General features: G+C 43.0%; 2 protein-coding genes, 1 non-coding gene and 3 pseudogenes across 5 annotated transcripts; 4 read left to right on the top strand and 2 right to left on the bottom strand.

Annotated features, from left to right (window-relative positions):
* Positions 1-35,768: 35,768 nt before the first annotated feature.
* On the top strand, positions 35,769-35,904 carry LOC147823059 (U8 small nucleolar RNA). The gene has a single exon (XR_015444589.1). It is a non-coding gene; the product is annotated as a U8 small nucleolar RNA (small nucleolar RNA).
* A 1,385-nt stretch (positions 35,905-37,289) lies between these two features.
* LOC110350894 (small ribosomal subunit protein uS12 pseudogene) lies at positions 37,290-39,324 on the top strand (annotated as a pseudogene).
* A 2,045-nt stretch (positions 39,325-41,369) lies between these two features.
* On the bottom strand, positions 41,370-47,623 carry LOC147823058 (protein-L-histidine N-pros-methyltransferase pseudogene; annotated as a pseudogene).
* A 4,117-nt stretch (positions 47,624-51,740) lies between these two features.
* Positions 51,741-107,323, top strand: Ppp2r5a (protein phosphatase 2 regulatory subunit B'alpha). 2 transcript variants are annotated; one of them, XM_004853542.3, is made up of 13 exons: positions 51,741-52,579; positions 78,996-79,192; positions 82,382-82,483; positions 91,879-91,971; positions 95,296-95,426; positions 96,479-96,538; positions 97,548-97,656; positions 98,441-98,494; positions 103,247-103,297; positions 103,566-103,685; positions 103,766-103,893; positions 104,691-104,792; positions 106,150-107,323. In XM_004853542.3, the coding sequence occupies exons 1-13, from the start codon at positions 52,387-52,389 to the stop codon at positions 106,280-106,282; spliced, it is 1,473 nt and encodes a 490-aa protein (XP_004853599.1). In that variant the 5' UTR covers positions 51,741-52,386; the 3' UTR covers positions 106,283-107,323. The 2 variants fall into 2 exon arrangements, with proteins under 2 accessions (XP_004853599.1, XP_012930808.1); XM_013075354.3 differs by lacking the exon at positions 51,741-52,579 and adding an exon at positions 52,609-53,054.
* Positions 53,061-78,982, top strand: LOC147823057 (cytochrome b5 reductase 4 pseudogene; annotated as a pseudogene). The gene has a single exon (XR_015444494.1). The product of XR_015444494.1 is annotated as a cytochrome b5 reductase 4 pseudogene (transcript).
* A 2,064-nt stretch (positions 107,324-109,387) lies between the features above and the next one.
* On the bottom strand, positions 109,388-141,835 carry Pacc1 (proton activated chloride channel 1). The gene is made up of 8 exons (XM_004853543.4): positions 141,648-141,835; positions 139,285-139,381; positions 119,310-119,519; positions 118,673-118,824; positions 114,375-114,517; positions 113,374-113,518; positions 111,681-111,788; positions 109,388-110,058 (listed from the first exon to the last, which is right to left on the bottom strand). Exons 1-8 carry the CDS (start codon positions 141,681-141,683, stop codon positions 109,897-109,899), a joined length of 1,053 nt encoding a protein of 350 aa, XP_004853600.1. The 5' UTR covers positions 141,684-141,835; the 3' UTR covers positions 109,388-109,896.
* Positions 141,836-144,179: the final 2,344 nt, after the last annotated feature.

Here is a 144,179-nt window from a genome sequence, read left to right as displayed (position 1 = left end):
CTCTTCCTTCAACTGCCAAAATTCTTGGCCCTCCGACAAGGCCGTGGAAGGGTAGTTTTCGGCAGGGGGGCCATAGGAAGGTAAGGCAGGGTCTTTGAGGTGGAGGGAGAGTGAAGACAGCAGCCGCTTTCCTGGTGGCCAGCTCCAACCCCGGGACCATTTTGAAGGCCACCCCACTGGCATCCTGGGGACACTGCCTGGCACTCTGCCATCCTGGCTAACGACCTCTGTGCACTTGGACTCATCAAACAGCTGGTGACAAAAAGTGGCAGATGGGAGGCCAAGGGAGAGTTTTTTATACATCCTTCTTCACCAGATCTGCATTTTAGAATTTTTGAAATGGTGACACTGGGGGAAAGAAAACGTTTCTCCAAGGTCGTTTTGAAAGAAGCCGTGTATATTCATTTCCCGCGTAAGGCCACGGAATCATGGTAATTTAGAGAGCTGCTGATCCTGCTGATGAAATTATTGTCAGGACAGCAGAGAACTAGACCCACATGGGTTACGCCAAGAAAACCAGAGAGGACTTCAGTGTATGAAGCTGAGGTTATCCTTGAATCCTTTGGCCCTGGGGAGGGAGAGGAGAGCCCATGCTGGGCAGAGTCCAGGCAGGAGGACGGACAATGCGGACCGTGGCCAGGGCGTGATGCCAGACTTCTTATCCTGTTAGGCCATCGTGTTCCGGCAACTTCCAAATATACAACATCCATCTTACAGAAACTCTAAGCTTCTGAGGTGGGGACAAATAGAGTCAGCCTTTAGGCTAAAATTCTTATATAAACTAAGAGGCTTAGAAACAGTAGATGTTGACTTCTTAAAGAGCCAGCCAACAAATTAATTAAGTAACAATATTTCTTTAAAAAAACAATCAAAGGCGGGGAGGAACAAAGTAAAAAGTATTGACATCCTAAAGCACATTATAGTTTAGTAGAACAAAAATTTAAATCCTAGGAGGAAAAAAATTCAGGGAGACAGAAGTAATTATTTATAAACAAGTAGAGGATGCGGTGCTCTGAGGTAGATGTAATTTTTTCCTGTGGAGAGTTGAAGAAGACTTGGAAAAAGTAGAATTTGAGCTTGGCCTTGCTGGTTGGAGCATTTAGACTGTGAAACACCTGCTGCGTGCCTGAGGAAGTAGAAACACAAAGATGAGCACTGCACGGCTCTGTTGCCAGGGGAGCGCTCACAATCTAGAATGGTGATCAGATGCATGAACAGAGCATAGAGGAGGACCCTGGGAAAGGATGTGATCTTCATATGGCTGAGCAGATAAGCAGGAGGCATGGTGTGTGTGTGTGTGTGTGTGTGTGTGTGTGTGTGTGTGTGTGTGTGGAGAGAGAGAGAGAGATGGACAGACGGAAGGAGAGACAGGTGAACAGGGACAGAGTTCTGGATGCGCTCCACTTAGGATGTAGTATTTTCACTGAATCTCAAAGCCTCAGTTCTCTGTGGACTTGGAGGAAGAACATTCTAGACTGGAGGAACAGGAAATGCAAAGGTCAAAAGACAGGGTGATAATTCAGAGCTGTCTGTGTGACAGAGACAGAGGGTATGAGTGGGTGTGCCAATAGGTCAGTCTGCACCCAGTAGGCAGGACCAAATGCAGTGTGTGCCCTTATCCCGTGGGGACTGAGAGCCAGCCACAACTTAGGAAGCGGGATGATGCTTTCCCTTCGGAAACCTTGCTTGAGGGGAGAAAGGGTCTTATTGCTCAGAGGAGCCAGGGAAGGGAGACCAGTTGTGGGTGGTGAATTAGTTCGAGGTGGGAGCAGAGACTTTTTTTTTTTTTGGTACCAGGGATCGAACTCGGGTCCTTGTGCTTGCCCAGCAGGCAGTGAAACCACTGAGCTAAATCCCCAGCCCAGGAGCAGAGACTTTTAAGCCAGGAAATCAGAGCAGCCCATGGACACTCATAGGCATGTGGTGTATTAGAGTGAAAAGTACTATTTAGAGATAGGGAAACCTTTAGGAGAAAGTGTCCAGTGAAAGCTGTTTATTTTAAAAAATACTTGCCCATTGCTCTATTCTTCCCTCTCAGAAGCACTTCTCACTTTGGAACTGTTAAAAAGACTGTCGTTTCTGTAACTTTCTGAATTTAGGGGAACAGTTTCCTTTTCCTCTTGGTCAAAATGGATTTTGCCTCACAGGACTCATCAGAATTGACTGCAACTTTCTGTCTCCTGAGACCAGCTGCAGACTGTGTTGTCCCCAGTTTTAGCAGGAGGGAAAGTCTGTGATTGTCATAATACTGTGAATTTTCTGTAAATATTTGAGATCAGTTGGCACAATTGTGTTTGTTTAAAAAAAATTCCAGGGCAGTTGGCTCATTGTGTGTAAGGCGACACTTTAGTGGCTGCTCCTGACCTACTCGGCTCTCCCCTCTAAATGGAGGTTTTATAAGATAGCTCTGTCTCCAGGCAAAGCTGGACTTCTCTTACAGAAAAAGGATCCTGGAGAAAGTGACTTGTGTTCTAATGCTCAATCCCTAGGAGACTGATGCTAGCAGTATCTGCATCCTCCTGACTTTTTATATGATTTCTCCAGTTCTTACACACCACGAGCGAAGCTTGACCTGGATGATTCCCCAGAGGGTCTGCCAGGCTGGCCCTGTGGCTTAGACTTTGCCATGTGAGCAGGCACCAAGGGCAAATGAGGTGAGAACTCACTTGAAATTCCTATAAAGGCCAGTTGGCTGGGCACACCCTGCCCTCTGCTCTCTCTGGCCCGGGTCAGAAAAGGAACTGGGTGAGAGAGCACAGACAGCTCCCGGCAGCCCAGCCCCACTCTCTTCGATTGTGTCCCCATGTTAGCAACAGGGACTTCAGACACAATGAGACCTTGAAGAAGCAGCCCTTTGGGAAGAAAACACCATTAAACCTTTCCACTGTGATTTCTTTTCAGCCTTCATTAGTGAGTTGGAGCAACGATTGTGGCAACTTTTCTACTAAACAGAAAACATTTCGTCTGCTGCTCCAGTCAAAATTACCTGCCTTGGGCTGGGGCTCAGTGGTAGAGAACGTGCCTAGCATGAGTGAGGATTTGGGTTTGACTGTCTCCCCCTCAAAGGCTGCCTTATGGCTTCAATTTTCCCCCAAACAATTGCAGGGCCACAGAGTGAGGCCGCATTCTCCTTCTCCACTTCCTGCTTCAGAGCCCTCTCTCAAACTCTGCACTGCCTCTTTTCCCCTGGCGGCCATGGGAGGCCTTTTTTCCCCCCCGAGCAAAGTTGGAAAGGCCTTGTGATAGCTGTTTGATGGTCCCTGTCACTAACCTTTCAAGTAAACATTGAGTTTCTTTCTTTTTTTTTTTTCCCCAGTACCAGGGATCAAACTCACGACCTTGCACTTGTGAGGCAGGCACAGTACCACTGAGCTAAATTCCAGGCAACATTGCATTTCAAGGCTTTCCCTAGAGGCGCTCAGTGGAGGGTGGCAGTTAAGAGTGGTGTGTTAGAGTTTGTAAAGGTGCAAATTCCCAATGACAAATGTCATTATATTGTATACCTACAATGTACCCATAAAATCAATAATAATAATAAAAAGAGTGGTGTGTTAGTCAGCTTTTTGTCACTGTGACAAAATACCTGAGGAAATCAACTTGGAGAAAAGGTTTATTTGGGCTAGAGTTTCAAAGGTTTCAATCTGTATGTGTGTGCGCACAAGCAGATACTTTCTTAATTATCTGGCTGTGTTGCTCTGCTGTTTACTCCTCTGGACTCCTGCTCCTCTCCTCTGTAGGAGGGCCCCATTGCCCTGTGCCTGAGGTGAGGCAGAAAATCAGGGCAGAAGGGTGGCAGAGGAAAGCGACTCATCTCATGGCGGCCAGAAAGCAGAGAGAAGGAGAGCCAGCGAGGAAGAGGTGGGATAAGATACAGCCCCCAAGGGAACAGCCGTGACCCACTTGCTTCAACTGGGCCCCCCCTGGAAGTTTCACCGCCCCCTATAATGCCATCACATTATGATCCATCGGGGAAGAGTCCATCGAAGAGATCACAGCCCTCGTGACCCAGTCACCGTCCAAAAGCTCCACCTCTGGCCCTGCCAAGTTGGGGACCAAGCCTTCTGCACAGGCGCCTTTGGGGGACAGGCCAGACCTGAATCCTGATGAACAGGTAGTCTAGAACCAGATCAAAGCAGGCTGGGATCTGGCTCTGGCAGTTACTAGCCGTGTGCCTTGAGGTAAGTACTTCACCTTGCCAGCCCTCAGTTTCCCTCCCTGTAAAGTTCATGTGGAGGGCAGCATTGCTGTGAGGCCTGAGGAGAAAATGCTCAGCATTAGCTGGCACATGAGAAACACTACCTGTGACTATTCATTAGCTAATGGACACACACATATTCTAGTGGCCTTCATAACAAGGTTCACAAGTAGAACAAGTTGTCATTTTTTTGTGGGTTTTTTCTGACACAGGGTCTTGCTCTGTACTTCAGGCTGGCCTTGAACTCATGGTAATCCTGCTGCCTCAGCCTCCTGAGTACTGGGATTACAGACATGCGTCACCATGCCCGGCGTCAGCTTTTTATTATGAAAAATTTGAAACAAGGTAGAAAAGTTGAGAGAACAGATGACTAGCAAATCCATCACCTAGATTGTACAATTTTTTACATATATAGATATGTAGATACATATATACATATATAAAACATAGATGTGGAGAAACTTTGAGAACCACATCGTTACTGAAATCAATTGTAAACTATTGGCTGTTGGACAAAAATGACCCCAGCCTCCACTGAGGCCTACTGGTGAGGCCACATTAATAGACACAGGCCCTGTGATATGGTTGCATCATGTAGTTCATTAATGAGCTTTGCTACTTAATTACCTGAGGTTAGGGACACTGCTTTTGTCCATTTCCCCTGACACAGCACCTAACACACAGGTGGCCCATAAATGTGGCCTGAAGGAGAGGCTGCAGGGAGGAAGGAGGAAGGGAGAGAGGGGAATGGAAGGGAGGTGGCACAAGCAGACATGGCTCCCATGGCCAGTGAGTAGCTGGCACAGACACTGCTCCCAGGAAACCTGCCCGCTTTGATGGCTGGCTCCCTTAGGTGGCCATGGTGCTTTCTTCCTTCAGTCTCCTCCCCACTCCCCACCTTCCTTGCCTGGGCACCACTGGGCCCTTCAGCCTCTGCTAACTTTGTTCTTCTCCCCCTTGTTCCGGAGACAAGACTGATATTTGACTTTATTGCAAATGTAATCTAAACCGGGTGTGGTGACACATGCATGTAATCCCAACACTCTGGGAGGCTAAGGCAGGAAGATAGTAAGTTAGAGACCAGCCTCAGCAACTTAGTGACTTATTGAAACCATGTCTCAACATTTAAAAGGGGCTGGGGATGTAGCACAGTGCAAAGGCCATGGGTTCAAACCCCAGTAACACCACACACACACACACACACACACACACACACACACACACTGTAATCTATAGCAGACTGCTTTCCTCCAGATCCACTCATTTTCCCAACACTCTGGAAAGTAGCTCTCACTACTGACTTCTACATTCAGGGATGAAATTCCTAACCACAAAATGCAAGGTGAGGAACATGTGCTCTTCGTGGAGAGGGCTGGCATGGCATCTGCAGGGCATCATCTGCCGAAGGGAGGGGGCCCTGTGGTTTAGTCCCAAAGCCTGAGGAGCCACCCTTTAAATACAGCCAAACAAGACTGGTTCAGGCTTCAGGGTCAAACGCTCGCTTCTGTTCCGTGTAGAAAGAACAATAGCTGAATTGGCCGGAACACAGTTTATACAGTGGACTTTCTCTATGCTTCCTCTCTAAGCCATCTCTAACATTTTGAGTTCAGCGAAACTTTCACTCCAACAATGAGTTAAAAACTTTGAGAAGATACAGATGCAAGAACCTCTAGATTATCTGCCTGGTGCACCGGCTCATTTTCATTCCAGGCTGACTTCGTCGATTTGCTTGTCTGTCACCTCTCCTTGCTGAGCCCTTGGCTTCTGTTCAAAACACACAAGGCCATTTAATTATTAAGCTGAGAAAAACATTATTCGGGAAGTTGCACTGTTGAACTCGTATGTGTGTGTGTGCACATGTGGATACTCTTTTGATTATCTGGCTGTGTGGCTTTGCTGTTTATTTTTCTGGACCCCTGATCCTTCCACCTGGTGAGGTATCTATAAGGTGATTATTCCCAGTGAACTCGTGAGGGCTTTGGGGCCTGGCCCTCTCTTGGATATGTGTGTGGAAGTGTTTGTCAGCTGTGCAAGAAATCCCTGACCTTGGCCATGGAGTGGAGCTGGTATCTGTGACCAGGAAAAGGTTCATTGTGTTTGCGGACGGTTTTATGCTCGGCTGTCAGTAGAGAATACTTTATGGGACTTGTTGATGGCCCAGGGCTCCAGGAACTATCACAATTATTTAGCCAACAATTTTAATGAGTCCAAATAAACTCATTCTATTTTTATATTAATAACAAGGAGAGGGAAGCTGGGAGATTAAATACAGAGGAGGGTGGGTTTTAGCTTCACTGCCCAGGGACACTGGGGATTTTTCTGCAGAATTAGGTCCAGCCTGTTATTTCCTTCTTCCTAAGGCTGTTATTCTTTGTTTTTTCTTCCTTTTTTCTTTACTTTTTTACTTCCAGTCTTTCTCTTGCTTTCTTTCTTCCTGCCTTCTACCCCCTCCTTTCCTTCCTCAACATGTACTTCGTGTTCATTACACACAGGCAATGCCCTAAGTTCTGGGGACACAGAGATGAACACAAGGCCCTGGCCCTCCTGGAACTCAATGTAGTGTGGAAGAGGAGGGAGACAGATGATTACAATACAATGGGTAATGACAGAGGTAAGCACAGGGTGCCAGGTGAGCCCCTAATGAGGCTTGGCTTGGGAGAGAAGGTGGGAAGCTTCCTGGAAGAGATAAATGGGTGGTTCACCGGGGTGGAGCTGTAGGAGGAGACGGGCTCAGGGCCTTTGCCCAGAAGGCCAAGTCATTCAAGTGTGTAAGAACATCAGACCGGGGGACTGGCATGGAGGGCTTTGGGGATGGGGTCTTCATAGGTGGACCATGACAAATTTGATGCCACTCTGTACAGTTAGGACCACAGGACCAGGGGAAGATAATGCCTTCTACTCTGAGAAAGTACCAGGGACCCACCCTTGAAATGCTAGGCACCTTCCAAAGTGCCTGTGTAGATGGTTGACTACAGGAACTCTTGGCTGAAATGAGAGGTCACCCTTGACGGGCAATGCATGATGTGTGTGATGGTTCACTTTGGTGGCCAGTTTGATTGGATTGCAGGACGCCTTCTGGGTGTGTCTGTGAGGGTGTTCCAGAGAAGACTGGCATATGGGGCAGCGGACAGAGTAGGAAAGATCCATCTGAACATGGTGACATCATTCAAGGGGCCAGGGGCCTGGATGGTACAGCAAAGGAGCAGAAGAGGGACACTCACGTGCACATGCTCCGTCCTTCTTGAGGAGGTGCATCTTTTGCTGGACAGCACTCCAGATTCATTAGCCTTTGAGTATGAATTGGCACCAGCGACTCTCCAGGGGAATTCCAGGCCTTCAGTCTCAGGCTTGGGCTGTATTATCTGTCCCTCTTGTTCTGAGGCTTCCAGCATCTTGGACCTAGAAGTTGCTGGTCTCCCCGGCTCTGCAGCCTGCAGATGGCCATTGGCTCTGTCCCTCTGCAGAAGCTCAATAGAGTATGTATGTGCCCAGGCACAGAGTCGTGTAAGGAGAAGTGGGCAGGGGTAACCCCCAAAGTATGAGCGAGAACCAGTGCTCACCAGGGTGGGGCAATGGGGTTGGGAGAAGGACACCTGACCCCCTAAGAAATGAGGCCTAACTTGTGCTACCAATCTTACTGGGAGCTCGAGACGCTGGAGGAGTTCTCTGGGCCAGCAGACAGGCAAGTGGCCACAAGAGTCCTTATACCCTCCAAGGGCAGCATCCCAACATTGGCCGCCCCCTGAAATACTTAAAGCAGGACCTTATCATCTCAGGAAGGCGACAAGAGTCGGCTGAGAGAAGCTCAGTCCCTGTTCCTTGGTGGTCTCAGTCCTACAGTAGAAAAAGCACTTATGTGCTAGAAAGACATGAATGCCATGTTGGAGAATATTGTTATGTTAATAACAATGTTAATAGCTGCTATGTATTCAGTGCCTGCTCGGTGACAGGGCTGTTCATGTATTATTTAATTTAACCCTTACAATGACTGTATGAAGATGCATTACGATGCTAGGTACAATAACACCCCCCCCCCATTTTATAGATGGGGAAATCAAAGTTTGGAAAAGTCACAGGTAGGAAGCCATGGAATCCCATTGGGGCCCAGTTCATCCTACCTTAGGACTGTGATCATATGGGCTCTGTTTCCTGTGAATTCTCAGTGACACTCCTCTTTGGCCTGACTGTGGGACCGCAGCCCCCCAGAGGTGAAGACTTTGAGAAGCGCCAGAGAGGGATGAACTGCATTTCTATAGACTAGTAATTATGAAGATGCGTAATGAAAATGTTTGCATTCCCACAAAGTGCAATCTTAGCATATTTAAATAGTAGTAGCCAAGAACGTAAAACCTGAGAGGGAAAACTACAGATTAGAGAGCAGATTCTTTGAAATCTGTTACTTTTGTAGTTGTAATGGGCTGAATATTGTGAGTCCCCCAAATCCATAAGTTCAAGTTGTTTGGATGGCCTTTGGGAGGTAACTAGGTTTAGGTGAGATCCTGAGGTAGAGCCCTGGTGACAGGATTAGTATCCTATTAAGGGAGGTAGAGGTAGGGCCAGGGATCTGGCTCAGTGGTTCCCCCGCCTGCCTCGCAAGCGCAAGGTCCTGAGTTCGATCCCCAGTGCCAAAAAAACAAAACATAACAAGAGAGGTAGAGGTAGATCCCTCTCTCTCTCTCTCTCTCTCTCTCTCTCTCTCTCTCTCTCTCTCTCTGGTACACACTGAGAGCAGGTTAGAAGACACAGCGGAGGTGCTTTATGATTCTTCACCAGGTGAAAGACACCTCCCACACCCTCTGCAGCCCCCAAGTGAATGAGCAGGGGGTGCAGGGGGACCTCACAGCTGGGAGGAGAGCAGGATCTGCCCAGCCCCAGCTCTGTGCTTCCTCCATAGTCCAAGGCAGGCACAGATGATCTCTAATGTGCTGTGTGGTCCCCAGGAATGCACCTCAGGGACTTGGTGTGTGTTCAGGGGGCTCCAGCCACGGTACCCTTGAGTTGGAGGAGAAGCATGTCCCGGAAGCATGGGCGCGGAGGGGGCACCAGCGTGCCTTACCTGCCCTGAGCCAGCCCCGGAGGAGGCTGATGCTGCGGCAGGAACCATGCTGAATAGGGAGGCCGGGCAGGCCGTGCCTCCATAGCCAAGCTAGTCAGACAAGCAGCCCTGCTGCGCAGAAGGCCACCTTGTGTTTAGCAGTTTTCTTACCTTTTAGACATTCCTACTCAGCAAACCCAAATGCCTTCAGTTTTGAGGCCATTTTGTCAAGTTCTGCTCTCCTTGGAAATGAAGATGCAGAGTAGCTGCCTCGCACACCACCTTCCCTGTTATTTAAAGACTGCAAAGCCAGACCTATTTTGAAAAGCATGCCTGTCTCTCTGTCCTTCTGCCTGAATTATCCAGTTCACTCAGGAGGATGAGACCACAGGTGTACTCGGGGCTGAGAAACCGGGATCTGGGTTGCTGTGTAGCTGCTCCTTCTGCACCCGGATGCACCAGAGTGAACGGCAGAAATTAGGAAAAGCAAAATCCAAAGAGTGAAAAATGAAAGACTGAGTTGAACTTGGGGTGCCACCGCTACTCTGCAGAACTCGATCAGTGTCGCACACAGGTACATGACATGGTTTGGGTTTTCTCTTTCTTCTTGTGCCTGGGCAGACATGGGAGCCTGAGAACCCCTCCACATGAATGTGAGTCAGGAGGTTGTGCTGTAAGTACCCGGCGTCTGTGATGGGTGCCAAGCCAGTTCCATCCCTTTCATCCCCCTGAACTCTGCCTCCTTCCTGCACCGGCTCTTTACACCTTTGTGTGACTTTAAATCAATGAGTTTCCTCTCTCCGGGACACTTGAATTTCTGGACCTTTCTCCCTGTGAATAAGATGAGATGTATCCTTCGTGAAAGAGGCTAACTAGTCTCCTGGTGATCGGTTCTTTTATGTACCTGGCTAGAAAGGCACAGCAGTGCAGGCTCACAAATGACATCCTGGGGGGAGGGAGCACCATGAGGAGGCCACCGGGCCACCGGGAGAACGTGTGGTGTTGGCAGGGGGACTGGCCCAGAGGTCTGCTGTTGCCCTGACCCCTCCCTCGGCACAGCTTCCTCTGTCACTTCAGAAGGTAAAATGAGACAGCCAGAGCAGGGGACGCGCTGGTGACTTCTGCTTCGTCCGGACAGCGGTGTGGAGGGTGCTTGCATGGAGAGTATGACTCACAGCCTTGGTCATGACTCTGCGCCCTGGATTCACAAGTTTCCAAAATTGGCAAACCAGTGCGCACGCCCACGGCAGAGTAATTGGACACTTTCCATTAAAAACCCTCAATGAGATAAATGCACGGAGAAAGGAAAGTTTCAAGAGCTGCTGATTGTTGCAGCTTTTCTAGGTAGTCTGCAATGTATCTTCCTCTCTGGGTCCCTATTTATTTCCTCTTTGAGAGAATATTTTCCTCTTTGCCTCACCATTTAGTACCTGTTTATTCATCCACTCAAGATTGGGCGGGGTGCTGGGGATGGAGCCGAGAACCTTGCACATGGTAGGCAAGCACTCTACCTCTGTGCCACACCCCAGCCAGGAGCTTCTACTGGACCTCTTCTTGTGTCCAACGTGGGGAGACGCCAGTGAGGAGGCAGTCCTTGCTTCCCTGGAGCTCACCACTCAGTGGAGAGCACTGGGTCAGTGACTTCGCTTCTTATACTGTGATGTCCTCATCTGAAATATGGAGATAACATGCTTGATTCGTTGGATAACATATATCTGACACTCTTTGGGGCACCTGACCCTGGGTAGACATTTAATTAATGTTCATAGTTAGCTTCTGTGGAGAAACAACCAGTGTGGATCTATAATTATTGGCGTCCTGATATACCTGCTGGTGCCATGGTCTCAGCTTTCTCCCAACTGGTGCCAAAGCTAGGAATTTAGGCACAGTGAGGGTGGGACTGACATTCATCAGACCTCAGTCACTCAACCAAAAAGGAGTTGGGCGATCAGTTAGTGCCTGAAGAGATTGTAAAATTGATCCAAGGCAAAGTTACAGTCATTGCTCATTTCCTCTTTAGGGTGGGGAATCACCCAGAGAGCTGCACAATGACATAAAGCCTGGGAATGTCAAGGTGTGTCCCTGGTTGTAGTCCAAGGGAAAGCCAGATCACAAAACCTGCACAGGCTGCCTTTCGTAGAGAGACCATGCTGCTGCCCAGGCCTGCAGCTTCTCGGGCTGCAGTTCCTTCCTGGGGTCTCCTCCTTGGTGAGGTTTCTGGTCTCCTGCAGGCATTGGTAGTTTCTGCTTTGGGTGCTCATGTGAAACTCGCTGCAGGTGTCGTTCCCCCAATCTTGTGGTAGCCACATGTGACCTCTTGAAAGAGCTGATTTATTTCTGTGCTCATGGAGACCCTTCCAAGAGCTCCTTTGGGTTTGGAAAAGATGGGACAGACCCTCTGGTCCTCCCCAGTGAGGACCTGGGTTGCTCTTGGTGGTAGTAGGAGCCAGGGGACAAGGCCATCTTTAAGGGGCCTTAAAGCAGACAGCGGGCACTGGATCCTCAGAGGTTCTTTCCAGGTCTGTGATAGTTGGGTCCCAACCACCTGGAGCTGAAGACAGCTTGAAGCTGGGCTGAAAAACTCGCAGGAGAAGAGGAGAAAAGAAAACTACATACAAGATGGCTTAGAAAGTGAGCAGGGAGAGGAAAGAATCCTTGAAACATGTCCAGTTGACAGTTGGCTGCATTTAGTCCTTTTTTGAGCATTGCCAGGTTCATCTCTCTGAAAGGCTCTCAGAAATCTGTCGCTGTTGGATTAAAAGCAGCTGGCCAGTGTGGGTAATCGGTGTGTCTTGGAAGCAGCAATGTGGCAGGTGATCAGAGGTCCGGCTCCTGAACTCCTGCCCTCCGCCTCTGCCGTGCCTGAGTGGCACCTCCAGCAGACTCGATTTCTACAATCCCAACCCTTGTGGTCTTGCTGTGGCTCCTTTTGCTAAGCCCATGAAGCCTTTCCTTGTCATTTTGCAAGGTCTTCTCTTCACGTCAGGGTGGAGTGGAGCCAGACAGGCCTGGCATGATATCCATCACCTACTAGTTATGCCACACACACAGATTTAATCGCTCTAGGCTTCCATTTTTGCACCTCTAAAATGGGACCGGGTTCACCCAGCTTGCAGGGTTACTCTGGGAATTAAATGTACTCCTGCACACATGATCCTTTTGCAACTTTAACTGGGAAGTTGTTGAGTAGGGATTATGTGCATAACCAGGTGTACCATTAAGTTACTTGGACACCTCGAAGGAGTTACTGTGCCTCTGTTTCCTCGACTGTAAAATGGAGAGAATATGACTACCTACTTCAAAGATTTTTTATAATGATGAAATGGGTTAATATGTGTAAGATGCTTGGTACAGTAATCAGCAGGCGGTGTGCTCTGTCTTAGCTTTTTATGTTATTACTCAGTACAAGGCCTGGTAGTGAGTAATGGTAAAAGAAAATTGAATCCTTGTCCCCTGGCATCTTGAGTTCTAGCTTTGGGGCAGGTCCAGAGGACATAGAAGGGCTCCTTCCTGTCTCCTTGCCCTGTCTCCTAACCCTCTCTCTGGCAAACATGAAACTGGGGTACTGGCAGCTGCTGGGCAATCAGACCCAAGTTTGGTGGCCCAACTAGGTCAACAGGTGTGCCCACAAGAGGCCAAAGGGTGAGAAGGACCAACAACATTCACCAGCTTCATTTCATTATTTGCCTGGGGCTTCTGGGCTCAGGGACATCAAAGAGGAAAGCCACAGTGTGTGTCTGGGACCCTCTCAGGAAGCAGACAGGCATCCTACCTTCCTGGAAGGAGGTGTCCCCCAAACAGACTGCACCTCTACATTTTGTCAGCCCCAGCACAGGCCAAAGGAGCTCTAGATTAGCTCCACTGGGGATGTTTTTCTAAGTCTGCAAACTAAAGAAGGTGACAACTTCAGCCCCCTGGATTTAGCTGTGCACACAATGCTCACTTGCTGCAGAGGCCACTGGTGCTTTTCCCTCCAGGGAAAGCAGTTTAGGGAACCTGCCAGGAGGCAGGGGAGCCGAGCTGCTACCCTAGCTGCCCATTGTACCAGGCCAAACTGGCTGTGCTGGGTGTGCAAAGAAAAGACACTTGTGAGTGTGCAGAATCCATCACAGAAGGAGCACTTAGTCCACGCAAGGTGCAGCGGAGGGCACGATGGAGTGAAAGACACAGCCCAGGCACTAGAGGAGTTTCCCAGTTTGCTGGAGGAAACCGCAGCACTCACACAGCAAACTCAGGATAGTTTGGGTCTCAGGTCATCAGTTTGTCCTTGCAGATTGACCCATGAGACTCTGAACTCCTGAGATTCTAGGTGGAACCTACTTAGTAGCACAGGCATAACAGTGCCTCCTGGAGACTAAGCAGTCTCTAACGCTTTTCCTTGTTTGTCATTTGTTTTGCACCTTTTGTAGTAGGTGTCGATATTCTCATTTTGAGCTGGGGAACTTAAGAGCAGGAAGGTGAGAGACAAGCCAAAGATGACACAGGTAAGAAATGATAGAGCCAGGCTCTCAGCTCCAGAAAGCCACCCCTTTATTCTCCAGGGTAAACTACCTGGGGCCAGGGAGGGGAGCTCTGGGCATCACACTGGAAAAGACTCCTTCCTCTCTCAGATTTCGGGAGCCCACTGGTGACCTCGGTGGGTAGAGTTTAACTCATGGCACTGCCACCGTGCCTGCTCCTGCCCTTGATGGTGGCATTGCTGCCCTGGGGGGCTATCTGCTCAGCCTGCCTGGTGCCCTCTTAAGCAATGGGTCTCCTGCCAGACCCCTCAGAGGCTTTGGCCAGCTTCCTGCTGGCTGCCTTTCAAGGAGAAGAGGATGCCAGTGCAATCAGCTGTGACCATGGAGGTAGAGGCTATGTGGGAGAGATCACATGGTTCCCTGCCACCTGGAAGCTCTTCTGCGCCCACAGCGAAGAGGCGTGACGTCTTCACCTCCGTGATTGGCTGAATTCTTGCTGGCTGCACACCTAGAAGCCTTAAAAACACACGCCTGTTTGCAAGAATTATATTTACAAGATTATTAATACTACTGAAAAATAAATCTTGCCAACTGTCCAGCCATAAGGGATTAAGTCAATAAATTCAGGTGCACTGGAATACCAGATTACTATATAGCTACTAAAATCAATGCTATTTATATACTATACCACAAAAATGTTTTTCAGGTGTCTTTTTTTTAACATAAAAAATTGTTAAATGTCAAGATCAGTTTGAAAAATAGAATGTATAGTATGATAATTTTTATAAGAAAAAATATATATGTGTTGTCTTAGTCCATTTGCTGTTGCTATAACCAAATACCACAGACTGGGTAACTTCTAAAGAATAAAGATTTATTTGGCTTATGGTTCTGGAAGTTTAATAGCATGGCACCAACATCTGCCATTTGGTGAGCACCATCCTGCTGAGTCATTACATGGTAGAGGGAATCCCAAGGTGAGATCAAGTAATGAATCATGCTAGCTAGCTTACCTCTTTCTACTCTTTCTTTTCTTTTCATTTTTTTGTTTGTTTGTTTTTTGTTTTGTTTTGTTGGTCTCTTGAGACAGTCTCTTTGTGTAGCCCAGACTGGCCTTGAACACCTGGCAGTCCTCCTGCCTCAGCCTCCCAAGTGCTGGAATTACAGGTGTGTGTCACCACACCTGGCTTTTACCTTTTATTGTAAAGCCACTAACTGCAGCATGGGGGCCACACCCTCATGACCTCATCCAGTGCTAAGTACTACTTCCCAGTGGCCTTGCCTCCACATGTAATTAACATCTGACTCTGGGAATTAAGGGTCTAATACATGAAATTCGGGGGGTACATTCCAACCACAGCATGCATATAGAAATATATTTTCATTTATACACAAAATATTAATAGAAGTTATCTTTGATAGGAAGTATTATAGGTTCTCAAAATTCTCTTCTTTTTGCTTATTTATATTTACACTTTTCTACAGAAAACATTTCTTATAATGCATCTTTTTTTCAAATCCAGTGACACGTGAGAAATAACCTTTATTTTGTAAAAAGGACCAGCTCACCTTAAATATGAGGGAAAAAATGGATTTCTTCTTCTTTTGTCCCTTTCCCCCCCTTGTTTTTTTTGGTGGAAATCAAATACTGTTGATTGTGGAGAACGAGTCCCGGCCGGCAGTTTACCTTTGAGTCAGGATGACAGAAAAGAGGTTTCCAAGACTGTCAACCTAAGTCCTTAAGTAGGAGAGGAGGAAACTGAATGCAGGAGATCGCCAGAACTTTGGCTGGAATCCAGGTCCTTTGAACCCCATCTCACACGGACAGGGGTCATTGGGCATGGAGGTGTCCACTCAACACAGGAAAGGCAGATAGCGGGTCTGTCACTATTCTGCAGCGCTGCAGATCCAATAGTCGGAGCTCAGAGGCCGTAGAGGTGGCGGGAGGTGATCGCTGTGGTCTCTTCCAGGATCTGCTACCCAGAAAGCTTGCCTGTGCCTCCCCATGAAGACAGAGGCCAGACCACAGGTTCCTGCCCACCACTGAGCCTTCTGGAAAGTGGAGTTGTGAGCCCTTAACCCTTGCAAAACCAAATGAGATACTGCGCTGATCACATCACCTGGTCTGCTTTCCTGGACCTCAGTGTTGGTCAAGACTTTTCTTGCGCACATCAGAAACCCCACTCGATTTAGTTTAGGCAAAAGAGGAAAATTATTAATTAGTTCATGAAATCCATGGGAAAATTGAATTTATGAACTAAGCAGAGGTAGGGAGATATAGCTCTGGGCCCCCGGAAGCACAGGGGCAGGGACTTCAGCGTGCCACGTCTTGTCTCTGGTTCCCACTCATGGCTGCTTTGTTCTCTCTCACTGCAGATGGGCTGTGTCCATTTCCATGGCCAGAGCTCCCTGCGACAATCTCCATCACCCGTTCCAAGTTAAGAAATCTCACAAGAGAGCTAGGGTGGGTCACCTGTGACCCGGGTGCTGAACCATATAAGAGCATAACAATTTCAGCAAAAACACACTGTTTGCCTGGGGGAAATGCAGGCCCCAGGAGACTGAGGTTTTGGGCCAAGACAACGAAGTCTTCTGTCCTTAAGTTCTCCTTAGTGAATGCGACTTTGATGAGAGGAGATGGAACAATTAGATGGTGAGTGAGAATCCTTAAGAGCTCAAAATAAAAATCCAGGCCAGGGACATTCTTCTCCTTCTTTCCCTCCAATGTTTTCACATCCATTGGGAAAGAATTGCAATGAATCTGTTCTTGGCTAGGTTCATAAAATGTCACACCTGGGTATTTTAAGACCCAAGTCAAGTTTGAAGAACTGTGTTCCCTCCTCCCAGCCTTCTCGTCAGAGAATTAAACCATGGGGGTAACAATCCTGTAATTTTAACTATATTTATAAATCCCCAATCCTTTATGTCGTGCTTTTTTCCCCCTACTCTGTGCTTAGCCTGAATGTTGCTATTTTCACAGAGGAAATCAGAAGAAAGAGGCTATAATTATAGGTCAAACGCCAACTCTGGAAGCAGCGAAAGCACCAGCGAGCCTGGGCTCCCTGCCCTCTTCTGGGCTACACCCCGGGCATCTCCCCCTCTTCCCCTGTGCCTGAGTTGACTCTTCACCTCTATCCCCATATCTTTGCTCTTTTGTTTGCCTGTCCAGCATAACATGAGACAAAAAGGGAAAGTTAGAATTGAAAGCCAAGGAGTTAAAACTCATGATGCTTGGACAGGCCTGGTCCTGGAGATAATTCAAATGGAAAAGAAAAGAAAAAAAACCCCACACATTTCAGGTCATTGGCCTTTTTAAACAGACTGCAGGCAATATTTACTCCTCCTGAAATAGCACAGTCACATGAAATCAAGCCGTGTTCGGTAAAGCCTGTAAAACAAAAGGACGATTTAGAGGCTGGCACAGCTCTGAGAGCCCTCTGTTCAGCGGATGGGCCAGGGCCTCTGCTTCCGGGCTCCCTGGCCACCTTCTGCCCAAGGCCGGCCAGAGGCCTGTGGGTCAAGGTCAGATTGCCCTGGAGATGCTGCCTGGCTTTTCCCCGGCAAAAATGTAGAAAGGGAGTCTGGGAGTGGGGAGGAAAGCAGGCATGAGAATGTGGCAAATGTGGCATCTCGCTCTCTCATTTCTTCTCTTTCATTTCTCTCTCTCTCTCTCTCTCTCTCTTCTTTCTTCCTTCTCCCTTACTCATATTCCCCTTTGCCTTCTCTCCCAGCACCTTAGTTCTGCTAAGCCCCTTCAGCGACCTTTGTTGATCAGTCCCCCTGCGGCATGGAAGTATCTGCTAATCCCAGGGTTCATGAAGTCACAGCCGCAGGCCGGGCGCAGCATCACAGTGACGCCCCAAGACTCAGATTCACTGAGGGCACAAGGGAAATTTCTCGGCCTCACTCTTTCAATCTTTTCTCCTCAGCCATCCATGATTCCTCCTAAAAAGTCAAAAGTGTCCATAGTGCACGCCTGTAATCCCAGCACTTCGGGAGGCAGAGGCAAAGGGATAGTAAGTCTGAGCAACTTAACGACTTAGTGACTTCAGACTGTTTCAAAACTTAAAAAAGTACTGGAGATGTAGCTCAGTGTGAAGGCCCTGGGTTAAATCCCCAGTACTGGAGAAAAAAAGAAAAGGAAACATCAAAAGCTGTTTAAAAATCCATTATATTTGTGCACCTCATGCTTGTCCAGACCCTTTCTTGTCCATTGAATCCTTGATTTCACACTTCAGTCACCTTGGGAGCAGGGCAGAGCAATTAAGGAAACAGAAAACCAAGGAGAGTCAGCCAGAGAACTATGAAAAAGAAGAAAATGAGACTCGGTCTGACGGTGGAGTTTGTCACCTGGAACTTCGTGGACCAGATTTCCATGAGCATCTGTTGCCTTCCTTACACCAACAATCACACCCGCACTGGTTTCATTTTCTTTTGTGCACGCCGAGAGGTACAGTAAGTAGAAAAGAGTTAGCTACAGATGGGTATAATGGACTCTATTTTCTCAAGGGATGACCATAAAGAAAACTACTTTATGCTTCCAGTGGAGTCTGTCTGCCTATATATCTGTTTGCCAGTGTCTGTCCTCTCTCTCTGTGCTATGTTATCAGCAGATACTGAGCACTCAGCACTTTGCCAGGCCATGTTGGAGGTGATAGGGTGGATGATAGGTTTGTGGGAAAAGGCGACCCTGAGAAAGAGTGGAGCAGAAACTTGCCCTTTCACTTCTAACAGCCTCATCTGAATGTCTGCGTCAAAGGGCCACTCTGGGCTGCGGGGACCCCTTCACCTGGGGCCACAGAGAGCAAGGTATCCAGGGGACAGCCTCGACCAATGGCTGATGGGTGCAGAGGCTAAACACGCACTCTGAGGTCTGATTTATGCTGTCACAGCCCTGTGAGACTGAGCTCAAGTTACCCTCTGTGGGACTTCCACTGAAGCCACATCCTTTTTTGGATGTTGCTTATTCTCTGTCCTACTTTCCCACTCCCCTACAGGTTTTTGCTGGAAACGCATCCTTAAAAAGTCATGTTCACAACCACCCTTGTCTTAGAATGGGTCTCTGGGAAACCCAGCCAAAGACCAGGTTTTGTTCTGTCTTGGACTCGCCCCCAGCCCGACTCTTGGGGCTCAGAGAGAGTGGGGGAGATAGAAGAATGGGAGACCGGACCAGGCTACCTTCGGGTGCCTCAGAGATGGAATTAAAAGCTGCAGCTGGCGCCTTCCTGAAGACCAAGAACAAGGGCAGTGTCAGGCAGGGAGAGAGACCATGCCCCAGGCCTCATAGCATCCGCCCCCAGTGCAGGGAAGGGAGGACCTACAGGAACTGAATGCCATTTGACACTGGGGTTTACAGTCTGCAGAATCCCAGAAGATGAGATGGGAATGAGAGAAAACATTCTCCAAGTGGTCAGAGCTAGCAGCTTCTGCCAGGTGGCTTTTCAGGAGCAGGTGTCCATGGCAGACTCATGTCTGGGCCCACGGGAACCACCATCCGGGACACCCAGAAATAACTGTGAAGGATAGAAGCACAGCTTTATGCTACCACATGGATGCACCTTGACAGCATTATGCTAAGGAAGGAAGCCAGACACTGAGGACCACAGCATGCATGGGTCTGTTGATATGAAATGGCCAGCATGGGAAGTGGTTGGACAGAAAGCAGATCAGTGGTTGCCAGGGGCTGTGAGGAGGTGACTGGTGGATAGGGATTTTTTTCAGTGATGAAAATGTTCCAAAACTAGATAATGGTGATGGTTGTATGGCTTCATGAATATACTAAAAGTCACCGAATTTACATTTTAAATTTGGTGATACTTAATCCTATCTCAATTTAAAAAAAGAAAGCACTAGAAAACCTCAGGATCATAGGAAAAGGGCTAAGGTTCCGAGTCACCAGGGGAGCCTGCAGGTTGGAGAAGTGTTGGGTGCTCATGTCACTTCTCCACCTTCATTAGTTGCCAAAATTGTTCCCATTAGGCTGTTGATGACTGAGCCTCTTCTATGTGAGGCAGTATGGAACCAGTGCTAAGTCGTGCACCCCAAATCTCGGTGCTGAAGCAGACCCAGCTGTGTAGATTACAGACAGTACAACCTCCGAGTGCATGTGCTCTACCTGGGGGCCTGAGCTGGCTATGTATTTTTTGAGCTTCTTCAACACTTAGGATCTCCACTGCCCATGACAGGACATTGGAGACTTTCTTCTACTCTTTCACCAGTGCCTATCTCAGTGCCCTACTATCGATTAAACTTTTTGAGAGTGGAGATCATGTCTTTTTAGGCACAAGGATGCTTTCTCCTTTCCTGCCCTCATCTAGGCACCTGTAGGTGCTCTCTGACACTGTGACCTCCCTACCTGATCACACCAGATGTGGACCAGGGATCTGGCACCAGGCCTGCCCTGTAAGGGTCTTCAAGCCTGGGTAGAGTTCTCTTTTATCTGCTATGAGTCTCCCCAGATTCCTCCCCAACTTCAGCCTGGTTCCTGGGTCCAGAAGTTTGTCTCATTTCTGCCCTGATACTTCTCAGGGTCATTCAGTTCCTTCCACAAGAAAGCAGGTTTGGTGTGTGGAGGTTGTTGTGATGCCTGATTTTTCCTGGTCACTATAGGCTCCAACTTGGAGTTGGCTGTATGACAACAGAGTTGATGTTAGACTCCAGCAAAGCTTAGGCCTGTTCAAGGGCCCTGCAAGCTTTCTCGTCTCATGGAAATAAAGGAAGCTTCCAGTAGAAATGTAGGATTCAGCTCTCTCCATCCAGTTCCTCCCACATTTCCTAAACTTCGGGGCTAAAAATAAAACATTTTCTGATAGTAGTTAGCTCCATTTCCTCTGAAAGCCATGGCCAGAGAGGCAGTTAGCTTCCCAATGCTTCCGAGTGCCAGCCTGTGGCTCTGGGTCTCCTCTCTTCACCTCCCTCCAGGCTCTGCCTTTCGTATGGGGCCTGTTCTGTGCCAGCCGGGCTGTGTATACTCGGAGGCTGTGTGAGTAGCAATGCTACTTCCTGGTTCCAGAGCTGGCAGAGTGCCTGCCACCCCTCCACTGGCTCTGCGCCGGAGATGGCCCGAGGTCCAAACGTTCTCTCTAAACAGGCATGCTGCGCAATGTCTCCATGGCCCGGCAGCATCTGGGCCCAGAGTTTCTGCCTCCGAGGGAGCAGGTGTGTCCATGTGGCTCTCTGTGTGGGTCCATGGGGTTTGCATGTGCGCATTAGGGGTTGGAGTGTTTGTATGTATGGGTGTGTGTGTTTTGGCAGTTGAAATGGCTAAGTGTATATAAAAATCTGTATTTATAGTGAAACAGCCAAACAATAAAGAAAAGTATATGTAAATATTAGTAAGAAACCGCCCTAGTCATCACTGTAGTGAACATTTTCCTCCGAAATCTCTACACAAACATATATAGCTGTAATTTTCCATAAGTGCTACCAATGTAGTGGAAGGCTGTTTTGTAAGCTAAGAATACTAATATAACAATGGACTGTTACAGAGTGCTTGCTGTGTGCCAGGTCTCGCGCTGCTCTCAGCATGGATCAATGTCACTTAATCTTCTATTGCCGCTCTATGAGGCCAGTGCTCTCATTATTCCCATTTTCTAGATGAGAAGACTAAGCCACAGAGAGAGTAGAGCGTGTTAGTCTCCAGTGAGTGGCCACTTACCAAGAGGGCAGAACCAGGACTGGGACCCAGCCGACTCCAGGGATTGGTTTTGACGACTGCCTGAGGACAGCACTTGTGGGAACGCTGCAGGGCTTCTGGAAATAGACGAGGATGCCTGCTATGCCTGCTGAGTGACAGTGAGTGGCACAGCTAGGCGAGGGGCTCAGAGTTCACCCTCATTGATTTGTCATCCGCCGAGTGCCTGACATGCCTAGGTCATGGGAGAAAATAGGAAACATTTTTTTGCAACTCAACACGTTTTGAGGGCGATAAATATATAAATAAATTACTACAATTCAGAGGAGAAGCCATTCATATTACCTGGGAAATTGTGGAGGTACATTTTAACTCTGGAGAGGGAAAGAGAGAGAGAGAGAGAGATTGGGAGAAAGTTGGCAGTGTTAAGGTTGAGTAAAGAGAAGGAAGGAAGGAAAGCCACTTCAGGCTGCTCAAACAGCTTGTGCAAAGGCCCTGGGGATGCCAAGTGCATGGTGGGTTAGGGTTAGGGGCAGAGACGAGGGTGCAAACTCTGAAGGGTCTGGATGCCCCTCTGAAGAACTGACTTTGCTGTATAGGTGGAAGGCAAGGCGAGGTGTTCAGGCAGCACAGGACAGGGTCGCAGTGGTATTTAAACTGGACAGCACTCTGGAGGAAGGTCTGCCATGCAGTGGGCGGGGACAGTGGCTGTGCATGGTGGAGAAGCAGGGTTTGCAGCAGTCACCTTCGGGGCTTCTTAAAACACCCATGTGGAATCCCCCCGGGGATTTGGATTTGATCATCTGGTGTGATCATTCTGGCACCCTCAGTGCTAGGAATGGAACTCAGAGCCTTGCACATGCTAGGTGAGTGCTTTCCCATGCAGCCACACCCCAGCCTTATTTATGTATTTATTGTGGTACTGGGGGTTGAAGCCAGGGCCTCTTCCCTAAACTACATCTCTAGTGCCCCCTGACTCCCGTTTTTGTATTTTTATTTTGAGACAGGGTCTCACAAAGTTTCCTAGGCTGGCTTCAAATTGGGATCCCCAGCCCATGACATCCCTGGGATTACCACTTCCAGTAACAGTGTGGCATTTTAAATTTTTACTTGTTTATGTTTGCACTACATGGTTACATTCATCAAGGGGAGCTGGTATGTGTACATAACACATCATAATTCTTTTTATTTCTTCTTCCTCCCCTTCCTCCTCCCTCCCTTCAACTCTGAGCCCCCTTTACTTTTACAAAAGATCTATCTCCTGTTTCCTATTATCCATCTCTTATCTTGCTCTGTAATTTATTTATATTTGGGGTTTCTCATATATGAGAAACCATGCAATATTTGAGCTCGTGTGTCTGATTTAACATTATGGTCTCAAAGTACATCCATTTTCCTCAGATGACTTGGTTTTTCCTTTTTTACAGCAGAGTAGTACTCCATTGTGCACAATGTAGTCTTTAAGAGCTCCACAGGCACTTCTAGTTTACAGCCCAGGTCAGGACAGCATAGTGGTCAGGAACAGTGGCTCTGGCTATTACCAGCAGGCTGGAGACCTTGGTCAACTTACTTCTTAATCTTTTTAAGCCCTCAGGTTTCTTCTCTGTAAAATGGGGTGATGATAGCTACCTCATCGGCTTGTGATTAAATCAGGCAAGGTAAGGATTTGCTCACTGTTACAGCAAAGAGCAAGCACTCTCAGTCATCATTCAGGGTACTGCAATGATTCGAGAGAGAGATGAGGGGAACTGGAGCTGAGACAAAGGCAGGGAGATTACAAGGAGAGCACGGAGTACTAAGATACTTCAGGAGTGAAAAGATGGGCTGTTAGAGAGAGGATGGGCTAGGAAAAGAGAACTGAAGAGAATTCCTGACTTTGAGCTGAAACAATTCAAGAGATGGGGGTGACGCTCAAACTGAGTTTGGGGTGTAGAGGGACAAAGCACCTGGCAAGGGGAAGGGGAAAGGGGCAGCGCAGGGGTGGAGAACAGAAGCTGGATAACGCGAAAGGAGCAGAAGGTGCCCGGGCTATGGGGCGGAGACATCCTGCAGGAACTGAGCGGAATGGCATGGAGCCTGAGAGGTCCGGGTTGGGCAGTCGGGCCAGCGTGGTCAGGAGTGAAGGTTGAAGCTGCAGAAATAGACACCGTTTCTCAAGCACAGTGTGCTGGTGAGAAGAGAGGAGGCTGCGTCCCACATCCGGTCGGCAGACACTGGGGCAGAGACGGTGGGGAAATGCCTCGGTCCCCTCTTGGCCCACGCGGGTCCTGTGGGGTGCTTTTGTGAGTTGCTCCCTGGCAGGCTCACACTTTACACCCAGAGACCCATGCGCAACGCTCTGGGCCCACCCTGAGGAAGGCCCCGCGGCCGTCCCTGTCCCAGACTCTGTGGCTCCGGAAGCCAGCTGGTCCCTTTATCTGTGCAAAGAAGCCGCTTCTCTGCCACTGTCCGCTTCCTGGCCTTCCCGCTCTGCATCAGGACAAAACGTAGTCCTCAGAGTAGCTCCTTCCCACAGAAAGGCTGTGACCCGGCCACTCACTGAGCCCAGAGAGACCCAGAAGGGTGCAGCGTTGGAAATCTGCACTGTATCATAGGGCGCAGGGCCCTTACTGCAGCTCATGTCTGATGGTAGTGATTCTCCAAGATTTGGGGGCGGGGGGGGGGGGGTCCGGTTACCGGGAATTGAACTTAGGACCTCGCTCTTGCCAGACAGGCGCTGAGGTGCTGAGCTACAACCCCGGCCCTTATCCTCCGAGATTGATCCTCGCGCCAGCAGCAACCCGGAAACTGTCAGAAGGCACATCCTCAGGGCCCACCCTAGACCCAACTGTGAGGGGCGGGGCCCGCACTCTGTGCGTAGAAGCCCTCCGGGTGACTCTGATTGTGTGAGTTTGAGAGCTGCAGTCTCATATAGTTAACAGGCCCGGAAACACCAAGGGTAAGAAGCTACCACCTTCTTCTGTATGTATCTCTCCCTGTAACACAAGCCTACAGATAGTAGAGCTCCATAAATGGTATTCAGCAGGTGCTTGTTGAGGATCTAGTTTATGGAAGATTCATCTAGCACTGAAAAGACACACATACACGCACGTACAGACTTCTCTAGAAGCTTTCCATCGGGAGCAGCACCATATCCATGTACAAAAGTCAGGTCAAAGGCAGGGCAAGACGAGGCATAGGGCTCCAGCGACAAGGCTATAAATGACACCACAAAGAAGCAATCGGCCAACCAGGACACAGGACATTCTACAGCACAGCTGACCTGGTTTATTGTTTATTAGTCAATAGCATAGGAGGAAAAGTAGAAGAGAGACTGTTCTAGTTTAGAAGGAGTCCAAAAGAGGGCTGGGGTGCATCTCTAGGGGACAGGGCTTGCTTAGCCTGGCGGCGGGGGGGGGTTCCATTCCCAGTACCCACAAAAAGAAAAACTGAAAACAAACCAAAAAAAGAGTTAAAAGAGAACTCACAGGCATAATTGAATACAATGCATAAGAGTTCTGACTCTGTTTGGATCCTGATTAAATCCTCAACTCTAAAACTGCTATATTTTAAAAGAATTTTTGGAAACTGGCATAGAGACTGAGGAGTAGTTGATAAGAAGGACTTGATATCAGTTTTACCAGATGGGATAATAGCATCGTGGGTATATAAGCAAATTTTTTTTATGATGCTAAAGTGTTTCGGGGCAAAGTGAGTCAATATCTAGAATTTTCTTTAAGATACTCCAACCGAAGAGAGAGAGAATAAATAAAATAGGTATGGTGAAACTCGATGACCATATATGTACATGTGTGCATGCATGCACATGCACATGTGTGTTTGGTACGTGTGCATGTATGTGTGCGTATGGCTTCTAAGGATGGGACCCCGGGGCCTCACCCATATTAGGCATGGGTTCTATCACTGAGCTACACCCCCAGAATATTTGATGGCCACTGAAGCTGGCTAGTGGTTCACGGACTGTTTTTAATGTAAGTTTGGAAATGTTGGTAATAAAAGGGTGAAGGTTTCGCCTTTGCTTGATCTTAATGGGCCCTGTAGACACCGACGGTGGAGGAGTTCACAGAAGGTGCTAATGACAAGGACCAGAGCTCTGGTGAAAGCTCTGTTCCAGAGACAGAGCTGTGCCCTTCCTTCCTCCTTCCTCCCTCTCTCCCTGCCTGCGTCTTAGCTTCTCCAACAACCCTAGCAAACTACAGAATTAAAAGCAGCCAGGCAGAGCTGCGGAGCATGTAGGTGTCAGGGACAGAGGGGCAATTGCTGGGGGAACTAAGCAGGCAGATTGCAGAGGGGTGGGGGATGCCCAGCTGGGGGCCCTGCTGGACCTTAGACTTCAGGCAGCCATGAGGCTTCTGTACACACGAGAGTGAGGCAATCTAGGCTCGGAAGGCTAAATGTGAATGTGCAAGGCAGGAAGGTGTGCATCCCAGAGGTCTGGTGAGGGACTCTCACCCTGCTCCAGGGCTGGGGAAGTGTACAGGGCTGACAGCTGATGAGTGTGACATTTCAGGTGCATCAAGCACCAGCAGAATCACTGGTGACTATGAAGCTAGCAGGGCGGAGGCATGGATGAACTTGAATGATTGGATCGACGGTGGGAGAGTGGGGTGAGGGCTTGGTTTTGAATGTGCAGGATCTGGAGAGAGGACAGAACAACCATGCTGAGATACTTTGAACAGTGGACTGTTCCCCCACAATGGCCATTTCAGGAGGGAGGTGAGGAGACTCCGAATCAGTGGATCAACTGGTGAAATCGTTTTTCCCTGTTCCCCTTCCCAAAACAAAACCTGACGAAAGCTTGAAGACTAAAGTGTAGAAAAACTATGAGAAAATGAGGAGTCCTGCAGAGATGAGGGGTGGAGCAATGAGTGGGAGCAACCGAGTGTCTCCAGGGGCCCTGAAGAACTCTTGCTTTGAAATCCTGTTCTCCAGTGGCTTTTCCTTCCTGCTGGGAGACCATCCCCACACTCCATGGAGCACTGCCGGAGTGAGGTCCCCATCTGCCCTGAGCTTCCTCTCGTTGCACAACTGTAGGGCTCAGAGGGACAGGAGCTTCAGCCCCTGAGGGTGTGAGGGTGTGGAGTGGCTCTATTACCCTCTCCCAAGTGCTCAGGATCGACCCAGTTCTTCCTGGAGATGTCCTCGGGAGGTGCCGAGGATTTCCCATGACCATATTCCACAGAACGGGGGGACTGTTTTTCTATCATGACTACTTAATTACTGAGCTAACAGACAAGAGAAAAAGTAGTCACATGGGGCAGGATTTCAAGAGCAGAGTTACTTCAGTTGCCTGTGGAAATCACACTAAGTTGTGCAACAAAACTTTTGGGGTGAAAAATGGACATTCAACCCTAATATGATGTTCTGACCCATCTATCCAACAGCCCCTTTGTCCTCCTTTGGAGTTGCAGATAAGGCAATGGTGAGACCCTGCCCTTACCACCCCCAAACAAACAAAAACCAGAGAAAGGCCTGATGCTTTGTGATACCCTAGAAACTATTCGCTGGTTCTTCTTTCTGATTTGTTATTTTCAGAAAATGACACCAACAGGCCAACAAGACATAAGGTGGATTTTTTTTTTCTCAACTGCCTTCCTTCCTGTTAAAAACCTCTCAAGTTCTGCCCATCCTCATTCTTTACTCTACCCCCACCACAAACCCACTTCCTCCCCAGAGTCCTAGCCTCCCCACGAGCACCCTATTCCTCCCCTGCACCTTCCCTAGCCCTTCCCACAGCTACCAGCCCAGGGGTCATGGCCAGGCAGCTGGACATTGGCCAAGATTCTTACCTCACTCCCCAGCCCTCTTTGGAGCTGGCATCGGCACAGTGGGTCGGTCACCTTGGGAGAAGGCAGGGAGGAGCAACTGGTGTTGTAGCCTGAGAGCATGGCCAAAGTGGACTCTGTCTTGTAATCACTTTAAATACAGCTTTTTCTTACAACCAACCCTAATTTTATTAATATATGAAGAACAGCTGCCACTGAGTGAATACCTGCCACCTTCCAAGTACAGGACGAAGCATGTTCCATTTAATTCCATCCCATTTTCTCAGTTAATCCCCAGCAAACCCATAAAACGGGTCCTGTTACCATCCCCGCTGAAATATGAGGAAATACAGTCCAGAGAAGTTAAAGAGCCTGCCTGACATAGCAGCCAAATGACACCATGGGCAGGGGGGCTTGCTATCCCTAATTCCCAGCCCCTGCTCTTAACCATCCTCACATACTGCTTTAAAAGCATTGGCCGCCTCTCCTCACTTGCTGAATGGAGAAGACCATTTCCAACCAGAAGCCATTTTAAAGGGATCAGGGGCCACACTGCCCTGGAGCCATGGGCACCTATAACTGGTCATCTGCAGTATCCTGTTCTTTCTCAACCCATCCAGTGCCAAGCTCCATGGTCACCAGGGCTCTGGGCCCACATCCTAGCTGGGTTTGTGGCAATGGGGCCAAGGTCATGAACCTGAGTCCTTCCACCCCAGCATCACAGGAGGCATTCCTAACATTAGCCAGCATTTCTCAAGCGCAGACCACTGGATGAGAACGAAATGGTTTAGCACAGCCCTCTAATTATTATTTTAAAGATAAACAAATAACCCATAAGAGCACACGCCCTACAGATAGATGGTCAAGAATTAAGACCGCATACAAATTAGGTTTCTATTTGCAACAGCAAAGACAGTGTTTCAGTGGATCCTGATACCTGAAAAGCCAAAATCCAAATTTGCTCCTTCTCCCTCAAAAGGTGTACTGGATGATGGTAGATGTGCTCCAAATGAGTTGAGATATCACATTCTGTTTGCCTGTTCTGAGTTTGTTGCAGTCAAGACAAACCACCTTACTGTTAGACATTTCAGAGACAAAAGTGAAATCTCCGTGGTTAGTAACTCAGCACCATAGGGGCTCAGAATACAGTGGAAATGAATAGCTATGGGGAAAAGCTGTGAAAACTGGCCTCTTGCAGCAATGGCTATGGACAGTAGGGACTGTGAATTCTCCAAAACAGGCTCTGGGTGAGGGAAGGAGATAACCTACACTGTGCAGGCAGCACTGCGGTGGGCTTTACACAGTCAAGGTGCCATGGAACTTTGACCTGAGTGGAGCAGACAGGACACACACCCATGTATACAGAGACAGACACAGAAACAACATGTACCCACAACACGGCATCGATCATGACAAGGGGAAGAGGTATGAGGGGAAAGAACCAAGTATGTTTCAACAGGGAACAGACTTCTAGAAGAGGAAGACCATGGAGCTCAGAGTTGAACAATTCAAGTCTAGATGGAGAGAACAATGTGGGTCTGTGTAGACAGAGTGTCCAGTTCCTAGGGTGCCTTTGGAGCTCCAGGCTTATACCTAGGAGAATCCTGGAGATGAGGTCAGCTGAACTCCACAGCTCTATGCTGATGCCATTTGGCTGGTATGGTTCTACCCCCAACCGATGCCCATTTAATGAGCTCACCAACATTTACCAAGCTTCTACACATGACTGGCATTGTGGCCTATCTTCAAAGAACTTAGGGTCCAGTCTAGTCAGGGAGACAGAAGAGGAAAGGGATGATTACAGTAGCCTGTAATAAGGACGATGCAGAGATCTGCCTGGGGTGCCTAGGGGCAATGGGAGGGAGACCAAGTTCCAAAGGGCATCAGAGGTGGTGGCACCTGCATCATCTTAAAGAAAATGGAAGGTGAAGAAAGTGGAAGTGGGGGGGGGGAGATCAGTCCAGGATGGCATTAAAAGGAGCGAGAACATGAGGAACTCCAAATATTTAGGTGTGGCAAGGGTTGAGAAATACATTCGATCTAGTTTAGTTTGAATATCAATCAAGGATTTAATGGAAGGCATCCTGGCATGAGAGGTTTTAAGCAGGGAAATAATAGAGTTTGTGCTTAATCCTGCAGCAGTCGTCATGGACCTAGGATGAGAAGCTGGAGGAAATTTTATGGAAAGTAACTCCTACCACTCTTCTCAGAGCTCACCCTTTCTCCCAGTCCCACACTACCCACCGCGTCTCCCTTTCACCTTGACCTTTGAGCTATTCAGTGTACCCGCCAAGAATGCTGGGAAGGCAGCCTAATCCCACACCCACAGAGGAATATCAACAGGCCCGTGTAGAGTTTAAATGGCCTTCACACGAATTTCTCCAGTTCATTCCAATCCAAGGTGTCCCCAGAAGTGATCCAGGGGACCCAGAAGTGATCCAGGGGACCAAGAAGTGATTTGCTAGGAAGATGCTACCCGAAGTCTTACAGACATCTCTGACCTACCATTCCAAAATCTCAGGAAAAATCCAGGCACTGGGCTGGTGATGCGGCTGGTGGAAGAGCATTCGCTTAGCATCATATGAGACCCTGGGCTCCATCCCCACTCAGCACCAAAAGAAAAAGGAAGTCAAGCACTAGTGAGCCTTTCTGTATTAGCTCTTAATAGTGAGAGTAGGTAGGATGAATGGATATACAGACAAACAGATCATTTAGTACTAGTTTCAGTTTCGCAGTCATATTCTGCTACCAAAAGCTCTCTTTTCGACAGCTATCTATTGTTAAGAGCTTTGGCCTATTTTCATCTTTGTTTTTCCTTTAAAATGCACACTTGATTTCCCAAACACAGCAGGTACTGGGGATGCATTGACCAGCTGTCAAAAGGAGATTTTCTCTTTTCAAACAGGAAGCAGCATTGCCCAAGTTCATTAAAAATCAGCATCAGGGAATACCTATTGAGTGTCTAATTTTATAATCAGATTTTGGCTTGAGGGCTGCAAATAACATTAGAAAGAGAGAGGAAGGGTCCAGCTATACCTGGTGGGATGAAAAGAGAGCCCGAGTGAGTGGTGGAACCAGCTGGGTCCCTCTCCGTGGATCCTGTTCTTCGTTAGCCCCATGTCCTTGAGCCTAGTGGCCAAGTTCTCCAGACTTGCTAAGTCCTCCTTCCCCAAATCCAGCTAGTGATCATTTTCCCGAGGATCAGTATGGGTACATCATGCCCAGTGACAAGAGTCTAACTTTAGAACAAGAGAATCTTGATGTAGGAAGGCACCTTTGTATTTTGTAGACCCAAGTGAGTTTATTTTCAGCCCAAACTCACACTGCAGTTGGTGACAAGGTGACAAAAACTGAATCACACCTTTCCTAACTTACCACACGTCTCCCTTTCTTCTTGCCAAGTCACCGTAACTTTGGGGCCATAAAAACACAAAACAAAGTTGAACCTTGTGTTGGGTGTTACATCCATGAGTCGTGGTTGAGCAGTAGCTTCTTTCTTTCCATGCTGGGTGTGGTTTTCCTCCCAAATGAGAACGAATTTTGTGACATTCATTCATTCATTGGTTATGGGGTAGGCAGTGTGCTTGGAGACGGCTGATTCTGCACTGACCCAGATGGCAAGGTATCTTTGGATAGAGTGCCAAAGACTTCTTGTAGAAAGCAGTGTTTCCCAGCATTCTACATACCTAGGTGTGCGCAAGGCTCCCAAGAAAGGAGGAAGGAAGCCCTGGGAATAAGCAGTCTGAGATCAGCAAGAGAACTGGCTGAGGTCTTGCGTCAGATTCTAAAATTGAGTGTGGCCAAAAATAGTTGTTGGAAGGAGTATGGGAAAGAGTTCTAGGACTGTCCTGCAGGTGGGTGTGCACTTGGCTCTCTGATCTCTGTCCTTAGCCAACACCTTTGCCTGTCTCAAAGTCCGTATCAGCCCTTTGATGCACATCTCAAACTTTTACATAAAACTTCCTCTCTTCTGTGATGCTTTTTTTTCTTTGTAGAGGATACTGGGATCTCCCAGGTCAAATTCTTTTCTTTTCTCTTAGTTTTCCCAAATGTTCCCACTTGCTGACTAATTTTTTTTTTTTTAACAATTACCATGTGTCATTGGGGTATTTACAAGTTATAAATCATTCACCCTAACCTGAACAGAGAGATGCACATAAAATTCTATAAACAACAATACAAAGTAGCATAGGACTAAATGCTATGTAGCTATGATAGGCAGGAAATGTTTCAGGAATTTAGTGGGGAGAGAGATGGGAGGGGCTGGAGTCCACAGCCTTCAGTCCAGATGCTAGGAAGGGAGCTAGGGAGCCTCCAAGCGAGGCGAGTTCAGGCAACATGAGAGGAACCGCACAGTGGAGAATGATACAAAATAGTATGTAATGACTGAAAGCACCTATGGTTTAGCACTTCTTACACACACACACACACACACACACACACACACTACTGAAGAGTGGTGAGCTGAGCCAGATTACAGAGACAAACAGCAGCTACCATATGGGAGATTCCACAAGTGTGCGGTGGGCTCCTACCTCCTACAGGCAATTCTGCATATGTTGTCTCCTTTAATTCAAGAAGTGATATTGTGAGGTAGATGTTATCACCACTTTACACTTGAGCTAATTAATGGTTAAGGAACTTCTCAAGATTATATAATAATAATAATAATAATAATAGCAATTGCACTAAGTATTCTTTATTTTCTTTTTTCCTTCTTTCTCTCTCTTTCTTTCTTTTTCTTTTCTTTTCTCTTCCTTCCTTCTCTCTTTCTTGTTTTCTTTTTTCCTCCTCCCTTTCTTTGTTTTTTTTTTCCTTCCAGTAATAGGGATTGAACCCAGGGCCTTTGCACTGCATTACATCCTTAGTCTTTTTTTCATTTCTTGGTTTAAGACAGCATCTCACTAAGTCACTAAATTGCCCAGGCTGGAGTCAAACTTGCTGGACTCTTGTCTCAACCTCCCAGAATGCTGGGATTATAGGCGTGCACCACCACACCCAGTTTAAAATTCTTAAAACAACCCTATGAGGTAAGAATTATTATTATCCCCATTTTTAGGTGGGAAAAATTGAAGAATGGATATGTTTTTAAAACTTGCCCAGTATATACAACTAAGAAGTGTCATAGACTAGACCAGGGATGGCGAACCTTTTAGAGCTTTCAGTGATAACAAACAGCCCTCTGGCACCTGTGTCCTAGGTTTGCCACCACTGAACTAGATCCTTGAATTTGGGCCATCCACTTTCAGATCCCAGTCTCTGAAGCCTCTCTCTACTCTAGAGCAAAGCTGCCAACAGAAATATAATGTGAGCCACATACATAATTTTAAATGTTCTATTATTCATCCACATTAAAAAGTAAAAAGAAACAGGTAAAATTCATTTTAATAGTACATTTTATTTACCCAAATATCCCAAATATTATCATTGCCACATGTAATCAATATAAAAACTATTAATTACATATTTTACATTCTTTTTATGTGAAATCTTCTAAATCCAGTGTGTATTTTTAAGCTTAAAGGATATTTTAATTCAAATACTAAGTTTGCATCAGAAAGGCTTGGTCTGTATTTATATTTCGCATAATTTATAGTTGAAAAAGTAGATTCACATACCCAGTTTATTCCAAATATACTTAACAGTTTTCCAATAACTGAGTTGAGCACCAAAAATAATTTTCTTGTCTCAATATTTGCATCCATATTGTCAGATCTACTTACTTTATTTTAGAATTGGCTTGACTTTTAAGCAAAACCCTATCCATTTCAAAATTATATTGAATTCATTAACTTTTGGATCAATTCAGTATTATTAACATTGAATTCAAGGGTGTGTTGCATAAACTGGACAGCAACAATAAATTCATCAATACTATGTGACTAATGTGTCCTTCCTACTTTTTTAGTCTTTGCAACTAATTTGCATAATCCTCTTGACTACAGAGTAAACCTGCATATTAAGTTGTGTTTTTAAGATGTGTAAAATTGGAGCTTGGGATGCAGCTCAGCAGTACAGCACCTGCCTAGCAAGCATAAAGCCCTGAGTTCAATTCTTGGTACCAAAAAATGAAAAAAGAGAAATGATAATAAAATGTGTAAAATCGCTACCAATTCTTATTTGGGGGGTGGTACCAGGGGTCAAACTAGGGACCTTGTGCTTGCAAGGCAGGTGGCGGCACCACTGAGCTAAACCCCCGGCCCTCAATTCATATTATTAAAAGTTTCAATTCCAACAAAAAATCTTGTATCTGTCAAGCTAGGTCACTGACAGGCTTTTCCTTCCCTTTTCAGAGCTTCAAATTTAGCTCATTCAGATGCAGTGTGAGACTAGTGAGAAACATAAATCACATTGCTGTCTTTGATTATTGAACATTTGGCCAATATTCCTTTTGTTTGAAGAAAATCTTTAATGAGAAGTAACAGTATAATAAATCTTTGTCAAAATCCTCTACTATTTAACCTGTGAACACGGCAAAGAGCAAGATCATTATACTAATTTTCTTCTATTTCCTTTTACAGTTCCACAAGAGACTGATTCACAGCATTTGCATGCCTAGAAAACAATTTTAACAACGATATCTATGACACTTTTTAAAAGACTGCATACAGGTATCTTTAGTATGAATCATTTAGGAGGATCAAAGCAATAGACAAAAGATCAGGGTTTTGTTTTGTTTTTGGGGGGGTTTTTTTGCTTTAAAATTACGATAAATACGGGCCGGGGATTTAGCTCAGTGGTGCCGCTGCCTGCCTCACAAGCACAAGGTCCTGAGTTCGATCCCTGGTACCCCCCGCAAAAATAAATAAATAAATAAATTATGATAAATCCAGACTTTTAACATAGAGCACCGTTCCTTATGATGGAAGCTATGTTTTTCATGTTTCACTGAAGATTTTGACCAGTGTAAGAAAAAAAATCTACACGATGAGTTCAGTTTTTAGGCTGCAAAATGACAACAATTTTAAGAAAATTAACTTGAAAAAAAGACTTTTCAGACAAAACACAGTCCAAGTATTAATTGTATCCGTTACACCTAACCAAGCTGAGGAAATTCCTTACACTTTTTCAAACCTGGAGTCAACTGAACTTTGATATTGTTAGAAAGATTTTGTAGCCAGGAATGGTGGCACACACTTGTAATCCCACTGCTTGGGAGGCTGAGGCAGGAGGATCACCATGAGTTCAAGATCAGCCTGGGCTACATAGTGAGTTCAAGGCCAGTCTGAACTATGTAGTGAGACTGTGTCTCAAAAAAAAAAAGAAAAAGATAAAGAAAAGAGATTTTGCATTCAATGGGCAATCACTTGGTTGCTTAAGAAAAGAACATTCAATTTTCCCCTTCAGCTTTATTGAGGTATGGTTGACAAACACAAATTGCACAAATTGTATATATTAAAGATATACGATATGATGATTTGATACACATTGTGAAGTGATTACCAAAATGTGTGTGTGTGTGTGTGTGTGTGTGTGTGTGTGTGTGTGTGGTGAGAATACTTAAGGTCTATTCAGTTAGCAAATTTCAAGTATACAATACATTACTTTATTTATTTATTTTTTTGGTACCAGGGATCGAACTCAGGACCCTGCACTTGCAAGGCAGGCGGCAGAACCACTGAGCCAAACCCCTGGCCCATACAATACATTATTAATTATAGTCATCATGCTGTACATCAGACCTCTAGAATTTAATCATTTTATAAATGAAAGTCTTTGTCTTCTCACCAACATCTCTCCATTTCTCTTACCCTCAATCCCTAGTAACCACCATTCTCCTCTGTTCTTTGAGTTTAACTTTTTTAGATTCCACATATAAGTCAGATCGTGCAGTATTTTTCTCTGTGTGTCTAGCTTATTTCACTCAGCATAATGTCCTCCAACTTAGCAAATGGCAAGATTTCCGTCTTTTTTCAGGCTGAAATATATATATTTGATATGATATATAATCACATTTTCTTTATCCATTCATCCATCAGCAGGCGGGAGGCTCTTTCTATATCTTCTCTATTATGAATAATGCTGCAATGAATGGCGTCCAGATCTCTCTTCATTTCCTTTGGATGTACACCCAGAAGTGAGATTGCTGGACCAGATGGTAGTTCTACTTTTAATTTTTTGAGGAACCTCCAAACTGTTTTCCATAATGGCAGTGCCAAGCTTTCACTATTTGTAAAATATCTTTCAAATTTTATCTTATACTTTTCCACCGAAATTTCCATAACTAAAATAGTAGTTTCTTTGACTATTTCTCCATTTAAAAATGATTGTCTTTTTTAATATAGGAATCCAAGTTTTCTTATACATAGTTGACTAACATAAGCTCAGATTCTGCTCACATTTTAAAATAAATATTTGTTGGATATCTACTAATCATTTCAGGCAACTAATATTGATTCTCTCAGCTATTGAGAGGAAACTTCTTATCAAATTCACTATGCATTAGCTGAAAATATCTCCTGCAGTTGTCCACTTTATCTCTAAATTTAAAAAAAATTACACTTGCCATTTGTCTTAGTCTGTTTTATTTTGTTTTGTTTTGCTGCTATAACAGAATATCACAAGCCAGGCAATTTATACAGAAATTTATTTCTCACAGTCTGGGAGGTGGGATGTCTGAGAGCGAGACACCAACATCTGTTATCAACAGAGAGAGGGAGTGGGAAGAACAGAACACTCATGGTTAGGTGCAGTCATTCGTACCTGTTCCTCCTTCCAGAGGGCAGATCAGAACATGATCATTGGAGTTCTCACTGTATGTGATTAATATCTCTGCATACTCAGGAACTGCAGTACCCTGACGGCTCCTGTCTGATTCTTCTTCCTGGATAAAGAAAAAAAGAAAGAGAAAAGAAAAAAGAGAGAGATGGAAAGGAAATTGCCCTTAGAGAGATTGCTTTTATAACAAAGACTCTCCTGATATAACTAATCCTCTCCCATAACAAATGTAAAGGTCCTGCCACATGTGGTGGTGCACACCTGTAATCCTAGAACTTGGGAAGCTGAGGCAGGAGGATTCCATGAGTTCCGAGTTTGAGGCCAGCCTGGGCTACAGAGTGAGTTCAAGGCCAGACTGGGCTTGTCTAAAAATAAAAGAACAAATGTAAAGGCCCTACCTCCCAATACTATCACAGTGGCAATTAAATTTCAATGTAAATTTTGAAGGGGACATTCAAACATAGGTCTGTTGGTTTTGCATTTATGATTTGCCTTCTTTCAGTCTCTATTCTTTACTATGCCAACAATGGTATTTATTAGCTTCTGTATCTCTACTCAATTCCTTCATCTTAAGTACTCAAACTTTTTAATATTTATTTTTTGTTAGGAACATAGTTTATTTTATAATATTCAAAATTAAAATAAGCACTTAAATTTTATTACCAATTTTTGACTTACATAAGTAACACTAACTTGCATTATCTGAATACAATATTCAGGTAGATACATTAAACTGTTACACTGGTAAGATCAATCATTCAAACCAATCAATCCATTAATGTCAACTAGATCAGAAATGTGTTTATGTACATACCAGAAACTATGCATGCACCCAGCACACACATTACAATACAACAATATTTTCCATAATATGTTTAATGGAAAAATGATTTAGTGTTTCAGGTGTTAAATTAAAATTAAATTTAATTAAAATTTAAAATTCAGTCATTCAGTCACATTAGCTACATTTTACATGCTCAATAGCTGCCTTCGGTTAGTATGTCAGAAACAGAGCCCTGGATTAGTATGTCAGAATCAGAGCCCTGGATGGTCTCCCTGTAGCAGAATCAGCGTTATGATTCAAGTCTGATTCCAAGTCCAGTATGCCTTCCACAGCACTTTATTGCTTCTCAAGCAAGGAACTCTGGCTGCAAGAAGATATCTTTATGGCCTCCCAGATTCCAGGTCTATAAACTGGGATTAAGAGAGCCAATGTCAGTCTTCAACAACCAGGACACTAGCCAAGTAAGAGGCTGAGAGGGCAGATATGGGTCTCCTTGGAAGCAAAAGAAGACAAATGAGTATAAATCATTTCTGACAGTGCTTTTGAGATACACAGATATCTGGGGTCAATAAAAGCAAAGACAAAGCCCTACAGACAGGTAGCTTTGAGAAGCTAAGGACCAATCCATACTCGGTTAATAGTGGAGAAGCATGGTCCACCCCTGTGGCAGTCTTATGTGGAGTACCCATTTCTCTAAAGATGTCGGGCAGTGGCCTTAAGAAAGGCCACCAGGACAGCAATGAACTGCAGCATAGGTGGCATAGGGAAAAGGATAGAGCTTTGAGTTCAGTTCTGAGATGTGTGCTGTCCAAAATGAGGTATGAGAACAAGGGAACAAAAGGGAAAGAGTGAAAACTGGAGGTGCCACTCCAGCCTCCTTTATTCCCATGAGTTTCTCTTCTTACTTTGCAGTTTGTCTGCACCTTCCTGTTTTTGGTTCTTCCAGATGGCCCACCTCTTATTCTCTATTATCTTTCTGTGTTTGTGAGTCCTAGGCTGGTTTCTACTTTTCCATATCACAAGTTGTACAATTCCCTACATTTTGCAGAACTTTTCCTTTCCTTACTGGACTAGTGCCATTCATAAAAATCACTCCATTATTCAGAAAATTCTGAATGCACTTTGTGTGTGTGTGCGTGTGTGTGTGTGTGTGTGTGTGTGTGTGTGTGGTGCTGGGGATCAAAACCAGGGTCTTGGCCAGCTGGGGATCAAACCCACTCTAGGAAAGCACCCAACCACTGAGTCATGCCCCAGCCTCCAGAATGCACTTTCTGTCTCAATTGATTTTTATCCTATTTGAGGTTTGTTGAATTTCTTGAATTTATGGGAATATAGTTTTCATCAAGTTTGGAAAATGTTCTGTCATTACTTCTTCAAATAGTTCTTCTACTTTCCCTACCGTCCTTTAAGATTCCAACCAAATTGTGTTAATTTGTCATATTTTCATGGGTCACTGTGGGTCTGTTAATTCTTCATTTTCAGTATTCCTCTTTGTAGTCTGGATAGTTTCTTCTGCTGTATTTTCAAGCCCACTGATCTTTTCTTCTTCATTGTCCATTCAGTGAATCTTTCACTTCAGATATTGTAATTTTCAGCTCCAAAAGTTCCATTTGGTTCTTTTTTTTAGAATTTCTATTTTATTCTTCTACTTTTATGGTTTCCTTTACACTCTTAAGCACATTTATAATAGTCTTGTTATGTCCTGGTCACTCAGTAACATACTGTGTACCATTTCTGGTCTGTTTGTATTGACTGTTTTTGTTCTGTTTAGAAACCACATTTTCCTCCTTCTTTGGATGTCTAATAATTTTTGATTGGACATTGGACTTTTTATTCCTATGGGGGTTGGTGTTTGGGCAATTAAGTTATTTGTAAACTAGTTTGATCTTTTTCAAAGCTTGATTTTTTTTTTTTTTTTTTGGTTCCGGGGATTGAACTCAGGTCCTTGTGCTTGCGAGGCAGGCATCAGAACACTGAACTAAAGCCCCAGCCCCGTCAAAGCTTGATTTTAAGATTTTTAAGGGAAGATATAAAGTAGCCTTTACTTCAGTGCCAATTTAGCCCTACTATATAGACAAGGCCCCCCTAGGGTCTCTTCTGAATGTCACAAATGTTCAACAAAATCTCTCCATTCTGTTTAGTTGGAACTTGATTGTTTTCCAGCACTGTGGGAGCTCGGTAGAGGGCTTAGGTTACGTTTCCTAGGAATTGTCTGTGCCCTGTCTCACGAAACAGTGCCTTATTTAGCTTAGTGTTTGGCCTACGACTCAGAAGGGTCTTGCTCTTTCGCTCGGCCCACAAAGACTGGCAGGATGGGTAAGTGTCAGTTGTGATCTTTGTATTGTCAGGAAGCTCTGCAGTTGCCAGTGGGACCAGAAGTGGCACGATAAGCAATCCAAGAAAGCCCATCTGGGCACATCCCTGAAGGGCAACCCTTTTGGAGATGCTTCCTATGCAGAGAGAATCGTTCTGGAAAAAGTTCAGGTTGAAGCCAAACAGCCAAAGTCTGCCATCAGAAGTGCATCAAGAACAGCAAGAAAACACAGCTTTTGTCCCTGATGATGGGCGCGTGAACCTTATTGAGGAAAACAATGACATTCTTTCTGGTTGCTGGATTTGGTGGCAAAGGCCATGCTGTTGGTGACATTCCTAGAGTCTGCATTAAGTTTGTTAAAGTAGCCAGTGTCTCTCTTTGGCTCTCTACAAAGGCAAGAAGGAAAGGCCAAGATCATAAATTTTGATGATGAAGACATTAGTAATAAATTTTTATATTAAAAAAAAAGACTCAAGGGGCTCAGGATTTCTGGAGCTCCTCTGCACACCTCCCTTTGGCACTCTGCTCCACAAATTCCAGCTACCTCAGTCTCACAAACTCTGACATTTTCCTCCTCAGGTTAGTAAGGCCGCAGTGTCTACTTGGATTCCCTTTCTTATGGGCTGCAAATTGCCTCCAGGCAGAGAGCCAGGAATACTGGAGGGATCACTTCATTTGTTTTCTCTTCTTTGAGGGATCCCAATCCTGACTGTTTCATACAGTTTGCCCAAGTTGTTTGCCCTAGTTGTTTACTGGTGAGAGGGCAAGTTCAATTCCAGTAAAAGTTCATGTCTGGAAGTAGAAGTTTCTTCACAGAAATTGCTTTTTTTGTACTGCTAAATTTGTTCCTGCTGAAGTCAATACAAATATTTTTCTGGACAAGTCAAACTGTCTCTTCTCTTTCTAACTTTTTTCCTGTTGCCACTCACAGGCGATTGCTTTCTCACCCATGCTTCTTTCTCCCCAGGAACCTAAGAAATTGCATTTCCTTTGTTTGTGTTTTAGCAACCCATCTGTTCCTCTAGCTTTTTCTCTGCTGGTGTTACTTCACTGTCACTTCTTCTGTGGTGGGTGTCCTCTAAGAAGGTGCTTAAGGCTGCTCCTCTTCCATTATTCAGCTTTTTGGGGGATCCCTACTTGGTGCTTGGGGGTTGGCAATCTGTCTGCTAGCTGGGTCAAATGCAGGCAGCAAAGGATTCTCTCCATATCTGCTTTTCCTTTCTGTATGAGCCCAAATTCCTCCTCAAGCTCACCATTTCTAAAATAGAGACTCTACTCTCTTCATTTTAAAATTTAAAAATACATAGGTATAGAACCCTATTATTTCCTACATATAAACTCTATAGATAACATAATAAACACCTATCCACCCAATATCCAACTAAAAAATATAAAGAATTACAGATGTAGTTGCAGCCCTCAAAGTATCTCCCCCATATGTATTTGTCTTCCTAGCCTCCTCCTAGGAAGTAACAAGTTTTCTGAATTTGATGTTTTTAATTCCCACTCTGTGTGTGTGTTTGTATGTGTGTGTTTTAGGAAATAGACACATAAAGTTTTACATACATGTGTCTGTACACGTTTATATTCTGCATGTAACCCTAAGCGATAAATAGCATTTTACACATTTTTAATTCCATTCATTCATCCATCCAGGGTTGTTGGTTTTCTGAGCTGCTGTCTGGACACAGAAAACAAAACAAAGAGACACTCAAAAGAGCTCTAATTACCAGGGGCTAACGACTCTCCCGGGAGAGAGATTATCTTAAGGGGAAAAGCAGTCACTATAACTGCTTGTCTCAATAAACAGCCTTGGCAATCTCAGGGGAAGGGCGATCCTGGCCCCAGTGAGGGTTTGCCATTTGGTTTTGTTTCCTGAACTCATGGCTGAATTCTGGAAAGAACAAAAGGGCTACACAGAAGGACTATAATTGTTCCACTGCCTCTGATGTTGCCACCCTCACCCATCAGTCTCATCTGTGATGTTTTCAAAGCACTCTCAGATTCCCCGCCTGACCCTCAAAGTAAGCATTAGAGTCCCTGTCTTATAGGTGAAGAAACTAAGGCCATAAAGATCTGAACTATATTTACTTCCTGAACGTCCTGAACATTCCAAGTTTTAATGAGCACCCTGACCTGGAGAGTCCATAGAAACATTAAGACCCATGTGTCTAAAGCATTTCCCTGCTTGCAGCCCCTCCCAGTTAACAGCTGCAGAATTAAACCTCTTAGAGCCAGGTCTGATCAAGGGCTACCCTCTCCCAAAGTCTTCCATAGCTCCCCAGGGCCCAAAGTCTTCACTTCGGCATTTAAAGTCCTTCATCGTAGGCCTCAAACCCATGTTCCTAGCTTTATCTCTTACTACTCTCCTACACCCTGGTCAAACTATTTGCTATTCTCCAAATGGCCACACACATTCCTGTCTCAGCAACCTTGTTCTGCTCTTCTCCTATCTGTTCTCCATCTTTTATTTTTATTTTTTATTTTTTGGTACTGGGGATTGAACTCGGGTCCTTGTGCTTGCAAGGCAGGAGGCAGAACCACTGAGCTAAATCCCCGGCCCTCTCCCTCTTTTCTCTACATTGAGTTTATGCACTCTTCAAAGCCAATATTAAATTTCCAGCTCTCCCCTGTGACTTGTTCTTCATTTCCCAATCAGAATATTATTTTTCCTCCTTTGACTCTATCTGTATCCTTGGTGTATACCTTATTCTGTGATTCTTTTCATGTTTGGCTTTACAACCCATGAAACTATAAACTCCAAGAGTTCATAAACTGTTTCTTTCTCACCTTTGCTTCCTTAGCTCCTCCTAAAACCTGTAAGGAAGTAGTGCTGTGTAAGATCACTGCACTAATGTAGTACTTTCTCTCTTTAACAAAAGCAACACTCACATCATTCTTGTTGAAATATAGAGTCCAACGTGTGCAAGGCAATAAATGCATCTTGCACAAGGTGAAGGTCATTGTCCACTCTTGTCCCATGAACTTGACCCAAGTCAGCTGGGAAAGGCAATCACTGTAACTCAGGGTGTGGGAGTGGGACTTAGTTACTAAGATCAAGATGAGGCCTGAGCTAATCAAGAACCTGGGAAAGCTAGCATTTTGCTTTCTCTATAAGAAGATCATAAAAAGATTGTGTTTGAATGGTGGTAAGGAATTAGGTATACAAGGTAGGTAAATGAATGGGTGTGTGTGTGTGTGAACGTATGTGTGCATGTATGTGCATATGGGATATCCAGAGAGGTCACTCAGCCTTGTTTGTACATAGTGAGGGCTGTCTTGTTTCTGACCTTTGGCCACTGCCACAGCAGGAGCTAAGAGCTGCTCTGGGCTCTGGGTTTTCTCCTGTGCAGCCCTCCTGGATGCTAGGCATGATGAAACATGGAGACTCATCATGTCCACACATCTTTCACACATTTGTTTCTGTCTTGATTTTTTTCCTTCAAGAGGAAAATGAAGATCATGTTATTTGTATAATTTCCCTCTTTGCTGTGGTCTACTTCAGGCCATCAGCCCAGCCTAGTCTTCTTCTTCCCCCAAATTAATATACAACATGTCATCACCTCTTTTTAAAAATAAAGATTCAGCTCTCCAGCTTTAACGATCTTAAAAACTCTATGAACTCAACATGAATAACTTTGGATTCGACTTCTCTCGCCTTTTTCTTCCTTCCTCTGACATCCCTCTCCTCCACCTCCCACAAAAGAAAACTGTCTTACTTTTGGGCTTTTTTGTTCAAGGCTTCCAATTCATTTGATCACTCAGTTCAAAACCTTGGCATCGTTTCTAATTCTTCTCTTTCACTTACCACCTCCAACCCTATCTTTAATCAAAACTCCCCAGCGTTTCGTTTGTAATGTCTCCTCACATCTATTCGCAAGACCACATTTAGTTTAAGCCCCTCAGCATCAACAAATGGGGGATAGGGCAGAGTTAGGAAATTATTTTTTCCCTTTTCCACCTCAATATCCTTATTTCCCTTAAGGAGCTCGGGGAAAGTGGGGAAAATCTCTGTGGGAAGCTGGGAGTGGTGGCCCACACTTGTACCCCCAGAGCTTGGGGAAGCTGACCCAGGAAGAGCACAAATTTGAGCCCAACCTGAGCAACTTCGTGACTTAGTGAGAGCCTGTCTCAAAACAAAAAATAAAAAGGGCTAGGGGTGTAGCTGGGCATGAAAGCTCTGGGCTCAATCCTCAGAACTGAAAAAAAGGCTCTATGGCACCTGCTGCACGCACAGCTGAGGTCCACCCATTTCAAGCCTTGACACCTGGATAACGTGATCATCTCCAACCAGCCCCTTTGGTTTCCATTTCCCCCACCCAGTGCTCTTCAGCCGTGACTTTCAACATAACGTCTTTCTTTCAAGGACTTGTCAGCGTCTCCCTCTCACCTCAGGACTGGGCACAGGCATGTTGGCACTCTGTGATTCCGTACCACCTTCATTCTCTGCTGCTTCCATGAATATGGGCACTTGGGAGGGGCTTCTCACTGTCTTCCCTCTTCCTTCTACACACTCGTCCAGGAGCCCAAGTCTTCTTGCTTGGGGTTCCATTCAGTCTCTGTATCCTGATCACCAAGCACTATCTTCAGTCTGATCTCTTTCCCGCCTGACGGCAGGATCCATGCCTTCTGCATGTCTCTCCAAAGCAAAGTGTCCAACTTCTTGTGTCCACCTCTTCTTCCCTTCTCTAAATGGCAGTGCTGTCCACTAGCCACTCATTATTCCTCGCCTGGCCTGCTGGTCCCCTTCCTCTGGTCTCAGCCTCTGGAATCACTTCATCCTCCACACACAACAGTGCTAGTTTCCTAGAATGCAAATTGGATCACGCCACTCTTGGGCTTAAAGACATTCAACGTGGTCCCACTGACTGGAGGATAAAGTCCCACAGCTGTACACAAGGCCACCTGACCACCCTGGCCTCCCCCACTCGGATCCCTGTAGCCTCTGCTTTCCCGGTTCTGGTCCCAGGGCTTGGGATGATTTCCCTTTTCTTTGTTTCCTGAAAGCTGCTGGTTCCTCAGGGCTTATGTCCAGAGCCTTTCCCTCCAGGAGGCCTTTCCTGCTCCCCACCTACGGTGAGCACTCTTCCTCCTCCTCTGTACTTCTGTCTGTCCCACCATTTAGTATACTCTCTATGGTGGGGGTTGCTTTTTGATAGGTCTCCCAACACCTCAGCAGCTATTATGTATAGTAGCTGCCCTCTTCCTATGGTGCCTTGCCCCCTCCCCTGTGTGACATCATGCCAAGATGGTTGCTCCCACCAAAGAATAAACCCTTCTTCCCAGTATGCCCCTGTTCCTGCCTAGAAAGTAACCTAATACTCCCTCACCTCCTACCACCTAGTGACATCATGGGCTCCTCCATTCCCTAGTCACTACCTCACTCAACCCCACCTCTGCCCCTACAAACCCCACCCCAGTCTCTATAAAAGACTCTCCCTGCCCCGGCCATATTGCTTTTGTCTCTCCTTTGTTCAGAGACAGCCCAGCAGATCTATTCCCCTAATAAAGGCTTATTGTGGCCTGGTCTGGTCTTGGTCTTCGGCCCTTTTACCTGACACTTTTGTTTTTGTTTGCTTCCTCTTACAGACTCTAAGGGAGCGAATTGCAGTTTTTTCCTTTGTATATTTAATCCTTGATGGGAAAATAACCAATAATAAGCCCTGAATGTCTGCTGAGTAAGTAAACAAATGTACCTTTTCCAGCTTTCTCTCCCACCACTTCCTCCAGAAACTACTTTTGTAGTCCACACCTTTTTTTATGTTTTTGGCAGTACTGGAGAGTAAATGGGGTCTTTACATTGAACTACATTCCCCAGCTCCCCCTTTTAAAAAATTCTTTTGAGACAAGGCCTTGCTAAGTCTCTGAGTTGCCCAAGCTGAGCTGGAACTTGTGATCCCCCTGCCTCAGCCTCACAGAGTGCTTGGATTACAGGCATGCACCACACCTGGGTTAATCAACACATCTAGCCTTCCTTTTCCTTGTGGGCTCTTTGCATTTCCACACCTCCCCATTATGTCTCCCGTTGTTCCCTGGTGGACAGCGATGTAATGAGACAGAGTTGGACCCTTATAGTTGGAGAGACATGCAGTGAGCAGTTGAAGTGGCCTCCCTTTCCTCTCTGCTTTTCCTCTACTTGTGCAGTTACACTTGGTCCTCCAGGTCCAGCCTAAGCCCCATCTCCTCCCTCTCACAAAAGCACCTCGGGAGAGGCTCCCGCAGAGTCTGTTGTCTTGGTGCTCATCTAGTGCTATCCTGAGAGGTTATCTACTCCGGACTGCAGGCCGCATCTCTTCCTCCCGAGCTTGTTTCCTTAGCTGGGAGACCACAGTGTTTATCTCTAGACCCTGCTCATAATAGGCCTTCAATAAATACATGGTGCTATTTACCCTGTTCATAGCGCAACCAGCCATCCTGGTTTTCCCAGGACTGAGGGAGCTCCCAGGATAGGGGATTTTTAGGTTTATAATTGGGAAAGTTCCTAGCAAACACGATGAGCTGATCACCCTATCAGTTCATGTGAGCTGCTTAGATGTCTGTGTGCAATTGTGTGGAGGAACCTCGGATGCATATTCCCTGCTTGGTTTCCATAGCTGAACCTTTTCCCCTCCCTAGGATTGAACCCAGAGCCTTATGCATGCTAGGCAAGCAGGCTAACTTTGAGATACACTCCCAGTTTTAAAAAAATTTTCTTTTGAAGCTGTGTGTGGTGGTGAACACCTGTAATCCTAGCACTCTGTGAAGCTGAGGCAGGAGGATTGCAAAATTGAACCCAGCCTGGGAAATTTTTTTTTTATGTTTTTGTATTTTTTATTAGTACATTTGTAGTACATAATATTTACATTCCTTATGTGAAGTTGGCACATGTATATAGCACATCTCAATTTCTTTTTTCATCCCCGTTCCTTCCCCTCCCTCCTCTTCCCTCTGTCTCTTGATTCTCTTACTTTTTGAGAAAGATCTGTCTCCCTACTTCCTATTATCTATCTCCTATTTTGCTCTTTATTTGGGTTTCTCATGTAAGAGAAACCATGTGATATTTAAGCTTGTGTGTCTGATTTATTTCAGTTAACATTATGATCTCAAGGTGCATCCATTTTACCACAAATGACTCAAGTTCATCTTTCTTTATGTCACTGCATTGTGCACAAATATCATATTCCCTTTTTCCATTCATCTGTTGATGGACAGATAGGCCACTTCAAAGAGTGAGCTATTATGAATTATATTATTATAAACATGGGTATGTATCACTGTAATATGATGTCTTTAACTCTTTTGGAAAGATACCTAGAAGGGGAATGCTGGGTCAAATGGGATTTCTTTTTTCTTTTTCTATCTCCAAAAAAGTTTATTAGCATGATTAAAAACATTTTCTTGAATAATAACAGAAAGTTTCTAAACATCAAAGAGTATCAGTGGCTATACTTTATAACCAATATTTGGAATGGACTGGATAACTTTATTTCCAGTCTTCATTTTATTAAAAACAATCCATGTACTGGTTCCATGGAGCCATGAGTATTGCTTTGAGAGTGAGTCCCTACTGCAATTAAGTATAAAAAATATCTTCCGTCATAATTGAAGTGTGACCTGCATTGGAGTGTGACTCTGAGTAAAGAGCTGATCAAAATCCGCAAGGAGTTGGGTTTCTGTTTTTTAAAAACATTCCTTTTACACACTACAAAGAAATAATTAGTATTTTGGCTTTTTAAATTCCTACAGGACATTTAGAATGGCAGTCCCCAAAGGTGCTCCCACCACACAACTGTGAACTCAGACCCTCTTCTGGAGGGTGGATACTGAGGGTGGACTTTGGCCTCCATGTGTTTATACTGGTTTGAGAACAAAGACAGCATCATCCAGAACGTAGTAGTCATTACACATGTCGCCTTCACACAGGTATGGCAATCTGGTGAAAGCTTCGGTGACAAAGCTGGCTTTTCAGAACATTTCAGGGAGGCTATTCACTTGTTTTTCCCAATTCTGTACCTTGATTTCCAAAATTTCTAATGGTTTTTCCCACTTGCCACCATTTTCCACATAAGGATGAAAGGGCAGGACCAGGGCAAGGATGACCCTGCCTCTAGTTGGCTCCAAGACACTTCTGATATCTTTTAACAAAGTCAGGGGCTGATCACAGCGGTCCAGCAAATTCAAGCACCTGATGACATCATTCTGGAACCCTGTATTCTGCCACTTGTTGATACCAAGCACTCTGTATTTCTTCTTCTAAAGCTGCCATATCATAGTTTCAGAAAGCTCAATGGCATAGATTTCTTCAAAAAGAGGGCTCATGATTTTTGTGACTTCTCCACCTCCAGCACCTAAATCAACAAGTCTATGGGTTTTCCAGTTAGGATTAATTTTAAGTAGTCTCTGAAATTAATCTGGTGAAAACACAAACATTGAGCCCAGCAACCCACTGATAGATGTTCTAGACATAAACAGGCTAAAAACAGATGACACAAAAGAATGATATAATTGGATAAATAGCCAGCCTGATTTTTCAAAGCTGTTGTTTAAGAAGGTCTGTGTTCCTTGATCAAGGTAACTCTGAACGAAGATAGCCTGGAGTGATTCACCTAACTTCTCTCTGTTGCACACTACCACTGGTGGGTCTCCTTCCTGCCACCCAAGGCCACCACCAGCCCACCCCGGCCGCTTGTCATGTTCATCATGTTCACATACAGGGAGCGGGGGGAGCAGGCTCTGTAGTGTTCACATCCTCTCGAATGGGATTTCTAGTTTCAGTTTTTTTAGGAATCTCCACATTGACTTCCATACTGGTTGTACTAGTTCACATTCCCATCCACATTGCAGAAGGGTTCCTTTGTCCCCGAAGCCTCACCAGCATTTGTTATGTTTGATTTCTTGATGATGGCTATTCTTCCTGATAAATTTTCTCTGACCCTTTCTAAACTAAATGAGACCCTTTCCCCCACTGTTTTCTCACATTATCGTAAAGAATATTTATGATGGGTCTGTTCACTTTTTTATGTTGTCCCTTCTCATAGATTAAAAATAAGGTCTATACTGTATTTATCTCTTCATTCTTGGTGGCTGCCACATTGCCTGACACAAAGAAAGTACTTCAGAAATGCTTGTTGGATTGAATTAAAGTGTAGGCCCTCACACCAACCTCAGGTATTTTGGTTCCACTCTACAAACATAAAGGTGTATGGCATGAGCTGAGCCTTTTCAGACTCTGTCCTGGTTCCTTGTCTATACAGGCTGAGGAATGAGCACACCAGGAGTTAGCTGACAATAATGATTGCAGTCTATTTGGATAGGGCAAAATATGTCAAAGGAATTGGGGAATAATCAGAAGTATAAGTACATTGGCATGTTTTAGGGGATCAGTTATACCTCTGCTGTGCCAACAGGCTCCATTTGCTCCATTTGCAAGTCCTGTGTACTACTCACTCAACATAGTAAAATAAATTGTCACTGACCTGGTGTAAACTCCTGATTAATCAGCACAGTAGCCTGGACAATAACGTGTAACAAACTGAGTCCAGATGATAAACTTAACAAAAAGTATAATTATTAAGCAAAAAGTGGCAGAAACTGAAAAACACGACTATTGATCTTTCCCTGTTAACAAAACAGTCTTCCTAAAGAATGCAGAAATTCTAATTGTCTTAATGTGCACTTGTGCTTGCAAAGTGACCAGACAGACAACATGGAATTAGACCCTGAAAATCTAGAAAAGTGCTGAGTTTAGTTTAGGAAAACCAAATTTCACATAGTATGTTACTAGTCAGAACATCTTGTTGCACACAAAAATGAAAGTCTCCTGTAAGTGACAAGTATTTTCTTAAAGAATTTTGATTCTTGGGGTATTTTTTCCTCCCCAAAATATCTGGTGACTTGAATTTGAAATGCCATTCTCTCTTCAGGTTTTGATTCACTCTTTCTTTAAAAGTTTGCTCACACTTCTTACCCAGGAGGCCATTTTGGACAAAGCCCATGACAGTTTTGCTGGTACCAAACCTCCCAAGAATTTATTTCTAGTATACATTTGTGTGTGTGTGTGTGTGTGTGTGTGTGTGTATGTGTGTGTGTGTTACTGGGAATTGGACTGAGCTACATCCCCAACCCCCCTTTTTTTTGCGGTACCGGAAATCGAACTCAGGACCTTGCGCTTGCGAGGCAGGTTCAGCGCCACTGAGGTAAATCCCTGGCCCCCACCCACCCATTTTTTTAATTTGACAGAATCTCCTTAAGTTGGCCAGACAGGACTCAAACTTGCTATCTTCCTGCCTCAGCCTCGAAGCGTGCTGGGATTATAGGCATGTGCCACCATGCCTAGTTCCAATATCTATTTTCTATCTATTCTATCCATTACCTGTTTTCCAGTATTTATTATTTATCACACTCCAGTATAAATTTTAGTTTTACTGTATTGGTTTCTTACCCTTTATTATTTTATATGAATCATCTTTATTGCAAATAGTACTACTTCCAGCTTCTAGACATTTACCATATATTTTAATAATATTCAGGTGACTACAAAATTATGCTTTCAAACTTCTACATGCATAAGAATAACCTAGGGAGTTGGTTAAAAATATTCATTGCTTCTTTTCCCATAGGTTCTCATTGAACATATCAGGAGTGAACCCCAGGACTCTGCATTTTAGTAACTACTCAGAGGATTCTGATACAGGAGATCCAATAACCACATCTTTAGAAATTTTACTGTTGAAAGCTGAAAATTAGATTGTCCTATATGATATATCTAGCCCGTGCTCAGCAGGTGACATAGGTGTGCTAAATACCTGAGTTTGTGATCTCTTGGTCTTTACACATTTTTAGGGGAGAAAGAGATACTTGGGGCCGGGGATTTAGCTCAGTGGTTCTTCTGCCTGCCTCACAAGCACAAGGTCCAGAGTTCGATCCTCGGTACCAAAAAAAAAAAAAAAAAAAGAATAAATAAATAAATAAGAGAAAGAGATTCTGCCCAAAAGCACAAGGACAAGAGACATCATTTTCTGGCCAGATTATCATGAACAGTTTCATAAAGGATAGGTTTTGAAGAAAAAATAGATTTCAACAAGCTGGGAACGTTATTTGAAGATGCTGGAACAGCAAAGGCTAAGTTTCAAGGAAGCTTTGGGGGATCAGGAAAGAAAATGCTGTGCCTAAACTGAAAGAAAAAAAAAAGAATAGAAAAAGGAAAGAAGGAAGGAAGAGAGGGAGGGAGAAAGAAGAATTATGTAGACACTCGGTCTAGGATTTACACCTGGAATGACAGCTAGGCCTCAGACTGAAGAAGCCGTGATTTGCACTATTCCATAGGCACTGGGTGACTCTTCAAATGAGCAGGTAGGCCAAAAGCGGCGCTTCAGAAGGTCGATTTGGCAGTGACTTGGAAAGTCCTGCACCGCTTTTGGGGCTTGGCTATGCAAAGTGTCAGGAAGCGTTGCTTTTAAACTTTTGTGGAGGTCGATTCTACACGTCTTGGAGCTTGACTAGATGAGAAAGACAAAGGTGTCTAGATGCTGCTCAGGTTTGAACCCTCTGGACTGGGAAGACAATACAAACTGGATAAGAAGCGTGTTAAGTACGCCTAAGTCTAGAATTCGATCTTGTATACAGTGCTAGAATCGTCTGCGCACATGCATCAAGTCGCTTTGCTTAAATACACAGCATTATTTTTATTATGTCGAAAGGAAAAGATCTCACAGGACAGGACTACAGACTTGGGACCACCACCGCAAAGGCGGATTTTCAGAGCACTTATGGTTTAAATACGATTACATGGAAAGCACTGACAATAAACTAAGATGAACAGGTCCTTAAGAAATTTAAAATCTAGATGTACTCTCCAAGGAAGAGATCCCAAGAGTAAATGGCAAGATCTCAAATCTATAAATCCTCGATCACCAAATTTGTAATTTGTACTCGTGTTGTAGTCTTTAAAGTTCTTTGGCTGAAGAAGGGGTGAAAATTAGTTGGCTACTAAGGAATACGAAACCTGTTTTTGGAGGGCGTGAAAATTGCAGAATTTTTCGAAGTAGTACCCGCTAGAATGCTCAAACCCCACGAGAGAGCAGCTCTCAGGCAGGTGCAGTGCCTAAACTTCAAATTTTTCCCTGAACTAGCAATCTTACTGTTTAGCTCAGGGAGGCTCTAAGGCCCGCCCATAAACCTAGTACCTCGTTCTGATTGGTGAGCTCACTTCAACCTTAAAACTTGGGCTCCTTCGCCCGTCAATCTTACTGCTCCTGCGCCCAACCCTTGCCCAGCCCCTCTCATGACGTAACACGTTGCGCTCGCTCTTTCGCGCTCTAGCCCTCAAACTGCACCCCTCCCCGTCGCTTCAGTTCTTTATTGGCCAGCAGAGACGAAAGAAGGGGAAGGACGCTGCATTTTGTTCTTTGAACTGCCCTTTCTAGTTTTCCACTCTTCTCACAGGCTGTCAGGAGAGCAATTATAGCCCGGCGCTGCGCGCAGGCGTGCAAACGGGCCAGCTGGTGGAGGGGCACTTCCCCTCCCTCCCGGGAGAATTCCTGACACGGTTGTGACGCAGATGGCACCCCGCTCGCAGCCTTCACTTGCGATTGGTTGTAGCCGAAGTCTGTCAGTCAAACAGCCACGCCCCCTTTCTCAGTTTAACCTCGCGCCTCCGGACAGCCCTAGAGCCCACACCTCGCTCCGCTTCAGCCGCTTAGCCCTGCGATTGGCTGAGGGAGCTGGGATGCTTTCCAACCCCCTACCCCCTCCGGAGCCGTGAGAGGCGGGCGGGACCCCGCGGAAGTTGTCAGTCAAACTCCTCCCGCCCCCCGCCAGGCCTTTCCCGGGTCGCGCGCCCTCGAGCGCGCGCCCGCAGACACCCCACCCCCCCCGCGCCCGTACGAACCACCTTCTCAAGTAGTAGCGGTCGCTGGCCGGGGGCGCTCCGCGGGAGGCGGGCGGGCGCGCGAGGGAGGCGTTCGCACCGCGCGGCGCTGCCCGGGGCGAGTGCACGCCCAGCGTGCGGGTGGCGGGGCGCCGTCTGGGCCATGCGGGCCCGGCGCTGACAGGGACGAGAGAGCACCGCGGCGGAGCTCCGAGCGGACCCGCGATGGCAGCGCGCCAGAAAGAGGCTCCGGGCCGAGCGGACGGCGCGGCTGGCGGGCGCTGAGGTGCTGACCGGCGGACGACAGGGCTGACGGGACGAGAGGCGCCTGGCGCCCGGCCCCCGCCGCGGCCGCCCCGACTTGGGGCTCTCACGCGCCCGTAGTCGACAACTTCTGTCCCCTCCGCCCCGCCCTTCCCGCCGCCGGCCCGAGCGCGCGGCGAGGACCCGGAGCCCCGGGCGGGCGCGGGGATGCGGCGCTGAGGCGCTGTCGGGCGGCGAGGACCGGCTCGCCGGCGCCCGGGGCGCGGGGAGCGGGCGGGGGCTCCGCGCCTCTCCCGCCTCCTCCTCCTCCCGCCCCGCTGCCCGCGCAGTGCGAGCAGCAGCCGGAGCCGCCGCGCGCCAGGCCCGCGGAGATGTCGTCGCCGCCGCCGCCGCCGCCGCCGGCGGCAGGGGCTGCGAGCGCCGCCATCTCGGCCTCGGAGAAAGTGGACGGCTTCACCCGGAAATCGGTGCGCAAGGCGCAGAGGCAGAAGCGCTCGCAGGGCTCGTCGCAGTTCCGCAGCCAGGGCAGCCAGGCGGAGCTGCAGCCCCTGCCCCAGCTCAAAGGTAACCGCGGGGCCGCAGAGCCGTCCCGACCCCGGGGCTCCCCTGCGCGGCCCGGGCTCGCGGGGCGCGTGCCCGTCCCCACCCTGCGCGGCGCGGCCCCCAGCCGTCCCTCGAACAGGTTCCACGCGAGGTCTCGCTTCCGTCTGCTCCCCAGTTCGCCTGAACTCTCCCCGTTGCGGAGGCCAACGCCCCTGCCCACCTGCGCGCTCGCCTAACCTGCCCTTCCCGGCGGGGCTGCTGCGTCCCTCGAGGCGGAGTTCTGCACTTTCCCCCGGGCCTGGGCCTCTCTCTCTTGCTTTGACATCCTGTGTCGTCTTCAGACCCTTACTTTCTGGACTCGCACCTCCGGTTTTCGACCACTCTTAGGAAGTCGTTCAGTTTTTCTGTTAGAAAGCTCTCTGCGCCCACCCTCTTCTCAGCTCCTCTTCCCACTGATTGTTCCTAAGTCAGAGCAGAATCCGAATGCAAACAACGGGTAAGAGTTCGCTGATCTGTACCTATGTTTACAAAGAAAAAGCCCCAGAATTGGGCCAGTTTAGATCGTATTCACTACATCGTGAAAATACTCTGTCGTCTGAGAGTACAACACGCGATCAGTTTGGAGGAGTGTAAACGAATAGAAGATCGTTTTGCAGTGGAATGGGAATTTAGCTCACTAGGCAGTGATTCCGGAGACTTTGTAAGGTTTGTGCAGTAATTCAAATTGGTATCCGTGCCTAATGCCTTGCAGAAGTACTTGGCACGCCTTTTGGTTTACTTTTCCCTCTAGGTTTAGAGGCTTTTCAGTACGTTGCTAAGAATAAGTAAGGTGTTCTTGCTAATTCTTCGGGAAATACTAGTTTTTAATTTTATAATTTTAACATTGTTGCTTTTTATGAGATAGAAATCGTTATGGAACAAGACGATTGTGTTCACTAGTTAAAAAATTCTTGCAACGAAAGAAACTGATAAAAATCTGGATTGTATGTTTTACAAGGCCAGGAAATTGAAGTTTCATGCTAAAATAGATAAATGTCAAGCAGATTTTTCAATACATTTGAAAAAGAACCAGCATCCCTTTCAAGCCCAATCTGGTCCTGATTTGTTTTTGGGTTAATGAATCCAGCCTTAGTTTGGCGAGGGGTCTAAAGAAAGTCCCAGATCAAATCACAGTTGACCTACAGTAGTTTTGGAACCCCACTCAGACCCTGTGCTGCACTGCCTCCTGGCGTGCTTCCAAATCAAGACATCCCATGGCCAAAATCAAACTGGCTTTTGAAAAGAGGTTTTAAGATATATTTAGTCTGCGCAATTGCATTTAGCATTTGATTGCTCTTTAGCATACCAAAATTGTTAAAATTCACATAGTGTAATCCATAGTAGACCAAAGTGGTAGACTTTGCTAAGACTTTAATTCTTTAGGGATGTCCTAGCTATAAGAGAGTATCATCTTGCCTATAAGGATATCGAATTGCTATTCAGAGGTTTAAAATTTTTTTTTTTTGGTACCAGGAATCGAACTTGGGTCCTTGTGCTTGTGAGGCAGGTGGAGGAACCATTGAGCTAAATCCCCAGCCCTATAGGTTTTAAATTTTACACTTTTAAGCATAATTACTTTGATGCTTGTGATTTTTTTCTTGAGCATCAAATTATTTTTGCATTTTTGTTTGGTGCTAGCATTTTTCTTATGATTTTTAGTAATATATTCCAGTTCTTAGTATTGTACTTGTTATTAGTCACTTTTATTTAATAAAAATAATTGAGTATTAAACATATCTTAGTTTTAACCAGGAGATGTAGCTTTACTACATCTTACTTTTAAAAGGTTGGCAGTAATATGCGTAGAATCAGTAGTCATTTAAGTTATATAGTGTTTAGTTCAACAAGTAGAATATGCCATAATGTTTTATTTACAATATCTATCTAATAGAGAGAAAAATAAAATTGGAACTTTAGATTGATCCTAGATACTTGTATGAAAATACAGTCTTCCTCATAAGGAAAATTATTCGAGATAAATGTATTTAGGGTAACTTAATTTAGATTTAATTAAGGATATAAAACACCTTTACTTGTATTACCAACTAATAGGAAAAACTACTTCTGCTTCAGGTACCAAGAATGCTTGAAAAGTGATTTAAAAAAAAAAATTCAGTTGCTTCATTTGGTACTTAGCAGTATACTTAATACCACAGTGCTGTGGGGGTTTTTTGGGGTTTTTTTTGTCCTGTCAGTAGTAGTTTTTTCCATTTGTGGCTTTAATAGAAAACTGTGGAAAACCCTTTAGTATGCGTGAAAGAGAATTTTTTCCTCCTGCACTGAGATGTAATCTTCCTGTGGAGTGATTCAGGTATCTGTGGGCATCCAAGATCTTTCAAGTGTTTATACCAACCTGCTTATGTTACACTTTGTCCACGTGGTTCTAACTGGAAAGGTGCCAACTAGTTTTCCTCAAACCATACTGTGAATAAGGATTAACAAAATAATCCACCCTTTTCATCTATAAGAAGTTTATTTTTGTAAAATCATTTCGTAAGTGGATTGCGGGATTCTAATGGTAAAAATGTTGAAGGTAAATTGTTTTGTCATAGTATTTAACAAACAAGCCTTGTTAAAAGTTTTAAAAAGACAAACTTATATGGGTCCTAAAGATTAAATTAAATTATATTTATTTAAGTTATATTAAAAGGCTTAGATTCCCCCCAAAAGTGTTGTCTTTTGGTATGTGAATTATATAAGCTCCTCTGAGAGCTAGATGCTAGAAGATAAAATTAGGAACATTGTTGCAGTAATTTTTTTGTATAAAATTTATGTTTACATAATATTTTTCACCTTACACTTTTCATCTGGTAACCAACAAATAAGGATGCTTAATTTTTAATACATCTGTTTCTCGCAGTAGGAAGTTTTTCTGTTTAATCTATTTTAAGTTTTTGGAAGATTGATTTGGTAAAGTAATTGGTACCTTGTATTTGTTTAGCAGTTTATCAGTTTCAAATTATTGTACCTTTAAAAAAATTTTTAATTGTAAATCAGTATTGCTCATGACAAGTGGACCAAAGACATGGGACCTTTGATATCTCTAATCTACCTACTAAGTGATGCTATTGTGTGATAGTCCATGGCTCAGTGTATTTTTACCAATACTGTATTTCATTGAGTCATCCCAGTGCTTTTTTGAAGACTAATATTCCCACTTTATTGCTGAGAAAGCTGAGGCTCAAACAGTTTAGTTTCCAACTTGTGATTATGTTTGTTTGGATGGTTTCCAGCTGACACTGGGACTCAGGTCAGATGATTTCAGTATTTTTGCTGTTAACCTATTTTACGTAAACTTGAAGCAATATGATAGAAATAGTTGGGACACTGGGGTTGGTCCTGGGTCAAAGGTAAATTTTTAATCTTTCTGCATTGTTTTCTTTATCTGTAAAATGAGGATAATACCTTCTAACCCCAGGATTGGGGGGATTAAGTGAAATAATTTAAGTGCTTAAAAATAGGCAAAGAATGTTCCCATTCTGTTTGATATTTTGAAATCTAGATTTAAAATGTTTTAAATGAAGCATTGTTAATAGAATTACATACTTAAATAGTAAACTTTCCCAATGTATTTGAAGTATGGTTTTATTTACATTTTCAGATGTGATTATGTAAAGTGAGGCAACATGAGTGTAGAAATGAAGGTAGGGTAGAGTTAGACTTTACAATATTAAAAGCAGCTGTAAATTTTTTTTTTTTTAACCAGCCAAAGAAACCAAATTAACCAGTAGAATTGTGTAGATGCACATTTCTCCTAGGGTACAGCCAGTAAATAGCAAAGAGCAGACTGAAACTAGTTTTTAGATTGAAGTCCTCCTCAGATAAAAGTTCCCGGGTATCACTTGGATTTTTTGCTGGTCCTTGCTTGGAAGCTGGGTACCACTGCTGCTGATTAAAGTGCCTTGCTTAGCATTAGGGGGAAAGTGTGTGCGTGTGTGTGTGTGTGTGTGTGTGTGTTTGTGTGTTTTATGGTGTGTGTTTTTCTGAGTTAATTGTGGAACAAGAACATTGATAAAATCTGAAGTTCCATAACTACCATTTTTTTCAGGGCAAAACACTACTCAGCTCTTAAGGTTTATAAATGTTAACAAAGTTAGTATCATTCCATGTATTACTTCTCAGCCTTTTGGCTAAAATCAAGTGTAGCATCATTCCATCTAAACTCAAAGCCCTTTTTATATTTTGGATGGGATTAAAGGAGAGCTGAGATTCATCTAAATATGTTAAGAAAAATATTTCCAGCCAGATGTGGTGGTGCACACCTGTAATCCCAGCATTCTGGGAGGCTGAGGCAGGAGAATCACAAGTTCTAGCCTAGTGTGGGCAATTTATCAGCTTAGACTATCTCATGGGGGGGGTTGGGAGGTTGTTAGGGATATGCAGTAGCTCAGTGAAGGCTCTGGGTTCAGTTCCCATGGGGGACGGGATGGGGAAGGATAAAACATTTTAGGATTGTTTTCTTTTAAGACTTAATTTTTTCTTTTCACTTTTTTAGCATGTACTTAGAGAAATTGCTAAATATGATGTCTAGTACTAGTCTTCACATGAAGGAAAAACTTGTACTTAATTCTAACATCTTCAGAATTCCTAATTTAGGATCATATCTTCTCTCATTACCTCTCAATTTAATTTTGGATTGTTTTATGAAGCGACTAATTGAATAAAGTGATAAAGCAGGAACACGTATTTGGCAGACTGGTGTGGCTCTGGGGGTAGCACACGGTCCTTATAAATTCGTAGTATAGGTTTGCATTGGTGATGACTCACAGTGGCTTTGGGCTAGTTGTTTAACCCCTTTGAACTTCTGTTTAATCATTTTCACCTATAAAAATAGCATTTTTCCCTTGATAAAATCACAAAGATGACTTAGTTTGTAATGAGTTATTGTTCCTTTGGATTTCAAAGACAGACTTATCAACAAAAATAATAACACTTGAGAAATAATAGACTTTTTGCTTTTTTTAAAATTTAGCTTTTTCAATTATAACATCTGAGCATAGAGACTATGTTTATTTTTACATAGAGACTAGAATTTATTTTTATGTGGTTAATATTCTCGGGTTCTACTTGCTGTACACTTGAGGAACTTTAAAAATATCAATACTGGGCCCCACTCTGGAAAGATTATAAATTAATAGCTTGGAGGTAGAATCCAGGCATATGTATTTTTAAAGGCTGCCAGGGGATTCTGATGTTAAGTTGAGAATCACTGGTTCAGCATTATCTATTGATTGAATTCATTAATTGAGACTTTGTCCCTTTCTCTCTGATACTCATGGCTCATTATCCAGTTTATTAACATTTCCTGCCCTCTTCACCTCCTGGTATTTACACTTCACTCTTAACTTTGCTGCCCCCAGTGGCTAATCCCTGCTTTCCTGAAAGGGATAGTGCTGAGAGATCTTGGAGTTTTAGGTATGATGGATGAGATGGTTCTGTCTACTAGATTTGGGCGTGTTATTGTAATTAAAACCCAGCTATTATCTTTCAAGGTCAAGTGGTCAGGTTTTTTTTTCTCTTGATTTTTAGAGGTGAGGAAGTGGGCAAGTAAATTGGAGAACATATAGTAGAGGTTTGCCTCCCTCTAATCCTATTATTGAGGGTAACAGGTGATAACCACAACCACTTTGGAAAGTCAAACTGATTCCTTCTCACTAAATGTATTCTGCTTCTTGAAGATCTAGACCTAATATTACTATTGGATATGTTGAATAAAAGATACTGAACAAATAAACTATTGAACTTAGTTGTGGTTTTGGCCATGCCTTATATTTACTTTGTATGAAGAAATATTTTTCTTCAGCTTGTTTTTATGTCTTAGTCTTCTGACTACAGATTTTGTTTTTTTTTTAATTAAACATAGGGCAGTGAGGACCCAGGGCTGCTTTTATTCCATATCCCTATTTTGTCTTTGGCCTTTCTGTTAACCAGTTTGAATAGTACTTATATTTGTTGATTTGTTGTTTGGGGTAAGTTGTTCAGTTGTTATATAGTGATGTTCTCTCTCCAGAAAGAAATGGGAAATTTTTTTGTGCATATGAAAGCAGATGTCTGTTTTTTTCAAAACTCATTATACCACAGTACCAAATATAGTATTCTGTGCATAATAGCATAATAAAGGTGGTCATGTAGACAGAATAACTTTTTTTGCGGGAGGCAATACTGAGGATTGAACTCAAAGCCTCTTGCTTACTAGGCAAGGGCTCTACCCCTGAGTTACATCCCCAGGCCCTGCCCTTGAGCCCTGCCCTTTTTCTTTGAGACAAGTTTGACTGAATTGCCCAGGCTGACCTTGAACATGCAATCCTTTTGGCTCAGCTCCCAAATAGCAGGCATTACAGGTATGTAGTTTAGGCCTAGCTAGAATCACTGGTGTTTTGGGGGGTTTTTTGTTTTGTTTTTTAAGACAGAATCTCAAATTCTGGTTCAGGCTGGGCTTGAACTCATTGTGTAGTCCAGGCTGGCCCGGAACTTGAAGTGGTCCTCTTGCCTCAGCCTCCTGAATAGTGTGATTATAGATATGAGTGCACCACCATACCTGGCTCTGTTTTGATGAAGACGGTATCTGTTGGTTGACTTTGAATCAACCTTCACCCCTTCAATGATTGCTTTTTGCACTGATGTTTGATGCTATCTAGTAGAGATTGAGTCTCTTCTGTTTTATTTATCTTAGTATATTTATGCCTAAAACTGGTTCAAGCTTATATAAAGTAAATGAATTCTGGGTTCTTAATACTTTGATAGAAAATAGTAAATGTGGATTCAAAACAAAGGATTGTTTGCTCTTGTATTTTTCCAGTGACTAGTGTGAGTGATAGTTTACATTGTTGATTTATTTCTAGTAAATAATTATTGTGTAACATTTGTGTAGAGAAGTGTTAGTGGGTCGATTCTCAGACATGGACATGTGTATATTTAAAATTGAATAAACAAATAATTAGTTTATAGTAACTTCAAAATTTGAGGTTCAGTCTATATAAGGATGTCCTTGAAGGAGATGAACAGATTTAAAATATATAATTACTTTTAGTGTGATGTTATGTAACAAGGAAACTAATCGCTGAAAGAGTTTTACATGACGGGCTGAGTTTATGCAAAATGGACTACTTGTCTGGGCAGGATAATTGACTAATAAGCAGTTTCAAGACTATTTTTTATTTGTATCTTTTTTAACTCTTCCCTGAAGGAATTTGTTTGTGTGGGCTTTTTGGGAGTAATGAATTTTAGAAACCCTATAATTTCGATTCAGATTTCTTAAACCTACTGGAATTTTTTGTGTGTTTGTTTGCTGGATATGATAGGCTCACGTGTATTTCAGAGAACCTGTTTCTAATTTAGATACTGAAGGCAAGAGATTTCTTGGGAACACACTCCTCCTGCTGGATCGGTAATGCTCATTGCACCCACTGTCCCTTTGAGCTTCCATTGCTGAATGGGACCTCAGAAGTCATTCTTTGTAGCCTCCTTTGGAGATTTGTGTCACTCTGTTCTAAAATCACTAGCTAGTCATTTCACTGGAGAAATTTGCTTTAAAGTAGGGAGAAGACAGGATTTTTAGCTCTTAGATACACTCAAGTTTTGCTTAATTGTTGAGTAACTGTGCAGACGATGGCTGGAGAAATCAAATGCCCAAAACAAGAGTTTTGTTTTTTTTAAATAACTTCATTATCAAACACACACACACACATACAAAAAATTAAAACCATTCAAAGAAGAACAATGCAAGGGGAAAAAAACTACAAAAATATTCAAATACAGTAGAACTCAACCAAAACAAAACTGAAAAACACTTAAACATTTTTCCATATAACTTAAAAAAGCATCTCAAGCACCAACAAGACACCAGAGGATGTGATTTGTTTCAGAAAGATCCCCAAAACCAACATTGAACAAATAATGATTTGGAAAAAAAACTCCAGTTAGCTAGCAGACTCCACATAAGCCAAACTTCTCCCTGAAAACAAGAGCTTTTTAATAACCAGGCTTGTAACTTGCAGTCAGGAATATCAAATCATAATATAGCTTCAAAAATGGTTATTTTGTCTGTTTAGTTTTGTGTTTGTTTCAGTTACTGGTAAAGGATACACTTACAGTTATTGTCAGAAATCAGTTTATTTCAACTCATTGTTAATTCCAGTGCTTCTTAATTTGATAAAAGTGAATAAAATGAGATACTTTGATAACGCCTGTATTTTGATTAGCAAAACTGGATGGATTTTTAAAATTTAACTTTTTAGCCAGACTTTTCTAAAGGTAAAGATCGTTGAAGCTATAAGTAAAACAAGACATAATTTCTTTGGAAATGTGTATCTGATTTAAAAAACCCTTATACTCCTGTTCTTTTAAATGGTCAGTGGAAAAAGTTGATTTTCTTACCGGGAAATTAAATGCATTCTTTGCTTTGAAAAATGTTAGTACTTTCATTTCCATACTGCTTAAAATTTAGGTCAACTATTGTAGATTGAAACTTACTTAGTAAACTGAAGAAGACAGTGAATGCTTCTTCTTTTGAAATTAGATGTATTAAGGAGCTTGTAGTTAGCAGGTGGAGAATACAAACTTGTAGGCAGGCAGTTTCAATTAGTGTGATAAGTGTTGTGATAAGATGTTAGTAGAGTGTGAGAGACCCAGCCTAGCTTTCATCTGAAAGGGAAGTGATCAGGGAAGGAAAGCTTCCTGGAGAAAGTGATAGGTAAACTAAGACCTGAAAGGCCAGGAAGTATTAGGCCAAGATAGGTAGGAGTCTCAGTGTAGACTCATGAGTGAATACAGCTTGTTGCCCAGGTCAGAACTGCATTAACGTGATTGCCAGCAGTTTACAGGGATGTGATGTAGAGTATAACAGGAGATGGGCGTGAGAAGAGGTTGCAGCTCTTCATGTTGAAGAATGGGTGTGGACATATACTGCATTTATGCACAACAGTAGAGTGAAGAATGTGTTGGGAGATGAGAGTAACACTAGTTAGGGTGTGGCCTGGCAATCCAGACAAGAGGTGAAGGTGGCCTTGTCTAAGAGGGGATGGGTAGTATCACACCCAGGCATTAGTAAGAGAGAAGAATCGGTATTAATGCAGTTTGGACCTGGGCAACTAGATGTATGATGGTTTACCAAAAGGGAAAAAAGGACATCAAATTTAGGAAGAGAAAATAATGATTCTTTGTGAGACAGGTTGAAGTGCATGTGACAAATTGAAGTGAAGCTGCATTGTAGGAAGTTACATAATTTCGGTCTTAAGCTAAATAGATCTATGCTAGAGATAATTTTGAGAGTCTTTAGCTTGTAAGTGGCATTTGAAGTAATATAAGTTGAAGTGACTGCCTAGAGAAAATGTATAGCATGAGAAGAGGCCAAGGAATACCAACATTTAGATAATGTCAAAGGAAAAGACAACCAAGAGGCAGAGAGCAGGACTGGGAGTGAGGCCGTCAAGGGAAGAGAGTAGTTTGAAAACTGGAAAATGGCTGGGAGGAGTAGTAGCATTGAAGAAGTGGACAAGCCAAGTAACTGAACAGTGCCCATGGCCTTGGGAGTCTTCAAGCATCATTGCTGACTTGCCAGGCATTTCAGAGAATTGAGAGACTTGACACAAGGTATCTGTACAGTGAAGAGTGAGTGGAAATTGTGTAAGGTGAGTCAGTAAGTACAGACAGCTCTTTTAGGAAGTTTGGCAATCCTAAAGAAAGTATAGGGTCGGGGGCTTGGCCTCTCCCCAGCCTGAGAGGGAGGTGCTCACCAGGGGGGTCCTGCCGGGTCGTGCCGGTCAGTCAGCGGGCCCTGGGCAAGGCCTGGACCAGAGGTCCAGGATGCTAAACGTCCCTTCTCAGCCTTTCCTGGCCCCTAGTTCTCAGCAGCGCGTCGCCTCCAGGGGGCGTAGCAAGGTACCTTTAAAACAAGGCAGAAGTCTTACGGATTGGATTCGACTGACCAAAAGTGGAAAAGACCTAACAATTAAAAGGCAGGCTAATTGAAGTAACTGAAGAAGAACTTAAGAAACATAATAAAAAAGATGACTGTTGGATATGTATAAGAGGGTATGTTTATAATGGCAGTCCATATATGGAGTATCATCCCGGCGGAGAAGATGAACTAATGATAGCAGCAGGATCAGATGGTACTGACCTTTTTGATCTGGTTCACCATTGGGTCAGTTAGGAATCCGTGCTGAAAGAATGCCTGGTTGGCAGAATGGCAGTTAAACCTGCACTTCCAAAAGACTATCATGCGGAAAAGAGAGTCTTAAATGGTATTCTTCCCAAGACCCAAGTAGCAGGTACACTTGCCAAAGAAGGTCCTAATTCTCTAAGCTATGACTGGTTCCAAACAGACTTTTTAGTCACCATTGTCGTATATACTAAACAAAAGGTTATCAGTTTAGATTCAGTAATAGTTGATCATCAAGATGACTCCTTTAGAGCAGAAACACTTATCAAGGATTATTCGTATTTTATCCATATTGGGCTAAGCCATGAGGTTGAGGAAGATTTTTCTGTGAGAGTTGCTGAGAATGTGGGAAAAATAGAGATTGTCCTTTAAAAAAAAAGGGAAATATTCCTTGGAAATGCCTTGGACATCCCCTGGAGAAGCATAATTTACTTATTCTAAAGAAAGATACAGGTTTATACTACAGAAAGTGCCAGTTAGTTTTCAAGGAAGATGTCACTCATGATACAAAGCTTTTCTGTTTGATGCTGCCACCAAGCACTCATCTCCAGGGGCCAGTTGGGCACCATGTTTACCTCAAGGTAACTATCACAGGTACAGAAATAGTTAAGCCATATACACCTGTATCTTATTCCTTATTCTCAGAGTTCAAAGAACCAGATATTCCTAACAATAAATACATCTACTTTTTGATCAGAATCTATCCTGCTGGACTCCTCACACCAGAGCTTGATCATTTTCAGATTGGAGATTTTGTTTCTGTTAAGCGGTCCCGAAGGCAATTTTTAAAAATCCGGACTCCAGGAATTAGATGTCTTTTTAGTGGCATCTGGAACAGGCTTCACACCAATGGTTAAAATACTGAATTATGCTTTGAGTAACATACCCAGTCTCAGGCAGTTGAAGTTGATGTTCTTCCATAAAACAGACGATGATATAATTTGGAGAAATCACTTGGAAACATTAGCATTTAAGGATAAAAGATTTGATGTTGAATATGCTCTCTCAGCACCAACATCTGAATGGAATGGCAAGCAGGGATACATTTCACCAGCTCTTCTTTCTGGATTTCTGAAACGAAGTTTTGAAAAATCCAGAGTCCTCCTCAGCATTTGTGGACCAATGCCATTTATAGAACAAGGAATAATGTTGCTGCATGATCTTTACTTTTCCAAAGACGAGATCCACAGTTTTACAGCATAATGAACTGTCATTTTCCTTTATTCAGCTAGTTTCCTTTATTCACCTAAATTTGTGATTGCTTAGAAATTTTTAAGAGAAAATTTTTATATGTATTACAAGGTTAACTACAATCCAGTCTTTAGTTTCTTAAATGAAATCAAATATTCCGTGAGTTCAGATAACTTGTTGGCTTTATTTTGTACCATAACTTATTTTACTACTAATTTTTGACCTGGAAAAACAATCATAATAAGTAACACATATGTAAAAGATTCTTTGTTATGAATTACAAATTTCCTTATTATTGAAATTATATCACTGTTTTAAAATAAGCAGCTGTTTTTTATGACCTGATAAAGAAAATGATCACTTTGATCACATTTCTGTGCTATAAATTATTAGCAATACAGATTAAATTTTACATTGCACTTTTAACTCAGGAAATGATCATTTATGTCCTTGTTATTGTTAAAACATGGAATGCTGTAACTTATTGAATTATCCAAATAATGTTATGTATACATTTGGGATTGAATCAGAGTAGAATAAAATTATACTTAAGTACTTTTTTAAAAAAAGAAAGTATTTATAGTTGTTGAAGGGAGAATGGATTATAGCAACAAACTTTTAGAAGGAGGATCAGTTAAATGATTATTTTAACTGTTAAGACATGGTATTATGTTAAGACATGATGTGGCTTAGTCTAGGGTAGTAGCAGTAGAAATGAAGAGAGATTTATTTGAATTATATCTTAGATATAGGACTTGTAAATGAATTGTTTGGGGTCAGGAATAGTTGAAGAGGGAAAGGTAGCATTAAGAATGATTCCCATGTGTATTTTAGTGTGGATACCTGATGGATAGGAGTATATATGATTACTGAAAGAACCAGGTATAGAAGGAAAATAGAGATTTTCATTTTTGAAACTTTAAACTCGACATCTCTTTTGGAAATCCAGTTATAAGTATCAAATAGACTTTGGATATGTGAATCAGAGTGCCCATCACCGTGAGAGTGGTGATTTCTATGACTTCGGAACATTAATTGCATAATTTAATAGAACATTAGTGGCCTGCCAAGACTTTTTAAGTATGCTTATTAGAAGTTGTCTATAATTTGGGTGATTGGCCACTTGGTCAGAGCCAAGTTGAAGCTATCCCTCCTCTCAGTGCAGTATGTTCCATATACACCCAGTGGCAAGATGTCCGTCGTATGTGCATGAGGCAGATCACAAAATCTCTTTGTGAGAGAAGTGCATGAATAAGGTTAGGGTCACTTCATTGCCTTTCTTCTGCCTTGAGAGTGTAACTTAAATACTTTGAGACTTGATAACCTGTGTCTTCCTACACAACATTTAGGAAGTCAAGAGCTCTTTTACTGTTCATTGAATTTAATAGTGAAACTAAGGCTATTAAATTGATTTAAAGAAAACACCATTTTGTATCATTTGTATTTCAGAATTTTATAATGATTTATGACTGAGTGATATTTATATATGCCAGACTTCTTAGCATTTTGTTGGCAAGGTAACCCAAACCTAGTGGGTTATACAGTATTCTTGTGCAGGTCATTTACAGCTTGATCTTCTCAATTGGTTATTAATTCCTTCTCTGTAGTGAAGATGTATATTAACTACACTAAAGCAAATTTAGGTACCTTATTTAGCATAGCACTTTTTTTTAATGAGTTTTTCTTTATTTGAGAAAGGAAAATAAATTGGATCAAGATATGGGAGACTTGTATATAAAAGCTTATTGGGCTAATTTATTATAGTACCTCAGTTCATGAATTTAATTTTTTCCACGATTCTGGTCGCAAACTGAATTGGATGAGAAACAAATCAAATTTCCCCATAAGGTCAACACTGAATCTAACCGCGCCGGGGATTTAGCTTAGTGGTTCCACCATCTGCCTCGCAAGCGTAAGGTCCCGAGTTCGATATCTGGTACCAAAAAAAAAAAGAGCAATAACATTGAATCTAACCATTGAATTTGATTAGTTGCTTCTCTTCCGATTCAGTTTGCGACCAGAGTCGTAGAAAGTTAAGTATGTGAACCGAGGTAGCACTGTATTCCTTTACTGATTTTATTCTGCTAAAACTTCCAGATAATTGAAATTAGACGATTGTATGTCATCTCCTTAAGTAGCTTTCCAAATGCTTCTGAAAAAGTGAACCAAACAGCCTGAATCCAAAATGAAACTAAATAACAGGTATAGCAATGAACTAACTGCTTTTAAGGTGTGACTGTAACCCAGCTTTTACCTAGCTACCAGGTAATCTGGGAGATGGTTTTATACTTTATTTATTTGGATAATCTGGTTTTTTTTTTTTTGGTACCAGAGATTGAACACGAGTCCTTGCACTTGCAAGGCAGGTGGCAAACCCACTGAGCTAAATCCCCAGCCCAATCTGTTTTTAATTTGGATCACCTAGATGATCCTACACATAATACTTTTTGTTGTTGTTGTTAAATTCTTTTATCGGTACATTTTAAGTATACAACACAATTACATTTCTCATTGGGATTTGTACCTTTACATAATGCATCTTGGTTCTTATTTTTTCCCCATTCCTAGCCCTCCCTTCACCCCCTCTACCCTTCCCCATTTAAAGACTTTATTTCCATTTTTTCCATTTCTCAGCATTTTTCCTTTCCCTTCTTTCCTTTCCCCTGCCCCTCCCACTACCCCTACCCCTTTAGACCTTTTCTTCCTAATTTGCATTATCGATTATTCATTCTAACCATTGATACATTTTAGGTATACAATATAATGACACTCATCATTGGAAATTTGCACCTTTACATAATCTCTCTTGGTTCTTATTTTTCACCGTTGCCCAGTCCTCCCTTCAACCCCTCCATTCCTCCCTATTTACAAAGATTTTGTTCCTGTTTTTCCATTTTCTCGTATTAATCCCATTCCTTTCTATCCTTTCCCCTATCCCTCCCACTTCCTTCCCCTTTGCCCCTTCCTATTTCACATTACCTATTATATTTTGAGAACTACTTGTTTTTTAAGATCAAGAGAAGTAGCATATATGGAATAAGAATGACTATTTTCAGATACAATACTTTCTGTGAGTCATAAGTGAGTCTCAGTTTTCATGGTTTTCTAAAATAAACTCATTTAAAGAATATGCAGTAAGAAATGTCATTCTTAACTACACTATTTTATAATGGTTTTATTATTTTTGTAAAAACGTACAGACTGTTAAAACAACTCAAAGGGATTACATTACAAAGGTAGAAAATAAAAATTCCTATTCAAAAAATAAAAATAAAATAAAATAAAAATTCCTATTCAGAGGAAACCTCAAATTTTTGACTGTCTTGTCAAGTTTTTCTGTTAATAGGCTTATACAATGTACTATATATTGTTCTGTAGTCTGTTGTTTTCACTTTATAGAGTATTATAAGTTGGTATAATTTTTGAAAGAAAAATTAAAGCCGGATTGTTTCTGAATAAACATTTTATTTCTAGAAATAACTGAATCAACTCATTTGAAATATTGGTAATAAATTCATTATATTAAAAGGAGAAGAAATAACGTCTAAGGATACTAGTATTTAATTAAAGGGAGGTTATATGTAGATTTCTTGGGAAACTCAATTAAAAGAATACACCATCTTGGGCCGGGGATTTAGCTCAGTGATTCCACCGCCTGCCTCTCAAGTGCGAGGTCCCGAGTTCAATCCCCGGTACCAAAACAAACAAACCAAAAAACCACCATCTTCTCAGAAAATACATGTAATATATCGTATGTAATTTCAGGGTTCTTAGATTTCCATCCCCAATTGCTACCCCAGAGCCCATCTATTGAAAGTGGGGTATCTGTAGAGCTTAGGTCTTGCTGTAGAGACTTGAACATCTTGTTAAAGTTATATTTTTTCTTAAAACAATAGTAGAAGGTATTTCTTAGGAGTTATAGGGAGCAGTACCTACAAGATAGAACCTTATCACAACCCTCCAACAAAAAGTAGCTGTAGCCCTCCATTCTGTCTAGAGCGGTCCTTTTACTATTTCTTGTTCCTGAAAAGTCCCAAATGAGAAACACAGATATTTCTGAGCACTTGTTTTATTTAACAGATAGCAGGTTTTATATCCAAGCGGAATTAAGTGACACAAGCTTTCCATATACTCTCCTAGGAGACTGTTATCAGTGTTCTGCTTCCTGAAGTCCAAGGTTCCACACCCTCAGGAATCTCTGTAACATACCCTATTAGCTCATCCTCATCCTTTTTCTTTCTGCTTTCTCAGAAGTGGTTGTTTAATAAAAAGGTAACATAAGTTCATTTTTTGAAGTAAAAATTGATCAGTAAATTTTAACTTTTCTATAATGTGATAGTTATCGATATACTTATATTTGATAATTGGTTAAAGCATGGAAATATTTATACTTTTTAAAGTTTTAGGTAGTACTTTAGGTGTTTTCTTGAAATAATACACATTTGTATATTAGAATTATCAAACTGATAGTATGCATGTATTCAGATTTTCTAAAATGTGATATTTGCAGTTTTTTTCACCATTTTCAAATTTAATGAAATCACAGAACCTTCACTAAGTCTTAGTCACAGTGCTGTGAGTCATTTGTTAATAAACATTTCCATTATGACTTTATAATGGCCTGATCTCTAAAGTTTCAAATAAAAGCTGATTTTAGACTCTTAGTTATTAATGTAAGGGTATTGCCAAAAAAAACTGCATGTCCTATATTCTGTGCCAGTTTCTTAAATTAGAATCTTGGATTGCATCCTCAGCATGTCACTGTAGTGGTATTGCTGGGTTGCTATGATACAGTGCTTGTTCTATAATTTGTAGCATGAATCCTATATGAGTTCTTACTTTCGATTTCAAATACATGAGCAACAGTAGTTGGGGTTATAATACCTTTTTCCTTTAAGGAAAATCATACCTATTAAACTGTTTTTGTTACAAATGAAGATACCTGCTATTTCAAGTATTTATCCTTAAATGTAGAGAATTAACAAATGAACAACTTGAATAACTTGATATCCCTAAGAAGTTTGTTTTTTTTTTTTGGTACTGGGGATAAAACTCGGAACCTTGGCAGATGGGAGAACCACTGAACTAAATCCCCAGCCCCACCCTAAAAAGTTTTAACTTATCACATTGACTTTAATGAAGATGGGTAAGAAGAGGAAGTCTATGATAGTAAAATTTCAGTGTCCTTCTACTTGTATTTAAAATATTCAGAGATATAAATATAGACTACATTTTCTGGTAAAATGGATTTGAGATAATATCAGCACAACCACATTAGGAAAAAACTGCAAATTATCTTTACTAAAATTTTTTCATTCAGTGAAATGTTCTTGAAACTAACCCTATGTAGCCATATTAATAAAATATTATTACTTCTTTTTCATTTTATGTGTTGGTTTGGGTGTTCTCATTTACATGTTTCAAAATTTTATCTAACAGTATAAATTATGGATAGCATAAAGACAAAATGGGATTTAAATGTGTTCTGTACACATTTGTGGTAGAGTGAAATTTATGTGAATGTTGGTCAGTGGCATTACAAGTGATTTTTACGCCACCTGCCTCGCAAGCACAAGGTCCCAAGTTCGATCCCTGGTACCCCCAAAAAACAAAAAAAAACAAGTGATCTTTAATTTTATTGTCTTTCAGTAATGTCTTGGGTATTTGATATGAAAGTATTTTTGAGAATAGGACTGGACTACATTTCTTAAAGTTTTATTGAGATGTAATTCTCATACCATACAGTCTACCCTTTAAACTATATAATTTAGTAGCTATTAGTATATTCATAGATGTGTGCAACTACTGCAGTCAATTTTAGAATATTTTCATCACCTTACAAAGAAATCCTATATCTTTCAGCTATCATCCTCTGGGAGTCCCCAGTAGAGTACCTCACTTCCCCCCTCCCCCAGCTTTAAGCAACCACGAATCTACCTTCTGTCTCTATAGTTTCCCTGTTCTGAATATTTCATATTCAAAATATTTTATATTTAAGGCTCATCATGTTGTAGCATGTCAGTACTTCATTCCTTTTTATGGTAGAATATTCTGTTGTATACTGCACTTTATTGTTTTTTTGTGTGTAAAATCCCTTTATTGATATCCTGTATTTGATGTAACACTGTCATCATAATTTTCTTTACTTCTTGAGTGATGGGCTTTTTTTGTTTGTTTGTTTGTTTCGTTCTTTGGACATACCTATAATGGCTACCTTGAAGTCATATTCTGTTAAATCCAACATTTGATCACTCTCAGAGGCAGTTTTCGCTGCCCCCCACCTTTCTGGTCTATGGGCCATACTGTACTTTTCTTATATTATTGTATATAGCTTATAAACTAGAAATGTTAAGTAATGTATTGTAGCAATGTTGGATACTGATTGTACCCTTTGAGGCTTATTTTTGTCACTTATTTGTTCAGTGACAGGGTAAAGCTTCTTTGTATCTGATGTTGATTCTCAGAGGCAAAGCTTTGGTTATGCCCGCAGTCCCCCTGGGATGACAGTGGTTTGGCAGGGTTCTTTGTCTTTTTCTGACTATACTCCCAGTGTTAAGTTCTACTGTCCTCCAGCTGACACTCAGTTGTTTTCAGCAGTGCTCTGGGGGCACAGCTTGTTCTACTGACTAAGCCAATCAAATTAGGCTTTGAAGGAGTAGCTCCTAAGGTCAATATTTGATTTCATTCTGACACCAGAGGGCTCCTGCAAGCTGCTGCTTTTCCTGCATCTCCATCTAGTTGGCCTATAGTTCAGCCTGTATCCTTTCTGAATCTAGAAATCTCATTCTCTTTCACTGTGATCTTTGCTGTTTTTGAGACATCTTTAGACTTGAACTGTTTTGTGCTTTGTTGCAAATAAAGTTCATTTCCTGTAGGAAAAGCTGAAGAGGTGTTTATGGGGGCCAGGGAAGAAAGATGGACAGTAGTTTGAGGTCTTTTGGGCTTTCCAGGGCTAGAGTAATTGAGGCCCCACAATTCTCAGCAGTGTTGCCACTTCTGTCTCACATGTGGAAACCTACTTAAGAAGGGGAAATCTCACCTCTTAATTGCCCTTGTCTAGAACTTTATTGGCCTCAGCAACAGGTAGCTATGGATAGGATGAGAAATGCCAGAATCTGCTTCTCACTTTGAAGGAAACTGTCAGGGAGCTGGAAGGAGAGGTATCCCTGTGTTCTTGGTCTACCTCTTAGACGTGTAACCTGCCTAGCTAAGGGAAGGGGAAATGAAATATCTGTTTTGCTTCAGATATCACTGACTCTCACTGTTTCTAGATTTTCATAGATTCTCTTATATAGATATTTCCTCATTTGTGATTTGCCCTTGGGACTATTTCCGGAGGCTTTAAATGGTTGCTTTTAACATAGTTTCCCTGGGGAGCAAGTCTGTGGAACTCCTTTCCCTATCTTGCTGGAAGTTTTTCTCTCTGTCTCTCTGGACTATAGTTTTAACTTATTTTCTAGTAATAATTATTAGTACCTTACCCTAACCTAGAAATTCACAGCTTTCAAGTACATAATCATGCAAATAAATTCTAAATCTTAAGAAGAAATTGGAAAATTCTTTGAAATAAGCAACATTCTAAAACTGACACAAGAAGAAAAGATTGGAATACTTAATATGTTTATTTGATTGAATCATAAGTAAAAACCTGACAAGAACATTAATAGTAAAGAAAATTACAGGCATGTTCTTTATGAATGTAGATTTTAAAATCTTATATAAACTAATAGCATTGAATACTAAAATATATAAATAGGATGATACTGTATCATGATCATTATGTGATTTATGCCAGGAGTGCAAGGCTATTTTACATTAAAAAACGAGTGGCTACATGACTAGAATAAAAGAGAAAAATCATATCAGTTTAATATAGACTAAAAGTTCCTTTTCTGTACAGTTCTGTTACCAGGTTTTGGGGTGCTGGAGTCTCCTTCTGAGGGTCGTTTCTAGGTTCTTCTGTCTGAGTAAAGAATTGGTCAAGACAAGTGCAAACGACTGCAAGATTTATTAAAAGTAGGAAAAGAAGCCGGGGATTTATCTCAGTGGTTCAACCGCCTGCTCTGCAAGGGCAAGGTCCTGAGTTTGATCCTCAGTACCAAAAAAAAAAAAAAAAAAGATAAAAGTAGGAAAAGAAGCAGGCTCTGCAGAGTAAGTTTGGGCCAAGTAAAAATAGGAAAAGAAGTACTGTACACCCTACAGCCTGAGGGTGGGCCACCCTAGAAGAGCGAACAGAGTGGCAGAAACTCAGTGTGGGCCATCCGTTTTGTATCATCCACTCCTCAGGCTGTCAGGTCCAGGCATCCTATTGGAAACTTGCTTGAGTTCTCCTGAGACATCCACGTCCAAGGCTTTGGGGATAATTCTATGCATGTGTCCTGGGATTTTGTAATTAACAGGTCACACCTACCCCAGCCAGTTTTTCCACACCCTAATCTCCAATCTCAGTTCCCTTTGGTTTAATACTTTTCTTTGCAAATCCCAGTTGTCTCAGTAGCTCTGATTTCTGTCTGTTTAGCTCATTAAAGGTGCTTGCCCTTTTGGGGCTTCTCTTACCTGTGCACTCTGTATGGAAAGTGCTACCAGATAGATAAGGAGTGTGATTGTGGGGCTCGCTCTTTTTCTCTTCTCTTGGGGATTATAATCCTCAACTTCCTGTTTTCCACTATTTGAGAACAGTTGATTCTTATTTTGTCCAGTTTTTAGTAGTTTACAGTGGGAAGTCTAGTCCTAGAAGAAGTCTTATTCAAACTCTTTTGTCTTCTCCACCCTATAGATATAGAATGATGTATGACATTTTATGCATAGATTTATATATATACAGTTTCTGCATATTTACATCTCCCTCCTTACCAGTGTGCTTGAATGTATTTTCGTATCTTTATTGGTCATTTGTGTATCAGGAACGTTTTTCCTATAGATTTTATTTGCTTTTTTTCTTATTGATCTCTAAGGTGTTCTTTTGTATATGCTGAATATCATCCTCTGTTGGTTATAAAACTAAATGGTTTACAGTTTTCCTCTTCACATTTAGTTTTTCAGTTCTCTGGAAATTAATTTGTGTGTGTGTGTGTGTGTGTGTGTGTGTGTGTGTGAGATCTAATTTTTTTATATGAGTAGGCAGCATATTTTGTTGAATTTAAAAATTTTTTCTCCTTTTTTAAAAAACTCTGTTTCATAATAATCTTTTGTATATGTACACTGGTTTATTTCTGAGTACCTTACCCCCCACCCCCCACCCCCATAGTCTTTTTTGCCTATTCTTGTACAACACCACCTAGTTTTAATTACTTAATATGGTAAAATGACTGTTTCTTTATCTTCTTTAAAGTCATCTAGGCTATTCTTGGGTATTTATTTTTCCAAGTGAATTTTTAAGAACAATTCTTTGATACCATCAGAACAGCATGTTGAGAATTAGATCCAGATTTTATTCTTTACATTGATTGGGGATGATGTTTATTCTTCTCATCTATGAATATGGTATATCTCTATATATGTCCTTATTTCATGAAGTTTTTATAATTTTCTTCATAAAAGTTTTGACTTGTCTTTTTTAGACCTCTTAGCTTTCTTGCCCTTGAAACCCAGTGACCATATTATGAGGAAGGTTAGATCACATAGAGAAGTCACATGTTGAGGTTTTGGTATTATCCTCACCAAATCCTTGAGTCAAAAACCAGAACCTGCTGCCAGACATATGAATAATTTAGACTTCATAGTATTAAAGCCCCTGGCTTTCTGAATTTTTAGTTTGGTCTAGACATCATGGAACTGAGATAGGCTGTCCATGCTGTGTCCTGTCTGAATCCTTGACCCAAAGAAAATGAGATAGTGATTATTAAGCCTCTGAATCTTAAAGGTAATTTGTGTTAAACAATAGAAAATACATACACCAAGCACCATTCTGATAATGATTTGACTTCTCCTATAGGTCCACCTATAGGAACATATAATTAGAATATCTTAATATAGTACATAGAATAATTTCTAAAATTAGTAAGTCAGTATTGTCTTATGAGCTTGGCTAATTTATATTAAATCTGATTAAAAAGTTTATCCAAGTCTACGAGGCAGAATAGACTCAGATGCTGAACATTCATCATGAACACCAGGAAAAACTGGCTTATCTCAATTGAGAATGAACCAGTATGTGGCTGAGAATAAGTTGTCATTTTCTATGACATTTCTGTAGTCATATTTAACTTACACAATGTGAGGGATGGGGAAACAAACTTGTCTTAAAGGCCTCTTAATTTAGTGGTATTCTTCTTCATTAGGGTTCATAAACTAACATCAGAAAATGGCAGTGTAAAATTTCTTTGCAGGATTTTTCTAAAGCTTCTAATTTACTTCAGAATATTCTTGCAAAGTATGCTACTATCATGTGAGTCAGTGTGTAATCAACCAGTGTTAGGACTTGTATCTAGAGGTCCCCTCAAAGCCTTATAGGTCGGGTTTTTTGGAGCTGACTGGAACTAGGGCATATGATACTTGGATTAAGGGTGTGTGGTACTAAATTAGTCACTGGTTGACATTTGTATAGTTCTGGGTCACCCAAAGAGCTGGTAGCCTGGGTAGGATAAAGGGAAAGGCAGGCTGGTGGCTGGCTACTGGCTACTGGCTGCTGGCTGCTGGCTGCTTGTTGCTTGCTGCTCGCTGCCTTCTGCCTGCCATGTCATGATCTGTTTCTCCTCTGTGATATCCCTCTGCTCTGCCACCCTACCTTGAAGCCAGCCAGCAATGGACTGAAATCTCTACAGACTGTAAGCTGGAATAAACCTTTTTTCCGTTAACTTTGGGGTTCTAGTATTTTGTCTTGGCAGCAAGAAAAGCAACTGAGACAACTAGGCTATGTAGCAGACCTCCCTTACCCTTGGGGAGGATGTTTCAAGACCCCCCAGGTAGATGCCTGAAACTGTGGGTAGTACCAGACCCTATATATACTATGCTTTTTTCCCTATATACCTATTACAAAGCTTAATTTATAAATTAGTCACAGTGCTTTTTTAGTGCAGCACATTGCCATCAATGGGAATACATCTTCTGTTCATATCTTCCATCTACAAATTTAATGCCTTCTCTATCTTAAATAAGCACTTACCAACACTGTGGCCATAACTTTTACAGTTTGAGGTACAACAGCAAAACTAGCACAAATTTCTTTTCCTTTCACAATTTCATGAGTAGATTTTTTTCTTACTGTAGATCTTAGCGATTTCAGGATATGATTTTTTTTTTCTTAAGTTGAGGACCTACTTATTTTCACTTAAGGAAGCACTTATAGCATCTCTTTGGCATGCCTGAATTGTCAGCCTCAATACTTCTGTCCTTTGCTGTTGTTATGAAGTATTACTGAAATTAAGCACTGCAGTAGCTTACAATCTGATAACCAAGATGGCTGGGCGCTAAATGATTATAGGCAGGTAGCACACACACTGTAGATACCCTAGAGAAAGGGTTGATTCACATCTCAACATGAGATGTCATCACAGGGCCAGGAATTTAGCTCAGTGGTTTCGCCGCCTGCTGCACAAGCGCAAGGACCCGAGTTCGATCCCCAGTACCAAAAAAAAAAAAAAACAGTCACTGAATGAGATGTCATCACAGTAAGAACAGTGAGCAGCTGGGGCCAGGGATTTAGCTCAGTGGTGTTGCTGCCGCCTGCCTCACAAGCACAAGGTCCTGAGTTGATCCCCAGTACCAAAAAGAAAAAGAACAATGAGCAACTTAAAATTTTTGAATTGTTTATTTTTTGAATTTTCCATCTAATATTTTTGGATCTCAGTGACTGCAGTAAAATCTCAGCAAAAACAGTGATAAAAGGAGACTACTGCACAGTCAGCTATATAAGTTTCATTGTTTTTCTGCTATTCTGTGACCTTTGAGGACTTTGTGACTTGATCTTTCCATGTGGAGACCAACTTTGGAAGTCATGTTCTTCACTTTTATGACCTATAAGTCATGTAGGAATCTAGGAATTGGGAACTTGACCCAGAAAAGTAAGGTCTGGGGAATAACTGAGTTAGATTGAAGCAAGAACAGTTAGTCTTTTCTCCTGGATATCTGAATTTTCACAGTGATGTGCTAAATTGTCCCTTTGGATCAATTTTTGTTTATTTATTTTTGTTACAGGCTTTCCTTGAATATGTGTTGATCATTTTTTTCCATTACTATGTACAAGTGAACAGAAAATCATTTTTGATGTTGGAATGACTGGTATTACTTAGAGTAATTGGGCATGTAACTAGTTTAAAGCTAGAACATATCAATCTTTCTCTAGGACTCTTTGGTTTAAAGAGAGAAGCCTATTATTTTTTCCAGAAGCCTATTATTTTTTCCAGAACATAAGTAACTGTTGAGTACATGGAGACTTTTATTTAATCCGTGTATTTCAGCTCATGTCTTAATCCCTTCCTCTGTTTCACTAGATATTTCTTAGTCTTGAACTAATCTAGTTAGGCCCTTTTTCTGTAATCCCTTTTCTGTTTATTTTAGCAAGTGACTACATTTGTCTTGGTTTTCTCTGTTACTTCTGTGAGTTTCCCAGAAATTTGTTGAAATCTTTGCCTAAGGGCTTTTTCTATTCTCTTTGTTACTATAGGTTTATGTCTTTTTTTTTTTCTTGTCAACTGTCATTTTATCGGGAAAGGGAAATGATAAACAAAAGGGTCATTTTTAACTAATATGCGCAGTGCAGATAGCTTTTCAAGGAACATTTGCTATTTGAAAGATAATATTATTATTCTTGCATTTAGGTGGTTTGAGTCCCAGCTTTATTACAAATTTGTTTTATGATCTTAGGCACACTATATAGTATGAGATCTTGTAGTACTGTATTTTTTTTTTATTTGTGGTGCTGGGGATAGAACCCAGGGCCTTTACACATGCTAGGCAAGTATTCTACCACTGTACTGTATACCCCCAGCCCTGAATCTTGTAGTGTTTTACATATTGTAGAGCAGTGGCTTTCAAACTTTTTTTTCTTTTTTTGGCTACAAACTATAGTGTGACACACTCTTACTTCATAACTGTATACCCATGTTCAGTTCAATGAAATAATACCATACATGTAATACACTCTGGTTTGTTTCTTTTAAACTTGTCCTGACCCACTGAAATGGTTTTGCTACCCACCAGTCATTTGCAACTCACACTTTGGAATATAAAGACATACTTTTTCTTTATTTTTCTTTCCTCCTTTCTCCTTCCTCCCTTTCCCCTCCCCGCTTAAGTATAGCAATTAGATACTTTGTAATAACTCTCACTTTTCTGCTTTTCACTAATTCTGATTTGATTTCAAATTCTTGTAAGTACTCAAAAATGTTTTTGATTCCAGATTGTGTAGAGAATAGACACATATACATCATATATATGTTAATTGGCAATATCTTTTGCATTTTGCTTGATAACATTATCTTTATGTTTTCATCTTCCCTTCCCAATCTGCCTTTAATCTCTTGAGGATAGGAAATCATCTCTAATCTTCACAGCCTGTTTCAAAAGGTTGTAAAAGTTAACTAAATTAATACATATAAAACACTTAGAGGATACTATTATTAGACAAGTGGAAGGGAAGAAGTAGGGAAGCCAGTGTAAGGAAAGGAAATGGCAGGATGGCTATGATCAAAATGTTATACGCATGTATGAAAATAAAAAAATAAAAACAAACCAAGTTATCTTTGTCATGGAGGAATGTCAGTGACAGTGCTGTATTTTATTACTGTTGTGCTGTAGCTCAACAGACTGCCCAATAGAGATTGTATACTTATCAGAAGGGTTAGATAGGAAGAGATTGTTTCTATTCTGTAATACCTAATCTCAGTAGTGTAGTAAGAAACTTAGGTAATTAAGCTAATTGAAGGCCTTTGTTTATAAATTTGAAGGTTCAGAATTTTTTTTTTTTTGTACCGGGGATCAAACTCGGATCCTTGTGCTTGCGGGGCAGGCTGTGGAACCACTGAGCTAAATCCCCGGCCCTGAAGGTTCAGAATTTAAATTGTTATTTTTTGAATGTTGGAAACAAAAAAGTCATATATTTGTTAGAATCAAATTAATATAATATGCTCATATTTCGGTAGTAAAACAATAAACATTTATTGAGTGCTTATTACGTAGGAGGCACTGTGATAGATACTAGGAAGGGAGAGGAGAGAAAGATAAATAATCTTGGTTCTTGCTTTAGGAGCTTCAGAGTCTAGGCCTGCTAGATATGTAAGATGTAATTGCCATAAAGCACAATATATATTGTAAAATAGATATGCGTCTAAAATACTTTTCAGTAAAAGTAGATTAACCAACCAGTTTAGCTTCAGTGCTGTAAGGAAAGCTTCTGAAAAGGAACACACTGAAATTTAAAAATAGGTAGAGTTCCCAGGATGGGTTGTGGGGAGAAGGGCATTCCAGGCAGAGAAAACAATGTAGTATCTTCAGAAAATTGGTTTACCAAGAGTGAAGAAGCTGCTGGAAAGTATTAAGAGATGACTCTTGATAGTATGTAGTTACACTTGGTATGCAGTCCAGAGGACTTTGAACTTCATTCTCTTAATTATTTAGGACCATTGAAAAGTGTTGAGTATGATCATACTGATTCTCATTTTAGTAAGATTTTAGCCTTTTCAGTAGCTTGGAAGATAAATCAGGATTGAGAGTGGTTGAGATCAGGCAAGAGTAACAATTAGGATGTCATTATTATAGTCTAGATGAGGGATGATGAGTGTCTAAAATGACTGTGGAAATGATAAGAAAAGGATAGATCCCAGATACGTTAAACAGGATCAATAATATTTCATGATTGAGTGTAATGAGAAGAGTCCAGAATAAATCCCTAGATTAGGATTAGATGGGTGAATTTATCAGTAGGTTTCTGAGAGGTTTTATGTATATGAGTAACTTATACAAAATTAATATACCTTTAATATACATTAATAATATAATATAATTTATAATTAATAATGATTTGTGATACATTAATATATTATAATATATTAATTAATTATAACTTTTGAATTAGTTATTTCTGTTTTTCTCTATTTTTATTTATAGATGCCACTTCAAATGAACAACAAGAGCTTTTCTGCCAGAAGTTACAGCAGTGTTGTGTACTGTTTGATTTCATGGACTCTGTTTCAGACTTGAAGAGCAAAGAGATTAAAAGAGCAACGCTGAATGAACTGGTTGAGTATGTTTCAACTAATCGTGGTGTAATTGTTGAATCAGCGTATTCTGATATAGTAAAAATGGTAAGCCTCTAGACTTACGTTCCTCAGATTTATATAAATTCTAAGATCTGAGGTATAATTATAAACTGAAACTGATTTTTGATAAGTGTACAATGATGAATACATCCCAAAGAATGCATTTTTAAAATTCCTTTGAAAGGGGCCGGGGATTTAGCTCAGTGGTTTCGCTGCCTGCTGTGCAAGTGCAAGGACCGGAGTTTGATCCCCAGTACGAAAAAAAAAAGAAAGAAAGAAAAATAGCAATGTTATAGTATCACTTTGGGGCTGGGGATTTAGCTCAGTGGTTCCGTTGCCTGCCTTGACTGGAGGCACAAGGACTGGAGTTTGATCCCTGGTACCAAAAAAAAAAATTCCTTTGAAAGATTTTCTATCCATTTTACCGACAAGGTACTGTCATTGCTTATAGGAGTTTGAGAATTCAGTAGCCAGAGTGGCTGGGGGCTGCCATATATTCAGTTCTGGAGCCCAGGGGAAAGATAGGCCCGGAATTATGCAGGCTGGTATATAATGTTATAGGGGTCAGTACTCACTGAGAGAGCTTGTGAAGGGGGAGGAGACCAGTGAAAAACTCAAGCAGCTCCATATTTAAGCAGTGGGTAAGGGAGTCAGGTTTAAAAGAAATCCTATTTAGGACATGTTAATGTATTTGTAGATTATAACACTTGAATTAAAACTTAGGACCATTAAAAAGTTAAGTAATGCTCCATATAGTGCACCCTAGTCCAAAAATTCAAAATCTAGAATGCAAATTTTTTTGAGCACTGACAAAACTCCAGAGGCAGAAAATTTCTTACCTCACCTCATGTGACAGGTTGAAGTCAAAACAGGTACACTAAAAATATTGTATAAAATTATCTTCAGACTATGTGTATAAGAAATATATGAAACATAAATGAATTTTGTTTTTAAACTTGGCCCCCATTCCCCAAATATTCATTAGTATATACAAATAGTTCAAAGTCCAAAATACTTACTGTTCCATGCAGTTTGGATGAGGGACACTCAACCTGTATAAATAAATACCTAATGTGAAAAATCTGCCAACTGATTGACATAAGGATGCTTAAGAGGCTGTTTATTAGTAATTTGTCCTCATTCTTCATCAAACAGTAGAAATTTGTTTAACATTTGTATTTCTGTATTTTGTTACATACTAATAAAATACAGAAATTTAGGTGGAATAATTTGAGCTGTTAGGTACGTAATTTAAAATTATCCCAGAAAATAGAAAGTAATAGTAAGTATAATGAATAGATGCTTTTTATTTCTTTCCCTCTTTCCCCTTCCATGTGTTCTGGGAGATGAGCAAAATGCTTAATTAGAAAAGATAAATTTTATGCTAACAAACTAGTTAGATTTTCTTTCATCACACTAGAAGATCTGTCCAAAGGATTTAGGAAATTTTGGATATTTTTTAAAGAAATCCTTAAAAGTTTTTAAAGACAAACTATAGATAGAACATTAATCAAAATAAATTTAGCTTCCTATACTCCACAAATACTAATAAGGTGCTAAGTTTGAGAATATGAATCTCAAATATTTGATGGACTTCTATTTAAAAATAAAAATTCAAAGGTAAAAACAGTATTTTCTACTGTTACTGATTTCAAATGGTTTCAGGAATTTTGAAGATCCAAGGGTAGATATTTTATTTTTAATCTTTATAAATTGTCCATAGATATCAAAAGTACTGAAATATTTCAGTCATATTACTCCATATGTATTAATAAATTCTGGAGGGCTGGGGATTTAGCTCAGTGGTTCTGGTGCCTGCCTCGCAAGGTCAAGGTCCAGAGTTCGATCCCCGGTACCAAAAAAAAAAAAAAAAAAAGACAAGCAAAAAAAAATAAATTCTGGGATTTAGTTTATTTGCTCAAGTGAAAAGTTACGTGTATATGTGTATTTTTTGTTTTTTAAATTTTTGGATACTTTAGATATGGGTTTAGCCATCTTACCCACTTAGGCTTTTAAAAAGATCTTCTGAATATGTTATGTATAGATAATTTTATTCACGGCTACAAGGTTAACTTTTTCTTTTTTTTCTTTTTTCTTTTTTTTTTTGGTACCGGGGATCGAACTCGGGTCCTTGCGCTTGCGAGGCAGGTGGCGGAACCACTGAGCTAAATCCCCGGCCAGCTTTTTCTTTTACTACTGACAATTATGGGGTACATTTCTTTTTTCAAATTCTTTCTATGACTTTTACCGAAATTGGTGTCCATCAAACTGTATTGCCCTTAAGCGCTGGCTTTGATAGACTTCTCGGTTATTTTCTGAGTCTCGAGGTTGCAGTAATGCTATTTGCAGTCGTTTATCTATCATTGATACTACCTCCCAAGATAAGTTGGAATCTTGTTTATACAAACATTGTTTGTCTTATCCCTGGGATACTTTATCTTAAGTGATCAGTCCCTCAGTAGTTTGCCTTAAATGTTTACTAAACAATTTCGTTAGGATTCATTATTATCAAAAGAATTGTGGGTTGGGACCACAGTCTATTCTTTGTTGGAGAAAAAGGATATATGATTATCTTGGTACAGAGTTAGATGACAACGAGTTAGATGATTAGATGACTGACGATGTAAAGAATGAAATTATAAATACCACATTTCATTGAGTCTGCAATGAAGAATCTCAAATTCGGATTTCAGAGAGATTAATGTGTTTTTGAAGTCTCAGAGTAGATGAAATGCAATGTAATAATAGTGAAAGCATTCTGTTCCACTCTCTCCTCCCTAAGTTTGGTATGTATATATTACAATGCAGATATTTTACCAAACTTTTTGTGTTACAACTATAGAATATGGTTCCATTAGAATACGGGAACAATTGTGAAAACATGAAAAGAATCAAATCAAGTGAAATTAGTAATTTTGCTCTTTTTCACTCCAAATTCTCTCTCTTCCTTTCACTCATTTTAAGCAAACTTGGAAAGAATAACTGGTAATTTAAGAAAGAACTGTAGAGCTGACCTGTAATCTTCAGTAGCTGGGGTCTAAGGAAGTCAGAGTTACTGGGTAGAAAAAAAGAGAAACCCTGTCTCCTTCACATCTTGAAGAAATTTGTAGGTTTTGAAGTAAATTTACAGCCACAAAAGTAACATTTTTCTTAAAGTAATCTTTAAAATGTTTTACATTGTTAAATTCAGTTGTACGACAAAGAATGTCAGTCTAAATTTACTCTTCTTTACAGATCAGTGCCAACATCTTCCGAATTCTTCCTCCAAGTGATAATCCAGATTTTGATCCGGAAGAGGACGAGCCCACGCTTGAGGCCTCTTGGCCTCACATACAAGTATGAAACATAATTGTGTGTTGGCAGTTTTTACATTTCACTATTCTGAAGTCATGCTGCTTTCTTTTTAGATTCAGAATATCATTTTAATATATCTTCTTCACATTATCTTTCCTAGAATATTGTTTTTATAGTAATAAACTACACATAACATTGACTAAACTATTTTAAAGTGTATGATTCAGCAGCATTAAGCGTACTCACAGAGGTGTGCAGCCATCGTCACTGTCTGTGTCTCTTATCTTTTCATCACCTCCAGTGGAAACCCTCTTGTCATAGCAGTTGTTCCCCTTCTCCCCATCTGTTGCCCCTGACAGCCACTCATTTATTTTCTGTCTCGGATTTACCTACTCTGCGTATTTTATATAGATGAAATCATAATATGTGGATTTTTCTGTCTTACTCTGTCACCAAATTTTCAAGGTTCATCCATGTTGTAGCATGAGTTGTATTTATTCCCTTTTATGACTGAAAAATATTCCATTATATAAATATACTACATTCTTTTATCCACTTATCAGATACATGATATTTAAGCTGTTTTCACCTTTTGATCACATTGTGACTAGAGCTGTGACAAATATTCATGTACATGTTTTTTTAAGATTTGATGTTATGCATTTTATTTACATTCATGTAAAAATATACACTAATTTCCCATGTGATTCTCTTTTGATCCATTAGTTATTTAGGAATATATTGTTTATTTTCTACTTATGTAGGAAATTTTCATATTACTGATTTCTGATTTTACTTTATTTAGAGAATATACTTTGTATGATTTCAGTTCTTTTCTGTTTCATGGGTTGGCATACCAATGTCTGTCCCAGAGAAGTCTCAACTTTGTGTGAGCGTGCATCCTGGTGCTGGGTGGGTGCTCTGTGGAAGTCTGTAGGCCCTAGTTGGTACATGATGCGCAAGTCTTCTGTTAACCTCACTGGTTTTCTGTCTGTTGAAGTCTCCAGCTGTTATTATTGAACTGCATTTCTGTAAGTTTTTGCTTCACGAATTTGGAGTCCCAGCTGATAAGTGCATAGATTTGTAATTGTTACATCTTCCTCATGAGCGGCCCTTATTTTTAAAAAGTCCTTTTTTGGGCCGGGATTTAGCTCAGTGGTTCTGCCACCTGCCTTGCAAGTGCAGGGTCCCAAGTTCGATCCCTGGTACCAAAATAAATACATAAATAGTCCTTTGTCTCTAGCAACAACCTCTGTGTTAAAGTTTATGTTGTCTGATAAGAGTGAAGCCGCTTCAACCCTCTTTTGGTTACTGTTTGCATTATTTATCTTTTCCATCCTTTCACTTTTAACCTGTTTGTTTCTTGAATCTGAAGTGTATCTCTTGAAAATAGCATATACATATATAGTTGGATCATTTAAAAAAACAATTTTAGGGCCAAGGATTTAGCTCAGTGGCACCATGCCTGCCTTGCAAGCGCAAGGTCCTGAGTTTGATCCCTGATACCAGGGAAAAAAACCAAAAATCAATTTTGACAATCTGCGCCTTTTTATTAAAGTGCTTAATCCATTTGCATTTAATTACCGATAAGGCAGGATTTATAGCTGTTAATTTGCCATTTGTTTCCTTCTTTTTTTGACCCCCTTCCTCACTGCTGTCTTTTATATTAAATAGGTATCTTTTAAGGTATCATTTTGAATTCTTTGTTTCTTTAACGGTATTTTGTGGAGTTGTTTTCTTGGGGGCTGCCCTAGGTATTTCAGTTAGACTTTTAAAACAGTCTATTTTGGTGTAATATTTGATTTCAGCAGTGTATACATCTTTGGTCCAGTGTACCTCCATCCACCCCTACTGTGGTGTTACTGTTGTGTACTGCATACACACCTTTGGACATTATATGCCCCCAACAGAGTCTTGTAATCAGTTGCTTTGTATGGCTTCCTTGTAAATGAGGAAAATAAAAATAAAACTACATTTAGGCTGTCTTTTATTTTTACCTATGTAATTATGTTTGCATATGTTCTTTGCACTGTATGATATCCTTCCGTTTCAGCCTAAAGTTCCTTTAGTATTTCTTGTATGGCACATCAGCTAGTTATATATTCCTCAGTGTTAGTTTATTTAGGAAAGTCTTAATTTCCCCTTCATTTTTGAAAGGAGAGTATTGCTAGGTATAGAATTCTTCCCTAAGTCTTTTTCTCTGTAACTTTTGTCAATTTGACTGTGATGTGTCTAGGTGTGGATCACTTCAACTTTATTCTACTTGGAGTTCGTTGAGTTCCAACCAGACTTCATTGTTTAAATTAATATTTTTCAACAACTTTGAGTTGTTTTGGGCTATTATTTAAATACTCTTTCTTTCCCTTTTTCCTCTTTTCTGGAACTCCTTATGATGCTGTGATTGATGGTTCCCTACAGGTCTCTGGAGTTCTGTTTATTTTTTTTCATTCTTTTTTTCTTTCCATACCTCCAAGTGGATAATCTCTACTAATCTGTCTTCCCATTCATGTATTATTTCTTTTGTCTGCTCGGAATTGTTTTTGTTTGTCTTTATGGGGAATCAGGGTCACTGAAGTCCTCACTCTGCCCTTCCAGAAGTTCACCTCTAGGACACATCTTTGTGGCTGAGACTCATGGTGCCCTGTGTGCCATTATGTGGAACATCCCCTACCCTCTAATCACTGGAAAATTGATCATAAAGCTTACAGTGTAGGTCGAACCAGTTCCTTCATTCAGTCTCCCCTAATTCTGTCTGGCTCTAGCTACTTCATTCCAAAATCCCTCAAGTATATGGCTTTAATATAACATCATCCAGAGAACATGCAGTAGAATCACATTGGTACTACCTCACTTGATATGTTAATAATTAGAACTCACTAGAGAGGATTCAGGTTAGATCTTCTTATATCACTTTTGGTGTGTTATGAAAACTGTAATAAAAATTCCATTATAGTCATAAAATATACTTGGGTGTTTCTTTTGCATATGTTCTTATAATCTCTGATCTTTGTGACAGTAAACTTTGGGTTTTGTTTTTGTTTCCAAAAATATCTAATAAAAATGCTCTGATAATATTCAAGTAGTGCATTCAGTTGACAGATATTTAATTTTCTTATTTTTATAATAAGTAAGGCTCTGAGGAAGAAACTATAAGTTACCAGATCAAGAGGACTCCTGAATAATGCTTCAAATATGTCTTCAATATTTTTAAGATAATACTAAAGACCTAGAATCTACAAGCAAGCATGGTGAAGTGTTTTTGTAGAAAATTTAATGTACTTGCCTTCATATGACCAATTATGTTCATTTATTAGACTGTTGATGGTATTTACCTAAAGAAGCAATCACACCAGGCACTTTTTCAAGCACTTACCATGTTCTAGAAATAGTAAGTGCTTCACTTACATCATCTCATTTAATCCTTTTAGCAACACTATAAATATTATTCATATTATATACATAAGCTTAAATGAAAGAGATTAAGAAACTTGCTCAAGATTGTACAAACACAGTACTAAGTGGCATAATAGCATAATCAGGTTTACGACTTGAGTATTGCCAAAATCCTCAGGTAGCTGCTATAACTAAAAGCTTTCTGCCTCTCTTAGATAGGTTCTGTGACCCTATACAGTAATAGTCTGTGAACCTAAGGAGTTATATACAAATTCTTAGGAGATTTAATTACTACCATTTTATCATCATTAAAACACTAGTATACTGTATTCGATTTTCTAAGTAATTCAGCTGGCTATCATGCTTTCCTTTTTAGCACGTGTGAAGGAGTTAGATGTGCCTTAAGTGTGGAACATGAGTTTATATACACAAATTCTAACTAGTAAAGAAATTACTACCATTGCAAAGCATAGTAAAAGAAACCATTCTGATAACAGATCCCTAGCCAGGTTCTAGATTTGACACTTTTCTAACTATGTGATATTTGTTGAGCTGCTTAACTTCTCTGAACCTGCATCCTCCTTTATCAAGTTGGGATAAATAACCATACAAAAATTAAATGGGATGATGTAGAAAAACTAGTGTTTTTTTTGTTGTTCTCTCCTTTCTCTAAAAATATATTACTTTTGGTATTTGAGAAGAAGCATATTTTTATTCTTTCGGCAGCCTTTAAAGTTGATATATTTATATGATACCTTTATTTCTTTATTGTCTAGCTATTTTATTGGTTCCCTGGTGTGAGAACGCTGAAATACAAAGTAGTCTCTTCCATTCATGTTCTCTGCCCAGCATCTCATGTAAAGTCACGGCCTTTTATTTTCACAGAGAATATCTTGTTGGCAGATACAGCCTTCTCCATCTATTCCCCAACTCCATATTTTTGATAGTTGTATAAACCTAAATGGTGAGAACATGGAACTAAGTGTTTAGTGTTCTGTCATTTTATTCCCATCACTGGTTTAGTTCTATAGGTAGTACATTTAATATTTGTCATTGGTCCTTATGTCACAGTTTTTCCAATCATTTCTTAGTGATTTGGAGCTTATTCTTTAGTAGAAGGGGTCATGAGAACATTATTCCCTGGGTCCTTGCATGTTTAATGCCAGTTATTATATCCTTTATTTTTAAAGAACAACTTGATTTAATGTAAAATCCCTGATTAAGCTTTATGTTATTCCCCTGTCTTCTGGTTTCAATATGATTTTCTTTCCTTTATGCAAAGACTTAGTCTTTTCCCCCGAATGTGCAAAGGTTATTTTTCCTTTGGTGGCCAGTCGCTTTACTGGACCATATGGCAGGGCTGTTTTTCTTGGTCAGTTTTCCTGCTGATTAATGTTCTTTCACTCTGAATTTTGCCTCTATTGTGTTTCTGAAAGTTTTCTTCTGTAATAGTTTTTTATGTATCTTGTGTTGAACTGCCTTGTTTTTCTTCTTTGGGAATGCATGCTATTCATGTGCTGGCTCTTCTTTGCCTCTATATGTCTTACTTTGTTTTAAACACTAAAATTTCTTCTTCAATCTTTGGAGTGCTTTTCATTTTTCCTTCCATCTCTTTTTTTCCCTCACTGTAGTAGTTGCGAGGCGGGCTGAAAGAGTGAACATTTACGTTGGCTGCTTCAGGACAGTGAGGGCTGGGAGGGGGAGCAGTGTTTGCTTAGCTGGGCCAGCGATGACTGCATAGGGTAGAACTACTGGAAGAAGAATCTGTCTTAAGTAAAATATACAATGTTATGGTTTTAATAACAAACAGGTTAGATAACCAGCAGATTCAATTGCTTTCTATGTAGTCCCTGGGAGACAAAGAGGAGGAGCTTTGCTGAAGGTATGGTGCTAAACCTTATTTTGATTATGGAGGAGGGGACTTAATATTTTTTAGGGACCGTTTTCTTTTATTTTTGAAGACAAAGAGAATTACATTCTATACTACTTAGGACATTTTAGGCAGTAGCTTACCTCATTATTAATTTATTCTGTCTAACATCTATACATCCACATTAAGATGAAAGAAGAGGGTAGGATTAGTGAAAGCTGATATTTTAAGATTTATCATCACATTAGAACTTACAGAATTAAAAATTTGAAGTGGTAAATTGCTTTTAATAGAACTATATACAAGTTCATCTGAAGTTTCTTACCATAATTGGTTTAAAATTAGTGATAATGTATTTAATAATGCAAAGGGTTTAAAAACAAAAAGTTCTCATTAGCTGATAATACTTTTATCACATTTAGGTGGATAGCCTGAAAAAGACTTCTGAGTCTTTGAATTTTAAAAAATACAGTTCTTCCATTAGGATAGTTTTATATGCTCATGTCATAGAAATTTTTTTAAAGTACTGGGAATTGAACTCAAGGACTTCATACTCAGCTGTATCCCAAGCCTCTTTTTTTAAAATTTTCTATTTTGAGACGGGGTCTAAGTCGCTAATTTGCCTGGCTTGGACTCAGGCTTTTGATTCTCCTTCAGCCTCCCAGAGCACTGGGATTACAGGCATGGGCCAGCACACCCAGCTGCTCATGGAAATTAGTAATAGAAATCCAAATAAATGATATGGTTTCTATTTTTCACTGGTATAATTTGAGGTTTCATTTAAATTTCCTGAAACAAATGGTTCTACTGTTTTGGGAGGTGTGGTAAATTGCTTTCAAAATAAATTTTTTTAAAAAATGAGTTCCTACCTAAGATACATTCATAGGCACAGACACATAAATTTTCATTCAATCATGGTCCCTTGATTAAAAGGCTTTGACCTAGATCTGTATGTTTATAGTTTAAAAAATCTTTCTAGTTGCTAAAATTTGGCATATAATTTTTTAAACTGGCAATTAAATGGTAGAGAGACATCAGAAAGAACTAAATACCGAGCTGACTTATAAAATTTGTCACTATGTTACAACTACATACTTTTTTTTAATAATGAAATTTTAAAGCTAGCCTGAGAAGTGAGATTATAGAGTTACTACATTGAAGACATTTGCCTCCTCTGTTATAAATGTGCTTGAATTAGTTTGCCTGGATTTTTTGGTTTTGTACTAAAAGTTTACATTTTATATTTAGCTTTTCAAATTCTTATGCTAGAAATTAATTTGATAGGTTAGAAAAATATTAAGTTTAGTTGTTAATGAGGGGAAATAATTACACATAATCTCAAAACTTTCCAAACATACATACTGTTTTCTGCTGTACCTTCCGTAAAGTATTGTGGTGAAGAGCAGAATTGCATATATTTAATTTTGACTACCTTAGGAAAGACATGGTCAGCCCTGAATAGCACAGTAAGATTACCTTCCATTCCCTGTGATATTTAGCTATCTCTCCTCTCCAAGATGTGTTACTAGGGAATTGAATGCATCGCTGAAGGGTCTGTTCTTTTTTTTTTTGGTACCGGGGATCGAACTCTGGTCCTTGCGTTTGCTCAGCAGGCACAAAAACACTGAGCTAAATCCCCAGCCCGAGGTCTGTTATTCTTTGCAATACTGTTTTTTAGATTCATGGAGCAAATTTCTTTGTACAGAAGAACATAGAGAAACTTCAGTAACTACACAGAATGAATTTATTCTGTAAATATTTATTGAGCATCTATTGTGTGCCAGGCCTTTAACCACTGAGGGTAAAGCACTGAACTAAGCAAAATCCTTTATGTCCTAGTAAACAACTATAGTGTACACCTTTGTAGTAATAAGAAATTAATGAATACCTACATTCTAAGTCAGGGTGTGATAAGGCAACGAACAATAATGCAGCAGAAGAGTATAAGAGAGCAATTCCTGGGGACAGGGGTCAGTTTTACAGAAACATAATCTCCTGCCATTTTAAGACCTCTAGCTCTGTAGGTCACTGATGTCTCTTCCGCCTCTTTGGAATGACCATTTGACAACTGTCTGCATCTCTTCAGTGGTGCGGAGCTGGCTGTGTGACAGCATTTTGCTGTTAACCTTAACTGATCACTTCATGCTTATGGTGTCAGGTGAATGATGTAGATGAATACTTAAGACGTTATATGTAGTATTTGTGAATGACACAGCCTTCCCACTCTGTGTATGTGGTTTAGAGAATTTAATTTGATTTGGAACTTTATGTCATCTAAGTCCCCCAAAGGATGAAGCTGTTCCATCTTAAGCCCCATATTTCCTATGCAGCTCTTCTGAGCGTAGATAGATTGAAGTGTGCCACGCTTGGCACAGAATCTTAACCTGACCACACCTTACCATGGAACCTCACCTCCCACTGAATTAAGATACTGAGCACCAACCTGTGCCTTGCACTATCTTCATCTCGAAACGTGAGTCTACCTTTCTAAAAGGTCTTCCCTCCTCTCTCTTCTTGGCTCGTCCAGAATTGAGGCAGGCAGCAGCACCACTCAGCTAAATCCCCGGCAACCAAAATTGTCCAGAATTGAACTGAAGGCAGGGCTCAAGTTGTACGGCTTTCTCAAGGCTTTTCTTGCAGGCCTATAGCACAGGGATGTGGCCCTTCGCTTGGTGTCTCCTGCTCTCTTAGTCTGTGTCATATAATTTGTATGTTTTTAGCTCTGTCTAACCTCCCTGATTAGTAAATGAGCTTTGGGGAGCAGTACAATGCCTAATCTGTGTTCACACTGTATGTAGCCCCGTATTAGACATGAAAGTAGGCACTGAATAACTGGTGCTGTCAGAAAAAGTGCATCGCAGCCCACCTAAGGCTGCAGCTCTTCAGGGCGCTCCATGCTTCATTTTTTAGACCCTTTTGCATATTTGTATCCTAGAGCAAAGTCATCCGTATGAAAATTGTCCACAATTTAAAAACATAACTGACATCTACTTTGCTTCTTATATCCTTAATGTACAGCAAACATAAAGTTAGGTAGTAATAGGCCAGCTCAGTATTGTTTCCTTTGCATGGCTGGGCAAAGATATATAAACAAAGCTATATTTAATCAAGTGGTGAATTTCTTGTTAGCCTTAGAATATTATCCATAGTAATAAAACTTATTTTGTGGTGAATGATAAGGCTTGGATCTGTCATGTTTTTGTATGCTGTAAGGTCTGGGATTTAATGTAATTTTTAAAATTTTTCTTTTCTTCCCTTCTCTGGCCTGACCACCTAAAATAGTTCTTACATGACTATTTTTACTTTGGGATCTAATCTTCCTTTTTTTATCTTTAGGGTGCTAAGCTGACATGTTGTTTAATAATTAATTGAAAATACCTTTTGGGCTAATCTCTTGCCTTTCATAGCTATTAGGCTACATTTAAAAGGAAAAGAAATTTTAGTTATTCTTTTTTCTTGAAAGTGGATGTGATGGTGGCAAATTGACCAAACATGACTTTTAATTGATTTGTGGTGGCAGGTGTTCACTTTGCGGTTACTTTTAAGTTGCTTGGCACTTGTTAAACAGAAGGTCTGCTCGCACTTCTAGCTTATCTGTTGTAGTGCTCAAACATTCCTTCCCTAGCCCTGTACTTATATAATTTGGCTTATTTCCAAGCATGAATAGGGTATGCTGCTTTCAGTTTAATTTTTTTTTACTGTAGTTTTATATTTTATAGAAAGACGACTTTTTTATTTTCTTTTTAAATGTTGTTGACACATTGCCCCTTCTTATCCTTACCTTGTGTTTAAGGGACCCTGAAGATTACAATGAGGTAGTAGTCCACTGGGGGAGGAACATGTTGCTGATTAGTAGAGACACCAAAATCATCTTTTAAAATTGTACACCCTACAGGTATTGTCAGTATTTTCTAGATCCTGTAATGTAACATCTTTCAGTGAGTAGTGCAAAGCAGTAAATAAATCTCAAAGTTTGCTGGCTTAGGAGACCAATTGTAAATATATAGGCTTTTTATTGTATTTTTAAAAACTATTACCAACTTGTTATATTTTGTAATGAGATCAGAAATCTCCCTACTAATTTGGTATAGAGGGTGCATTTTTTATATGAAGTATAACTTTGGGTAGAATCTTACAGGTAACATCTTAGCTTTTATTTGACTTTCTCTCGCAGTTGGTGTATGATTTCTTCTTGAGATTTTTGGAGAGTCCTGATTTCCAGCCTAGTATTGCAAAGCGATACATTGATCAGAAATTTGTACAACAGGTAAGGAACTCTTATGTCTTAAATTTCCTGAATTCATCTTATCAGTGATTTAGTGATTTAAACTTGTGATTAAAATAGTCTTTCAAAACTTAAATGGTTTGGGCCAGGATTTAGCTCAGTGGTTTCGCCACCTACTGGGTGAGCACAAGGACCTGAGTTCGATCCCCGGTACCAAAAACAAAACAAAACAAAACTTAAATGGTTTATTTCTGTGTGATAGCACTTAATATTCTTGCAAGGCAATTAGTATAAAAGTATAAAGTACCTTTGAGAATAAAAAAGTATTTTTATCCAGAGTGAACTTCTACCGAAGTAAACTGAATTGTCCTATTGAGTCCTAAATTCTCATAAAGACCAGAACAGCTAGTCTTCCTACAGTATCTTAACTGAGAAAACTCAGTATAACCATGCAACCTAAGGACAAAGCTTGTTTTAAATTTTAAAATCTTTGAACTTGAATTTGACATATGTTTCAAACATTAGAACTTTGAACTGACAGAGTGGGTTGAAAAAAGAAATCATTGTCAAGAGTTTGGGCTTTAGTCTCCTTTCCTGTCATAAAGCATCAGTTACCTTTCCTGTTCCTTTTCCCTACCACCTTAAGCATCCTAGCCACCTAAGTTCCTAACCACCTATAAAATAGGATCATTAAGAAGAAAAAGAGAGACAAAAACACACAATACCTTCTTTTTTTATATAAATCGGTTATTAACTCTTATTTTTAGAACTTACATACTAACAAGTTTTTAACAATTTAGAGACTTTTTTTTGGTACCAGGGATCGAACCCTCGACCTTGTCCTTGCGAGGCAGGCAGCGGAACCACTGAGCTAAGTTCCTGGCCCCTAGAGGCCTATTTTTAAATATTTGAAATTGGCTGGCACTAATCAAAATTGTGAAGCAGACTAAACTTTTCTAGATCCATTTTTTTCTTTTGATGTTCTTACTGGTATGTAAGACCTCATTAAGAATTTGATCCTGAAGCCAGGATTAAAATCATTACAAGGACTTAGACCATTTTTGTGTGGTTCCTGTGATAAAGATTCCACAAACAGGAGTTTCACATATTTAGAGGTCATTTTTAGTCATTTGTAACTACTCTTGACCTTTGTGATTAGTTGCTGTGGAGTATTGATAAATGAAGAATATCCTTAGTTTTACAGAAACATTAGATGTATGTTAGCAGTAGAATGTACATTTCAGTCAAGAGTAAAAATCAGAGTAAATGGAGTTGTGTTACTTAGGTAATTGCAAATGAATGGTTATTTCCTTCTGTAGTTCTTGTGCGGGATATATCAAGGAACTCCAGTGGTGCCACGTTAAATTGTATTTCAGATAACAGCAGGTTGGGGGAACCTTTAGTGTTTTCTCAGTCTGGAGCTTGAGGTACTTAGGCTACTGGATTTTTCTGTGGAGTTGGGGGAGCAAGAAAACTGGTAGAGCAGGACTCATTCTCTACCTTCTATTTCAAATTCCTGAATTTTCTGTGAAGGTAAGGCCCAGTGATTTGATTTTGGCAGTTTATATGACTCCTTTCATAGATCACTTCTCTGAGGTCTTCTGTTAGGGTATTGCTTTAATAGTTTATGTATGAGAATTCTCAGCTTATTACAATTATATTTTGAAATGACTTGGTAGGTGTTAAGTTTTAAAACTTAGAATAGGAGGGTCGGGGACTTAGCTCAGTGGTTCCAGCGCCTGCCTCGCAAGTGCAAAGTCCTGAGTTCGATCCCCAGTACCAAAAAAAAAAACTTAGAACAGGAGAAAACTATTAAATTTGAAAACTGGACAATTGTAATTTATGTTCAAATCAGAGAATTGTATGAAAAAGAAGGAAACAGATTTATTGAGTAGTGCTTTTTATGTGCCAAGCACTGCACTGGTGTGGGCTTTTATCTAAAGAGCTAGACTGTGTCCAGTGTCACACAGCTACTAGGTAGCACAATCAGGATTTGAACTAGACTCTGACCATGATGGTATCTTCTGTTCAACCTTTCTCATTTTGATGAAGAAACGAAGGCTCAGAGTTAATGAGTTACCCTTAAAATCAGTTTTATAGTAGTATCAGCCAGAATAATGGGTTTCTTGATTACTAGTTTTGTATGTTTTTATCATGTGAATATTATATTTCTAAATAGATTTAGTATTTAATATTTGAAAAGATTTCTCTTAAATAGACTTGAAACTTAGCTAACAATTATTCTCTAGTCTAATATTTTCCCCTTAAAGATCAACTTGTATCAATGATATTTGTTCTTGAATTAGACATAATGACCTTAACAAGAGCCCTTTTATTAATTTGAAAGTTTATCTTTCAAGTAAATCCTACATCAGAAACCAGAATTTAAGTGTTAAGTGAGTAGTTCAAACATTTTTAATTAGAATAATTTGAACTGGATTTATTAGGTATGTGTTAACCTCAATTCCTACAATCCATAAGTGTTTTTTGCTAGAGCCTCATGTGCTGTGTTAGCCAAAAAAGAGTGCAGACTATAAGCAAGTCACTTACTGGGGGCAGTATAAATGTGACTTCAGTTGTCACTGCCCTCAGAACATCCTCTGCAACTTGACATGTCCATGTAAACAGTTATGTATAATTAGAGGCAGAATGAAGTAAGAATTTCTGATAGGGATCAACATTTCCATCTTTAGTGTAACTTTTTTTGTTGTTGGTTGGTTGGTTGGTTGGTTGGTTGGTTATTTGGTTAGTTTCATTGGTGTTGCATGTAGTTCAGGCTGGCCTTGAACTCATCGTGTAGCCCATGTTGGCCTGGAATTCACAGTGATCCACTTGCCGCAGCCTCCTGAGTGTTGGGATTATAGGTGTGTGCCACCACACCTGGCCTACTGTAATTCTCAATACCAAAGTTCAGACCATAAAATTCTATGACAATTCTAGTAAACTATGTATATTTATACATACATATTTTGGAGACTTCATTCATGTCATGACTTGCAATCTAAAAGCTTAAGATTTTAACATTAAAAAGCATTAAACAGCTCTTAAATTTTAATACTCTAAAAACTGAGCTATGGTTAGTTTCAAAAGTTGGTTAGAATTCTAAAATCAATGTCAAGGCAAAGAAAAAAATCTTGTTTTTGAAATGTTTATATTATATATTATCATTTTTAAAGAAACTGACATTAGTGAAAATATTCCCTAGGCTCTTCTTTGGCTTCATTTACTTAGCAAGGCTAAAACAAGCCCAAATCTGTAAGCAAATTTTTAAAGATTTCATGGATAACCTTCATAATTAAAATTAGAACAAAGTGAAGTTTTAGCTCGATTATTTTTTTAAAGTAATTTCTCAGATTTCTTTTAAAGCTCCTGGAGCTTTTTGATAGTGAAGATCCCAGAGAACGCGACTTCCTGAAGACTGTTCTGCACCGAATTTATGGGAAATTTCTCGGATTAAGAGCATTCATCAGAAAACAAATTAACAACATTTTCCTCAGGTAAATTAATCATATATTCACTTATAGTATTCCCTCATATCTTCTTTACTCAGTTGCCTTTCAGGTTAATTTTAAATATCTGAAATCCACAAATTTGAGTCATTTTTAGACTATATTGTGGATATCATTTGATTGCAGACTTTTTAGAAACTTGTAACTGACTTTGTATCTAAGTGGACAGTACTAATGAGGATTTTTGATAGATAATGCCATTGTTACTCACAGTTAAGATTTATTGAGAGGGTGATTTATGAAGTTTTCTGTTTGAGGTTTATGTTTACAATTGTTATATAAATATTATTTATACCAGTAGCTCTTGAGAGAGCTCTTTTGATTTTTCTAACAAGGCTAATTAAATGTATTGGGGCTGATCATTTTACTACCTAATAAGTGTTAATCTTTTAAATATTTGCTTCAAGTCAGGAGATTTCACATTAACACCTGCATTTCAAATTTATTTGAATTAATTGAAGACCTGGCAAAATTAGCCTGGTATTCATTCCCACGTTGCAACCATGAGAGCTGAGTGCTAGTTTTCTTCCTCCAATTCTCTGCTGTCATCTAAGTCCACTTCACCCATGTATGACACCAGCCGTGTCCCACTATTGAAGTTTATGATTCCTGCTTTAAAGAAGAGCCTACTGTTGGGAAGCTGGGCAGCCTGAGCTGTGTGAGGTTTAGAGCAATTCTGAGCAAAAGTGGCTGATACAAGTCCTTTTTTCATGGATTTTCCTGTCAAATGTTTCCTACTTTGAAAAACATTTCTTTGAGAAACTATCCTTCATATATATTCTTTTTCCCTCAAGGGAAATGAGAATGTTAAATTCACATATGGCAAATTTTAGCAAGGTGGCATATGTTATTATATAGGAAATACATTTTTTTGTTAAGATTCCTATGAATTAACTGATTTAGGACAAAATAACTGACAAAACCTGAAACCTGAAACGTGTGTTTTCTACTGCTGCCTTTGGGTTGATTTCTTCACTTTCCTGTTTCTCTTAGTTTTCTTACATTTGATTTTACTATACCTATCTTTATTTTAAATTCAGATTTATATATGAAACAGAACATTTCAATGGTGTCGCTGAACTCCTTGAAATTCTAGGAAGGTAAGTCTGATTTTGTGTTCTTTTCAAAGATTTAGTAACTTTGAGTGTTCCGTATGTACTAAAATTTTAGTGAGAGTTGAAGAAATTATTTCCTGTTTTATAATTTAAGTGTAGTGACAGTGCAAGAGCCCCTGGGCTCAATCCTCAGCACAATAATAAATAAATTCGAACACAAGACATAGGTCTCAAGTGAATTTTTATTATAGGTTTTAGGGGTCGGCATATTAAAGTAGTGCTATTCAAGACCTCTGTGTCAAATCAGGCTTCCTGCTTTTGAAACTGGCGTGTTTTAGGCCTGACCTCACCAGAGTGCCGCAGGAATTTTCAGGTTCTGATTAGAAAGAGATGAAATAAGCTACAGTGACTCCTTGATGAAGGTATGAGAATCCATGTTCAGATGTTGACAGACCATTCCTGATCCATTAGTTCTTTCTGGTTTTTTTCCATTAGTTCTTTTTAGAAGAATCTTCACTTTTGGTTTTAGTTTGCATGGATATGTTGCCTTCCTTATTCATTGTGTACCAGTGTAAACTTGAGAGAATTTAAGACCCTCTGTTACTGTTTAGAGAATTGTTTTAATCTGCTTTATTAATATTTAGAAAATTATTGTGGTAAGAACTGCTTCTTAATTTCTGATTATCCAGCAAAGTAAGAGAAACAACCCCATTTACTTCAGGAAATAATAAAATTCTGTCAGTCTGGTGACATTGACTCTTCTGTGGCTTTAGAGAGAAAAATAAAGGAAGCAATGCATGAATGGTCTTTCTAGAAAATAAAATTATGTTCTTTGGCATTAGTTGGCAGTCCTAATTTTCTTTTGAGATCAGTGAATGACTTACAGGAACTACGAGTATATAATAATAGTCTCTGTAAAATAGTTTGAAGATGAACAGTCATGCAAGCCCGGACTGATGCAGAGCACTGCTCCTTATGTACTGGTGGATAGATGTGAAGGTTAGAAACGAAGTAGTAACCGCTTAACCCTTCCCCTGCCTTTTCTTCCCTCCAGTATTATCAATGGCTTTGCATTGCCACTGAAAGCAGAACATAAACAGTTTCTAATGAAGGTTCTTATTCCTATGCATACTGCAAAAGGATTAGCTTTGTTTCATGCTCAGGTAAGTGTCAGAAAAATTGCAAAGCAAGTAAACATTATTTCAAAGACAAATATAAAGGTGGAGAAATTAAGAAATATTGAGACGACAGTATTATAATTAAGCAGTTTGCTTTCTAAGTTGCCTAAAGCAAATTTTTATTTGAAGGTTTAAGTATTATGGCTTTTAGCTATTGAGTAAGACCAGGATACTTTAAGTATGGATACAGAAAAGATAATGTCAAGTTTGCTTATATACTGATCCAAACCCTGACCTTATTCTCTGTGTGACTTTGAATAAATGCCCATGTCTGCAGAGTGTTACTTCTGTCCATGAACATCCTAATTATAAAGTTTTTGATCGCCTCTATTAATATTTAGAGACTAATATATCAACGTAGACATACATGTAGAAACATGCTAAAGACTACTTCAGTTAACTTTATACTCAGAATTACTACTATGCCTGTAAACCCAGCACTCTGGGAGGCTGAGGCCAGAGGATTGCCAGGTCAAGCCCAGCCTAGGCAATTTAGCGACTTGGCGAGGCCCTGTCTCAAAATTAACAAAGAGCTAGGGGTGTAGCTCACTGGGATCACATCCTAGTACCAACCCCCATAGTCTTTTTTAAATTAGAAGTGACTTTCAGGATTAACAGATTACACAATTTTGAGTTTTCTCAGTTTATACATTGAACTAAACTTTGTCAAAATAGTATTTTTGTTGGTTAAATATAAAAAAGTCTTGCATCTTTAAGTCTTATTGCATTCAATAATATCTAACCTTTATGAACTTTTCCTTACCTCTAGCTAGCGTACTGTGTTGTACAGTTCCTGGAAAAGGACACGACGCTGACAGAACCGGTGAGTATCTGTACATGTTCACGTTCTGGGCATTTGCATTAGTAGCATCTAGTTGTAGCTTCTTACACAATCTCACAGAGTTACCCAACAGTAGTAATAGTGCCCCTTAAGCTAAAATCATTTTGAAGGAGGAATGTGAGGTTAATCTGCATCAAAGATCAGAGCTGGGAGGGGAGAAGGCTCCTGAATTATTGGATATGTCTTGAATAACCTAAGTAAAAAAACAGTACTAGGAGATAGTAGTTGGGATGTGTGATTGATTTAATGACACAGTGAAGTTAGTGATATAATTAGTCACTGGTAGTCTTCTTCATTCACCTTTTAGGATTCAAGTGTACTGGGAGAGTCCCAAATTTATTCCCTTAAGCTTTTGTTTTACTTGACTCTCAGTAATGATGAACCACAAGATAGGACTGAAAACATTTCCCTGTCTTTTGTGATTATGATTCGGTCTTAGAATAAAGGTTGTTTGCTTTATGAGTCAGCATAGCAATTTGGATGTTGAATCCTACCATTTATTATTTTCCCATAAAATGTTAATTCAGAAGTAAAAATGTAATTAGTTATTATGCAAATTGATGATTGAAGAAAAGATGAAGTAGGATGAAATACATAGAAAAGTATAAGGATTGAAAACATTTTAACCTTGGTGAAATAAGTATTTTTGAGAGAATGCTTTCTAGGTATTTTAAATCTAAATATTTAAGCTAAGATAGTTTTTGAAGAATAGCAAATGTTTTGAGGGATTAAAATTTTGCTTCTGTTATTATAAACCTTTTTAGTCTATCCCTAAGGGTGCTTAAAAAGATTATGTACTTTGTATTTTCCTTTTCATTTGAGTTTTTTAATAAAAGAACAGTGGTATCGTTCCACTCCCTGGTTTTCTCCATTTTTTTACAGTTCATTCTGAAAAGTTTTTAAAGTTAAATCAGGAGAGATAGAAGCTCAGTATTTACACATGAAAATATATAACCTTCTAAAGGAGATTAACACTTAATACAAGTCCATGATAACTCTTTTTAGACTTGAGAAAAGCCCATAGTAACATGTCGTGGTTCATGTCAGATAAGTAGGAAACAAACATAGTTAAAGAAGATCACTTTCAGTTCATAAAGTTCTCTATTTATAGTCAGGTAGTCAAGTAGTCGATCACCAGCATGACCTTAGTGCTTGGGTTTGAGCCTTGATGTAGACAGTCCCTCCCTCACAGTGGTTCGACTTACTGATTTTCTGACTTCACATTACCTGTGAAAGCAAGGTAATTCAGTCGAAAACACACATCGTATTTTGAATTGTGTTCTTTCCCGAGGCCAGCCACGCGCAGGGCAGTACTGTCCAGCAGTGCTGGGCAGGACAGTGACCCACTCTGGCCAGGCACATGAGCACGAAGCAGGTAGATGCCCACTCCTGGGTGCACCACACTGCTGAGCCAGATGTGCGGCAGTTAGGGGTGTCACATGCATTTTTGGCTTAATATGTTTTCAACTTAAAGATGGGCTTATTGGGGCTGGGGATTTAGCTCAGTGGTTCTGCCACCTGCCTCGCAAGTGCAAGGTCCTGAGTTCGATCCTTGGTACCAAAAAAAAATAATAATAATAAAGATGGGCTTACTGGGACACAACCCCATTGTAAGCTAAGACAAAGCCTCTGACACATTGTAAGTTAGAGCCTTCACTGTTTTATTCTTTTCCTTGGTATCTAAATCTTGTATTAAAATGCCTGTATTTTCTAAAATGGAAATGACTTCGTTACTTCTATATATAAAAGCAGTGTGTGTTAAGTTGGTTCATATATTACAAAGCATAAAGTGAAAGTTCCCTGAAATCTCACCTTCTAGAGATAAACACATTAAGTTGATGAATATATTCCTAGACATTTTTTCATACATATATTTATGTATAGTTTAAACAGTAAAACAGAATAATGCACATATCTTTCCATATTAATGCATTTCATTTTTCACTGGTAGCATAAAATTCCACTGTATGGGTTACCATTTATCAACCCTCTCAGTGAACACTGAGTTATGGATTTTTTTTTTTCACTGTTACAAGCAGGTTGCTGAGTTGAGAGGATGTTTTGTGGTGTTAAGAGTTGTTCCATCTCATTTGGTGTTGGTTACAAAAAAAAAAGTTTAAGCATGTTTAAAAGCCCTCAGAACTGTACACCAAGAGAGGAAAAAAGGTGTGTGGGGGGGAGTCTTTACTGTATGAAAATTCAAAAACTAAAAAGTACAATCTGTATTGCTGAGTATATGCCATTTTAACTTAATCTAAGTCGCATTCCAAAAAGGTTATATAATTAATACTCACAATGTAATATTTCATTTCAGAATGTAAAGATACCTGTTTTTCCTAGCCAGTCAGTGCTGAATATTAAGTTTTAAAGTCTTAAGCAGGTGTGGTGACACATGCCTATAATCCGAGCACTCTGGGAGGCTGAGACAGGAGGCTCACAAGTTGGAATCTAAGCCTGGGCAACCTATTGACTTAACAAGGTCCTGTCTCAAAATTTCAAACAGAAACAACCAAGTTTAAAATGTTTGCTTAGTTTAATACCTATGAAATATTTTAATTTGCTATTTTATTATAAGAATTGAACCATCTTTTTATGTTTAATTGGTCATTTATATTTCTGTGCCCTATTTTTAATCCTTTTTGTTGTATTTTGCAAATTTTTTCGTTAATTTGGAGTTTCTCTTTTAATTGTGAATATACTGTTTTTAATCTCTGCCTTAAAGAACTATAAAATTTTTATGTCCTAAGTCTATTTCTTGATGTCATGCTAAGAAAAATCCTTCTACCCCTTGAAATTATAAAAGTATTCTGTAGTATTTACAGAATTCTAGAATATACTTTCCAGTTATTTTTCTAGTTTTATTTTCTCATTGTTTTCTAGTTATATATTCTAGATTGGGGGGTGGGTACCAGGGCTCAAACTCGGGACCTTGTGCATGCGAGGCAGGCACAGGAACCACTGAGCTAAATCCCCAGCCCATTCTAGATTTATCTTTTGCTTTTCCATCTTTATCTGTAGTTTCTGAAGACTGCTATAACGAATTAACACAAACTTAGTGGCTTAAATCAACACAAATGTATTCTCCCACAGTTCTGGAGGCCAGAAGACCAAAGTCAAGGTGTCAGTAGAAGCCCTTGGGACGGACTCAATCCCATCCATTTCTGCTTTGTATTCTAACTCATATATATGGGGATCTGTCTAGATATTCCTGTTTCATAGATTTTTTTCTGTCAGTTTCTGTGCTACCACCATCTTAATTGTTTTAATTGCTAATAACAGTTAGTGCAAGTTCTAATTCCATTAATCCCCCCAAATAAACTTGTTTACATTTATGAATTGTACAATGAATGTTTCTAGTTCCAACAATAACTCAGTATTTGATTGAAATTATATTAAATGTATAGATTGTAGGTTAAGTACAGGAGAAATAATATTTGTGTAATTGTTATGAAAAGCACTTATTTTCACTTTATTATTACTGATACTTAATGCTTATAAAAGTGTTGACTTTTATGTATTTTATCTGGCCATATATTGAATTTTCTTACTCATTTTATTAATTTTTAGGTTTTTAAATTTTAGGAAATGTATAATTATAAGATCATTAGCAAATAAGTGTGATTTTGATATTCCTTGTCAGTATTATTCATCACATTCTTCTCTTACTATATTGGCTCCAAAACAGCTTTCTTGCAAGTTGTAATTTGAATGAGAGTCCCTCACTACTGGGCCAGACCAGTATTAAGCAACTAAAGCAGCTGGCAAAGCTCTCTTCCCACAGTACCACCAGACCAAGATGGTTTTATAGCTCATTTCTAAAAAACTATCACGTAAAATGGTTGTTAATGGTTTCTAATAAATTCTCTTAGGTTTTACCTAATAAATTTTTATCAGAAATACCAAATAATTGTTCAAAGTTATTAAACAGAGTATAGAGTTTTGTTTATTCTTTTAACTTAGAGTCGAACCATCCTGGTATTTCCAGAATAAGTTATACTGTAATTAGCCATGTTCTGTGTACTTGCTCTGTATACTCTTGGGTTTAATTCAGTTTAATACAAATTCTTTGCATCTATATTCATTGAAATACATGGTTCCTTTCTTGTGTTTTATTGAATTTTGGTTATCTAGATTATGCTGGCCATGAAATTGGCTGTTTTTGTCTGCAGTACTGGGGATTGAACTCAGGGCTTTTGCACTGAGGTATGTCCCTATCCCTTTTCTATTTTGAGGTCTTGTTAAATTGCCTATGCTGGGCTCTCCAACTTGGGATCCTTCTGCCCCAGCCTCCCAAAGTGCTGGGATTTCAAGTGTGTACCACTACACCCAGCTGCTTCAGAATAGTTTAGATAACAGGTATTCTGTTCCTTAAGGTTCCTCTCCCCAAAAAGTTCCCTCGTTCACCCCACCAAGTTATCATCTTTGTTTTTTTTGTAACACTTACTACTAACTTATTTTATTACACACTTAATCGATCACTTATGTTGGCCTCCATTAGAACATAAGCACCATCAAATCAGAGACCTCTTCTCATGTCAACAGTGTCTGGTGCCTACTAGGAACTCAGTAAATACCTTGAATTAACAAAAGCCTAAAACTAAGCTAGAAAGGTGGATATACTTAGATACTAATATTCATTTATTCAGGATGAACAGTGACATATTCACAACTACTGAAACTGTCCTGGGATTAGTTTCAGTGTTTCATTCATTCTAAACATTTCCTTTTTTGCAGGTGATCAGAGGACTGCTGAAATTTTGGCCAAAAACATGCAGTCAGAAGGAGGTGGGTTTTGTTAACTAAAGCAGTATGGTTTAGGAGAATGTCTCAGTCCTGGGTCTGTAAACCTGGGACTCTGTCGCTGCTGCTGCTCCTGCTCCTGCTGCAGAGAGCTGCCATAGGAGGCCTGGTAGAACATCTGTGCTTATTACAGCAAACATAAACCAGCCAGATCTTTCTTTTTTCAATTTATAATTTATAGATTTCACCTCATTTGTTTCTGTATTAAATAATACAACATATTATTTTTTTAATGAAATTTTTTTTACTGTAGGTGATGTTTTTAGGAGAAATTGAAGAAATCTTAGATGTCATTGAGCCAACACAGTTCAAAAAAATTGAAGAGCCACTTTTTAAGCAGATATCCAAGTGTGTCTCCAGTTCTCATTTTCAGGTATGGTGGTTTCAGCGACATCATTCTTACTTTATAATTTCTTTTCACTTTGAATTTTGACATTTCTAAATGTCTTTTAGGTTGCAGAAAGAGCGTTGTACTTCTGGAATAATGAATATATTCTTAGTTTGATTGAGGAGAACATTGATAAAATACTTCCAATAATGTTTGCCAGTTTGTACAAAATTTCCAAAGAACACTGGAACCAGTAAGTATTGTAATGTTGTTCATGTTTTTCTTGTGTTCTTTTTAACCTTTTTGTCAGTTGATTTCTTTATATGAAACCTATACAGATTTGGAACTTACACCAAAGGTTAACATCACATAAGTTTTATTCTGTTCTATGTCTTATATACACATAGCTTTAAAGTTGTAAATGTATGTATGTATGATCTTAAATTCAGTGGAATATCAGACCCCTCCCTGAAGGGCAGTCAGTTGGCATAACAGTGTGTACCTGGTGTGGCCAGCCCCAGGTGAGGACACCAGCTGAGACCCTCTGTGGAGGATGACAGGGCTGTGTAGTACATAGTTGTGCCGATCCACCTCCAGGACAAGGTCTTACCTCAATAGGACCATTGTCCCAGTGAGAAGAGTGTTTATGGCCATGGTAATGTGTAAACTGAATATTCTCTCCATGGAACATCCTTTTGTTCTCTACTTCTTTCAAGTAAAGGTAGTTGGATAATTTTTATGTTCTCTTAATGTTGTTACTCTTGGTTTCAGATACGACACTCTAGCACAGAGATGCAGATATACACAACATTGTTTAGCTAGAATTTAAGCATGGTAACACAGGAAGGATGTAAGTTTTGGAATCAGACCATCTCTTTTGCTATTGGCTGCATGACTTTGAGCATATTACAGACCTTTTAAACATCAATTTTATCATCTCTGAAGTGAATTAAATGAATAAGTCAGCATTTAACCCATCTTGTAGATGACAGTGTAACATTTCCAGTCTGCTGGCATCCATAACTCAGGACTGGCTCATTTTCATTTCAGGACCATTGTAGCACTGGTGTACAATGTGCTGAAAACCCTCATGGAAATGAATGGCAAGCTGTTTGATGACCTTACTAGCTCCTACAAGGCTGAGAGACAGAGGTATCTGATAGTGTGAATTACACAAATGTCTAACACTTTTGATTTGTTGAATGTGATTCAGTTCAGAAAGGTATCTTAAGTTATCATGCTTATGAAGTCAGTTACATTACAACAGGCATAGTTTGAAAGTTTCTGAATACTTAAGTCATTTCGGGTAAGCTAGCCCAAATGTTTTTATCAATTTGTTAAGCATAAAAAGGAGTAACATTAAAGTTGTTGCATAATTTACTTTCCCTAATGGTTAGATAACAATTTTAATGTGGATCATAAATCCTCTGTTTAATCTCATTTTGAGTTTTAGATTTCATCAGTCTGGTAACATTTGCACATGAAATAGTTTGTGGTGAATTTTAAATACCAAATTTATACAGTTTGATTTCTTATATTTATGAACATCACTTGTCCACGATACTTCACCTGTTCCTATCTAATGCTACAGTTGCCAGAAAGTGGTGTTTTAAGGTCGGCGCAGTTCTCCTTTGGGAAGAGGATCTGACATGCTCTGGCTCAGGTCTAGCAGCAGTATGGGGTTCCTCGCATGATGCACATTTTTAATAGGATAAATGATAGTCCACATCGGCCTTTAGGAACATGGCTGATTGATGACCTCTTTGAGAAGTTAAGTAGCACTGTTCAGGCAGGAATAGAAACTAGGCACTTGATTTGAATTATAGGAAGCAACAAGAAAGATTAGGATCACATGAAACTTATATCTGAAAATGTATTTCATGTAACCATTATTTTGTGTTATCTGTATAATCCTTTAAAAGGATCTGTTGTGTTAAACTATAACCACAGAAATATAAGCCCATGTTTTACATGTTCATATAGCCTTTGAGAATAGTCTGGTCTGAGTTATTCAGAAACGTCTCCTTTAGAATTGAAATTAGGTAGTTGATGCAACATACAAAATGCTTTGACTTTCATCTGTCACACAAGAGACAGAGAGGGTAAGATGCAAACAGGGTGGGGGCTGGAGGGATGGGCAGAAGGGTGAATTCTGCAGGTGAGAGGCCAGCACCTCTAGGCTTTCAATCTGTAACGTGGTCCAGACCACTGCAGCCACTGCAAGAAGCTGGCATGAGAAAGTAACACAGAGCCCCTTGTTCACAACAAAGCACAGGTGTGGGATCCACGGGGAGGGAACACAGGATCATGCTCAGCTGGTACAGGAGACACTGACTACACTGAGGACAGTGACGAGAGCACCGCAGCTGCTGCAGACAGTCGGATGCCAGTGCCAGGGTGGAGGGGTTTCCATGAAATGAGGGTCAGCAGTGTATACTGCGGCAACTGCCAGACAGCACCTTTTCTTTGCTCCTGAAATAATTTCTAATCACATTTTGGTTTTCTACAGGGAGAAAAAGAAGGAATTGGAACGTGAAGAATTATGGAAAAAATTAGAGGAGCTAAAGCTAAAGAAAGCTCTAGAAAAGCAGAACAGTGCTTACAACATGCACAGCCTCCTCAGCAGCACCAGTGCCGAGTAGCAACAGCCTGCTTCTCTGTGGGGCGGCACTGTTTTGTACACATTTTAAATACATAAAAACTGCAAAGCAAACCTCATCAGTATAATGTAATTAAAAGGCCAGTCTTTTCTGGCAACTGTAAATGAAAACATATATGGACTAAACGTAGCCCTGTGCTGTATCATGGCCACAGTATATTGTAACCTTTTGTCTAATCATTGATGTATTGCATCACTTCTGAAGTTTCACAGAAATGAATGAACTTTATCATCTATGAGTGAGATAATTATGGGAGTGGTAAGAATTATGACTTGAATTCTTTGATTGTGTTGCACACAGATCAAGTAGTCTGCTCTGTGTATTTTTCCTTCTATAATGTGCTTTTCACACTGCTGCAAACCTTAGCTGCATCCTAGGACAAAGAGTATTTCCTAAAATAAACTAAGGCCCCATCCTTGCCCTGCCCTTCGTCACTCCCGGAAACATGACGGTGGGATTCCTGGCCCAAACCCGCCTCATCAGAAGGAATTCCTGTATTCTGAATATGCATAAAACCTTCCACCTCCAGTCTTTTAAAGCACAAAGTATGAATAAAAGCTGGGACAGTAAACCAAAATTGTTGAGTGCTCCTCACCAACACCCCTCCACCTGCAGTGCCCCAGGGCAAACAGATCAATGGTGCAGCCCAGGCAGGCAACACCACTGCCCTTCGTCCATTCCTCTCCCCCAGAGGCTGCAGGCAGGCCCTTTCCAGGCCTCAGCCCTGCCCACCCCACCCCGGGGTGGAGGCTTCAGGTCCCACGTGTGGTGTTGGGCACTGCTAGTCGTCACTGCCTGGCTTTATTTAGAGGAAATGCAGTAGGCTTCCTCCATAGAGCACTGGAAAGTTGACTCCATGGAGGTCTTGTATGTTTTACCTGGTCAGGTATTTCTCACATCTTTTCCTATCAGAGTACCATTCCAATCTCTTAACTTGCAGTTGTGTGGAAACTTTTATAACGAAAGATCTTCATAGGGGGATTGAGCAGCATTTAATAAAGTCTATGTTTGTATTTTGCCTTACGTCATCTTTGCTTTTTTCAGCTCTAAGCACACACATCCAGGAGAAGCTGTCCTTTCATCATACACGCACAGCGTATTTATAGGAAATCGACAAATGGTAGGATGAATTCTAACTAGGGGAAGATTGTGTGCACGGACTAGGTTTCAGGCACTTACCAAAGAATGTTTTATAGAGTATTTTCACAAAACTCCAGGTTCTAGGATGTCTTGCCATCTTCCTGTCTCTCTAGGGTCACTAGATAGGCTTAATTTTAAAGCTAGTTAGAGACCCAGGAGGACGTTTCTCTTAATCCAGAATAGCACTTTTTGTGAAGGACAGAGACTGGTGGTGGTCGGGGACGGACATTACTGTAATGTTTTCAACCGCTTCTTTGCCAATGGTGAAAAACCAGCCCAGGCCCTGCATAGCACCCCAAGCACTGTGAAAGCGGCCCCTCTGCACTGTGGCCCCAGAAGAAACCCCTCCTTCAGGGCAGTCATTCAGCTTTTACCCTACACTCAGGTGGTAGGTGCAGCACAGCCACCTTGTCCTGGCCACACTCGGGCTCTTGACCCCCAGGACAGACAGACAGTGGGCTGAGAGACAGTGGCCAGCACCCAGGAGAACCTGAAGGGGCCCAGAACAGGCTCTTTCCTCACAGGGTCAGGTCTAAAGGTCCCTTGGTAAAAGACTGAGGGTTATTTTACTGAAGAGCAACCAGAATGGATTTTGACAGGTTGCAGCAAATAGTTTTTCTTCTTTGAATAGATAAAAATGCTCCCTTCTTAATTACCTCTTATATCTAAAGCAGAATTAATAAGTCTTAACTTTCCACAGTACAGTAAATAGTATGTTTATCGAGGCAAATGGTATTCCTGTATTTAATAGTTTTAAGGTGATCTGGGAGGCTTTAGAGGAGGTATTTTTGTGCCGGGTCTCAAAGGCAGGGCCTCATGCATATTCAGCACAAACTGTACCACTGAGCAGTACCCCTAGTCTCTAGAGAAGCTTAAAAAACACACATTTCCATAGTTAATATAAGGGGTGTTTGTTTTTTGAGCACTGGGATTGAATCCAGAGCCTTCTTTTTGAGCTATAGCCCCAGCTCTTTTTGTTTAGTTTTAATTTTTTTTTTTTTTTTGGTACTGGGGTTCAAACCTGGGACCTTGTGCTTGCAAGGCAGGCGGCAGAACCACTGAGCTAAACCCCTGGCCCTGTTTAGTTTTAAATTTTGATGCAGGGTCTCACTAAATTGCCCAGGCTTTCGATCCTCCTGCCTCAGCTCTGAGAGGGCTAGGATAACCTGTGTGCACTACCACACCCAGCTTCCTGCCTAGCTTTGCATTTGCCCTACAGCCCAGTTTTATAAAGAGGCCAGGCTAAAATGCAAATGTTCATTGCTTCTGTGGAGAAAAGTAGCTGGCGATATTTCTTTACACAAGTTCACTTTGAATAATTCAACCAAAAAAAGTTTCTTGATGCTGTTAGACATGAACTAAAAATCCCCTACATACCCATCTGAGTTATTCCTCTTTGGATCAACTAAAGTCAGACTTACGAATTTAGGAAATGCTGCCACATCCTCTTTGGATACAGTAGGCATGTAAATACAGTTTTTAGAACCCTCTGGCAGTTCACACACACACACGATACCTAGTTTTATAGGTACTGCCAAAGGGCAGGGGGCAGCAGGTGCAGGACACAATGCCCCATAGCCAGCTTAGTGATGGGTGTGGCCTGTCCCTCTTCCTGGCCACCTGCCATTGGTTGCTGTGCTCAACCCCCCTTCCCGGGAAGTGGCTGGCACAGCTGCGGGGGGCGGGGGGGGGGGGGGCGCAGGGCCGTGGGTGCCGGAGTCCAGACTCCCGCTGTTTGTGTGGGGCTCGCAGTAGAAAGTGCACTGGTGCCTGCTGACTGAGTACTCATCTCGGCACTCATTCCTTTCGTATTAACCCAACCTTTATCTGTCTGTCAGCGACACCATCAAAATGCACTGGCTAGGCACCTACTGTCCATACCTCTCCTAGCGCTCATTAAACTCACCTGTGTCAACAAAGGTTCCAGCCAGAGAAGCAGGCAGCTAGTTAGTCCAGAAGAAATTTAATCCCTAGTCCTAGTAACTTCAGAGTCTCATTAGCCAATGAGAAAGGCTGTCAGCCTGGACAACTGTCAGTCACAGGGTTTGCCCACCTTTGTGTATAGTGCCAAGGTTCCAAAGCAGGGGCCATGCTTCTTGCTATGATTTTTGGAGAAACAAAACCACACTTTCTTCCTACTTGAAAAACCATAAAAAACTAAGGGAAAAAGTATAAAGCTTAATTACACAGTGAACCAAACAGGAAGAAGCATCTTCCACAAACCTATCCAAGGCAACTCTACACAATGTTAATAATTTAAAACTTAAATACTTGGAGGTCATCCACTGGGTCTCTCCCCTTTCCAGGCCAGCTTGGAAGTTCCAGCTGGACAGGCTGCTCCTCTCTTCGAGGCCCCTTGCTTCAAGTAAGTACAGGAGGGATCACGGGTGCTCGGTGGAGAGGTGGAAGTGGTGGGACTTCCGTGAATGTGGGCAGGTCTGTGCGTGAGGAGTGCTTCAGCTTATGTGGTTTGTTGCCTGGCCTCTTCTTTTAAGGTGTCGCTTCCTAATTTTGATCATCCACTTCACACTCAGCTTGGCAAACTCTGATGCTTTAAATAATGCCAGGAAGGCCCCACAGAGAAGAGCGATTGTGTTCCAGGGATTGGCTGTGATTATCTGTGAAAGAGAAACAAACACAAGGGTACTGGCTGGCTTCACTCCTAAGCCACACTAGTGTAAACAGCACTCACTGCTTCCTGACATCAGGACTAAAGAAAAACACCTGGACCGCAAAACTGTCGGAACTGTATTCAGTCAGATGGAGGAGAAAGACGTGAACCCCTCCCTATAAAAAAGCGATTCTGAAAGAAAAAGAAATGGTTTTTTGAAAATCTCTGCAAAAATATATTCAGTATTGAGCTGTCTTGTTTTTGTTTTTGCCTGACCCAAATATAAGCAATTTTGCTTTGAGGTAAATTTCCGTAGAACTATACCCAACCCATGAGGAAGTTAGTTCCTCTCGTTCCCTTCACCCCTCATAGTTACCCTAAGTCTGCTTCGGCTCCTCCTTCCCCTGCCCATGGCGCTCTCCTCCTATCTCCACTGAGGCACACTTCACCAGCTCTGCGCTTTCTCCAACACCAGGCCAAGACTCCCACTGGGTGCAGCAGAGCTCTTTATCCTACAAACTCCTTCCAGTTATTTACTGTCTGACATTACTAATTTAAAGCAGAAGATTGCTGTCTCACTGATGTAAACTCTTGAGGGTAGAGGTCTTGTGTTGGCTCTGTGAATTCCCAAGCACAGTAAAATTACAGCACTCGTAAGCCCAGTTTGGCGGCATGACCTGAGAGGGCAGGAGCTCAGTGCTGATGTGCAGTGGTCTGGGCAACAGCTCGAGAAACCCTGTCTTGTGTGGGGCTCTGCTTCACCTGCAGCAAGCACCTCATGCCAAGGACTGGGTAAAAATGCCAGAGCGAACATTCCACAGGTAAGGCCAAAGGCCAGCATCCTTCCACCTGTGCTCCTCAGTGACCCTTCCACCACAGCTGTGCCTTCCTCACAGTGCTAAGGGCTCACCTTTGAGATGTGACTCATCTCCAAGGACTCCTACCTTCGGTCTGAAGCTTACATATCTGAGCTCTGCACGGTCTTCCCAAAGCCATGACTGTCAGGACACTGGTAATGGGAATGCCACTTGTTAGTGACTGGCCCAGGTGGTGCTGCGCTAGTAATGTTCCTTCAGCAAAGTTGTCTAATTATCTCTCCCCTTCCAAGACTGTGTGCCTGAGGGCCAGGGATTTAGCTCAGTGGTTCTGCCGCCTGCCTTGAAAGGACCCGAGTTCGATCTCCGGTACCAAAAAAAAAAAGGAACCAAGACTGTGTGCCTGAGAATGTGCCATTAATTGATGCTTTAATTATCTTTACCCTTCTGCTCTGGCTTAGCACAAATAAGTTCCTATCCTACAGACAGCCATTAAGAAAGAATGACTTCTAATAGTAATCTATATGGTAATGCTGTCTATTTGAGTCAATGTCACTATTAAGCAGCTACTGTGTGCTAAGCACTCTACTTGCTACATACAGGTAAATAATGGTGAACAAAATGAGGTTCCCACCTTCACAGAGACAAGTCTAGCAATGCAGACGAGCTCAGTTACACACAGATTACACGCAATATCAGAGTCATAAGCTACAAGCTGTTTCACACTGAAAAGAGGACAGCTAAGTAGCCTGCAGGAATGAGCCCACGTGCAGCACGACAGGGAAGTGGCCCTTGTAATCACAAATGGACTCACATCTTGGACTTTCTGGATGAAAGGATCTTTCCATTCGAAGACCACAAAGAACAGCTGGGCGCTCTTCTCAGCAACCGGCCTCTGGTCATTGTAGTTCACCACACTGGTCTAGACGTGGAGAAGAGAGTTACACTGGGGCCCTCCCCTGCCTGGCCCAGAAAGTGGGGAGCAGAAGGACTCCAGACCATGCCTCTCTTCCCACCACCTTCCGAGTGGGTGTGCACCGAAAATCCTCATTTACAAGATCCTGAGCTGGTACCAAAGCCAACACTCCTATGGTGCCACCGTTCTTTGGGAAACACTTGGATCTGGCATGTACAGGTGGTGCTTTGGATTGTTACTGCAATCTGTTATCAGGCATCCATACTCACTGTTAAGCCATACATCAGAGTCACAAGTAAAAGCAATAAAGATGCCAAATCTTTTTTTTTTTGGACCGGGGATCAAACTTGGGACCTTGCACTTGTGAAGCGGGTAGCAGAACCACTGAGCTAAATCCTGGGCCCAAAAGTGCCAAATCTTAAAATACTTGATCTTATGAGGCAGGTATTTCAACCCTTTGAAGCTCTGCCCCCAGCCCCATACAGCTAAACATCCCTTCAAGCACTGGGAAGGCACACCAAGCCACCTGGCACCATGCTGCAGTGGCCATGCAATGTAACAGGATGGACAGCTCCAGCCCAGCCCTGAGTACGGGGCCACCGTGTGATCTGAGCCTCAGCACTGCCACCGGAGACAGCACAGCACGAGATGCCTGCCCCGCCTCAGCCTGTGGAGGGCCGAGGGAACAACCCAACCTGTGTGGAAGCATTTTAAACTCAAGAACAAGATAAGAACACTATGGAGTTTTGTTCAAAACAGCTCACAACTTCCAACTCGGACAGTAATAAAAGACATCAAGAATAGAGTTGCTAGTGTTTTGGCCTTTGGCTCAGATCACACACAGGTGGTGCCATTAGGAGAGCCAGGCCAGGTGGGATGCACTGGGATCCAAGGTAAATGAATCAACACCTCTGCTGTTCCCAGAGCCTTTGTGGGGCCAGATGAGGAGGACTTGAGTGGGTGCTTGGAGCAATCCGTGGGGCAAAGCTCCAGGTGATGACCCCACCTCCATCCCTGCCACCACGCACCACACCTTCCCACGCCCCACCCCACTGTCACAGGGTCCAGCAAGAGACCCCAGGCCCAGGAGACTCCTGGCTCCAAGCCAGCAGGCCAAAAGCTTTCTGATCTGACTTCCTGTTAGTAAAAAGGTTGGAGTGTGCATCCACACATACATTTATAACTGCACACATGATAGAACATGCACTATTATTGTACTAACGTGTATATTTGAAAACATTCAACAGAATACAATAAACACAAGAAGCAAGCCACTGTTTGCTGCCTGCATCCCAAAGGGTCATCACAGGGCTCTCCAGACACCACTGATGTGGTATCTTTCCTGCAGACCATTTGCCAGGCTGTGGGCAGCAAGCACAGCAGCCGGGTATCAGACACAGAGGGGCAGGTGACCTGAATGGCCTTTCTGTAGGGTGCAGTGATTGCTGCTCCTTGCCTAGGGAAGCCACCAGGGAAGGTGCAGATTCCAGGGTCCCTGCTACTCACCCTCTAGCCCCTGCTGTGAGGGGCCTTTCCTGCAAAGCTTTCCCCACCTGATTCAGGCAGTTCGGAGCCACCCAGAGCCACCTACCTCCTGCCTGAACTCCACCGCTTCCCGCCCGTCCTCCTCCTTGGTCTTCACCAGCGACATCTTGACCCAAGTGCGGAAGCCCCCCGAGAACTTCCAGCTGGAGTAGGCACTCTCGCAGGCCTGCATGAAGCCTGCCTTGTCCGGGCTTGGAGGGAGGGAGAAGGGGCTGCATGAGCTCAGCTGGGGGAGCAGCTGGTCACAGGACGCTGCAACTCCCTGCTTCCGCTCCAGAACGCGCTGCCTCTATGGGGCTGTTCGTGCATCCAGAGCAAAAGTGAGGCCCCTGGCCGCCTCTCCCTGTGGCAGCCTCCGGCAGGAGTGTGGGCCCCATAGCCCGCAGAAGGTGAGCACTACACTCGCCCACTGGTCCCCTTGCTGCATCAACACATGTGTGCGCAGAACCCCACCAAGACCTGCACAGAGAACTCCACAGGCGCAGAGCCCACGGCAGCCCTCACTGGCCTCAGAGAAGGGGTTCCCAGGTAGCCCAGTCAAGGGGACACCCACCACATGGGCCTCCACGGAAAGCGCAGGCCTGGGGGAGCCTCGGAAGGGTCTCCCAGGAGGGAACAGGGCAGACCGGGCTTGGGCAGGGCAGGGAGGGGCTGTCAGCGGCACGGGGGTGAAGTGGACAGAGGCCCCGGTTCCAAGTCGGGAAGGACAAGGAGCACTGGTTGTGGGGGCCGTAGGCAGTCTGGGACTCAGCAGGACCTGGCAGGGAGATGCAGAAAACGCTCCCACTTGAACGAGCACTCTAGGCCCCAAGAGGCCAGCAGTGTCCCCAGAGCAGGGCCCATGGGGGGCGCCACATGCATGGGGAGCAGCTGCTCCTTCACCTGATGGCCTGACTGCCATCTAAGTTGGCCAGAGTGGCCGAGCTTAGGTGGTCTGTTCCTGGGCCAAGGGGACATCTGCAGGACAGGTCCCCTGGCACCCCCTCCACTCCCAGCATGCAACTGTGCGAGGCTGCCTACGGAAAAGCAAGACAGCGAGGCAGCCACCTGTGCAGGAACTCCTGGAAGGAGGAGAAGAGGAGGTAGTCAATGGCGCTGAAGTCCTCATTGCTTCCGTTCAGGCGGAACTGAAGGAAGACCAGCTCCCGCTTCTTCACTTCCTGGGGCCCCTGAACTACCAGGGCGGATTTCTGCAAGGACACAAAGGCCAAAGTTCTGCCCAGGGAGCGCTGTGCAGCCCCTCACCCCAGGCATACAGAGGCTCCTGGGCCCAGGACTGCTGGCCCTGCAGCCTCCAGAGCCCGAGGCCAGACCCTCCCGAGACCCCGGAGAGTTCTGGGCACAGCACCTGGGGTCCACGCGCCACTGCCTCCAGCTGATTTCTTGCTAGCTGCACTAGGGACTCTCAGCTTTATTTAGTAAGGACATTCACTTATCTGTTGTATGCCCAAGTGTTTTCTTCCAATTTACCACATTTCTTTTAACCTTGTTTCTAATCTCACTTGTTATGTGGAAGCTTCAAGCGTAATATAGTGAAATCTGTAAGCTTCAAACGTAATATAGCGAAATCTATAAGTCTTACAGCTTCTTGGCTTTACTTGCTAAAGTAAGCCAAAATTATATCAATATTCTATTTCTTTATAGTACTTTTAAAAACCATTGTTACATTCAGATACTTTATATGCATGACTTCCAGTTTTGTATACAGTGTGACGTAGCAACGTGACTCCTACCTGCAGGATAACACAGACACAGCCGCGTGCCTCACTCCTTTATCCTAGGAGACAGCGAAATCCAGATGTGCTATTCTGCTGGCCCGGCCCTCACACCATGTGTGCCTCTGTCCCACACACCACCGTGATGCCTGCAAGGTCATGCTGCCAGGCAGGTTCCCTCCCTGTGGCTCCTGCCACCCCTAAACGTGTCCAGATCATTTCTGTACTTGAGTTCTGTACGCGTACTTTAGCTTGTTCAGTTCTCCAGAAAGATCTATGAGGACTTTTAACCGTGATGAAACTAAATCGAGGGATTAATGTGAGAAAACCATTTCTTTACATCAACTGTTATAAATACTCTATAGATCACTGAAAAAAGTATACACAGGTGCATACACACACAAATACACACACTGAGTCCATTACATGTGCTGTTCAATTCTCATACTTACTACTGAAGATCTGAGGATGTGCATGCAGGGCATTAAAGCGAAGATGACAGTACTGTTTATTTCTAACAGGTTTTGGCAAAATCCACAAAGGCCCTCTGGGCTGTACACAATCACTTGTGACTTACACGGCAGTGGATAGGACTTGAGCCTCTCAGCATCAGCCAGCCCTTGCTGAGCCCTCTGCACCCGGAACCTCACTGAGGCTGACAACGTCGCCACCCACCCTTCAGGTTGTTCTTCCATTTGTGCATTATTTTCAACCTTCCCATGTACTTTGCCTTAACTGTGACAGAGAAGGCTAAAGGCCCTGTTTCCATCATCCTCCCCTTTATGAGCGGGAGACTGGCTTTCCTGGTCCGGTCTGAGACTGACACTGCAAGTTGCAGCAGCGGGGCCTCCATCCCCAGAAGGTGCAGGAAAGTGATCCATGTGGTCCAGGCCATTTCCTCACCAGAGGGCCATTCGCCCTGCACTTCTCACCTCCTAGGAGCCGTGTGTGCTCCGATGCTTTTGGAGCAGGACAACACCCAAGGGCCAGCAGGGACACTGCAGAAGCCACTGCTGCACACTCCCGCGTGGCAGCACCACCCTGCCCATGCGCCTAGGCTGGTCCGGAGACAAGACAGCCTCTCTCCTGCCAGCCAGTGATGGGGCATGGTCTGTACAGGAATTCAGCCTGCCTCAGACTCCAATCGACACAACCTGTTAGCTGGAACAGGCGTATTATGGTAGCAAAAACCTAGAAATGAGGCACTGGCCTCCCACTGGGTGGCAGGGAAACAGTGAGTTCTGGTGAGGTGACAGAAGCAGATCCTGCAGGCTGGAAAGGCAAGGAGTCCCTGGGCCAGGGAACGGCCATTAAACTGGGAGCACAAGAGAGATCAGAGAGCCAATGAGAGTCTGAAGATCATGGAGTTTGGCCAGGCCAGACCCCAACAGGGCCACATCTGACTGGACTCAGTCTGCACGCTTCCAAAAAAGCTCCCAGAGGGCAGCAGAGGACGGAGACAGGATAACAAGCCACCTCCTCGCCCGTGATGGCAGCCGCAAAGCCACTCTTGAAATGACACAAGCAGAGTGGACGGTGCGGTCCTCCTCCTGTCACTGCAGAAATGGCCACCAGGGGTTAGGACTAGGCAGAGCACCCGGTCTCCAGGGACAGCAGGGGGCTCTAACGAGGAGTCCGCACCAGACAAGGACACGGCCCACCCTCAGGGCCTCCTCACACCGCTGGGCAGGCACCAGGTGCGCCCATCCCTCCTCCCCTGCCCCGGGAGCTTGACTGCTCAGGTCTTAGTCCACCTCCTTTTTATTTTCATTTTTTTCTGAGATAGGGTCTTGGCAAGTTCCCCGGGCTGGCCTCAGATTCCTGGGCTCGAACCATCCTTCTGCTCAGCCTCCTGAGTAGCTGGGGTGACAGGCGTGACAGACGAGGAGGAGGCAAGTTCCCTGTTAGTTCACAGCCAGGGCTGCAGGGAACTGGAGAAGAAAACCAACCACCACCACTCAGCGCTGGGAGCAGCAGCTGCACTTCCGCCCCTCTTCATGGAAACAGTGCTTTGTGCCTGAATCAGGAGCTTGGATTGTTTAGTTACGTCACAAACACGTGGAACAGGCCCGATGGGACACAGAAGTCGCCGAGCCGCCTTGCAAGTGTCCTCACCAGAGGACAGGGAGGTGGCCCCATGGGCACTGTGCCCGGCAGGAATGAGGCGGCTGGGAGTCCAGACCGTTTCTACACAGACACTGCTCTGCATCCGGTTTTCAGAGGCTGCTTCCTTTCTGTGTTGATTCGTTCCTCTCCCCATTCCTGGTGGACTTGGCTTGTCCCCTCAGTCCTTTTCTTCTGCTGCTGGCTTCCCACTTCTGCACTCCCATAGGAGGAAGGGTATGGTGACAGGCATAGGGTGCGGTCTCCCCACGGTGGCCTGTTTCTCTGGGCTTCTCCACTGCACAGGCGCCGCCGGAGAAGCAGGCCTCCACTCGTGTAGGTGCCAGGCTGTCGCCAGACCCAACACCGCCTCAGCTCTGCCTGGCAGGGTGAAAGCTGAGGCCACACTGAGAACACCACGCCGACCGCGGCTGTGCCGGCCAACGGCCGACTCTGAACGGGCACCTCCACACAGCCTCCACAGCTGCCTGGGCTCGGGGCCTCTCTGATTTGCCTGCAGTCAATCAGCCCCAATCTGCTACTTGTATTTTGTTTGTTTTTTGAGACAGCATCTCACTGTATAGTTCAGGCTGGCCTCCAACTCACTATGTAGCCCAGGCTGGCCTCAAACTTGAAACAATCCTCCTGCCTCAGCCTCCTGAGTGCTGGGATTACAGGTGTGTGACAGCACACCCGGCTTGGCTACTTGTATTTTATACCAGCTCCTCAAAATTCTTGGTCTGCCTGTGGCCCTTTCTTAGTTTGCTGGTTATTTCTGATACGCTATCCTATTCTACTCCTATTTTTCTGCAGGGGTAGGAATCATCTGGGCAGGATTTGAGGAGGACGCCTAGTGGGAACAACTGAGTGAAGAAGTCTGTGTGATGCCTTCATCTTGGAGCCTGGCCTCTGGCCCCCCGTCCGTCACCAGGGGAGCAGAGGCTGCGGAGCGTGACACCCGCGCTGCTGCGGCAGAGGAAAACCTTTCCTTCCTTTGCATCTGGAAAACCCTCGTGCAGCCACCACGATCCCTGAAGGATGGGGTGACACAGCCAAGATGTAAATGAGTACGAAGCCCTCTGTATCCTTGGACCCTGTGCAGGTGCCACCCCGCGCAGGCACACTCAGAGCCTCAGCCTGTCACTGCCCCACTGAGCCACCCTGTGAGTGGCAGCCAGGCCACAAGTCCTTACCCCAGCCCCTGACCGATGTGCCTCCTTTACCCTGGCAACCAGTTCCAAATGCCGGACTCGCCTAGAGATCTAGGGTTCTGCCAAGTGGCCAGGCAGGGGGTGCAGCTCACTGCGTCACCCCAACCCCTTCTTCAGCCCTGGCATTGGGGTCAACCTGCTGCCGGGGGGCCCCGGGTCACACACACAGGAAGAGTGGCTTGTGGTCCCCTGCAATGTGGTGAACCAGGCCCAGCCTCGTGTCCACCCCGCACCCAGGGCCCATGCACACAGGGGTGAGGAGGCCCCCGGAAAAGAAAACTGGGGTGCTCGGGGTATGGGCAGGGGCGGAAGTTACCACAGTCTGGTTGGAGAAGGGGTGTGTGTAGTTGATCCTCTGGGTGGTGCAATCCATGTCGCCGGGCTGGCCAGGCCTTGGCAAGGGGGGGACGACCTCGTAGTGGTGCTTACAGCTGAGCAGCTGGGCCTGCCCAGGGTACAGGGCAATACCTGGGCACATGCAGGGGGAGGTGAATTCTGAAGCCACAGTGCCTGACCACGCCCCTCAGAGCACCTCACACCCGCAGCAGCTGTGTCAGGCCGCCCCGTAACGGCCAAGAAGCAGGAAGAGAGGGACTCCAGAGGGGGCCGCAACCATGCCCTCTGCCTGTGGGGGGCACAGGCCCTCGTCAGCACCCTCACCAGCTGGGACCCAGCCTCCTGCCGCCCCCTCCTGCCGCCCCAGGGGCTCTGTGATGGAGCCCAGCTTGCCTGCCCCTGGCTTGTCACCACCTGCGGGTGGCCTGGGCACCTCCGGGCTGCAGGACTCCAGCACTCCCTGCCTCTGACCACCCCAAGCTGCAGGGCCACCTTGGTCCAGCCCTGTCCTCGGCACATGTTCTGGGGGGCCTGACACAGCCTTCAGGTGAGTGGAGGGCCCAGCCCCAGGCAGGCGACACTGGCAGCTCAGGGATGGCCCAGCTGGGCAGCTCTACCTGGTGCGTCGTACCGATCCACCTCCTTGTACGACACGGACATGACGGGATGCTTGAGCTTCTCGCGGAAGTCCGTGATGGTCTGGTAGACCAGGAAGACGGCCACGGCCATGAGCAGCAGGTAGATGAAGATGAGCAGGACGGAGAAGACGTTCTTCAGGCAGGCCTTGCTGAAGCGCAGGCTGTTGGAGGCTGACTCGCTGTCCAGGCCTGAAACAACAGAGCACTGGTGTGCGCCCCAGAGGCTTAGGAAGGGGGCTGAGGTGAGGCGGGGTCCCTGGAAACCGTACTGCAGGGCTCCCCAGCAGGCAGGGCTGCGTGGCACAGGGCCCGTCTCCAGTCTGTGCTCCGCAGGGACAGGCTGTGGGACCCCATGAGGCTCAGCCTACCCGGGTGGCCTTGCCCCTCGCTGCAGTCTCCAGGTCCCCAGCTCCAGCTCCACATGAATCCCTGTCCCTTCTGCAGCACCCGGCTCAATGCTGCAGCTGCTCCTGCCTGCCATGCCTGGGTCCGCAGCATTCCCCGCCCAAAGTGGCCTCCTGCTCTTCCTTTGCATTTGTTTAGAAAGGTGTTTTCCAGGAGCCCTCCCTGACCTGCTCATTTTTGTGGGCACCCCTTCCTCAATGCCCTCGGGCACCCGTAAGTCCCCGACTTCCTCTCACAGCAATGTCTCTAAGTTTTTATTCCCCCAGGCTACCAGCTCCAGGAGGGCAGGCACAAAGCCAATCTTGTCCATAACTGAATCCCCAGGGCTTCTCGCTGTTCAGAGGGGGGCTCACAGGGCACTCTGCCCCACGTGGTGACTGATTAAGTGTGTCCTCATGTCATCCCTGACACGCAGCCCCACCTCCTTGCCCAATCCTGCACCATCCTAGCCCAGGTCGCTCTGCTGTGGACTGAACTGTGTCTCCTACCCCAACCCCTACGGTGCAGCCCCAGGTGACAAGGCCTTTAAGGAGCTAACGTTAAATGAGGCCAGAAGAGTGGGCCCTGATCCCTGTAAGAGGAAGGGACCCCAGAACCTGTACACATGGGAAAGGCCACGTGAGGACGCAGCAAGAAGGCGGCACCTGCAAGCCATGCGAGCCCTCACCAGACACCAGTGCTGCTGGCACCTTGACCCCGGACGTGAGCCTCCAGTAGCTTTCTGCTGTGTAAGGGGCCGGCAGCCTGAGGCGCCATTCCCATGCTCCCCAAGGAAAAGGCCTTTCCTGCCAGCACAGCTGGCACAGACTGGGTGGGTGGGGGTGTGTGAACATACGCCCAAAAGGCCTCTGGGGGTCTCTGTCTTCCAACAGTGACAGCTGTACCACCCCTCCACAGACAACAGTGATAAAATCTGAACAACATATTTGAAATTATTTGAAGGAATTAAAGAACAACCAAAAGCGTCCTCCTTTGGAGGAGGAGAAGTGCAGGGCAGGGGTGAGATCTGTGGATCTGTACCCTTTTGCCTCAGGGTTCGTGCCAACCCCCAAAAGGCAGGGCTCAGGATGGCAGAGTCCAGGCTGGAAGAGCAGTCACAAGGTTGGAGAAAAATCCTGAATGGGAGGGATAGAGAGATGGGATGAACTCCCAAATCCGCAAATAATTAACATGCTCAAGTCATTTAGGGGGATCAAGAGAAAAAAGAGCAGCAGCTGAAAACGGAAAGAAATGAGTGATTCTAGCTGCTGCTAATACAGGGAGACGGGAATTCGAGTCTCGCCATACTAACTACCCGCTAAGACAAAAATTCTTCACAAGAGAATAACAGAATCCAGAATCTCTACAGTAGACGCTTCACAATGTCCAGTGTTCAATAAAAAATTACTAGACAAGGCTGGCGGTGTAGCTCAGTGGCGCCCACGCCTGCCTAGCAAACACAAGGTCCTGAGTTCAATTCCTAGTACCAAAAAAAAAGGAACTGACTAATCTAGAGCACAGCAAATAATAGTTATAAATTGTTACCATTTGCCTAAGATAAGAGCAATAAAATATTTTTTTAATTACTAGACATACAACGAAATGAGAAAATGTGACCCACAGTCAAGGAAAAACCAACCAATACCAAGATAACCAGAGGTAGCAATTAGTAGACAGGAACTTCACACTTAAAGGACCTGAAGGAAACTATATGGATCTAAGAAACAGACGGCGAGTAGAAAAGAACAAAATATAGCTTCAGTGTGTAAGATGAAGAGTTCTGGAGAGAGAGACGGTGATGATGGCTGCCCAGCAGCATGAACCTGTTCACGGCACTGAACTGTACACATAAGAGTGGTTCAGATGGTAACTTTTGTGTACCTAACCACAACATACTTTATTAAATAAAAAAGGGCCCAATGCAAATTCTAAAACTGGAGCCAGGCATGGTGGTGCATGCCTATAATCCCAGCACTTGGGAGGCTGAGGCAGAAGGATCATGAGTTCGAGGCCAGTCTGGGCTACAGAGTGAATTCGGGGGCAGCCTGACTGAACTACATAGCAAGAATCTGTTTAAAGAAAAACTAAAGCTGGAAAAAAAATCTAAATTTACATATAGGTTTAATAGCAGCAGGTGGCACAAAAGTTAAATGCATAGAAATTATCCGATCTGAAATAAATATTGGAGGAAAAAGCAAATGGAATTTCAATAACTGAGTGACAGTATCTTCCAGTTTAATGACATATAATGTGACAGACAAAAATGGACCACAAAAAATACTTGAAAAACTAATGCCTCAAAACATTCTCAAATCAGCTGGGCATGGTGGCACATGGCTGCAACCCCAGCACTGGGAGACTGAGGCAGGAGAGCCACTGTGAGTTCAAGGCCAGCTGGAATACACACCGAGCCCCTAGCTCAAAACAAACAAACATACAAAAATCCCCAAAATGAAGACAAACAGCAACCTACAGACCTAAGAAACTCAACCCATGCCAAGCAAAGTGAGTAAGTAAACCACCTCTAGGTAAATTATAGTCAAACTGCTAATGCAAAGATGAGGAAAATCTTGAAAGCACGGAAAAAATAGAAGAGGATACATTACAGTACATACACAGTGACAAGTACAAATGTCAATTAACTTCTGATCAGTGAATGATCAATTAACTTCTGGAACATCTTTAAAATGCTGCCAGAAAAAAAGTTTTTAAAAATTTTAAGTTTTGTTAAAAATTTTCTATATCCAGAAAAATTTCAAAACTGAAGAAATATATTTTCAAACAAAAATGATGAGAGAATTCACCATCTCCAAACTTGTATTACAATGCATGCCAAAGACAATACTGAAAGCTACAGGAAAGATTCTATGGTAACTCTATGATGTATAACTAAATATAAAGATCAGCTCAGTATGCAGTGCACACCTGTGGTCCCTGCTACTAGAGAGGCTCAGGGAGGAAAATCACAAATGTAAGCCCAGCCTGGGCAACTCAGCAAGATCCTGTCTAAAATTTAAAAATAGGGTCGGGGATTTAGCTCAGTGGTTCCGCCACCTGCCTCACAAGCACAAGGTCCCAAGTTTGATCCCCGGTACCCCCCAAAAATAAAATAAAATAAAAATAAAAAATAGAAAAGGGCTAGGAATGTAGCTCAGTGGTAGGGCACCCCTGTGTTTCATTCTCAGTACAGTATCATGGAAAAAAAAGACCACTGGAAATGCTGAACAGGTGGATAAATAGTAAATGTTACTTATTTTTTTTAAGGCTATCTAAAACAAAACATAAAATTTACAATATGTAGGAGAAAAAGAACAGAAACATGAGACAAACAGAATATGGCAAGATGGTAGAACCATACCCAGTCATATCAATAATTACATTACATGTAAATGGACTATCTTGCCAATTAAAAGGGAGAGACTACCAGCCAAGATTAAAAATAAGATTCAACTCCCCCTCCCCCAGCGCACAGGAGGTGAGCCGCTCCCAGCGCCCAAGAGGAGGCTTCAGGGCTGAAGTACCACCCCCTCCCCCAGGGCACAGGAGGTGAGCTGTGCAGGCGCCAGCAACACCCCCCACACCTCCACCCACCCCCATCAAAATGAGAAGACACGAAAACAAGTCCGAAAACCAGACATCCAGATCACCAAAAGCAACCCCAAAGGGAAACAAGATGGAACACTCTGATACGCAACCACCTGGACTCCCTGAACTGGCAACAAAAGAGGATCTGGAAAAAATAATATCAGAAATAATTTCTCAGGTAACAGCAAAGATTGTGCTCATAGGGCAAGACATGATTAATAAATCTAGAGAAGACACAGATAAAAAAATAGAGGAACTGAGGAACATGATGGAATCCCAACATAGGAAACAAATGGAATCCATAAAATGGATACAAACAGATTTCCAGGAGATTAAAAACTCCACTGAAAGCTTACGCAGCAGAATGAGCCAATGTGAGGACAGAATTTCAGACACAGAAAATAAGATTGCAATTAGTAACCAGAAAAATAAAAATTTCTTTAAAATAGTAAGGGACCACAAGAAATCAATCCAGCAGCTACTAGATGATGCAAAGAAGAATAACATAAGACTGATTGGAGTCAATGAAGAAAAACAGGAGAAAGTGCAGATGACATTAAAAAAACTGTTCACAGAAGTGATGGCAGAAAACTTCCCAAGCAGGGGAAAAGAACTTGACATACAGATAAGTGAGACATATAGGACTCCAACTAGCCTTGACCAAAAAAAATCTACACATAGGCATATAATTGGTTAAGATTCCAGAAACTCAACAGAAGAACAAAATTCTACAAGCAGTGAGAGAAAAGAAACAAATCACATACAAACGAAAGCCCATCAGAATCACAGCAGACTTCTCAAGGCAAATCCTCAAGGCTAAGAAGAGCTTGGAGTGATGTATTTCAAGCCCTAAAGGAAAACAGCCTCCAACCCAGAATGATGTACCCTGCAAAACTATCTTTCAAAATTGATGGTGAAATAAGATACTTTCATGACAAAGAGCACCTTAGGAACTTCATGAATACCAAACCAGCACTCCAAAAAATTTTAGACAATATTCTAGGAAAAGACAACAAGGATCACAACCCCGGGAAACCCAACAGAATTAATCTGTTGGGTGTGACAAGAAATTATACACAAAGGGGGAGAATCCAACAAAAAGAAAAAGTCATGACAATGATAAATCAATACGTATCTGTTCTGGCTATTTATCATCTTCCTGTGTCTACTTTTTAATTGGGTTGTCTATTAATGAGCTGTAAGAGTTCTATATATATTCTGGTCTTAGGTTATATGTATTATAAATATGGTCTGTTTAAGGACTACTTTTCATTCTCTTAACGATGTCATTTAAAGTTCTAAATTTTGATGGAATCTCATTTATCAATTTCTTTCTTTTATACATCATGTTTTGTGTATCCTAGGAAATTCTTGCCAACCCTAAATTCACGAACATTTTCCCTTATAATTTCTTCTTAAAGTTTTATAGTTTTAGTCTTTCATATTTAGGTTCATAGATCCTTTCAGGTTATTTTTATGTATGGAAATAAAAGGTTGAGGTTAATTTTTTTTTTTTTGGTACCAGGGACTGAACTCGGGTCCTTGTGCTTGCGCAGCAGGTGGCGAAACCACTAAGCTAAATCCCCGGCCCGAGGTTAATTTTTTACATACGGATACCAGGTGTTCTAGTACCATTTGCTGAAAATACTATCTTTTCCTCTGCTCTTGAATTGAGTTTATGTTCTATAAAATGTTAATGTTAAATAATCTTTCAAAATTCAGTGGACCATATATGTGTGGTTCTATTTCTAGATTCTCTGTTTTATTCCACTGATCTATATGTCTTTCCTTATGCCAATACTGCCTTGATTACTGCAGTTTTAGAGGAAGTCTTAAAATTAGGTAACAAATCTCTTCCAACACTTTTTTTTTTTTTACTTTTCTAGGTCCTTTGTACTCCTACATAACTTTTAAATTTCAATATCCAATTCTTCATTTATAGCAAGTATACATAAACCTGAATTTTTATATATAGCTTGTGTTTTCTAATCCTGTTAAATTCAAATACAAGTTCTAGGGGCTCCTAGAGATTTCTTAGTATTTTCTCTGTAGATGATCATTTTAGCTACATATAAAGATTTTACTTCTACCTTGCCAATCCTATGCTAATTGCTTCTTTTTATTGCCAGACTATTTTGGTTTGGGGCTATGTTCCAGATGGATAGATGAAGAGTAGGTATATCTGCCCTTGTTCCCCACCTTAGGGAGAAAGCATTGTATCTTTTCCATTCATATAAGGGGGTTTTGTTGGAAGTATGGAGTACATGGCTTATCTGTTTAGAAGGTTCTGTTCTACTTCTAGTCTCCTGATAGCTTTTACCATGAACAGCTGTAGAATTAAGTCCAATACTTTTTCAGCAACTACTGATAGGATCATATGGCTTTTTCCTTTCCTCTGTTAAAATGATGTTTTGGGGGGGTGGATCTTCCAATGCTGAACCAACACTGCCATCCCTATAACAAAACCACATTCTACATCCTGCCAGATCTGACTTCTAATAGTTTGTTTTGTTAAACAAATTTTTATCTATGTTCATACTTTTTTCTCCTATTATCTTTATCCAGTTTTAGTATAAGCACACTGCTGACTTCCTAAAATGAGGAGAGAAGTGTTCCTTCTTTTTTCTGCTTTAATTGTTAGATATAATTTATCAGTTAAAATGTATATGAGCCTGCTGTTGTCATATAGGTAGGTTTTCAAGCTAGGAATATACTTTCTTTAATAGGTGCTGTTATATATTTCCTCCAGAGTCAGTTTCATTAATTTGTCTTCCAAGGTACTTCTAAGAAGTTGTCAAATTTATTTTCAAGAAAGATTTTTGTTATATGCTTTTTATATCCTTTTAAATTCTGTAAAATCTGTGGTAGTCTAAATCTTGATATGGTAATTTTAAAAATGTATAATTGACATTGTGTAATAGGAAGTAAAGGTCTAAAGGAGTAGGGGAAGTGGGAGGGGTAGGAGAAAGGAAAGAAGGGAAAAGAAAAAATATGAGAAAAGGAAAAAAATGGAAACAAAGGCTTTGTAAATAAGGAAGGGTGGAGGGGGTGAAGGGAGGGCAGGGGAAGGGAAAAAAAAATAAGAACCAAGATACATCATGTAAAGGTACAAGATCCCAATGATGAATGTAACTATATTTTATACCTAAAATGTACCAATAAACTTAATAGGGGAAAAATAAGATTCGACTATATGCAATCAATAGGAGATTGGCTTTAAATATGGGCTGGGGTATCTGCTCATAATTATTTCATGTTCCCTTATTTAAGAGCACCAAAGCAGCTGGGTGTGGTGGCGGTGCACACCTGTACGCCCAGCACTCAGGAGACTCAAGCAGAAGGATCACAGTAAGTCCAAGGGCAGCCTGAACCACAAAGCAAAATCCAGTCAGGGGAGAGGAGGGAAGGGAGGGGAGCAGGACCAGCTCAAAACCAAGTGTCCTAGGTAGGTAAGCCAAGGCAATCTTTCCTTCTTTACATCTCCAAACAGGTGTCGACCACCAACTCTGCGTGCAAGACTCACAGTGCTTCTGAGAGCCAGCAAGAGAGAGAGAAACACTGTGCTGCAAACTACACAACTTGGAAATGTGAGGATGTACAAGTGCAAAGTTTTACTCATGTGGAGGAAAGAACAAGATGTTCAGAAGAACAGCAGAGCTCAAGAAGAAACTTACGTTAGTCCTGAGCCTATAGCACCAAGGGAGTTTTGAGGAAGAGGAATTTGCTTTTCATTATTCATTCATTTTAGCAGACAAACATTCTGTGGATTAAGTCAGAGTTTTGGGGTCCAGTTCCAGTTTTATTAACTACTCTGTGACCCTGGATACTTCCTGCTCCTGAAGCCTCATTTTCTCCCTGTGAAAATAATCATTTCAACTTTATGGGACTTTTGAAAGTATATGAGAGAATGTTGTAGAAGGCATTACACAGTTCCTATTCACTGGCAGCAGTTACTATGAACCAGAATGTCCTCTCTACCCCTAAACTAAAAATGAAACCTTTAATGACGAAGATGGCAAAAATGAAGACTGTGGAACTACAATGTCTTAATTAACAAGGTACTAGTAAAAAATATATGCTGAAAAATAAAACAGACCAATCTTCCAAGGAGAATGGAATCACCATGTATCTCAAACATATACTAATAAAAAAATAAAGCAGAGGTGGGTGGGACAGCTTCTTTCACATAGTGGGCATGTAACATTTCCAAATACTAGGTGAACGAGGTCTTACAGTACTAACTCAATTGAACAGAGAATACTAGGGCATTTCAGGCATGTAAAATTGTGAATCAGTGCTCTTTCCTATTTTCCAGCACACTCTGGAGAGCTTCTACTTCACACAGGAGTGCAAATTCCTAGAAGAACCAATGAGGCCCCTTGGGAACAGAGAGCTTGCTGGCTGTGACCTTGGAAGCCCACTTGCAGCTAGAGGAGGGTGACAGGAAGTCCCCTGGGTGGCCAAGAGCTAAGCCAAGCTAGGTACACAGTGGTCCAAGTTGTCCAAAAGGAACTCAAGCAATTGTTTCTCCACTTCTTTTGTCTCTGAGACCATTTTCCTTCTCCTGCCGCTATGAGGGACTCTAGGTATTCTCTCCCCCACAGCTCTGCTGTCTGCCTTCTGTCCACGTTCCTCTCAAGATCCTGCCCCACCTTACCCCCGATGTCCTCCTCTGTGACTCCTGCCTTCCGTCCCTCAGCACACCTGTACAGGTGCCACGCTGGACACCTCACGAGACACTGCTCTCCTTCACGCCCAGCCTACAGATGGCTTCCCAGCGAACCAGGCTACAGGGCCGCAGGACTCAAAGCACAGAGGCGTGGCCTAGGGACCTCACTGCAGTGTCCTGCTTGGAAGGTTCTCCCAGCCTCCGTGGTTCAAAGCAGGCAGCGGTAAGGACATTCGGGGTCACGAGTTCCTCGTAACTTCCGTTGACAAGTACCAGCTTGCTATATTCTACTGGGGTTTAGAAAGATGATCAGGAGACAAAACTGAAGGAACTCTGGTGACTGACTGGGTGCATAAGTCCCTGCTCAGCAATCCAGACCCCAAAGCCATTACCTAGTGCCAACAGAATGCTAGAGTCCTGAGTCCCGACACCTGGCCCAGTGCTCCTTCCCTATACAACATACGAGCATTCATTCGTATTACAGCTGTAGTCACGAACGATGACAAAAAAGATCTGAGTGAAAGACTGCCACTTTCCAACGGGTAGAGGAGTCTGAGACATTCCGAAGGTGACTTACATATTATTACATCAACCACATAATGAGCAATATAATGAAGATGAACACAAAGGGCATCATGCGCAGGTGCCCGGTCTCCCACAAGCCAGATGACTTGAAACGTCTTTGGTTAGGGAAAAAGAAAAATTCTTCCTACTTGCTCTTGAAAATTCTAAAAGCACCGATTTAGGGTGTGAACAAAAGGTCACTTAGTGATGACAGCACCCAGAGGCACTGGACAGATTAATCCTGAAGGAACGCTGACCAAGCATCTCCTCTCCTGCACTCACAGAAGCCGGGTTCAACTTCTTCACAGGTCTTTTCTCAACCCACGAACAGGCATGTGCTGTAAACAAAAACTGTTGAACTATTTACTTAGCAACCGCACTTGCTGTAAGTAACACTGCATTCTGAAACTAGACACCATTACATTTTATTTTAAAAAGAAAAAAAGGTGCTAGCTGTTTGACAAAATGTTCCATGAACTCCACAGTGAAACAACCTTAGAGTAGCTTTTTGTGACAGCTGGCTGAATGTGTTTTAGAAGTACACATCCTTTGAATCTATGCAAATGCACAAAAGAAGACAAAATTAATCTGTAAGAAATATTTTTAAAAAACTTAGAATGTGTGACTGAAAATACGGTAAATGTTTGTATTTTTTAAAATATTTATTACAGTAGAAGACACATTACCATTAATCCTCCTGAAAATCCCACCTGCTGCTTTGAACACACGTACCTGTTGTTTTTGCCACTTTCGAAGCAGTTGCGCATCCTCTTTCATGAGTTCCTTTACTTGTGCTGTGGAGACAGCCTGGACGTCCTGAATTGATTCAAAATGCTTGCCTTTCGTGATTATTTTGACTTTGGGGAAGAGCCAGAAGTTGCACATCACCAAATACAGTGAACAAAGTGGATGAGGACACACAGTGTTTTTTGTTTTTGTTTTTGGTACTGCAGATTGAACTCAGGACCTTTCGCTTGCAAGGCAGGTAGCGGCAACACTGAGCTACATCCCAGCCCTGACACACCACGCTTTTACAAGGCTGCCGCCTTTCTGCTGGATGGCGCTCAGCTGCAGCACTCACCATATTTTATCACATCCTGTGAAGATTCTCAGGAAAGAGGACTTCCAGAACTGCTTCAGAAAGTGGCAAGAATGATGGGAGAAGTGTGAAGTGACAGGAAATATTCTGAGGGAAATTAATGGCAATGTCTTTAATGAATTTTTAACGTTCACCATATATTTTGCTCACACCTTATAATTTATGTGTTTTGTAAAGTCCCTGACAGAATCACTTCTTGGGCCCAAACTTGCCCCAGAATGTCAGTTAGGCCATTAAGGGGATCTTCGGTGGGCAATTCAGTCTCCGAAAGCACCAAGGGGTCTTACTCAGCAGACGGGACCTGGCTGTCTGCCGTAACTGTGAGACCGCATCTTGCAGAGAACTGGGTTAGGCCAAATTCTGAAAGCTTCACCTACACATTTGGCTTTTTAGTGATGTGGTGGGTTGGGGCTGGGTTTTTTAAGTTATAATTTGCATACCATAACATTCATCCTTTTGAAAGTACATTCAGTAGTTCATAGTATATTCACAAAGCGTGCCACCATCACCACTACCTAATTACAGACCACTTTTATTATTCCAAAGGACTGGCATTAGTGGTCACTCCCCCTCCCCTCGTGCCTGCAGTCACTAACCCACTTTCTATCACTACGGGCGGCCGGTTCCGGACAGCTCACAGTGCAGCCTTTTGTCTGACTTCTTTCGCTTAACACCACTTGCTTGCAGGTGTCATGCATGCTATAAGCAAGTACCAGTCTTCATTCCTTTGCACTGAGTACTATTCCGCTGCGTGAATACAATATTGTGAATACAATATTTTATCTAGCCACTCATGAGCTGATGATATTTGTGTTATTCCACCTTTTGGCTTTCTGAATAATGCCGCTCTGCACGCTCATGTATACATTTCTCTTAAACAGACTTCTGAGTGGCATCACTGGGCACTGTAATCTGGATCTGAAAAGTCCCCCGAGGCCAATGTGTTACACCCTCGCTCCCCACGGTGCTGCTGGGGAGTAGCTCTAAGCTGGGGGCCCGGTTGGGGGCCTGACACCCGAGCCCCTCCTGCTTCTTTCTTCTTTCTTCTTCTTTTCCTCCTTTTCTTCACTTTTCCTCCACCATCTGCCCCACGTGCTATGTTCCTTCCCCACAGGCCCCAGAGCAACAGGTCACTGGTTGTGGGCTGAAATCTCCAAAAGCATCAGCCCACGTAAACCGCTTCTGTTCATAATCTGACTGAGCTCGGGTATCCGCTACAGTGACCTGCCAGGTCACACTGGAGGGACAGCCAGGCTTCCGGGCACAGCAGCTGCACCACATCCCGTCCCTCGGCAGTGTGTGCGGGGCCCGGGCCCCATACTCCCCACATTCGAGGTCACAGGCACCAGAGAGCGTGCAGGGTCCCGCTGGGGGGCTGCTTTCCATTTCCTGATGACTATGCTGAGCATCTGTGTTTCTTTAGAGAAACATCTATTCAGTTTCTTTGCCCATTTTCAATTGGACTATTTATATTTTATCATTGAGCTATAAGAGTTCTTTATGTATTCCAAACATAAGTTCTTTATGAGAGACATAATTTACACAAATCTTCTCCCATCCTGTAGCCTTTTATGTGCATGTGATACAGGGGATCGGGCCCGGGGGTGTTCTCCCACTGAGCTACATCCCCAGCCCTTTTGATTTTTCATGTTTTGAGACAGGCTCTGCATAAGCTGCGAAACTGATGGGGCTGCCCTCAAATTTGGGATCCTCTTGCCTCAGGCTTCCAAGCATCAGGGATTACACATGTGTACCATGTCACCTGGAGAGGGTTTAACTTTGATAGGATGCACCTTATCTATTTTCCCTTTGATTTTTCTTTGTGCATCCTGCGATAGTTGTTTCCATGGGGAATTGGCTACAATGACTAATTAGCCAGTGTTTCCCTCTGTGACTCTGATTAGACCTTTGATGTAATAAACTGTGTGCAATTCGCATGCCTGACATTATTCTCCCTTTGAACAGAGCAACTAGTGTGGTGCCCTTGACGGAGAGGAAATAAGTGGACTGCAGCTTTTCCACATGATGATGTGGGATTGCTCAGCTCAGAAAGTAAAGTGGGTACATACCCCTGAATGCTGGGATGGGTAACCCGGCCTTCTGCTCCTAAATGTGGCCCTGTCCTGCCACCCTGACCTCGAGATTCCCCATTCGCCTCTCTCCAGCTGTCCCTGTGACTCTGCCCGGGGACCCTCTCTCCAGCCTTGAGAGGCTTGCAGCTCTCCCTGGCCCTGTGTACCACCTCCCCCAAGCCAGGCAGCGGCACCAGCCAAGCATCTTGCTCCTCTCCGCACCACAGCCCACCCCACCCGCCCAGCCTCAAGCCCACCTGATTCTTCCTTCTCCTCCCCAGGTCAAAGGAGCAGCAGGGCAGCCTCAGGGGTGCGGCCTCCTCCCTCCACCCTAGCACAGCCACCCTGACCTTCCTTAGCCCCTACTCTCCTGGCTCGGTTCCGATCCCACAAATGTTCTCTGACCCCCAAAACCCACACGCTGAGGTGCAGACCCCCCCATCTGACCCAGCCTGACATGCCTCCCGGTGTCCGCTGTGCGCCCTGCACCCTGGAAGCAGCCCATCTTCATCCCCACCTCGGTACCGCTGCCCACACCATTGCCTCTGGCCACCTCTTCCTTTTCCCCTTCAGGTCACTCTGCCTTCGGGTCAGCCCCACCTTCCTCCCATCCAGCCTCACCACTCTCTTCTGAAACACAAATCTCTACCACCGGGCACTCATGCATGCATGCATTCACCCAGGCCATAGGCTTGGCCGCTGTGCCCGGGTCGGGGCTCAGGCCGCAGACGGCACCTCCAGAGCACCGCACAACCGTCCTGCTGGGCCGGGCTGGGGCCGTGCACAGGGCAGTGAGGTCAGAAAAGAGCAGGAAAAGGCAAAGCCTTTGCACTACACGGAGTTCAGGCAGCGCTGAGGGGTTGGGAACAATCAGGGAATTTTTTTCTCTTTTTAAAATTTTTATTTTATTAGACCAGGTTTGCAATGCATGATGACCCCATTCCTCGTGGGGAGGTGGTAAATGTACACAACACATCCTGATTCTTTTTACTTCTTTCTCCCTCCTCTTCCTCCGCCCTCCCTCTATCTCTTGGCCCCTCCCCATGTGCCAAAGATCTGTATCATTTCCTAGTATCTATCTTTTATTTTGCTCTCTATTTATACTTTGGATTTCTCATGTAAGAGAAACCATGTGATGCATAAGCCCGTGTGTCTGATTTATTTCATTTAAAATGGTCTCAAGGTGCATCCACTTTCCTACAGATGACTGACATTTACCCTTCTTTACAACAGAATAGTACTCCATGGAGTATTAATACCACACTGGGAACGATTACCGAACTGTACTCAAGAAATGTGACTGTCACCTGTGCTAAGTCCTACAAAGGAAAACATAGATTTTGGGGGAAAAGGCCCTCATCAGAGAGGCCAGAGAAGGCTCAAAAGAAGGAGGGACAAGTTCTCCCCTGGGCAGCCTGCCTTCTCTGCCTGCATGTCCTGACTTCCAGCAGGTACAGCACTTGGAGCACCACTGCACATCAGCTTAGAGTAAGCTACTTAGCCTCTGTGCTTCAGGACCCACCTCAGTGCAGTGGTGAACCTATGGCACGCGTGCCACAGCAGGCACACGGAGCCCTCGGTCAGCACGCAAGCCAAGTCGCCCCAGCCAGGGCAACAAAGGTTTGACAAATTATCAGGATGCATGCAACAGCAAAGATCACATTAACTGTGCAAATGCAATTTCTTTTTTTTTTTGTAACGGGGATTGAACTCAGGACCTTGCGCTTGCCAGGCAGGTGTGGTGCCAAATGGCAAATGGGGAAGGCAAGGCATGGTGGGCCTAATAAAGACTCCAAAGATGTCAAATTCTTTCTCTACTTTTTAAAATTTTGAGATAGGATCTCGCTAAGTTGCCCAGGCTGGGCTCAAATTTGTGATTCTCCCGTCTTGGGCTCACAGAGTGCTGGAATTATAGGTATGCACCACCATGCTTGGGTTGATGTCAAATTCTTAATTTCTGGAACCAGCTAATATGCCAGATTACATGGAAAGGGGGAATTAAAGTAGCAAATAGGGTTAATGAGCTGACTTTAAAGAGAGAAACTGGCTGTGTCCACCTGTAATCCCAGTTACTCTGGAGGCTGAGGCAGGAGGATTACAAGTTCAAGGCCAGCCTAGGCAAAAATTATCAAGACTCTATCTCATAATTTAAAATTACAAATAAAAAAAGATTGGGGGCATAACTCAGTGATCAAATACCTCTGGGTTCAATCCCCTGAGTACTGCAGAAAAATGAGAGAGAGGGACGGGGAGAGGGGAAATCATCCTGGGTCATGCAGGGGGCAGGACACGAGAAAGCCGGCTGAAGATGGAGGGACCCCACAAGCCGGGATCAGGAAGTCTCCAGCAAGCTGACGGGGTGGCAGGCTGTCTCCCTGGCTCCAGAAACAAACTCGGGCCTACGGCACCTAGCTTTACCCCAGTGTCACCCATTTTGCCCAGCGACCTTCAGAACTAGAAGGTAATAAAATGTCACGTTAAGCCAGTGAGTTTGTGGTAATTTGCTATGGAAAACAGGAAACGAATGCAGGCAGAGCTCAAAGGATCTCCCAGAAGTCTGGGGGCTGGGGCAGTCACGACCCCTCCCTCTGCATGTAGGGCTCCCATCAGGGGACACTGCCATCAGGAGACCCTGGTGAACACAGGGCAGTGAGATGGACGTGCCCGGCACGGACCTGCTCCACAGAGCACCAAGGGCACACACAGCTGTGTGCTGAGAGTGAAGCCCTGGGCAGCCCAGGCGGCAAGACAGAGACCAGGGTGAATGCACAGAAGAAAGAAAAGCCACGCAAGCCTCTGCCACCCGTCTCCACAGCTCAGAACCCCTCCATCTGCAGCCATGGACAAGGGTCCCACCTAAAGTGGTGGGTACGGGCGCCAGCCCAGCTCTCGGGACGTCCTGACCCTCACAGGCTGCAGCCCACTGCCATGCACATGGCAGCCTCGCTCATGAGAAGGAACACACGTCACCTCCCAGAGGACGCCCAGGATGCTGAGCCACCGGCCCTCTTGGAAAGGAGCTGCTGGCCGCGTGCAGGCCACACTCGGGGTCAGAACCTCTGCAACTCCACCTCTGGGACCCCGACAGCCCAGTGCCCTGCCTGGGAAGGCAGCTACCTGGTACAACCCAAGTGGGACTGGCCGACTGACCGACCCAAGCCCACCCACTGGGCAGCCTGCACTGCAGAGGACAGAGGGGCGTGGGGTGCCACCTGTGAGTCCCTGGCACCCTGGGAGCTCGCCCTCTGAGACTGGCTGTGTGAGGACTCGCGCCAGTGTCAAGGCTGAAGCAGGTGCCAGCCTCCCCTCCACCCTGTGCTCAGCACAAGCAGGGAGCAGGGGAAGGCACTGCCCCTGAAGCAGAGGAGGAGCACCATGCTTCCTACTGCCGCCCTGCCATTGCCCCTTGGGTGACAATGCACTGCCGTCGGGCCTGGGTGCTGTGGCTCCTGCCACTGCCCCTCCCTGTGGGGCATCTGAGCCCGCACCATGGACTACAGAGGACAAGGGCTCGAGGCCCCATCACTGCTGGGGCAGCCAGGCCAGGGGCCCTTCAGTAGCAAAGCCAGCACCAACCAGGCACGAGGAGACCCCCAGCACCCAACAGGGCCCACACTCCCACCATAGGCATGAGCTGCGGGACAGCAGGCACTGGAGCAGCACGTTTCCCAGGACGAAAAGGCCTCTGCGAGCCCACCGCAATCCGGGATGTGCCTCATTCATATCGTAGATTAACAGAACTTAAAACGAGCCACTGTGAAGTACTTAGGAGAAAAACTGAAAAGATGGAAGACAAAGTCAGCACACTATCAGAAACGAAGTTAGAACATGAAAAAGCAAAAAAGGAAAGAAAATTCTGCAATGTGAGATTTGCCTTGAAACAAGAAGAGAACAGCAGAATGTCTGATTGGTTATCTAAAAAAATAAACAATGGTTAAGGAGAAGAGAAGAATACGACAGAGAAGTTAAACAATTTGACAATTCCCTTAGGATAAAGGATACAGACCTGAAGACTGTTAGAAATAGCTTGATTCAGGCTTGAACTTTAAAAAGTCCAAGTTAAAAGTTACAACTGAAAAACAAGCAGAGGAAAATAAACAGCTTCAGGAAACCTGGTTAAGTACAAATATGGAGTTACCGTCTATGAAAACTAGAAATGCTTAAAACTACAAGAAAAAATGAAACAAAAAGTAGTAAACTTCAAAAAAAAAAAAAAGAAGCAGTAAACCTCAAATGTCACATACAAAAGAATATGGTAGAATGTAGTAAAAATATACAGGGAAATTGAAGGAACGGCAAGACGAGATTGAGCAGAAAGATCAAACCATGGCATTGGTGTGCGTCCTCACACAGCCAGTCTGTTAGCCAGCTGTACAGATGCAAGGCAAAAATAAGAAGTCAGATGGAAGAACGGAAGACCTGGAAAATGACTGTCTGAAATGAAATCTCAGAAAGAGTCTGATAAAGTGCAAGTGGAAATTGATCAGGAACTCTGTCTGGAAGGGTTCCAAGTCACCAGATCACAGTCACATCAATGAAGACGCCAATGAGAGGCCGGAGGAGGCCAGGAGAGAACTTCCTCACTCTCCCTCCCAGGTCAGAGCCCAGCACACACAGCGCAAGGCCTTTTGTGCAGCCCCTTGGCTTGGCATCTGTGACAGCAGGTGTTGCTCGACCAGAGATGTATTCCCAGACCCCTCAGCGGCTCCTCCCTCACCGCTGGCCTTCAAATGACAGTATGCAGGACACGAGGCCCGCGTGTAGGCAGAGTGGCAAGAAGGCAGAACTAGAAAATTAAACCGAGATGCTGCTGCCTACTGTGAATCTGGAGTCCTTACAGCTAGGCTCTAAGACTAAGTCACGATCTACTTTTGAAACATCTCAAGAATCTGTGGACATTTTAAACAAAAAAATACATAATCTGAAAGGTAAGGTTTTATTTATTGGACTATTTATATAACATTTTTATTGTTTTCCCTTAACTATATGCCATGAAAACTTTCTTCAAGGAACTTACTTTTGTACCATATAGGCTGATGAAAATTCCTGTATTTTAAACTGTTTTCTATAATTTTTGAGCAAATTTTGTAAGTAAAAGCAAGTGTTACTGAGTTTGCATTTCAAAATGCCTAAGTGCCAGCTGTTCAAGTAGCACCTAAACAACTACATTGTCATTAAAACTTTGGTAGAGTTAAGTATCAGTTTAGCAATGGCTTAAAAAAAAGAAACGAGTGCTTACATCAAAAAAAGAGATCTCAAATTAATAACCTAATGATACGTCTCAAGGTCTCAGAAAAACAAGAACCCAACCCAAAAGCAGTGGAAGGACAGAAACAATAAAGATCAAAGCAGAAATAAAGGAAGTAGAGACTAAAAGATTAATATCTGGAATACATAAAGAACTCAAAAACTTAGCACAAATAAAAAGTAATACAATCAAAATATGGGCAGGGCTGGGGATTTAGCTCAGTGGTTCTGCCACCTGCCTTGCAAGCTCAAGGTCCCAAGTTCAATCTCCGGTACCAAAACAAAAAAAAAACCAAAATATGGGCAAATGATCTAAACACATGCTTCTCAAGAAGTACAAATGGCCAACAGATATATGAAAAAAAGGGTTAAGATCTTTAGTCATCTGATACCAACTCTCTGTGATGAATGTAAGCATTATATACAACAAATGTACTAAGAAATAAATTTTAAAAAAAAAAAATGTAAGTTATCTTTAGTCATCAGAGAAATGCAAATCAAAACCAGACTGGGATTCTGTCTCTCACCAAGGTCAGAATGGCCATTATTACACACACACACACACACACACACACACACACACACACACACACACACGCTGGTGAGGTTGTGGAATGTAAATGAGTACAACCACTATGGAAAAGAATATGGAGGTTCCCCCAAAAACGTAAAAACAGAACTGTCATATGATCCAGCTGTCCCTCTCCTGGGTACCCATGAAAATGAAGTCAGCACACCAGAGACACCTGTTTACTGTGACACCACTCACAGTAAGATATGCAATCAGCTTAGGAGGCTGTCAGCAGATGAACGGGGTAAATATGGCATCTAAGCACAATGGAGGGTTAGTCAGGCATAAAGAAGAATGAAATTGTGTATTTTGGAGGAAAATGGATAAAACTAGAGGACACTGTATTAAGTGAAACAAGCCAGAAAGAAATGAAACAGATCACGTTTCCTCTCACATATGGAAACTAAAAAGGGCGGGGAGATGGTGACAAGAAAGTAGAAGAGGGACTTCCAGGGAAAGGGAAAGGAATGGGGGCACAAAGAGGAGAAGGCAGACAAGGCAGAAGGGAAGGAGGGGAACTAAACTCAACAATGGGTACGACAGAGCCTGGCACAACAGACGGAGTCAGCAAACATCAGCTTCCTTCCTTCTAGTCTTCTCCAACTAAGAAGCAGGCAGAATGACAGAATTTCATGTCTTATTCTTCTCCCCTACAAACACAGGAAGCTAAAGGAACAGAACTCGACCTCTCTCAATCCACCCAAGAGCCTGGAGTCTGGCTGGTCCATTCACTCATTCATTTTCTCATTCTCTCATTCAACAAACCTATACTGAGTGGCTGGGGCTAAGGAGGCGGTGCCTGCCCTCATGGAGCCTCATTGTAGAAGAGAAGGTGGACACCTGTCAGTCATTCAGTCAGTCACCAAACACATACACACTCGCAGCAACCGTCACAAAGGAGAAGTGCTCAGAGACGGCGCCAGAGGATGGGAAGTAGTGCCCTGGAGGTCACAGCAGGCTTTGTAAAAAAAAAAAAGTCAGCAGAGAGCTGAAGAATGATTAGCCATTAACTGGTGAAGGAGGAAAGAAAATCCAGGCAGAGAATAAAAGAACAGAAAGGCCCGATGGTGGGAAGGGAGGCAGCACCACGGTCCGAGCAGCTGAACATGTAGGACACGGAAGTCTGGAGTTCCTGCAGAACATGAGAACTGCATGGGAACACACAGGGATGGAAGCACCAGAAGGGGCCTAGGTGAGGCCAGCCACAGAAAAGAAAGGGACCTGCAGCACACACTGAACAGCCAGGGCCGGAAGTGGCTGCAAATGGGTCTGAAGGGGCAGCCTGGGAAGTCACCTCCTGGCAGCTAGGGGAGCACACTGCACTCCTGGGCAGGATGGGCCAAGCGTGTCACAGTGCAACAGAGGCCCCCGCTGACAGCAGGTCCCTGCCCACCCCGATGGGCAGCAGAGCTAAGCACTGAGGCCTGGGAGATCTTCTCCCAAAGGGCGTAGGGAGTGCCTGGGACAGCAGAGGCTTAGCGCCTGCAGCTTCCTAGGAATAAAGTGTGTGATGGTGTGTCCAATGACCTGGCCCAGAACGGGCTCAAATGAGAGACTCTGAAGACAGCAGCCTGGGCACAGCCATCTTCTCGGTCACGGGCTAGTCAAACATGTATAGCTCCAGAACTAGGGCATACCTGAGATCCGACACCAGGGCAGGGGGGAAGAGGGCTCCTGCTCTCCCACAGCTAGCAAGGCCCCTGGATGGGTCTCCAGCTTAGGCCACGACACACCTGCCTGCCCCTGGCACCAAACCCACTTACCTGGTACGGCAGCTGGATCTTGGACCTCGATGGTCTCCTTCTCCAGCTCGTCTGCCCGCTCTGAGTTCTCAACCACCTGGTCCAACTCCTCGCTCAGCTACAGGGAGAAGCAAAGCAGGTGAATAGGTTGGCTGCATCGCCCTTGCCCTTCTAGACTAAAATACGAAAGCAGAAGCTGTTATTCACATAATTGTCACACACACAAAAAAAGTCACACGATGTGGGGTGTTTCAGGCAAATTCTACACATCAGGACAATGAAGCTCAGAAAACTCAAGGAACTTCCTATTAGCTTCCTAGCATTGCCGAGACAACACATCACAAAGTGAGTGGCTAAAAACACCAGGACTGTCCTCTCTTGTGTTTCTGGGGGCTGAAGTCTGAGACAAAGGTGCAGGCAGGATTGGTTCCTTCTGAGTTACAGAAGAACATGTTCCATGTCTCTCTATAAGCTTCTGGGGATGCCACCAGCAATCCTTGACATTCCTTGGCTTACATCCACCATCTGATTGCCAATCTCTGCTTCTATCTTTACAAAACCTCCCTGTGTCTGTGTCCCTCCACGGTCACCTTCTTTAAGGACACTGGTCATGCTGGATTAGGGGCCCACCCTACTTCGCATGATCCTGCCTTGATTGCACCTGAAATGACCTTATTTGTAAACATGGTCAGAGTCTAAGGTCCTGGAGGTTAGGACTTCAATGAATCTTTTTGGGGAGCAGTGTGTGGGACGGGGCCAGGGGGCTCATCTCAGTACTCTTCCTATAGCCATAGAGTCAAGGAAAGAGCTGGAAAATGAATCCAAGTTAGTCTAGTTCCAAAGCCCATGACCTTAACCACTTTCCAAAGCCAGAGGAAATCGGGTTTAGAGTCTGCTGAGAGGGGGAAAAAAAGAGCTGAAGCTGGTGTCAGAGCTCTCCAGGAGGCCGGCTAAACATTAGCTCGCTCAGGCTGCAAGTGACAGATAAAATGGGCAATCTGGGTGACAGCGCTAATTAGCAGCCTGGTGATCTTGCTGTTTCAGTGTTTTCACCTGTCCCCGTAAGCTGAGGAAGGCGCAGGGTGGGTTAGGAAGGAGGGAACTGGAGAGCTATCACTGCTCTGGTACTGGCTGGAGGGAGAAGGGATAGCGTTCCCAAGCTTTTCTCAGGCTCATAATGTCTTCATTTCAAGGCAATTAATTAAGGATTCACCTCCAGGAGATTAGAGTATAAAATAAGTGTCTCGACTCTGTTTTTCCTCCATTTCCTTCTCCACACCTCCACCCTCACCCCTTAGGGTGAAATCTCCAGTTTAAAGCCCTCCAAGCATAAAAGAAAACAAGTGGGAAAGGGCTGAGAGGCTGGGAAAGGGCCCAAGAGGCACAGGCCACTTAGTGGGAGCACACACCACAGCCCCCCGAAGCCTCACTGGCCAAAGGAAGAGAAAGTCCTAGGAAGGCGAGTTCTCTGGTACCCACATCACCTAGGCCCCCACCCGGTTCCCCTCAGCCACCTGCTCTAGTGCGTCCCATCCCCCAAAACAAAATCTCCCTCAGCAGAGATGCCTAACTCAGAGCTCGGACCACACTCTGAAAGATCCCGCCAAGAAAGATGCAGGTCTCTGGGTAGACCAAGGGCAGCAGCACCAGGTCTATGAACAGAAACTACTCCGGGGTCGGGGGAGGGCCTCAAAGGAAAAACGGAAGGCAGGCGTAGGAAAAGACTGAAGGAAGGGATATAACACTCGGGTGGTCAGAGCAGAAGCTGAGACACAAGCCGCCAGCTTAGGTCGCTGTGCGGGACTGCAAACCAGGGGGAGCTCACAGGAGAGAAACAGGAGGGAACCAAGGTCTGAGGTGGGGCAGGAGGAAGAGGAGCGCAGTGTCACTAAGGGACTGGAGGACTCTGGAGGAAGAGCAGCTCTGAAGGAAACGCAGGGCCTCGCAGCTCAGGGCAGACAAGAGACAAAGAACTGCAAAGTGATCGGCCGGTCCTGGGAGGAGGTGAGACCGGGGCGAGGGGCCGAGAGGGGCGAGAAGCAGCACGGTCGGTGAAAGCACCGTGTCCAAGTTGGGCGGCCTGCGAAACAAGAGGTCACTGTCCCTGTCATTCCCCAGCCGCGGGGCCGCGAGGCCTGGGTGCCCGGCGCGCCATCAGCTCTCCGGGGAGAGGGTCGCCGCCACTTGTTGCGAAGAAGCTCGCTCCCCGGGCGCGCGCGGACCGGGCCGAGGGTTCCGGGCCATCCCCTGCCGCCCCGGGTCACAGCCCCGCATCTGCCTCCGTCGGGTGGGGCGGCAGCACTCGGGGCACGCGCGCCGACCCCAGGGGAACCACGCTCCGCCGCCCCACGGGGACTTTCCTCCCGTCCCCCACGTGCTCCTACCTCCTGGTAGGATGTGGAACGTTCCTGCCGGATCATGGCACTGAGCGGGGCTAAGGCACACCTGGGCCCGCCGCGGCCAGCGAAGCGCAGGGAGGAGACACCGCCGCCGCAGCGCGAGGACCGACCGGCTGGCTTCGTGCGGCCTCTCGGGTTCCGAGCGCCGCCTTCCCCGAGACCCGGGGTGGCGGCGCTCGGCGGCGCATGCGCACCGCTCTTGCCGCCGCCGGGCCGCGCAGGGGTCACCGGGCAATGTAGTTCCGGGCGGGGCGCGAAGCCGGGCCAGAGACGCACGTGCCTGCTCCTCGCTCACTTCCTCTCTTTGTTGCTGGGGGACAATGGAGAAAATGAATGTGAAGTGGAACCAGCAGACTAGGCCAGATAAGTAGGAGGCCTAATCTGTAATTGCAAGAGGAAACTTGCTTGGCCCAGCAGTTTAAAACCGTGATCGGGGCGGGGGATGTAGCTCAGTGGTTCCCACTCCTGTCTTGCAAGGGCAAGGTCCTGAGTTGGATCTCCAGTCCCAAAACAAAAAACGTGATCCATGTCTGGAAAGAACTTTCTATGTGACCTGAACAGGATGCCCTTGATCCTGCAAGGATCCCTGTAAAAGGGGACCATTTTTCTCCCCATTGTACAGATGAGGAAACTGAGGCACCTAGTTTCATAAAGGAAGGAAGGAGAGTGGTGATCAAAGTGAATATTATTTGGCCCAGGGATATTTTTATTCTGTCTACAGACAAAATCTAAGTTCTTTCCATCACTGCTCAGGTGAACTGCTGCAGCCCTGTGCTTGTCCTAGCTGTGCCCCTCACCTGAAGGTCTGGCAGTGCTCAGAGCCCTGCTAACCTCTGCCTGCTTCACAGGGCCTTAAGACTCATGTACTGAACCCCAAAATGGCTCAGGCAGTGAACCCCAAGGCCACTGCTTAACCACAGCAGAAGTCTAGAGACCTAAAGGTGAGGGAGACAGGAGTCTTGGCCCTGTGTGGTAGGGTGGAGCTGAGGACCACACCTTCCTTTCTTTTCCCTGCCTGAACAGCTTGTCTGGGTGGCACCCTGGGCAACTCAGTGGTGAGGTCGATAAGAGGCTGCTTATTATGCCTGGTGAATGCTGCTCTGTGCCCAGGGCAGCTGCCGCTATGTAACCCCCTCCAGTCGGCCACTGGCCTGTTCCCTCCTTTGCCCAAGCATGGGAGCACCAGCCACATCAGAGCACAGGACCTCCTGGTCTGAGCAGTGGGAGGTCTGTCCCTCTCCATCCAGGCCCACTGCCCTGACATCCATTAAATGGGGCAGTGTGTAACACGTTGTAGGCGCTCCACATGTTTGGTAAGTTTATGAATGGGACACTTATTCCAGCCGAGTTGCTTGCCAAAACAAAAATACAACAAGCAACAAATTAAATGTCTTACTCTATTAATACAAGGGTAGTTGATAGCATTTTCCACATGATCACAGAATTTTAGAGTTGGGAGGAACCTATTCCAGCCCTATCATTTCTTGCTATTCCTTGTTGCTGTGACCAAACTGGAAATGATGGGCCCCCACCATCGAAGGAGATATTGGCTAATACAACATTCAACTTGGTTTAACAAATATAATGTGCCAGGCACTGGGGTACAGAAATGAATGAGCTATCTCAACATCTTTGCTCCCGTGGCTCTTCCATGCTAGTGTGGAGAGGCAGGCCATAAACATGTAAGCATGTTTTCAGTCCTCTCATTCCCTCATGAGCACACACCTGTCAGGCTTCAACCCTCTCCCCTAGAACAGAGCTTGTCGAGGTCACAGACAGCCTCTGTGTGTCAGATCAGATGACCATTGCCCTGCGTTCCTCTTTGACTTACCTGCTGCTTTGGACTGGGCCCAGCCTGGGATGCACTTTCATCCCCTGGCCTCCAGGACACTGCTCATTCCCACTTTCATCCTACTCACTTGCTGCTCCTTCTCACTCTCCTGCACTGATTTCTCCTCACCTAGCTATACAGAGTGGCCTCTCCAAAGCCATGTCTTCCATCTCCCTCCCACTTTCCAGCAGCTGGTCTCAGGGCTTGAATTGCCATTATACCCTAGAGTCCTGTTATGGGTTGAAGCATGCCCCCCAACAAAATGTGTTGAAATCCTAGCTTCAGTTCCTCAGAATATGACCTTACTTGGAAACAGGGTCATTACAGATGGAAATTGTTAAGATGAGGTCATACTGGAGTAAGGTGGTTCCTTAATCCAATATGAGTCCCTATGAAAAGATGGAAGATGATGTAAAGGCAGACACATCAGGAGATTTGCATGTGATGGCAGAAGCAGAGAATGGAGTGATGCAGGTGTAAGCAAGGTGCCTTCAGTCACTCACTTGCTCCTCACAGGCAGCAGCTCCAGGGCCCACACTCCATGCCTTGGGCAAGCAAGAGCAGCCTCCCAAAGATTGCCAGTCGCCGCCAGAAGCTACCAAGCAGCAAGGAAGGAGGCTACCCAGAGTCTCCTAGGGTTTATGGCCCTGTAACACCTTGATGTCACATGTCCAGCCTTGAGCATT

This window comes from Heterocephalus glaber, unplaced genomic scaffold (assembly GCF_053883595.1).
Source record: "Heterocephalus glaber isolate CG9 unplaced genomic scaffold, H.glaber_assembly_v1.0 deba00001600, whole genome shotgun sequence".
NCBI lineage: Eukaryota > Metazoa > Chordata > Mammalia > Rodentia > Bathyergidae > Heterocephalus > Heterocephalus glaber.
This window is presented reverse-complemented; position numbering and strand designations above follow the sequence as displayed.

Excerpts from the sequence above, each read along its gene's own strand:
- Ppp2r5a (XM_004853542.3), top strand. The coding sequence starts at position 52,387 with ATGTCGTCGCCGCCGCCGCCGCCGCCGCCGGCGGCAGGGGCTGCGAGC. Across the intron at positions 79,193-82,381 it reads ATTCTGATATAGTAAAAATG|ATCAGTGCCAACATCTTCCG; the intron begins GTAAGCCTCTAG and ends TCTTCTTTACAG. Across the intron at positions 95,427-96,478 it reads ATTAACAACATTTTCCTCAG|ATTTATATATGAAACAGAAC; the intron begins GTAAATTAATCA and ends TTTTAAATTCAG.
- Pacc1 (XM_004853543.4), bottom strand. The coding sequence starts at position 141,683 with ATGATCCGGCAGGAACGTTCCACATCCTACCAGGAG. Across the intron at positions 111,789-113,373 it reads CGGTGGAGTTCAGGCAGGAG|ACCAGTGTGGTGAACTACAA; the intron begins GTAGGTGGCTCT and ends CTCCACGTCTAG. Across the intron at positions 110,059-111,680 it reads TCATCCAGAAAGTCCAAGAT|ATAATCACAGCCAATCCCTG; the intron begins GTGAGTCCATTT and ends TCTCTTTCACAG.